The sequence below is a fragment of the Zeus faber genome (genome assembly GCF_960531495.2).
Source record: "Zeus faber genome assembly, chromosome: 9".
Taxonomy (NCBI): Eukaryota; Metazoa; Chordata; class Actinopteri; order Zeiformes; family Zeidae; genus Zeus; species Zeus faber.
This window is the reverse complement of record NC_137197.1, coordinates 21,917,559-22,061,737: the sequence shown is the minus strand read 5'-3', so window position 1 is coordinate 22,061,737 and position 144,179 is coordinate 21,917,559. Positions and strand designations below refer to the sequence as shown.

Below are 144,179 nucleotides of genomic sequence, written 5' to 3'. Positions count from 1 at the left end.
ATATATATATATATATACATATATATCGATATCATGTAAGATTTCCCATCATTATGGCAATAATGCATCCCTCCCTGATTGGCCAACACTGCTACTTAGCGGTTATTTATATGGTAATTCAACGGCTTCGTGTCCCGTTTTCTTCTTCTGCATTCCTCTCTGCTCATTACACGAGTGTAGAGCGGGGAAGGGTTGCTGTGTACTTTGATAAGACTGTTTGAAAGGATAACACATTCTCCTTTACATACAAAGGGTTATCTTCCCGAGAGCGAGCCCACCTGCGCTAACAAAGCCATTCATCATTTCAGCCGTGTAGTCAAGTGTCTTGGCAAGCAATTGGCATGGATCCTCCAAATAAATACCTCAACTGGTCGGCGAGACGGATGTACAGACAGCCGAGGCAGTTAAAACATTTATCTTAGGGCCATTAACGGCCCCTCTGCACGATCAGCTCATTTCAGTGAGAGCTCCCAAGTTGCACCGTACGGAGCTTTGCGGCCGAGGCTTTGCACGAAACGATCCGGTCCCATCTGAGAGAAGAGCTGTAGGGAGGGCGTTGGCTGGAAATTGCAATAGGGCTTGTTTGGCGTCATCAAAAATTAAGGGGAAATCATGAGAGTGAATTACAACGGGGTGCTTTAAACGTTGGAGGGGCTCAAACACCACTTCTCTCTCTTCCAACGTGATCAACCAGCCAAAGGAATATTGACAGATTCTTTCGACTGCAAAAAAAATATATATATATATATCTACGTCGCAAGGAACCACAGGAAAAACAGCGACCAATTCTATTGCCTATTCTTCCCATTACATTGTAAACACATCACCAAATCCCAAAGTATGTCGGTAAAGGTAGGCTGTCCCTAAGCTTTTCAGTTGCACATGGTAGTCACCTCTTGGGATGTAGATATCTGGGCTTTCTCACAACGTAAATATTGCTCGGCCGTTTTTTGGGGGTTTTTTTTTGCATTAAAAAAAAAATCAGTCCGTTCCGGTCGCTCAACTGCTCCGCCACGCCGCACGCGTGACATACCCGCGAGGTGCATTCGCAGTGATATTTTCCCGCACGCCGGGGCAGGGCGGTCAGAACACAAGCCCTTAGATCAGCATGTCTCTTTCCATGAGGTAGCAGGTGTAATTACTGGGTTGTGACACGCTCTGTCTTCCCGCGCTGCGAGCCTTGCGCTAGCGGCGGTAAATGCAACTAATTACATCCTCTCTCTGCTTCACAGCCTCTTTATCTAAACTTAGCGAGACACAGCCCTGCCCACCCGGCACTTCATTACCGCTCAGCAACCTAATGGAGATCTGATGTTTTCAACCACCTCTGCAAATTGCTTTAAAACACTCCGCTGCACGCTTTAATACGCAGCGAGATTAGTAGTCTACTTTTATTCCAGTAGGAGTGGAGAAGTGTCTGGGCAAGCTGCTTCATTTGTATAAAGTACGAGGTGACAACTCATGATGGAGACGTCAATCTGTTCAAAATAAAGCAATGCACAATTATCCAGTCGCGGCAGTAATAAATAGCTGGTAAACAAAATACCAGAGTTTCTACGGAGAGCCTGGTGTGCTATACATTACCCCCCCCCTCCCAAAAAAAAAAAAAACAAAACATTCCAACGAAACATTCTAGCTCAAATCAGACAATTTAAGATAAAAAAAAGAGATGTACGGAGGCACTGGTAGAACTGCGTTGTTGGTTGGCAAATGGATGGAAGGGAAAAGGAAGTGTATAATTTTTCCCCCCACCGAGCACTCCAAGTTCAGTCATTGTGTACGTGTGGGAGAGTGAGGAGAGCGTATCCACAGCCCATGGACACGCGGGTCTCTAGAACACAATATAAAGTACTAATGAAAGGGAAATAGCTGCAAGTTCAAGTGAAATGGAAGTGAAGTAGAAGCAAATTTGCTGATTTAATGGGTTTATTTCATTCCGATACCAACACATGAGAGGCAACGTCAGAAATGAATTGAAACTAATGCAACGTAGAGTTTACTGTGCAGACTTTAAATCCACCGTAAGAGTTGAAAAAGTGAAGCCGGGCCAGGATCCCCTCTCTGGATCTCTCTAATGCTGCGTATGAAAGGAATATCATCAGGAGGACATAGAATTCATTTCACATAACTCCCATGTCATAACTGTGATGGAGGACATCTCATTTACTGTAGCCGAGAGAATTAATCTCCTTCCTGATTCACACCGGGACCGAGAGCATTCCGCACACTTGACTTTTCACCTGGGCACCAATCTACACAGTCTGACATTTAATTAAACGGCTATCCAGCCCATATAGAGCTGTAATGTGTATTCAAATTAATCATTTGCCTCTCAAACACTTTATTTTCCCATAACTTATTTTAAACAATAAACCATTAATCACAATACAAGAGTAATGCAATTACACGTGGCGGAGGAGAGAAATCCATACCTCCGCAGGCTTAGAGTTGCTCCTCTGTAAAGGTTAGGAGTAAAGCCGACGCCGGCGGGCAGGCAGCGCGCGGCGTCGCCGGCTCAGACGGAAAACACCGCGTCCGGCCACTCAACCGCACGCACCGCGTCCTGTTAATGGCATCGTACCTGACAGGTTTGGGGGTTCACGCGGGGGGTTCTGAGGCGGCGGCGACGCGGCGAGTGGATGCGTCCGCAGACGGACGTAGTTGGCATTCAGCCGAGTTCATCGAGAGAACGGGAGCGATAAAGCATTAATCGATGGGGGGGGCCCATTTGTAGTCATTGTACCAAACACCCCGACGTCTCACACTCCACATCGGGCTCATTCACATTCCAGCCACAGCCACACACACACACACACACACACACACACACACACACACACTCTCTATATGCTCCCTTATTCTTTTTCGCTCATTTTCCCCCTCAGCCCAGGCCGGCTCCCCATGGAGAGGGGAGGTCACCGGTGTTGTGGAGTAAGAGCAGCAGGTTTCAGCGCCCGGGGGGAGGGGGGAGGCTGGAGGCTCTGAACCTGCGAGAATCTCCAATAGAGTCTGACTTTATAGCCTCGGCATCAATATACACCCGGGAGAGGGGGCCGCCGTTCTCCCATGTGTCCTGGAAAATATATTGAAAATGTCATTCATTGCATTATTAAATCAAAGTGGATTATAAGTAGCTGCAAGGCATCTCTAATCCACGCCGAGCCTCCCCGCGTTTAGATTCCTCGTCGAAACCCGCTCCGTGACAGGCGGTGCCACCGCCCGTAAAAAAAACTGGATATCTGGCATTTGAGAGAAACTCTCCCGTCTAATTTGGTCCTGATGGATTCCGCGGTGCACAGACGCTGGTGGCGCCGAGCACAATGGCTTTCGTTTACTTTATGCTCCGGTGCAACGCCGGCCCTTCCATTCCCTTCCCATTTCCCTCCCCGCTCTTTCCCCGGCGCGCCGCACCTCCCCGTATCGCTCTCCATCTCTCCAGACAAGTCGTCGCGGCCCCCGCCTCATCTTCATTTGGATCTTCTTGGCTGGAAATAAATCACATTCATAGAACACCTGAGCTCACGGGGGAGGGGGGGGGGTGGGGATGGGTGAGATCGCGGCCCCAGGTGGAGCGATTCAAATATCGTTCAATTCCTGCTCCGGGGACGACGTAAACACACACACACACGCACACATACACACACACACACGCACGCATACACACATGTGCGCACGCACATACACACACACACACACACACACACACACACACACACACACAGACACCAGGAGCACAAAGGTTATGCTCAATCAAACCCATGTGTTTACGGGTCACACATACAAACCAAATAACCCTCCCTACACACACACAACCCAACACACACACTGCACAATCTCCTTTTCCATGTTTTTGTTTCTATCCTTTTCTTCTCTTTGTCCCTCTCCACCCTCCTCTACCCTCCTCTCTCTCTCCCCCTCCTCTCTCTCTACCCTCCTCTCCCTCTCCCTCTCCCCCTCTCTCCCTCCGCCATTCAATAACTGACAGATCCACATTCTCCCAGGTGGAATTGTTTGGCGGCAGAGGATTTGCATTTGTATTTTTCCCAATATCTCCTCTGGACAGGAGATCATTGGCTTACCATGGGAGACAAAAGAAACGGGCAGCTCTCCTGAAGCATACTGACATTTGTTAAAGACATTCATCTCTCTCGCATCTTGTCTCCCCCCGCCCCCCCCGGTTTTTAATTTGGGGGGGGCGGCTCCTCTACCTGACGTGGGGTGGGGGCTGCGGTCCGCGAGGTGTAATATTCGCCGCCTACGAGCTCCAAACCAAGCACGAGCGCAAGATGCAGTTTGAGGCTGAAGCCGCACGCGTCAGAGCGTCTTGTTGGAGGAAGCCAGCAACAGAAGGCTGCTGCCGTTCGGACACTCAGCCTGAAGAATAGAACACAACAGAGTAGACGCGCTCCCACAATAACTGTATGTGTCCGACCAGATTCTGGATCCTCTGACCGTATCTGTTTTTGAATACTTTGTATTGCAGTTCGGTAATAAATTGATAATTACATCTGTTGGATAGGTCGTTTTTAGAAACTATGACAGCTCAATTTTTAAAAGATAAAATAGTCTTTCTTTGTGGCGTTACACTTCTGTCAATAAGCCAACAGCGTTATCTCCCTGAATATTAAAGCACAAGAAAGATAATAACAATAATAATAATAATTATTATTATTATTATAACAATGAACATAGCTGCAGGCAGCAATACACGGGTCCACGGGCTGTTATGGTTTTTTGTTTTTTTGAGAAATGCATCACAATTTACTGAACTTACAAACATCGTGTAGTTACGTCCATGTAGTGCCACCAATCAAACCCATTTCATGGCATTATGTATGAAGCATTCCCATTTCAATTAGATGTCAACCATTGATCATAAGTTGTAACGTGACATGATTTGTGTCAAATTAGATACAGTAGGTCAGTTCTAAATAGCTGAGCTAATAGTCCTCGTTTTGTTTGTTAGTTGTCAAGTGGAGGTATTTGGAAATTTGGACAAGAAATGGTGAGACAAGTCATAATTGTCTTATTAAACAGTTGTCCAAAACAGCTGGACAAAATAATCAAACAAATATGTCAGTATTTATAGCGATCACACGGCAGACTTAAGGAAATAAAAAATGAAAACGGACAACTTTTATGAAATTGTCAGAGTAAACAATGTTCATAAATGTTGTGTATATGTAGGTGGTTAACAAAAAAAAAACGTTGTTTGGGAGGTGAATTTTTAGAATGACAGCTTGACACTTATGATGTATATGTTACCCAAACTAAGCCATCGTAAGAATCGTAAGAAAGGCAAATAGAGGTATTATTCACCTTCATTTTCCTTTTTTTACCATTTTCTCTAATTTAGTGATGCCACTCACCATATTGTTGTTGGTGTATCTGGCACGGAAGGAGCCTCCTGTGATAAACTGTCGTTGGGTGGCGGGCATGTTGGTCGTCAAGTTGGTCATTTTGGATTTCACCCGGTAACGGAGCATACATTGTAATAGCTACTGGAACAGCCAGGTTAGGTTAGTTAGTTGGGTTGCATCGTGTGGTCGTCATCGTTGAAATTTTCCCAACCTCCCCCACGCTTGATTCATACCTGTTTGTTTGTCAAATTAGTGGATGTTATTGTGCCCACTATTTTTAACAGTTCCTCTTCTGGGAGTTTGTCTGTTTCATTCTCGGCGCCTTCTGATCTCGGTCTCGGATGATGGTGTACTTCATACGCGCGGGACGGACACGGTCGTCCTGATGGCGAGTCGTCAGCGTCATCATTGTGTACCATTGTCCTTTGGTCACATGTTTAATTCGGTCTTTCCAAAGGCGGAGCTTCATGACCATTTTCATGTCACTGACGTAACACCCCTGTAAATCTCTGCCTTCGCCAGGAATAGTGACAAATTTTGGTTGACACTCCGTCTTCAAGACTTTTACATGTATTTCTCCAACCTGATCATTTGAGCATTGATAGTTAAAAAAAAATTTCACCATGAATAACATTATAATACAAGTTAACACATCGTTGAAAGCATTATTAAAGTTCATTTTTTGATAAGATTCCTACACTGGTATTTCAGTATGAAATGGACCTACATGTCTTTTTTTGTATTGTAACATTTTAGTTACAGCGTCTTTGGGGTGGAATTCATGTCGTCTGTGTCTCGTCTATGTTTTTGCTACTGGGTTGCTCGCATTCTTACTCGGTGTTCAATAAATTCTGTCTGTAGTCCGGTGATCTCAAATATCGGTGGAGATTGGCAGAATGAATTATTACAATTACAGAAATGACGACAGACAGATTCAACGTTGTTGTAGTAAGCTACGGAACGACTCGGTGAGTCACACTCATTCAGCCCAATTTGGTTTCTTGCGTGTGAATCATGAATGGCATACCACCATCCCTGCTTGACAATTGTAAACGTATTTCCCGAAATAGTTAATCAGCATGCATCATTATTATTTAACAGTGATTTCTTAAGTGCTCTATCAATTGGCATAGCGATATTATACAACCCAGAGTCATGGTGCACCACACCAATGCAGCCAGTAAAAGGCTCATTTTACGTTATTTGGAATGTTATATTAAACATAATTTGTCTTGTGGGCAATTCAGTTATTGCAATATAATCTCTTCCAGGAACATTATGAGCTATTCTACCAGACTTTTTCATATCCTGATAAAGATATTCCATTTAGTTAAAACATCGTATCAGTCATTTTGGGTCCATCTGCAAACATTTTTTATTTTGTTCTTAAGAACTGCTTTTATACTCATAGAAGCACATTGTTAATTTCTCAAGTCTCCAAATAGCAAATCATCCTGATGAATTGAGCTTTTTAACACACAAACATATGAGGAATTAACACTTACATTGAAAGTTTTTCCATTAACATTCTTTTCCACAGAATTTTTCTTCAGTACCTTTTTTTAAATATTGCGACACCTTGATGACTGGTTTTTGCACAATGTTCTTATTTTCTTCTAGTGTTGGCAATTTTTCAGCGTCTGGAACAATAACAAAAACAAACTTTGTTGTTACTCTTCATAACAATAATAAATACATTTTATTTTATTCATATATTAAATACATGTTAGTTGTAATTACTACTTTATTGTATTTTTTCTGTTAATAATATACAATTGGAAAATTCAGTTTAATAGATGACTTGTCTATATTGTAATGCAAACAACATTTATGGAATTTTAACATTAATTTGTCTAAAGGAATATTAAGGAAGAACTTATATTACCAAATATTTAGCTCTTTGTCTTTTAATTTAAATCTGCTCCGTTTTGCTGTAGGAAACTGTTTATACGTGAAACCTTTATTTTTTTACTTTAAACAAAATCTTGTTATTGTTATAACTTTCATTGTTGTGTGTAAGTACATTGTGGTAGTCTCTGCCCACTGCTAGGGTTTTAGGGAGGGAGACTGAGTCTTTCTGGTCGTGGGTTGCTGACATGGCAGTGGAGTTTTGGAGTTTTTGTTATAATACTGAACAAAAAGGCTCGCTGGCCAAAAGGATGAATAATAATCGGTAGTGCGTTTGGACGCAGGAGGAATGATGTTCCAGTCTGGTTCCCGGTCTGCTCTGCAAGACAGACAACCATTAAGAAAGCTCCCTGCCCAAAATCGGACCAGTCAGCACGACATGGGCACTGAGTGGTCCGAGTCGGGGCAGCTGGGCGGTTGCGGGAAGGAATCCATGCTGCTGTCTGCAGCCACGGCTTAACCACGCCCCTTGGTCGTGACATAGGTTTACGTATTTACAGAAATTTACGTTAGCAGTCAAACTTACGTCATTTTATCGGTGACTTTTTTCCTTGGATTACATTTTCAATAAGTGAAGCAATAAGTGATTTCCATGAAATAGGAAAAATGTTGTGGTATTGCTGCAAGTAATTACTATTGCCAGGCTTCTATTTTTCCGACAACTCAATGGATCTTGAAGGCATCACTCAGTAGCACATTTCAGGGATTCGACTGGAGGCCCACAAGAGGTTTAGTGGATTACTTTTTTGTGTATTTTTCATGAATCCGGCAAAGTAATTGGGACCGAAGAATTCAAATATAAATCAAACAGATCTACTGATATCTACCAGGTAAAAAAGTAAATAAATATACACATGATTGAAATGTATAGTTGGTAGTGTCAAACCACTACAGAGCAACGGAGTCTACACCGCACACTGGACACGGTCCAATGTACATTCTGAATCAGAACGTGCACATATATAGTAAATAATTTGATGACGTAATAAAGCGTCTTATTGTAAATCTCATCTCATTAATTTTGTTAACGAATAGTGTCATGTGAGTCCAGCACAAGAGCTGATATTTGGGGTCAAATCGATTTTTCATTCATTTCTGCTCCGTATGTGGATCGAATTTGGATGAAATATAAACCACGAGATCCTTGTGACATACTGGTTTACCTCATTAATTTTAAACTATGAACGGCACCTTATGCCGACCCTAACCCTATGGGCTGTACCCCTAATAAGGGTGAATGGATTTCTTTCAGATAAAAACTGAGAAAAAAAATGACATTTCTACGTGTGCTGTCTGGTCAATTTATTTTAAGATAAGGACCTATTCGTTACGCAAATGGACTGACATTATGATGAACCTGTAACACTTCACAATTATGGTGGTTGATCTGAAAAATACAGCTCCACCGAGGAAATGTTGGGGTCCTGTTTGTTGTTTTTTTCCGAGGTCTAAATACCTTTAATCAAGCTTAATATTTGTACAGACACAGCCACACTGCCCTGTATATCTAATGTCCACATACATGTGTGTATAGAGAGACTGTGGCAAGTTTACTCATTATTGGATTATGGTACGTGATTAAAAGCCGACCTTGAATCTGGAAGGTGTGCTGGTCCAGATGGGTGTGCAGATGCTAATCTTAGAGTGGGAAGGAACCCCAGCCACGAGTTTAGCCTACATTAACTGCAGAGGAGCTCAAAGTCTGCTCCATATCAACCATCCAAGTTTGGCTTGATTGACACATCGTTGGATTCCCTTGTGAATCTCAGACAGCTGCACATAAGGCATGTTTTTCATTAAAATATATGTCTGCCCTTCAAATTTCAATATCTTCAATGTAGAGCTGATAATACAACGGACATCAATGACAGCAATCCATACCCTTTATAGTTTAACGGTTTGACCGGCGTAATTATGGAACATGTGAAGGGCTCGAGGGCTCCTCGCAACAGATTTTTGAGGGGGAGACAAGTACAACTTCAAATAGCATCCAGTTTCAAGAGGCTGAGAAATGTAAAAAAAAAAAAAATACTTTTTCCCCATTCCCAGGCAATGATCGGTAAATCTCCTGTCAAAGAGTAGAATTGCAGACTTCTGGAATTCTGACTCCTTTCAGAAAGAAATCAACCCTGAAGGCAACCAAGCATTTTTCAGTGCTCAAGGATGTCTGTTGCACACATCATGGGTATACCACCGGACAAAGCCAGAGGAAAAACCCCGTTGTTGGACACGGCCATTTAAAATCTGCCGACAACCATCTTGAAGCCAAATGCACTTCATCTTACCGCAGATTTTTGTCATCCTTGCAGAGAGACTGGACCCGGGATCCTTTCACTCAACAGCCATAATCACTATACTGAGTGTTCTAAGCCTCCAAATGTGTGACATGTCTCATGAGACGGCGTAAAAATCGGAGATCACAACAAGTGTTGCTTTGTGCTTTGCATACTGATCTGAGTTTTCAGCTTGAAAGCGCTAGACATTAAACCCACCAGCCGTTGGGAACGCGCCGGAGTACAACCACAGAGGACAAAAACAGACAGGCTTCCACGCTGCGCGAAGTATTTTATTACGCGGGGATTCAGCGAGCAAACACACATAACCGCCACGAGACAAAGGGGGAATAATTCCCCTCAATCCCTCTTTCCGCCGTCTTTTTTTCCACGCGCAAACAGCCAAACGTTGCATCGGACAGGTTGTTACGGGAGAGATATTGTTAAGTACATCCACATTAGCAGCATGGAGCAGCCGAGCGGCAGAGGCTATTGATTGTGTCACCTTTCCAGCGGCCTGAGGCTGTGAGGGCTCTTTGTGGCTCCGCTCCTCGCTGGAGGACTCGCAAACAACTCACACATGAAAAGATCCAGTGTGCGGAGCAGCTGGAGCTGAAGGGGAAAGCAGCAGAGGGCTACAACCTGCTCTTTCAAGTGCTGCAGCCGCTCTCCCTCTCTGCTTGCATCTTTTCCTCTGTCTCAGCTATATTTATTGGACCATTTCAGCGTAGTCCCTTGAAAGTGGTAATCCCTGCGATTGTTTGTTACTCACTTATATTACTCATATATTTGGATACTTCATTTACAGGAGCTGGCACTTTTTAAGACACAGCCATTCAATGTATTTGTGAAATGCATGTGCTCGCCATTGTTGGTGGCGGGGTCCGCCTTTCCTGCCAAGAATACAAAGATCAGGCAAGACAGCCGCCGTAAGAAAAAAAACGTTGGAACGTTTGGAAACATTGAATACATGGTTGCGGACATTCGCTTGACCTTACAATTTAAGAAGCACAGTTGAAACATATTTGGCTCCCATTGCGACGGGCTGGCTGATGCTTTCACTTGCATCATTTAAGCTCACAAGCTTTTTAATCCCCTTGAAGGTGCACATTTACACACCAAATAAAGATCGGAATTTTCAAGCAGTTAGAGAAGTGCTTTCCATCACACCAATTAAAACATCTGCATTACATTCTTTGGCCTCAGCCTTCGAAAAGGAGGGAGTCATTTTGTGACCGTCTTTCTGCATCAGATAAATAAGCATCAATGTAATTACTTTGACATGAATTTAAGCGTCTTAGTAGGAAGATAACTGTTCTCCAGGTGTCGGGGGAAAAAAAAGGCGTGGTTTCGAATGGAATTCGGGAGCTTGCAGAGTAATCCACACAACAACAATTCATCTGAGGGATCCCGTTGGCATCCCGATCGTGTAATAAAAGGTCATTCTGCCGGGGCACCATTCGGATATGAAAGCAGTAGTTTGTGTATTTTGAAGGCGAAGGCTGCAACCGGCTGATGGCTGTTCAATGTGATGCATGTTCAGTCAGTCGCTTTTTGTTCGGCTCTGCATTTATTCCAGAAATTTCAGTTCAGATTTCTGACCGCTAGAACACCAACACACTTTGCTCCATTCTCTAAACTCCTTCATAATGACCTGAATTGCTTATTATGCACTTGTCTATTTTCGTATTGTGTGTTTGACCAAAGAAGCAAATTGGCTCACTTGAAAAGCAGGTGTTTCACCTAAAAAAATGAAGGCAGTGTGTGATGTCTGTCCCACCGGTGTTCTGGTGCTGTGAGTAAAGGCCAACAATCAGCCTGCAATTAAAGAGTAACCTTTACTAATGGTTCTGAAGAGTCCATTCAAATACAGGGTTTGCCGCGCGCACACACACACACACACACACACACACACACACACACACACACACACACACACAGCGAAGAGCTACATTTAAAAACAGTAGGCCAGCAGTATTGTAGCTTTACAGTAAAACAAAACATTTGCACCATATTTCTTTAAATATTATATTACATATATGATTCAAATAATACACTGTATGTCGTCAAAAACTCCTAATAGGCTACACAGCTCATTGAAATGACCAATCTACCTCGTCACCAAAGTGCTTAAAGAGGGAGACAACTGTACCAACTTAAAAAAACTATGAAAACTATTTGAAAAATATTGTAAAAAGCAAGTAATTGTGGAATAGATATTGTAGAGTGTTCTCATTAACAGAGGAGTCATGGTATTTGTTTAATTTTGATGTGCTCTTTGTCCTCTTCTCTCTCAACCCCTTCTTCGCACCCTCTCACTTTGACCCCCTCTCCCCATCTTGCTCCTCTCTCTCTCCCTCGATTAGGAATGTATTAATCAAAGCAATAGCTCATTAATTTCCCCAGCGCTGCCATCTGGGTACAGCAGTTCAAATCTATTGTTACTGGAAGTAGGCCAACGCGCCATAAACCCCCTAATCAAACCAAGTGTACACAAACTCACAAAAATAAAAAAAAAATAAAAAAAATCCCCCCCCCCCGCCGAACGGGCTTCTTTACACCTCTGGAGCCGGAGCCGTAAACTCAACAGAGCCACTTAAAGTCAGAGAGGAAAAGGTCAGGCTGATTGAAGGGAAAACGACCCGGCTCGGCGCTACGTGGCTGAGGTAACAAGAGCGCGGGCCCGCTTCTGAGCACGGCGAATTGCATTAGCCACCTTGTCAGGTTGGAGACACAGTCAGTCCACCCACTGACCTGCTGGGGTGAGATGTAATTATCCGCTGCACTTCTTTTGCCATGTTACAAGTAATTGATGCTTATTTCCTCAGGAAGGGTTGAAATCTGTATTGATTTTCAACCTAAGTAGGCCAAGTTTATCACCCGGCGCTCTTCCTCCTCCCTTGGGGATCAATACGGATTTCACCAGGAAACCCCCCCCCGGCTGGCTTTGCCATTCTAAGGACCCGAGGCCCCCCCCCCTGCCCGCCGATCCTGCTTATCAAGCACTCGGCGCCACAATGGCGTCATAAGCGCAGAGCCGCGCCACAAAGGTTTTGCTTCAGCTCATGAAATCTAATTACGGCCACACTCACTAATCTGGAATTAATTCACTTTGGATGATGGTGATTGATAACAGCACGCGGAAAAGTCACCTCTGCCGCTCTTTAGCGGCTCGACTTCAGAGGGAGTGAGGCGGGCGCCGAACTCGACCCGCACGCATTTTTTACGCTGAATCGTTCCAGAGGGAGGGCGGGACTCGCCAAAAAAGGCGCCCTCCCAGCAGAGGGGGGGGGGGGGGGTGGGGGGGGGATCTCGCCTCCGGAGTGCGGCGGCCATTGCTGCCGCCGCGTCTCACCGCTCATGGCCCGCGACGGAGATGCAGCCGCAAAAACACGGAACGATGAGATGGGACACGTCCCCCCGTCGAGGCTCCCGAGATGGAATCTGTGTCTGATGAAAACGTCCCTTCGCCGATGACGAATAGCGGCGGCTGAGCCGGGACCTTGGGAGAAAAGCTCTTGGGCTTCATCCCTCGCCGTCTCCACAACGGGGCCCGGCGTGCCGGCTGCAGGGGGCCGCCCCGGTGCTAAACTACAGGGGCAGGGGGTCCATCCAGACAAGGTGACAGCGAGCTGGTTCACACCATTGCTAGGTGGTACATTTCATGATGTAGTTTAAAAAACAAAAAACGGTCCATATTTATGTCACCTGATCATTATAACAATGTCCATAGTCCATGACACTCATTAATTTATTTCTGCTGAATTGTATATATATATATATATATATATATATATATATATATATATATATATATATATATATATACACACACACATACATACATGATTTATATACACATACATACTGTACATGTATATACATACAGTACATACATACCTATGTGTGTGGACAGGGATATTTCGGATTCTTTTCCGCAGCATCGTTCCTCAAGTACAGCCTCAGAGGAGGAAAAAAAAGACCAAGCACAAAGATAACGAGAGAAAGGCGAGGCATCATACTTCCCATTTAATGGACTCCGATGGCTCCATTTAGGCTCCACTTCACAGAACGGACAAAACGCAAACTATTTTGTGAAGCGCTCTGCTTAAGGGAGACAAAGCCCAATTACACGGCAGCCCCGGAACAACAACAGCGCAGTGTCTTCACGACAGTTAACGATAAAAAAAATAAATAAATAAAAAGGAAAAATGACATAATAGACGTTTTATAGTAAGTGGCAAAAGAAGATCAGTGTATCAAGGGAGATTCAGAGAACCATGCCGTATAATACAGTGTACTAGATACAGCCGGGGCTATTATTTGGGTCTTGGGTATGTATTTCAAACGGCGCAGGCGTGTGACTCGACAGGAGGATGGAGTCTGTGATGTGAGCAGACTCAGGTTACACAGCTCATTCTAGCCTCAAGTGTTGTTTTTTTGTTTTTTTTTCCCATTTTTCATCTCTTAGACAAAGACGAACGCATACCCCAATCTCAGGTGTCCGGGTTAGGAGTGAGTCAGGGAGGCATAACTATCTCCCTCTGTCGATTGTGCCAGAGAACGGGCTGAGAGGAGACACAAAAGAGAAAGGGGGGGGGGGGGGGGGGTCAGGTGTTGCAGTGTTACATATGCTCGATAGCAGCAATTCCAAAGCGGCAGTGTTCCCAGAACGGCACTCGGCGAGGGGGTTGGATGCGGTTACAGCCGGAGTCGCGTTGCACGAAACGACTGATCGGTCCCGAAGCGCGCACGCGACCCAAATCCACACCGAAAATGATGAACACGTTGCGGGCGAGGGCTGGTCCTGCGCCAGCGTTCTTAAAGGCGATGTGAATTCGGCGTTTGGGCAAGGAAATTATTTTTTTTATCGGCCCATTTACCGGAAAGCAAAATCGATCTGTCTCCCAGACGGCGGCCCGGTCTCCGCAACTTGGCGACGCAGCCTGATCCGTTTCGGAAAGTAGGTAACCCAGGGCCCGGCACGGGAGCTGCAGCCGAAGGATGGAGGAGCGCCCCGCTTCCGCCTCGTTTTGTCAGTAATGAGGCGGGAGACTAAAAGCGCTGACAGCCCCCACCGCGCAGGGGGTGGGCTGGCGGGCAGACACCCTTTGATGGCTGCTGATGAGCGGGAAGAGCTCCCAACCGCTGGGGTGAGCGTTGGCAGGCACCGCGTCTTTCCAGATGGGGTCTCATCTGGCCTTTTCCTTTCCCCTCTCGACGGACCGTCCCCCCGTCCGCCCGTCCCCCCTGCCGGGGAGCGGCCCCGGCCGCAGAGTCCCCGCCTCAAATCAGACCAAATGAAGATGAGAGGTGTCTGCCACATCAAAAGCATCCTTGATTGCCAGGCATCTCAGAAAGAGATCCATCTCTGACATTTAGAGCTTGACTGATGGCCAGAAGATGGAAAGGTTAGATTTGGGATGTTTGAATAGACTGTGGAACGGGGGCATGGGGGAATAGCCGGGCGGATGTGGCGCACGCACCGAATATAAATCGTGGAATTTCAATAGACAAAGAGCAAACATGTGAGTGAGGAGGAAAGTAAGTTGAAATGGCACTTTGCCGGAGCGGAAGGCCAAAGTTAGGGAGTCGTCAGAAAACCGTTTGTCATAAACTGAAATGATAATTGGGTATTGCCCTGGCTTCGCGTTCACTGAATATATTAGAGCCTCCTTATCACGACCTCCGGATTCACTGGCAGGGGGAGGAGTTTGAGGGCGAGGTCAGAAGCAAGAGACCCGATTCTTGCAACCGCGTCGCCGGCAGCGAGCAATTTCCCCCGTCTAGTAGGAGAATAATAAAACCACAGAACGGAGGAAAAAGGTCTGAAACCTCATTTGTAAATCTCCCCTCAAATTGGCATCCCATTTTGTGCGTGATAACATCACCAAACAATGGTCACTGCTAACTGTTCATCAAATTGAGTTTTTCTTCATTCACAATGAAAAAAAAAAAAAAAAAAAAAACCTCCTTGCCTGAGACACTATCATTTCAGCATAAATTGCGGACAGAAAGCAATTATTGATATGGAAATGCTCAGACGTGGCCCGGTAATTGAAATTTCATTTCCCCGCCGCATTGTTCCATCGCATCTCTCACAGTTTCATAAAGATTAAAGTCGGAAACCCCCGTCTGAAGCAACCGCCTCGGCGGGAGCGAATCACAAGCACGACCAAATAAGAAAGAAATGTCTCGAATCACACGCTAATCACAAAACACAGGGGTTTTTGTTTTTTTTTGGATGTGTTCGTTTCAGATTTAAGTTTCTAATTTTCCATTTGGGCTGACATCAAGACCCTCAAAATCTCCATCGCAATTTTCTTCCCGCGCGCGAGGAGCGGTGTGTACAAAAGTTCTTATGAATACATAAAAGCAAAAATGATTATGCAAACAGGATCCATTATAAGAAACACAATGGCGCCGCAGAACGAAGGACAGAGTGAGGACAATGTTCCCGACACGGGGGGGTGAGAGGGAACACCGAGCGACTGGGATGGATGGAGGAGTTGGAGTACGCCACTCAGCAGTAATTGGAAAAAAAAAAAAAAATCCATCAAAATCTTGCAATTCAAGGGTGTTTGAATTACATTTTAAAATGAATACAGGCTGAATATCAGGCACGGAGGGGTTGGAGGCCGCTGCCGTCGCGTTATGGTGGAGGGCTTTGTTTTTTGACTTGCAAGTTGGGGGAAAAGAAAAAGCCAAGCCACATCAATTGTTTATTGTGATTATTGTGATTTGTGGAATACATACAGCTATGTCCTGCTATTTCTGAGGTTTAAATGTCCCGGTTTGTACCAGGTATTTATTCCCGTTTTACGATGCACAGACAGTGCCCGTCGCTTCAACGTGATACTTGCCACCGGGTCTGATTCCCTCCACAATCGGACGAATCGGTTCACACCGCACGCGTTCAGCGCGGTAAGAGGCATTGCCGCATTACTCGAAGCGGCTCGTCGTGACCGTGACACGCGCCGCTGTGACTTCGAGCGTTCAAAACAGGCGGTCCACGCCGGACACCGTTCAGGAAGAAACGCCCCCCCCAAGCAACGGCTGCCGAACGACATCTGCTAAAATCGGAAAAGGGGAATTCCTCCAAAGAGCGGGGCCACCAAAACAAAAACAAACAAAAGAAAAAAGAAAAAATACCCTGCAGGACGTGTTTCAGCCATGTCCTTCTCCGCCCACTGTGTTTACCAATCGGCAGGCTCTCAGTCCGGTGGGAACGACTAGCGGCAACGATTTCCGATGCACGGCGGATCCCTCCGCTATCCCTCCTTTGAAAGCCCTCGCTAATTCCCCTTCCCTGTGCGCCGGGAGCTAAGCAGAGCTCCCAGCGGGCCCCGTCTACGCGCAGGCAGCTACGGGTTCTCAGCGTCGCCGCCCGTGCGTTGGAGTGGATCGATAGAAATCGCTCTGCAACCTGGACGGGGAACGCGCGGAGACGGCGCTATCACAGCCGCGTGCCCGGTTGTCCTTCCGCCTAGCTCAACTGGCGCGCCCCTCATTTGGATTTGAAAATCCCCAACACCGCACACGGCAAGAGCACTGCTGAACTGTTGATGGAGCAAACAAGATTCCTGCGCATTATCTGCTCTTTTATTGATGCAATGTTTTGGTTTTAAAGCCTTCATCTGACACACAGTGGGCAGACAGTCAGGATATATATATATATATATACAGTATATATGCAGTATATATATATATATATATATATATATATATATATATATATATATGAACAGGTGAAACAAGTGCTCGACTGGTCATAATTAGCTTATCTTAATTCTGGAAATGAGTAACTCAGCATATCACTTGATATGTGCACAGCACACGACAAGCTCCAAACAAGGCGTACTGTAGTGCATTCATTGAAGTACATGCAATATAACGTATGTACGTTCTTTTTTCTCGATAAATTCTCTATACTGCCCGCGATCGAATAAAAGCTCACACTGCGTTCGCGAATTCATCTGAAGCCCCGGACAAAGATGCTCTCATGTCTTTAGGAGGGGGAAATGCACGCTTCTGCTATTTCCCTCCAGGGATGAATAAAGGATCTATCCTTCTATCTACATACTGCGTATTGTACTGGCTCAGTGGAGTACCAACACAGACAACGCGTTACTCTTTTCTAATGGAGGCTCATTAAAATATTCACCCTTGTAATAACACAAGTCCACGCTGTTGGGAAACCGAGCTCACAGGATTAACCTGCTGCCAGAGGGAAACAGAAACCCAAACTAATCAAGTTCGGTAAATCAAAACATATAATTAAAATGCAAATCCTCTGGGCTCTCCAACATTTGGTGGATTATTTTGAATTACCCGACATGAAAAGCGGCATTAATATTACATTTGCCGTAAAAGCTCAATGATGGAGGGAAACACGAGAAGATAAATATTAGTTTTATGGAAAAGGATTGTGGGATGGCTGTCGGTGTGTCAACAACTAATGTGCATCTCAAGATACATGTGCATGTAAAAACAGTGCATTTTCAAACCAATCTGGTATTTGAGCTCGCTCATCTTTTCGTACCATGTCGACTTCGGCAGAGGTTCTAGTTTCACAGTGGACGTTGCAAAAAGCATGCATTTTTATTTTGCATGAACAACCCTCCCACTCTAAGTTATTCTGCTACTTATGCAGGTATTAGAAACAAACGGACTATTCGTCATCCACAGCTATGATTAGACTTCCATCGGAGGCCCCTCCCATGATGAAAACTAAAATGCACATTAAGTCAGTGTCTGATTCGCCATCTGCCCAGGCCGCTCGCGATGCCGCGGCCTCGAAAAAACAGAGCGGTTTGGGACAACGTGGTCGGCGGTCTGTCTCTTGTCTCATCAGTGTCACCGACAAATTGAAATGAAGCGTGTCTGGGCTGGGGGGCGGGGGTGGGGGGAGGCGCAGGGAGGGAGGGAGGGGAGGGTTGGGGAGTTGCACGGAGATCTGGGCATTGCTCATTTTTGCTTAACAGATTACCGAGCAAAAAGGGGGCGGAAGGAATTATGAAGAGTGATGAGCGGGAAGTGGGAGGATCAGGGAGGTGGTGAGGAGCCTCATCTTGTGCCTGGCTGAGCAGGGGAGAGGCGGGAGGCCAAACAGGTGCGAGAGCTCTCCATCAGAGACCCCGCCCGCGCCCAACATCTTGACTGCGAGCGCCCGCACGCGCCCGGTGAGCGCTGCCGACGGTGCCACCTCCAACTGTTACGTCCACACCTGGCGCACGTCTTAGGAAGGGAACAAAACTGACGCGGTTCGAATAAATCGGCGGATCACTTTCGACGGCGGATGTCACCTTCGGAGCAGCCGCTTGAGGGCGAGGGGAAAAGAAGAAAACGGGGGATGGCTCCACTCAATTTGAAGTTTAAAGGTATAGCGCCCATTTTTTTTTTTTTCTTTTGGCGGCTATCCCATGATGCAGTTGATTGGAGAATAATGATCTCCACGTTAATCCAGCCATCGCCGGGCATCAGAGAGATGCTCCCGAGCGCTCTGCAGGCTTCAATTCATGCAAATGGGGGCCAAAATAATTCAATTTTGAAAGCTCTCACACACGGTGCACAATGCTCCTGAATGACACATGACGCTGCACAAAAGTGACACGGGCGCTTGTGTTGTTGCTAAAACATATGCCTTCTTCACATTTAATTAATTGGCATAAAACTTCAATTCTTTATGACAGTCTGCCTCAGCATTATGTGTGATTTAGACATAGTGTGGTTTACCTTTCAAGTGCCTTCAGAGCCAATTTCACACAAAGTATGTGATGCTCAGGAGAATTTCTACCCTGGCAAAGTGAAAGTTGGGTAAGATTTTGCATCACCGGTAAATAGAAATTAAAGATTAACATCAAAATGTAAAGTCCTGCAATATAGGCAGTGTGGATGGACTTGTTTTGATTTTTATTCATTTACACTGAAATGTATGAATTTAGACAATCATAAATGTCATCTCATGTAATCTGCAAATCATCAGCAGATTCCCTCAAAGGAACAAACTCGGAACGAGGTGGCACATGAGAAAGTCGTCCCCTCGCATCTTCCTCCCAGTCTCCCGGGGAATAATCTCCTGCCCTCTTTAATTAGCAAGCAGCCAGATACTGTTACACCCTCCAGTCAATCACCATTTCCACCAAAAATCCACTGAAAATGCGAATTTGCCAGGAATAATTGCCAGGACAGCTCCTCAAATTAAATGAATAAATATAGGTCGGAGCCGCCCCATCAAATGCCATCGGTGACAGAGTGTGGAAATGTACAACTCTGCGCAGCGCGGACTCAGGCGGAACCGAACAATTGGGATCCTGAAGCAAATAGCAAAGACCGGAGAAAGGGAAACGCATCCGTGTGATAGCGAGTTCCATGCCCGGGGATGTTGATTTGACATCAAATTGCTGTTTTGATGGGGGCTGGGGGTTGGAGGGGGGTTGCTGCAGAAGGAGACACGGTTTCCTCCTCGCTGGATGCTAAGTTTGCAAGCGGAGGAAAGCGCCGTCGTGCGCACCGCTCGCCTCACCTCAAACTGTATCTCGTGATGTCGCATTGGCACAAAACCCGACACGTCAGGACGCGAGCATTAGCACCGATAAAAACGGAGACACAGATGTCTCCTTCATGTTTCTCTGGTGAGGATTAAAAACCGAGGGGTTTCACTGCGGGCGGGGGTGTCGTCCCGATGTCTAGACAGGTGGGTGACCACACACACACACACACACACACACACACACACACACACACACACACACACACACACACAGCTCTCTGTACATGGAATGCCGCAGGCGACCTGGAGGACAATGACCACTGAGGAGGCTGACAGTGTTCATTCTGACCTGCAGCCACCTCTGGAAGACAGAACCGAGGTTAAAAACAATCTTGCGCACACACACACACACGCACACACGCACACACACACACGCACACACACACACACACCCCTCTCAAGGTCAGCGGCCTTATCTTTTCAAGGACCGAGCTGTCCATCCAAGAGCCGTGGTGACATTCTGTCGCACTTCCGCGGTTCCTCGTCCAACACTGATCTCATGCGCGATGCCCCCCCCCCCCCCCCCCTTCTCCCCCTTCTCCCCCCGCGCACATTATTTGCACATACTTGCCTCTCCGCTCCTGCCCCCCCCCCCGGGAAAAGAACAAGCATGGAAGATCTGTGTTTTCAGCCGGTCCTGGGAAAGAAGTGCCGGTTTATGATCCGTTCACGGAGCTGTTTAGTCCTCAGTCAAAAAACAGAGAGTGAGATGCTGAGACAAAAGCAGCCGACACTGGAGATTTATGAGGTTCTTATCCGTCGAAATAGGCCCTCGCTTGGACAAAGTAAATATCGGCATTATTTTGATTTTCATTTCTACTGCACTGATGAAGATGCCTTCTTCACCTTTTGCATTTTCAAAAGCTCAACCTCGCCTGGCTTAGGCTCGCATCACAAAGGCGGCTTTGGTGGAAAGGCGGGAAAGCCACTCTGAGCCGCTCAGCGCGGTCAGATTACTGCGGGCAGCCCCCTCGCTCGGCCGCCCCCGGGCAGAGTACAGAGGGCAGTTACTTACATAAGCAGGCTCCCAAAACCGACGGTAAAGAATACCTCACAACCTCATTCGGGGCGTTTCGTGAGGGAAGGCATCGGAGCCACGTCACTGAACGCAATTACAACATAACGACATGTATAAAAGCTTTGTGATAAGCTATAAAGATGATCACAACTGTAACAAGCTTTGATGGGGTTTTTTCCCCTCCTGTAATACAATATCAGATCGTTAATTGTCATCCCATTTTAATGACAGTGAAATCCAATTACAAAAGCTTCCAATGGGGATTTTTTTTTTTTTTTTTTGGTTATCATGACATCTGTAAAAGTGATTCATGTCAGAAGTGCTGAGATGGATACAGCAATTAGAGGTGTAAATTAGCTGTGAAATATCTTAAGATTTATAAAAGACATCTGTGTTTACTATAACAGCATTAACAGATTAGTAACTATTACAACAGCCCCGTAAATCAGCAGAGATCCTTGGAAATTCTATTAGAATGTGGTGTGAAAGCAGCATAAATTAAATCATTAATTACTGCAGCAGAATCACAGCCCTTGAATAGGGACCGTTTTAGTGAAGAAAGAAGAACAAATTAAATCGAACTAAAGTATAAAATCATCCAACCCAATATAATATGAATAAATGAATGATGTAAAAGACAGCAGGCTCTGTCTGCATATGCATACCTACGGGCCTTATTAAAAACTACACAAAAACTTTTTAAAGCAGTAATTCCATGATTCTATCACACGTTACTTTGTTCAACCCCATATTTAATACTATTTTTTTTTTTTTTCGCAGTCGCTTTTAAAACAGCCATTCAACGTCTTTGCGTGATGAATGCGCCCCTCTCCATGAAGATCCAATTGTTGGCGACGGGGTCCGCCTTTCCCGGCGAGGATGCAAAGCACGCGATGTGAGATTCTCCCCCAGGGATCAATAAATCGCCTTATCTTATCGGGCACACGCCACAAGTGAAAGGTAGCACGCTCTGGCGATGTACATCGTCATTAATCACTTTGAGCAACCTTTGTTAATAGGGCTGAATTCGGTAGCTATTTAGGTGTGAAAACAATAAAGTTGAAAACATTAAGTTGCTCAGGTTTGGCTCGGCGGCAAATTAGTTTTCATCGAGGATGCGGCAGTGGAGGAGAAGTCACGGCAGCGTCACGCCCACGAGAACAAAGTGAGATGAGGGAAAGATATCTCCATATACTCCAACTTTACCCGGTCTGAAAATTTAAGTTCTTTGGGAGGCAATAGTACCTTCAGCGCGGCAGAACGGAGAAGGACAGAGGCAAACCGTACTTTGATTAATCTAGTGAGAACTTTATTATTATTTTTTTTTTGTTCCTCCGTAATTAAACCATTAAAGACCTTCGGCGAAACAGGGGACTCCTTCATCTGGAGACATACTGAGGTTTGCAGCCATGCTGTTGGTTTCCTTGCGGCATCAGCATGGACTCAGCCAACTGATTTTTTTTTTGTCAATTAAAGGACTGTGCAACATTTGAGGCAAATCATTTACATGTTATTTTTTCCAAGTATGGATGAGTCGACGAGCCTGGATTTTGAAAAAGGCATCACATGGTTATGCCACTGAAACAAATACATTTTAGAATCAGTTTAATTATACACTACAGTATGTTATGCGCACTAAGGAATAGACTACAACTCTTGTACAGTGATATTTGGGCTAAAACCTTTGGATTTTTAAGTATTAAGTATGTATAGATTACACGCCATATACAAATAGACTCTCTTGAGTTTTCTGACAGAGATGAAAGTATATCGATATGAAGGACTGACACTAGTATTCATCATTATTTCTTCATGAGGCCGCAAGACTAAACTTCCAGCTATATTTGACAGATATAGGCCAAAAGTTGTGCGTGTGCTTCCTCCAAGCTTTATACATAGTGTGACACTATTTCTATTCCGGAGTATATCACCCTTTCGCCGTCCCTGAAGTTTGCAGTGTGTTTAGCTGTGAGTGAATTTGTAACCAAAAGAAGTGGGGGGTAAATAAGTAAAGGGGTCTGTATATTTCATAAATCAAGTGGCCATCAATCACGAGCGTGAAATTTATCCGGCTGTAGCCAAATTCGGAACAACCCCAAGTCACTCGCCAGAATAAGATATTGAATCCCACATTTCAGCATCGACAAATCGAGGAGGCTGAGCGACCTCGAATGACCGCGGCGCTCGAGCGCTCGAGCGAAGGCGAACACCAGCCGATAAGTCTCAGCACCGACGCACGGCACTTTCTTTCCAAGCAAGACAGAGTTTAAATACAAATAATCCCCGTACGGACTTCAGCAGCTCGCAGCTTCATAGCAAAAAAAGAAAGAGAACAAAATATAACGGCATCAGTGCAATGGTTTGACCTTATTAGGGAGGATCCTCCCAATTCACTCGCTGGCGCTTCGGGAGCATTGCTTTTTACTTATGTATTTTGTCAAAAGGTCAAATGAATAAGCCATCAAGGTAACATCATGCAACTATAGCCCAAACATGCAATGCAGCACAGCCTCCAGCCTCCACAGTTTCCATGGTAACCGAAATCAAACCTGTCATGTACTCTACCGCAACGGACAACAGTGTTTTTAAAAAAAGAAGAAGAAGAAGAAAAAAGAAAAAAAACTAAAACGTTTCAACTTCGGGATGAACCAAGTCCAGCCATGTTTTGTTTTCCTTTACCTCTGCCGCAGAAGCTTGGGCGATGTCCTACACGGATCATCCCCTGCCTTCCAATGTCTCCCAATAGTTGTCATTTTTTCAGACTTTTACTGGATGTTAATTGTCTGTAGGGAAACGCGCCGATCCTCACCACGAAAAATTCCTTATATATGGAAATGTGCTTGGCGGAATAAACAAATTCCGATTCGGATGCTGTAAAATTAATTCATCCCATGTACTTTGTACTGCAACGAGACAGCCAGGAGTGAATTTCTAAAATGGTGTACCTTCCCAAGAAGCACCCTAACAAATGAGACAGAGCCTTGGTGTAATAACGTCAAATATAATCCCTCAGTGGTCCGGCCGCCATTCAATACACTATACCAAGTGAATTAAAAACATTAGAACTGAATAAAAGACTTATTAATTGTCTTTGAGTCGCTGCGTGCGACCTCAAGTCGCGGGGCCGCGGTAATGAAAGGATGTTTCTCTTTACAAGGTTAATTTAGCCCCCCACCAAAAACTAGGAGGGATCATTAAGTTTGAGTTTGGGGCAGCGGCCATTAAAGCCCCGAGACCCATTAAAGCGCAGAGAGAACCTTAACCACAGCATCCTCCTCCGCATCCCCTCCTTCTGGTGCGCGGCCAATGCCGCATGAAGGGAAAACGCCGCCCCGCCGCCGAGCAAGGGCAGCGTCGTGCATCCTTGCCGGCCGCGGAGCCTTTGCGCCAGGCGCCCCAATTAACTTTAATGGCCAGTAATATCATTTTATGCTTTTTCGGTCTATTCTCTCTTATTTCGACTCCCCCATGAATCCATATTATGCCCCTCCACGCGCACCGCCTCCCCCAGCCCCCTTTTCTTTTCATCTTTTTCACCTCTCCAGACCCACAGTGTCAATGGTTTAAACGGATTGCTCATCCAGCCAGTTAACCTTCTCATCCCATAAAAAGTATAATTGGTTTACTATAGAAAGGAGCCTTTTCCGTGCAGGGGATAATCCCTCAGCTTGATTAATGCTCCTCTAATCAATTGGTGTCTGGGAGACCCGCCTCCTCAGTCACATCCAGTAAAGGGGAACAGCTGGCCTTTCCAAAGGTCAGGGTGGGGGGGTTGCCAGGGGTCAGGGTGGCTGATGGATCAACTGGGGGGTGTCAAACCACTTACTCACATTAACAAAACCCCCCCGCTCAATTTTACAAAAGTGGTCAATAGTGTGTAAAAAAATAATCACAGGTTTTATGTTGTGTGTGTGTGTGTGTGTGTGTGTGTGTGTGTATGCGTGTACTGTACCAAGTCTGAGGGGTGTTATGATTCATCATTTTAGGGTCAAAGACTCTTCGTTTGTTCGTACAGACGAGAAGAAGAAATCTCAAAGTCACACAGGGAGTCTTTTTTTGGCAGCCGCTCCTTTCTTTGAGCCAAATTTTCGACAGGATGATTAGGAAATGGGTTTTCTAAAAGGCAGAAAGCTGGTTGCATTGCAGTAGATCCTTTGACTCAGAACTTTTAATGATTTGGGCAAAACTAAGCAGATGGTTTAGAGCAGAGGTTCTCCGCTGGTGGGTCCTGATCCAAAACAGGGTGGCAGGTTTCGGCGGACTGCAGGAGCATACGTGTATACTGTTTCAAAAATTGAAATCTTTATTTTATTTTTTTTACATTGTTATCTCTAAGCATAGCAAATTTCCGATGCCGTGCTTTCATTTTGAGAGAACGTTTTCAAACAGCGGCGTGTGGTCGTCGTGACCTCGTATCGTGAACTATCCACAGGATCATAGATCATTAATAATGTGGATATTATGACCGAGCGGGCAGAGGCATTGATTAGAAAAGTTAGAACAGTCTACAGAGTTCAGAGAATATAATTACTTTACTGTTATGCAGACATTGAGAGCAGGAAAGAACGATATTACGATAACTAATTGCTTATCACATTATCAATCCCAATATCAATATTAGATCCATATATTGCACCACCCTACTGTGCACTGATTTGAACAGTGCACAAAAGCAATGCGGGTTACTGCACTATTCAAATCTTAAATCATGCTCGTGTCGTGACTTGAGGACCGAGGACAAACGTGGATCCTGAGGCGAGACCAGTTGAGAATCGCTGGTTTAGAGGGAAGTGAAAGTTAAGGTGCAAATGCATAGTGGGAGGTAAAGGGCAAGGTTAAGGGAGGGAAGGTATAATTAAATATGTACCTGCTTTGTCTGCTTGTGCGCATGCATCTCAGTATTTGTTTATGCGGCAGTGCCCCCGTTTGAGATGACAGGAATATGTCAAGCAGCGTGAATCTCGTCAATCTATATGTGAAAAGGTAGAGGTGGAGATAATACTTTGTAGGGATGAAATTGCTTGGAGACGCCTCACGCGGTGACATTCTAAAGAATGCGAACAGATCCCCTGGTGTATTGCTCTTGTAATTTTCTCTTCAAACAGGAGGGGCCATCTTCCTCCAAGCCAGCGCCACGGCGCGGTTTGCGCTCCATTCAGGACAGATTTGAATAAGACTGGGAAAATTGACATCGTGCCTGCTGCGATGCATGAATATCAATGGCACCCCTGTCTGAGGAGGCAGGTCGATTGGGAAAAAGCAATTCATTATGAGTTTCGCAATGGGGGCCGCAGCAAAGTTGCCACAACTTTTCGCTAACGCCGTTGTTGTTCGTTCCCATTGATTCCAGGACATTCCTTTGCGCTCTCCACGGACGGGATCACACATTGAGAGAAAATCACTCTCAGCAAAGGCTGCAATCAATATTCAATTTCAACATTAAAGTGAACACGAAGAGATGACCAGGTTGAAGAAGATGTCACCACCGAGCCCGCCGAATAGTAAATAATGAATCACTACATTACGACGGTCTCTGTTGTATGCATTAGCATTCAGAGCGGACATCTAAATTACCTTGGCTCTATCGCTGTCACTTGTCACACCCAGAGAACAGGCCGGCGTCTCTTCCTGCAAAATAGTTGACAGGCGGTATAAAATAAACAGCCAAACGGTACTTGGTGTATGTGCCCAAAAATGTAAATCTTTGCACCAACTTGATGCTAATTACCGTTCACCATATGACAAAAAGAAGGCACTGATGAACCACCTCATTACTTATGATATTTTTCTGCAGCCATCGCTTTCTATCGCTTTCTTCCTCTCTCCATCTCTCTCTTCTAAACTTTCCTCACAGTGTTGCTGCTGATTGGCCTGTGATTTAGCTAAACTTGTAAACAACGGCAGCCATCTGTCTCCATCGACTGCACCCACAGCTCAATGCTTACTCGCTTATTCATAAGGAATCGTCTTGCAGGCGAGCGGGGGGCTCCGGTGTTGGCATAGGGGGTGGGGTGGGGGGGACTGAGCCGGACCCGTGTTAGTATGCACACGCATGCCTCCCCGACACACACACACACTCACTGCGACAATGCTGCAGTCAGAGATGGGGAAGATGGTGGAGAAGGGGGGGGGGGGGGATAAGGGAGGGTGGAGCCAGCGGGGGCATACGGGAGAAAGGAAAGGGAGGTCTGTTTAGTAAAAGCACCAGCCTTTCCAGAAGGTCGCTGACATGTTGAGAGTAAAGACAAGCCAAAAGTAAGCACGCACACGCGCACGCACACACACACACACACACACACACACACACACACACTCCTCAAACCGCACAATTGTTTAATTGGAGAGCCAGTACATTGTGCAGAATAAGTACTTCAGACACACACACACACACACACACACACACACACACACACACACACACACACACACCCCCACGCATACACAAGCACAAGAAAACGAAATGGATATTTGGAACGGATCCACAGCACGGCGGCGAGCTGGTAAGTGAGCCCCTCATTATGTTGTTTTATTATTAATGCCCCTGCGCCAATGGCCTGTGGAATATGCATCGAGTGACCTGCCCTTCCCTCTTCTTATGCTAATCGCCATTGACATTTGCCGCGCGCGCACACACACACACACACACACACACACACACACACACACACACACACACACACACACACACACACACACATCAAGAGGTGCTCTCCCCATCTCCGCAATGGACCAGAAAAGCGCCAGCAATACAATACTCAAATGGTGCAGTAAGCAACTCTGACGGTGTCCGTGAATTATAGCCCCTCGCTGTGCTTGGAACATGCCTTTGCTCCTCACAAAAGACTGCCTGGGATTTTGTTCATCTTGACGCCGAAAGGTTTATTTTATTTATTTTTTTGAGGTATGTGCTTGCTTTGTGCGTGGAAGGCAGTGGAATCGGTCCACTGGTCCTTTATCATGCCCCTCCGTCGTTCTCCCATCCTTCATATCCATCCATCCATCCCTCCATCCATCAGGTCATATGCCAATTGTTCCAGGCTTGGAGCCATCTGTCATGGCCTTTGTGATGCTGCCTGTCCCCTTAACGTATAGACAGCTCAATCTTACCAGCCGGCCTGTTCAAATAGAAGACAATGCTCCCGCAGAACAGTTTCATTTTTTTTAAGCAACTTTCATATTGAATAAATCAAATGCTGGGACAAAAATGTTATCAATTCGTATAAATGTGGTTCTTTGGTAACAGATGAGTTTGGGGTGTGAGCGATCCTACCTCTGGAGTCCGTGCCAGTCTTTGAGCCACGGGGTCATTTCCAGCATTGTTGGTGCTCTCTACTTCTCCAGCTCCAGGAAGCCTGCGTCCATCCTGCTGGCAAAGAGATCGTTCCTTACGGCTTTGTCTTTTTAACGATTGCCACATCGCGAAGTTGGATTCTGAACAAATCTTAATATCAAAAAAGCATAATCAGACTGCGGGAGGCGCAGTCCCTGGGGGAACTACGAGGCTGCGCCCCAAGTCCATCATGGAACCTACCTTCCAAACCAAACGACACGACCACGGCATACATTTCCCGACACCGATAGAACTTTGCTAGGTAGAGTCTACAGCTCAATGGAGGGAGAATGAGTCCGTTTTCCACAATGTTGCTGTGAAAAGACCCAAGACGTTCGACCGACACACGGACATGATGAGAATAACTTTTGTCCGCGACGGCAGAATCGTTTGCAAAGAAACAGAAGTCGTCGGAAAAGAGAGGTTGCCATTTCCTGGATCACACAACTTTGTCAAGCCACCGTCTTCCCCCGTTTTAATCTCGAGATAGATAACACGGCTCTATCAACAGCACCATGTCTTATTTAGGGTGCAATGAGTGAATCCGCAAACAGTGAGCTCAGGCAATTGAAATTAAAACATGCAATTTCTACAATGTATTAATCAAGGTTTTTCCGCAGCAAACAACACAGTTGCCAGGGCCCCGTGCCTCACCTAATCTCATTTGTTAAAAGCGGTTATGTTGTGATCAAAACAAGTGGATCAATGAAGGGATGGAGATGAACAAAAAAAAACAAAAAAAACAAAAAACGAGCTAATTGGATTTCCCAGCAGCAGTACAAGCCAATTAACCTTACACTGAGACAATTAAAAGTGAATGGAGTGGTTCGATGTCGCAAAAAGTAAGAACCCAGAAGTTATTTACGGGACAGTTTATCTCTATTCAACTGATGGGGGCTGGTCTTAAGAGAGTTAAACGGGCGGTTATAGCGCGGGCTCCGACCGCAGCAGCGGGAACATTTGACCCGGAGCCGTTTATATTAAAATGATCCACGCCCACCCGCACACGCGCCCGCCCCCCGCCGCGTTCGGATAGCCCCGACCCCTCTGCGCGCTGATCCTGGCGTTCCTTTCAACTGAGCCCTGCCAGCTCGCCCAGGACGACGTGGCGCGGCGTTTGAGAGCGCGCCTCCCGAGAGACGCTCTTCAGACTTAGCCGCGATAAACACATGATTAGGAAGACAAATGATACCGAGGCCAATCATCTGCCACCCAGCGCAGTCATTAAAGCCCCACACAGCTACTATAGATCAGCTTTAATTGGATGCAGAACACGACCATGACAACGCATCCCTCCCATCCATCACACGGTGTGTATCTGTATCAAGAAGAACTTGAGGTGACCTCATGATTTACTTATGTATTGTGTTAAGTGTATTAACAATGTCTGGTTTTTGCAATTCAGTTCATACGAAGGAACCGAATACAAATCTGTAAACAGTACCTCCTGTGATTCCTATGCAAGCACCAAATGTGGATTCGTTGTGGTCAACTATTTGTAGGAATAATAATAATAAAAGTTAAAATTTCAAGACTGTTTTCCAGAGGGATCTTCGTGAGCAATGTTTTGTTTTTTTTTTTACAAGTAGAAGTGTTATTTTGACTATTACTCAATTTGCTGCTTCTCCTCAGGTAAGAGACGAAACATGTTTTTCTCCTCAATTTGCAATCCAGTTATTTTCTTATTGACAATATTTCCCCGGCAAATCAATTTATTTATGCTTCATATAATGCAGCCCAACCCAAGGTGAAAACAGAGATAAGGAAAAGCGTTTGCTGCCAAGTAATTATGCTGATTTTTTTTCATATTAGGAAGATGCTGGAAGCTACATATATATATATATTAAAAAAGGGGGGGGGGGGGGGGAGCCCAATACCTACAAAAAGTTTAGCTATATAATATTAGTGAAACCTTCATTTCATCCTCGCATGCAAGTAAGTTGCCTGTGTTGTGTCTGTTCTGACCAAAATGATGTCTCAAGCTTTATGATGATTTCTTTTGAAACAACTTGGCTAGGGCCAAGCCTTCGCATCACAGGCTCCACTCCACAAACCCAACATCATCAACAGGAATACGGGTGTTTCAAACACAACTTGTCAGAATGGGTCCAGCCCAAAGGGAGGCAGCGTATTGACTTGAACTTAGTTCCAATCTTATCCAGAGACACTGTCGTCGGGTCACGGGTCCATCACATTCACCCGTCAGGCCGCATCGACTGGCGCCGCGCTATAGGAATCCAATGGCAATGTATTGTGATGATGCGACCGCTCTTCTGTCAAAAGCCTGACAGGCGCTGGAACGGAATCCAATAAAGGTTGAGTCAAGGATGAACTAATTCTTATGGCGTGACCACGTCGGTTCAGCGGTCAAAGAGGAGAGAGGGAGAGGAAAAAAAAAAAAAAAAAAAAAAAAAAGAAGAAGTCATCGTTTCAGGACAGAATGATTAGAAACCAAATGCGTGTGAACTGGAAACGAAAAGGTGTTCAGAGCTATTGACCAGGGAAGCCACAGTTTTATAAGGACTTTGGGAACGCGAGAGAGACGGCGCCTTTACGATTTTGACAAAACGCAGATTAAAAAAAAAAAAAAAAGGTAAATATATTTGCAAACAATGAGCTATAATATCAGAAAAGGATGTTCGGATCTTAACAACGAATTACCTGTGATTATATAATGCATAATACCTGCGCTCTTCATATGGACATAATTTATGCTCTGAAACCGATTATCTAGTGAGGAGATACGGTCGGAGTATTAATTCTAAACCGCCGAGTTAGATTTTTCCTCTCAAAGTGCATACAAATTTGGGCAAACAAGGAGGTAGAGACAAGCGCCCGAACCACATTGCAAGTATCCCCTGCTATGTGTTATTGTGTGTGACCGAGCGCTTGTCTCTATATTCCCAGCATGATATCACCCTCTTAGAAAATATGTGACCCATATGAAAAGGTTTGATGGAGTCCACGGCGCAGTCAATTCTCTTTAAACTCGGTATATCAGAGGGGCCCAAAGAACTCGCTCTGGCTTCTCCAGTTTATGCGCGGCGCCTCTCCTCTACCCCGGTGACGACTGTCAAATTGACATTGAGCAAGATAATCCCCCCAAAATGCTTCGGCGGTGCTGTTCAATATCCACCGACGGCAGCTCGGGGGTCGCTGTCGGTGACTGTGTGAGGGGGAAAAAATTAATTCGTTGTTTTTAAAAGACTTTTGAAGGGTGCACTCCACGCTCGACGACCTCATTGAAAGGAAGCGCCCACGTGGCAAAGTTTATCTTCAAAACCGAATGCCAACAAGCCGACCGCACCGACGTATTGAGTCGCGGCCCACCGGCGTAAAGTGAGCGCGCCCTTCATAAAGCAACACTTTCTTCTCGGCGTTTCTTTGAAAGATCAATTTTTCCCCGAGATGTGATGGACCCCGTCGGAACTCCTAATTGACAGTCACTGTGCCCGCCGTCCTTTGAGCCGGCGCCGCCGCCGCTATAAGGGGATTGCGGCATTCAAACCAGCTTTGAAGCGGGTCCTCGCCCCACTGCTGTGGCAGCAGAAACAGCAATGTCCAGATGGGAGGGTAATTGAAAAGGAGTGGTATAAACGGAGCCACTCACACCCGTATAAAGAAAATTGCACCAGCGGTTCACACGAGTGGGCTTTGGACTAACACACCAGGCAGAACAGAAACTAACAAGCGGGAAAGCCTCCGCTCAGGCCCATCATGTCCATCCATCTGCTATCGGCCAGATCCCACGTGGGCCTTCATGTCTTTGTCGGAGTGCGAGCACTTGAAGTTCATGAGCGAGTGCGTCCATGGGCTCTCTTTTTCCCCCCTCCCCACCGTTCACTTCAAACAAATTCCAATCGTTTTGCATCTCTGGCGAGTCCCTATCACGACGTCTAGCAGGGCACTCTCTCTTGACCTTGCGCGGTAACTTTCAGATAAGCCGGCGAAGGGTGGCGAGAGACGTAGCACTGGAGGAAATGAGATAACATTTGGTTACTTAATTTGAACACATTTTTTACGGTGGTTTTTTTACACACTCAATTAACAGGTGAAAATCACAGGTATTTCATTTTGGTTTCTGTCGTTAGAAGTGTTGCTTTTCAAATGGATCGTTTTATTGGCCCATTCGCGTCTTGTCCAATAGGTTTTCAGCGCTTTTTTGCATTGACAGATATTAACCTCACTTGTGTTTAGATGTGTGCACCATAGGCAATATTGTCAACACATTAGCTAACCAGCAACTTTTTAAAATAATATTCCTACCAATATATTGATCAATGTAATAATCTTGTATAGATTAGAACTACATTACCTAGAGGATCTATTATCAATATAATAATAAGCAAATATTTAAAGTTCTTGAATTATTTTAATTATGTTTTTTAGGTAGTTTATATGTATTTAAATTAAAAGATTATGTTTAATGCATTTTTTTGTTTGTCTTTGGGAAGTATATGTTATTCAGATATTATACTATACAAGGTGAATGGAGATGGAAAATAATAAATCGCAACTCCACAAATGAGTAACTTTTAAATAATTATAAATTATAATAAATAAACAAATAATGACAATAAAAATAATATATTATTTCCCTGTTTGTGTATTCTATCATTTACATTTTCTATTCTCTGTAAAAGAAATGTCTCGGTATCGTTGAAACTCCTGCTGTTATTTTTTCAGGCTGATAGAACAACACAGATATCAAACAGAATTACATGGAGTATATAATTGTTGCTCTGGGTCAGGTGTCAGCACATTATCCACTGCACGACGGCAATGTGTGCTCAGGATTTGTGTTCAATTGTAGTTGTGCAAACAAAGCATGCTCGGCTATATCAATTCTGAATAGTGTTCGCCGAAAACCCCAAAACCTCTCTTTCCTTGGCACTCTATGAATCCATTGACCCCCGGGCTCAGCAGCAGCAGCAGGTATTAGACAGAGGGAAGCTGAGACAGAGAGGCTTGTTCAGCTGATGGGATTAGGGAGCGAGTCTTCAAAGCGGAGCCTCTCCACCACGGCCGCTCACTCCAAGCATCAAAATATATTTTTTTATCATCCATTTCTCTCCGTCTCCCTTGGCCTATGTGAGGGGGTTACAAAAATAATTTCTCATCTTAAACTTTTTTTTATTTTTTATTCCCCCGGAAAGGCACTGACGGACACATATGTGTTTACAATGGATGGGCGTGGGGGAGTTGTTTAAAACCGGCCTTTATTGGTTGATCTTTAATGTGATGTCTTGGCCCGAGGCGAGGCCAGGGGACCTGCAAACCGAGCGCATTTAACTGCTCCACTCTGCCTGTCTGCTTTTCCATTTCTTGTTGGCACCTTGCTTAAATTCTCTCCCCCTTACACCACCACCCACCACACACGCCTCTCCTGGGGCAAATCAACATTTAATCAAAACGCTTTTTGAGTGTCGCTGCATATCTGCGCCGTCGATCATTGAGGGCTCAGGGAGGCTTTGACATTCCATAAGTCAAATATGCCCTCCATTACAGTTAACAAAGTTCAATATGAGTTCTAACCGAAGGCACGCTCCCGCTCAAAGCGCCGCTCAGAATTCGGGATTTCAGAAATATTTCAACTTTCAAGTCGAAAAACATATCATGTATCAGGCTAACTGTCTCTCTTTAGGACTCCCAAAATAATTCACTTACTCGGTTCACTTGCTCTGGCACTCTCTTATTCACACTTACTCACAGAAATAGAGTAATTGCACCAAGGGCACGCTAAAATCTCAGTTTGTCGTCAGAGCTGCCAAGCATGGAGAATGGAGTGCGAGGCGACTGACAAGCAATTAATATCAATTACAGGAGAAAAGTGTATGAATATGACTCCTCCCAGCAACCATTCTTTCTACAAGCAGAAAAAAATAAATACATACATACGAAAAAAAAAAAAAAAAGAAACAGGCGCACCTTGGCCTCAGTCGCAAATGGAACCCATATATAATCCACTCCAATACAACGTATTTCACACTCCACTAAAGGCGCTTTAAAGGAGAATTTAGGAGTCTGGAAAGGCCGCACGTCTCCAGGTCTCTACAAAATGCCACGGCGCGGTGGCTGTTGCCTTCCCTTGACTGATAATTGCAACAGCGGACAACCCCCCCCCCCCCCCCCCACACACACACACACACACACTCGCAAGGGCGCGGTGAAAAGTACGCCGGGCTTTTGGCTTTGTGCACCGAGTCCGATAACGGCGACAAAGGGAGGCAGCGGAGTGAACAGAGCATTATGTAATCAATAGCGCCGGTCACTCGGAACAGAGAGCTGTTGATCGGGCGACTCAGGTACCTTTTTCTCACAAATTGTCTTTGCTCATATCGCGGGTTTAACAGGAGAAAACGAGCCATGGGGGGGGGGGATTTGTTGGGGAAAAATTGTGTGAGTATAATCCAAAAATATAAACCCGATTTGATTGAAGGCACCTTGGATGGTTTCAAGGGCGGTGACCCGCATCAGAATGGAGTAAGGTCAAATCCAAGTTGCTTATCTCTGTAAATCAGAGCTGTCGCCTCGAACAATGGGCGGAAGATTTCAATTAAATTGTGGCGGCGTGTGCGGACGCGGTGTCAGCGCCCGCAGGGGAGAGCCGCTGCAGCTTTATTACCGTCGCAAACCGTTCCCCCGCGCTGACTAAGAACGCTCGTCCTCCCGAAACGGTGGAACACTCGGCTACGTCGCTGAGTCACTCGCAACCGAGGAGTGGGGATGGTTGCAGCTCTTGCGGCAACAGTACAGCTGAAATATGTTGAGAATTAAAAAACCTTTGCAGCATTGTTCCACCGCCCTTGCCTCGCACGTGACAACGCCGTCCATACAAACAATCCCTCTGGGCCGTAGCGACAGCAGTGACAGTGCTGATCCATTTGCCTCGTGAGAGATATTTGAGGCCGCGCATGAGTATAGTTATACACGGCCTCAACAGCAAAAGCTCTCGTGTCAATTTCATTTCAGTAAAGACAAATGGATGCTGTCGGTCTCCCGAGAGGGAGAAGATTGTGTTTTCGTCACCGGGTTGGTCCATTACTGTGGGAATATTATTTTATTTTTCTATTATTATTATTATTATTATTACTGGTGCGTACCCGTTAAAAATGGAAGACTTTCTGACTCCTTAGCGTGCGCGTTCGAGACACTCTTCGTGACTCAGCCCTGAAGCCCCGCCCCCCGCTGAGCGGCTCGCTGTTTAAAGTTTATTATTATTACTACACGTGTCGCGTGACCAAATGGCACCAAAATTCGACACTGTACGTCCTTGTGTCCCCAGCAATACACCCGCCAAGTGTGGAGTAGATCGAATGAACGGTCGAGATAATCGAAGGACACACAGATGTTCCTGCCTTTCCACTGTAGTTAGGTTATTATTATATAAATCAAGTCAGATGTAATATATAATAAGAGCCAGAAAACACATGAGGTGGGTATTTCGACTATAAAATGGGGCGAATATGACAAACTGAGGGTTATCACTACACAAGGTAGTAATTTCGAATGGAATATAGATTATATAAGAAATAGGGCACAGACTCATGTCAGATAAACTCATGTGCAAATATTTCACTTATCTGTGATTCTATTGAAAACAAAAATTTTTCTTCCCCGCCAAAGCGACGTTTAAAAATATTCCTGCAACGCCACCAGTGGAAGCTGTGCGTGTGCGTGCGTGCTGCGTGTGTGCGTGCGTGCGTGTGTGTGATCTACGGGCCGAGATCTTCCACTGTGGTCTGATGGATCGACGTTTGCTGGGAAAAGTGGCAGCTGCCATTCTGACCCTCCAGACCCGTCTCTTTGACCAGTGGGAGACAAGACCTTCCTCGTGGCATCCTCTCGTCCAAAGAAAAAAACGTTCTGCAATAAATATGCAGATGTATTTTTATGGTTCTCAATTTGACGCGTAAATCCTAAATGACTAAGTGATTGGTTTGTCATCAGCGTCATCATTAGGAGCCAGCGTTGTTTGAGGACACCAGTGGATCGTCAGCTGGTCTAATTAAAGTGATTTCATGGTTGCCACACTTTGAAGGGTTTTTAATCCGAAATGCTCGACTGTGCTCATGCAAAGGGCTCAAAATTAAAAGCATATCCCTTAAAATTAAAGCGAGGCTTTCAAAATGAGTTTGAAAGCCTCGCCTTAGGTAAACTGATGTTCCACCCTCTAGTGGAGCTGAACGTCAGCATTTATTCTTCATAATCACGTTGGGTTAAAACCTAATTGGCAGAAGCAAGGAGGCATAAATTGGGGTGGGGGGGGGGACAAAGACGCTAAAACACACATAATCAGATCAAAGTGTGGAAATTCATCCCGGCCCGAACGATCAAAAAGACATTCCTGCAATTTGCACAAGTCGGAGAACGAGGAAAGTCAACGAGCTGCTCACAAATCACAATACATGAAGGAAAACAGGACAGCGTTTTAGACGGGGAGACAAAGGCGGCGTCGAAACACTCTGCGCTGACGTGGAGGAGCGGGTCCAGTGAACCAGCGCACTCCGGGCTCCTTCCCCCCCATCGCAATTAGAGGAGAGTGAGTCTCCCAAAGCCACATACATATTCATACTCCGTCACGAGGCGGAGCCATGACTCGCTGCAGCGCTCCACAGTCACTGTACGGCGGGGGGGGGGGGTCTAAGACTAAACTGGCATCGCACTGTGCACACACCTCCACAAAATAATGAAAGGGAGAAGGATAAAGACAGAGAGGGAGGGAGGTAGAGACACAGCCGGGGTATTTGGACACGCTGGAGGCCAGCCCCATTAAGGAGGACACCACCCTGTGAAGGGTGTCACCTCCCTCACACCGGCACAGCACTGGCCTGGTTTAATGGAAACAATTGAAAAACCAGCACTGGCCTGGTTTTTGTTTTTTCTGTTTCACAATGGCTTGATGTTAATTGTGGCTAATAAATCTCCCCCCCCGCCCGCCCTCGCCGTCGACCTCACACCTCGGGCCTGATCGCTGCCTGAAACACCTTGGACCACTGCCAGAGCAGCAGTGATGCAGCAAGGTAATGAAAGACTGCCGGGGTACACACACACACACACACACACACACACACACACACAAACCCATCAGTGCACGTACACGACCAGACACCCACACACACACACACCAGTGCACATACACACCCACACACAAACAAACACTTCCAAATACCCACACAAATTCAAGCATGTTAGTAATTTGTTCAATAAACATGCAGTCTGCTCCAGCTCCTGCTCCAGCTCCAGCTCCAGCTCCTGCGGTGCTTCCACGCCCGTTGCAGTGTCGCACGTTTCCGCAGCTTCGTCTTCAGTCTCCTTCCCAGCTCCGACGCTCCCCCAGCAACGTCGGCAGCGCTTTGGAAATCTCGGGCGAGCCGCGCCTCCTCCGCTGCTTAGAGCCTCTGAGCGCCCTTCGTTTGCCTCTCGGCGCGCTGCACTGCGAAGCGGCCTCTAATCCCGATTATCCGTGTCCGTGCGCTGGCGCCGCCGTCGCCGGGCACGGGGAGCGGCGCGAGCCCTCGTCTGCCCCCGGATCCGTCTGCTCTGCAAACAGCACTCAGCACGTTGCGTCTCGCAACTCTTTAATCACTCGTGAGAGCCCAGATAAAGGCTTTTACGGCGGTGATTATCAAGTTCGTAAGAGATGGCGAGGTCCCGTACACATATACCCACCGCCCTCGATTCCAGCGCAGCGATCAGGCGGTAATGAGGGCAGAACGATTCTTCAGTGTCTGCCCAAGCCACTTTTTTTTTTTTTTTTTTTTTAATAATCCTGCCGTGCCTTTGTACTGTACACATGCTTCGCTCTGAAACATAAGTAGGATAAGTGAGAGCAAGTGTTTCCGGCCACTTAGCGAGATAATGAACTGTTTTCCATCTCGGTCACTGAATTTACATGCTGCACCACTAACCCTCTTTGCTCGTTGCCCTCCTTGGAAGCCTGGCTTTGACGTAAACCGAATACAAAAGCCGAGTGAAGTTGTTTGGGGATTTACTAGCCACTCCACTAAACAACGAAAGGGCAAATAGAGATTGACTTTCTACATTTCACTTATTATTTCAGGGTGCACGGTCAGCGTTTGGCTTCATCTGGCTATTTAATTGAGTGATTCCACGGCATTCAGAGCTTGCAATGAAAACAATTGAACACCGAAAAGACAGACGGCTCGCTGCAGGTTCTCACCTCCAAGTTGCCGTATCCCACGACGTAGCTATCAATGGAGGCATTTAGTGGAGCAGCTTACGGGACCACCCTACTTACATTGCAGGGGGGGGACTCAACTTGTCAAGATAAATTGATTAAACCCAATTCTTCTAAAAGTGGTGCATAAGATTGTCTGTGTCGGGTGGATTGCACCACAAGTCATAGGAATTCCATTTAAAGCTGAAGCGCTTACCGCGAAGGGCACCGACGACGGAGAGGGCGCACACAAGGCAGTTACGTGGAATGGCTGCTCGAAAAAGTATCGGACGAGGGATTTTTTTTTTCCCCCTCCAAAATAATCGGGCGCATTACCACGTTAAGCATGCTAACCAACCAACCAGCAGGACGGTTCCGTCAACGTCTCCGTGACCGAGCCCCTGCCCTCCCCCAGCCATCGAATCTCCTTTTCATTCATTTTAAAATGCTTTCTACGCCTTCAAAAACCCGGGACTCCACGCGAGAATGACATCACGACATTCAAGGCAATCGAGGACCCCGAAAAACGCGATTGGTGGATTTCCCTTTCAGATAAGGGCGTGAAGATGTGGCGATTGCACACTTTTGACTGACGGCCGGGCGGTGCCTGATGCTGTTGGTGCCTTTTCAGATTTTCCCATTAAGCAAAGCGATAAGAGCGCCCTTATCTCTTCGATAATAAAACTGTCTCTGATGAAACTGCCGCTCGCAATCGAAAACCAAACGGCCGGGGTCGCCCGGCGTTAACCGGCGCTGCGGAGTTCCATAACCCCACCCCTCCGAAATCCCATCAGTTCAAGATCCCCCCGCGGTCATCCTGCCGACCTTTTTAGGGTCTCCCCTCCTCCCCACAACCTCAAACTCCTCCCACCTTCTCACCGCCTCCTTCTCCTTGTTTGTGTCAAGAGGCAAATTGATTGAAAAACCATCCAACTCTGTGTCGGTGCTGGTGTTACTTGTTTATATTCAAGGCTTTGCCGACAATGGCTGATGGGTTTTACTTCTGACACATACACTGGGTTTTTCACTCTCCATTTAATCTGATATTTTCCTAAAATAATAGTAATTATTATTATTAACCTGAAGCAACAGGATAATGAACAGGGGATGAATTTACATATATTTGTTTGGTCCCAAACACAACAGAGGAAAGATGATGAAACTCTGGCAGGGCGAGACTGACAAAATCAAATACTGTGATTATTATTATTTATTTTTTTTTGCCAAATTCCTCAATATCGGTGATTTGACCATATTTTGTAATGTGCATATTAAAAACAATAACTTAGAGGCATTGATTTGAACAGGAAGAACAGTCTATGAAGTTCAGAAAATTGCATTGCTTTACTGTAATGCAGCCTTAAAGAGAACATTTGACAATATCAGAATATTATAATAACCTATAAAGGCCGATATCTAGTCTCATATCATCATGTTGGTATTTTCCCAGTTCCTAAATGGAACCGTTATGAAGACCTCTGTCTTTCTCTGCCTTTCTGTTTTCTTTTCCCGGTATTTCTTGCCGTTTTCCATCCACTAACATGAATAAATTTCACTTTGTGCTCATCTCTGCCCTCTCCTTCCCTTTATGGTTATTTTTTGCCTGTCCTCGCACCACATGACTTAATGCTCCAGGCTCTGAGTCTCTGGTTATTTAAGCTGTGGGGAGAAAAAGAAAAAACCTCCTGAAAGAGGGATAGAGGAAAGAGAGGAGTGTGTGTGGAAACCAGTGTAATTCCTTCGATCCCTCTGTGTCAAAGAGCCGCATGAAGTTCTGCTGTGTGAGTTCTTCCGAGGAGGTGGAGGAAGGCGGAGGAGGAAGGAGGAGGAGGAAGGCGGAGAGGTGCGCGCAGCGACCTCAGGCAGCGTCTGGCAGCCAACAACACAAAGCGCAGGGGCGTCCAATTTCGAAAAAGGTGTGAATACCATTCACAAGCAGCGGTGTGGAGAGCCAGAAAGCAGAAACGTGTGTAACCGCTGGTCAATTTGTTTTCTTTTTCACAGAAAATCTGCTCTTTAAAGGGGGAGCTATTATGCAAAACTGACTTTTTATCATCACATATCACATACATTTGGGTACCCTGATGGGCCTACTAACACACAAACTGTTAAATAAGACAACTGTTTCGGAAAACATGTCTTAAAACAAGCCGTTCAACTTTGCTGCCCCGGTCGAGGTCACAGAGGGCTTCGATTCTAATGAGAGCCGCCGTTAGAATAAAAGCTACGCATAGATAGACTGTAGGCTGCGGTGCATGATCCGCTGTGCGTTTCTCCGAACAATTTATTTTTTATTTTTTGGTATATCAGCTCTGATGTGTTTTTTCATAATACATTGTTTTTTATTGTAGATAGGTTATTTATTATAGGTTATTTTCCGACATGAAACATGAAATTGACAAAAAATCCCCGCATGTGAGAGTCCCGGTGCGGTGTTTCCGTGTCTACCAGGGACCCGGAGCACGGCAACGAGAGTCGGAATTAACTTGTAAATGAGGCCTTGTAGCTCTGGTATGAGTGAAGATTCAGCAACTGGATGGCTTATTTTCTTCAGAAAACCGAATTTCGGTGGACTGCTAAGGTGAAATCAGTGAAGGTTACGGAGTAAATACAATTATATGTTATATGTAAATACATATTATATAACTGATCGCAATTTTTGGCAATCATCACAATAATAAGTTTAAAGGGGAATTTAAGGGGAATTTTAAGATAGTGTGAGAAATGTCGCAACAAATAGAATTCAAAGTATTACTAGTACTAGCAGTAGTCGTAGAGTCTACCAAAATGTTTATGCTTTCTGCATTCTTGATGCTTTTCTCACACAGGGCTTTGAACTCATGTACTATGGTGAAAAGACATAACAGTGACATACAGAATTTGATGATGACTATGCTAAGTGTTCTGTAATAACAACTTGGTCTGACAGGCCAGATAATAAAAGGAAGCGTCGTGAAAATGTTGTTATATCAATTTAACTGAACAAGAGAAATACCCCAATTTACAAATAAAGTGAACGCATACAAGGGTAAATTGTAGATTTGACTATACTCCACTCCAACTAAACAAGAAAAGCACGAAATGTTGGGCTTTTTTTTCCCCCCAGTCACAAACTCTATAACCTAGAAAGACCAAAACAAAACGAAAACAAACAAATCGTTAAAATAGAATCATTTTTTTACTCCCATGGTTTTAAAAACATTTTTTTTTTTTTTAAAGCAAGATTTACACGTTTTTTTTATGGTCCTATTATTCGTCTAAATGCTCTCCATCAGTATTGAAGGCGCAGGGAGCGGATGGTTTAATAGCTATTGAGCAGCTGATTATTGGAAATCAATTGTTATGGATGGGGGATAAAAACAACTTTTGAGCACAAAATGAACCATAAATTATCGTAATTTAACCAGAGCAATTATTTCATTACTGTGATTGACAGCCTCTCATTAAAGGCCACTTAAGACAAAGCGTTTTAATTTGTACTGGAAGGATGTTTCTGCTCGCTCCGGCTCTTTTTCATCCCAGTAAGTGATCACAGCGCGTAGTCATTCAATGAAACTGCTCCACAACCTTTTACCTCCCCTGCGTAATTATGGCTCCGGACATGGAATGCATTCACTTAACCAAATTAAAGGATGATAGAGATAAATTGCGCTGTCTGCTCGGGCTCTAAACACAAACACAGAGATTGTCAACAAAACTAGCAGAATTGCATCCTTTGAGGGAAAAAGAATGGAAAAATATCGAACGAAAATGTGATATTTCACTGTTCCAGAACAGAAACATAACTTTTAAATCTCAATTACTGGTTAAAAATGTTATTTATTTGTTCCGTCTAATATTTTCTGTTATTTCTGTTTTTATCGTCACAATCCCAAATGTTAGACAACATACATACAGCCATCTGCATGTGAATAATGCGTTTTTAACCCTATTGCATGAAATGCAAAATATTGCAAGAAATGTTTGAAAAAAAGAACCGTATAAACAGTTTCTTCATTTTGTTCTAAGGTTAGGTTGAGGGAGAAACATTAGATCCAAAACGTCACAAACCAATAAAAATAAAAATTATAATCAAAAAATTGTCTAATTTTAAGCCCTTAGAGCTATGAACAGAAGTTCTGTATAGAAATGTAGATGTAAAATATACAGTATATACATACAGAAACATAAATCTATATTATATTTATTCCAATTATAGTGTACATGCCTCATAAAGTACTGATTTTATATTCTCTAGCCCTCTAAATGCCTCTTAGCCTTTCACAGCCCACATCATTTACAGTTCTCAATAACTAAATGAGTAAATGTTTATTAATAAACAATTACTTCTGTGTTCAATATTTTGTTAATCCTTTGGTTTATATCGTGTTGCTTTTTGCCCTTTATGCACCAACCTTGCCAGGTCATTTTCCTTGTATGTGCAAATATACCTGGCAAAGAAATACAAATAATTCTGATTCTGCAAAAATCAAGGGATTGCATTCCAGAAAAGTGATTGTATTCCATTTCCTGCTAATCCCGCTCAACACTCCAGCTCACACACAGTCGGCAGAAGAACGAACCGAGCAGCATTTCCATCCGCTCAGCGTTGGATTAGTGCGAGAAAGAAGATTATTCCGTCTAACGGCGGATACGGGCGCCACAAACAAAGCCGGAACAGCTCTTTTAAATATGGGCTGATTGATAAACGTGTCCTTTGATTATTTACTCCCTTCCAAAACACCCACCTGCAGGTGTCCACGCTCTAATAACCAAGATTCCTTCCCGCGAATCATGCTCGGAAACTCAATTACAGCTAATTTCTTAAAGGGCTTGCGGGCCGATGTTTGTTTTGCATCTAATTTGAATGTCTGTCTGGTGCTGTACATGGCACGGTATTAATAGAAAACAAAATCTCTGACAAGTTTCTCCAGGATTGAGCTGTAATGAGAGATACCCGTCGTCTGTCGGAGGTACCCAAGCTCCCCGACGCCCTCCGAGGACGAGGCGGAGAGGCGTGAACACTGCTGCTTTCCACGGCTGCTACTTTCCTCATGAATCCAATAATTACACTGTGGATCTCCGGGGAACAGAACTTTTTCCCCCCATTAACGGGCGCTCGTTAGCCCACTTCCAAAATGTGCAAATGACGAGACTCTAACTCTGCAGTTATCGTTAATCACATATTTACTGGCGCCTGCGTTTACATGCGAAACACGGGATCTTGCTTGAGCCCCGACCCGCCGCCGAGGCGGGTAAGTGATCATTTTGTTATCAATATTTTATGATGTACATCAATTAACCTTGAACTGTCTGGGAGCACGAGACAATCGCTCCCTGGTGACCGTGCCAAAGGGGGCGCGGCCGGGGGCAACTTATTCCCAGCAGCCGTGATTGACAGCATTTTAAAGCCTCTTTTAGGGGGGTTGTAGACATCTCACGCACTTTTCTTTTTTGTTTTGGTGACAAGCCTTTGTAAACACCACCTTTATAATGTTTGACTGGTTACAACATCCATACAGTATGGCGCTGGATCCTCAGCAGCATCAATCCGATGAAATCAGTATGAAAGGCTTTTTTTTTTTTGCTTTTTTTTTTCACCCACCATTTCCAACTTTTTGGAAATCAACATGGTTCAACTCCCCCAAGTCCACCGTGGGCAGGTAAAGACTCAAGTTCACGGCTGATAAAAATCACGCTATTAGAATCCCGAGGCTATGAGAGCTGAGGCAATAATCCTTTCATCCTGCTCGCCCGAGAGAAGTGTGTAAGGGGAAGCCGGAGGGCGCGAGGCAGCAGGAGCGCAGCCCAGCGCCGTGGGTCTGAGCGTCACGCTGCGACAGGGCGCACGGCCGCGCTGCCCGGCCTTCACAGAGCTGTCAGGGCTGACACGGGGAATGCTTCAGACCTGCAAGACGTGAGGGACAGGCTCTGATCACACCGGAGGCCTGATTGCAGAGGAAGGTGGAGGGAAGGGATGAAAGCAGAGGTTCTTCATACAGATGGGTTATAAGGCCGGGGCAGGGACTGTGAGCTGCTGATATTCATTAAAAAAGGACTTGTCGGCCCAGGTCCGATTATAGATTGCAGTATTCTTTAAAGAGCATGACAAATGACCCTATTTAAAACGGGAAGGTCATTGTACTTAAGACATATTTGTATTGTGCCCAAAACTATTCGTTGCATTCCAGAAAATGTCTAATTAACATTGACAGTGTGATTTGACATACTCCATATACATATTTATACACAGAAGGATAAAAAAAAGAAGATATATTGATGACTGGGTCAGAGCATCTCCAAAATGCCAGGTCTTGTGGGGTTAGTAGCTACCAAAAGTGGTCCAGGGAAGGACAACTGGTGAACCGGCGACAGGGTCATGGGCGACCAAGGCACAATGATGCGCGCGGGGAGTGAAGTCTAACCCGTCTGGTCCGATCCCACAGAAGAGCTTCTGTAGCACAAATTGGTGAAAGAGTTCATGCTGCTCTGATAGAAAGGTGTCAGAACACACAGTGCATCACAGCTTGCTGTGTATGGGGCTGTGTAGCTGCAGACCGGTCAGAGTGTCCATGCTGACCCCTGTCCACCGCTGAAAGCACCTACAATGACAATGACAATGACACCTGAGAGTCAGAATTGGACCATCGAGCAATGGAAGAGGGTGGCCTGGTCTGATGAATCACGTCGTCTTCTTCTACATCATGTGGATGGGCGGGTGCGTGTGTGTGGTTTACCTGGGGAAGACACAGCACCAGGATGTACTATGGGAAGGAGGAAAGCCGGAGGCTGTGTGATGTTCTTGGCAATGTTCTACTGGGAAACCTTGGGTTCTGGCATCCATGCGGGATGTGCCACGTACCACCTACCTAAACATTGTTGCAGACCAGGAACACTCCTTCATGCCAATGGTATTCCCTGATGGCAGTGGCCTCTTTCAGCAGGATAATGTACCCTGCCACACAGCAACCATTGTTCAGGACTGGTTTGAGGAACATGACAAAGAGTTTAAGGTTTTGACTTGGCCTCCAAATTCCCCAGATCTCAATCCGATGGAGCATCTGTGGGATGTGCTGGAACAACAAACCCGGTCGATGGGGGCCCCACCTCACAACTTCCAGGACTTAAAGGATCTGCTGCTAACGTCTTGGTGCCAGATACCACAGGACACCTTCAGAGGTCTTGTGGGGTCCATGCCTCCACAGGTCACAGCTGTTTTGGCGGCACGAGCAGGAGATACACAATATAAGTGGTTATTAGTGGTGGTTTTAATGTTGTGGCTGATCGTGTGTGTAACTATTTATATTCTACATTTATACAAGGAGAATCTGAATAAATATTACACATATAGAGTATATATCTGAATGTAAATTCCCAAGTAAACCATATTTAATTCTTATTTCACTCAACATAATGACTTAATGAATACAATGAATTAATCCATGAATTAAAATCCGGATGCAAGATCCATTCTGAGTTTTCCTGTATTCCTGTAAATGATTACAATTTAAAACAATGAATCATACCTAAATGCACAATATTAGAGTTAGTTACTGGTCTTAAAGTAAGAAAGTGAGTAAGGCGCTGAACTACATCTGGACAGAAATTTTTAGAAATAAGAATAATTTCACAGTGTGCTGGGATCGCAACCACCATGTCAATGACCTTTAAGTAAGTCAATGCAGACCGGAGGGAGAAGCAGACTTTTTTCTTTTTGTGTCCAGAAGAAAAAACCATTGAGCAGCGCAGGGAAGCGATATTTCTTAAAACCGCTGGCTCTCTTCAATAACGTAGGATCCGTGTGACCTTTCTTCGACAGGGAATAGGAGGCGGAAAGTTCCTTTGGATTAAGCACAAAATCATTAAAACGACCCCCGCTGCCAGACAGACGAGGCCGATCTAAATAAGAGCCAAATGTTAGAGCACCTTATGGAGTGTGAAAGGTTAACCAGGGAGGGAGCAGAGGGAAAGTATATGAAGCCACAAAAATATACAGTCCTGTGAACTCCAAACACAGAGAAATGAACGGCGGTTACAGAGAACATGAGTAAAGACGGACCGAACTCATGAATTCACTTTTTATACCTACAAAGCTTCGACGACAGTCTAACACATTCAGCATCGTCTTATTTGTAAATGACTCACATGACTCCCAATCGTCACAAGGACTAGCGGGTGTGGCCTCCACAGAACTAATTCATGAGCTTGACCTTGGGCCAACAGTCACAAACTTGAAATGGTTCATGTAAAGCAAGTTGGGCTCAGTGAGCGGGCGTGGTTTCCCCAACGTGGCCACGGCCTCGCAATGTAACGCTGCGATTCCATTGGCCGAATGTAAAGGAGCGGATTTGATGACATCGTGAGTGAAAAATGTGATTGTGATCGAATGAATTAGGGGGCGCTCTTTACAAAAAAAATAAATAAATTCTACCTTTGATACATCAGGTCTTGTTTCAAAGTGGAGAGACAAGGGAGAATAACAAATATTGGTGTTTCAATTTAGTGAAGTTTAATACTTCAATCACCACTTTTTGTTCTTCAAATAGTTTGTTAAAGAAAAAAAATGTGCATCCCAGAGGACATTTAATTATATTTTACATTGCGTCCTATTTGCGAACACAAAAGCGCTGTACGACAAGCCAAATGAGACTAATTAAATTTTCTCAGCTGCAATTACAATTTGTGATATTGGTCTCACTGTAGAATGTCTGTGTGAAATTTACAACGTTGCCTTGGGAATTAAATAAAATACAAAATACATACAAAATAACAAAACATTTTTTTAACACTTTTTTTTGGTGGGATATAAATAGTATGCATGCTTTACTAAAGCTTAAAGTGGTTGCCCCATTTAACTGTTAAATAGGTAACAGCATGGTTCCCATCTCTTTATATTTAAACTATCTGTGGAAAAAATAATAATCTGCTCTAGTTGTTGCAAGACAATGTTTCAATAGTGCCGGGGAGAAAATGCGATACAAAAGAACCCTTTCCTAGTTTACTGTGGAGCAGTCTGTGGTCCTGGTTTGGGCCAGGAAGCTGCTCCAGATGGTGGCTCCATTAGTTGGAGCAGTGGAGCCACCCTGGCAATGTTAATAGCCATGTCAGATGCCCATTAATTGATATGGATGATTACGGTCTCTCTCTCTGGCTACCAGGAAGCAGGACCAGGAATATCTCACTAATTGTCAGTGAAGGATGCAAACTGGCTGCAGGTCATGTTTTTTTCCACGAGCAAGGCCCCGAATCCCCTGTTGCCTCTCGAGCTCCAAAACACGCTCCTCGGCCCTGGAAACCGGGGCTGATGGCGGCATACTGATTCTGGACAGCTCAGAGGGGCGGCCTCGACTTCCTAATGTAACACTTCTGACAAGAAGTGAGAAGTAACGTAGGGGTGGGAGATTTATCAATATTGTACTTAGCATTGTCTGGGATTTTGGTTATCGTATAGGGATATAGCTAAATGTTATCTTTAAGGCTGCATTGCAGTATAGTCATGCAATTTGCAATTGTCCGAACTTCATAGGCTGTTCCAATCAATGCCTCTAGCTTGCTTGGTCATACACGTTTCTAGTGATTGTTTCTGAAATATCTTTGAGTCTAAATGCGATGTTATGAAAGCACCCATCGTCTTTCACAAAATCTTTCCAATAATGACCAGACATGTTTTGCAGAATGCAAACATCAATATTCTATTTGGTGGTTGAACATCTTGCTCCCATTCATTGGGGGACTGCTTTGTGTCCGGCCACACACAGAGATATCACAGCACGATATCTAAAAAAAAAAAAAAAAAGGTTATTTCTCTGGCAACGAGAAGAAAAAAAAACCCCATATAAATAAAATATATTATTTTGTGAATTCCCAAAGCCTAGTGTTAAAGAGATAAACAAGGTTTGAAGAAGGTAAATATGAAAATATTTGTTATTCCATGGGTCTTGACTATAAATATCTCATAAGTGAACGATCAAACTTTGGGGACAGCTCAGCCAGGTGGAGGCTCAGACATCTTGCTCAAGGACGCTTCCAACAGGCGAGGCCGTTTGTAAAGAAATGATCTTGTTAGTTCATATGCACCTGCCATTTATGGACAACGACGTTGAATACCTTGAAACAGGTATCATTAAAAAAAAAGACTATTGAATTCCTTATGCAGGAACCACACCAGATATATACAAATCAGACATTCACTTTAAATCATTTAAAATTGGAATCAATGCCAGATAGTGATGCCTAGAAAGCTGATGGGCACTTTTTTTCTTTTTTTACTACCGAGACAGTATCTCCTAAATAACTAATTTCTGGCACTATCTCTAGCTTCGCCTGTGAACGTGCATTCATCTCCGGCTCCAAGTAACTAGAAATAATATGTTCCACCCCAAAACCTCACAATATCTGTTTTAAGTTAAAGATTAACTGTCAGGATTCAGATGAAAAACCAAACATACAGTAGATCAATAAGACTGTTTAACAATGACATATACAGTATTTAATACACACACACACACACATACACACACACACACACACACATATACTGTATATACACACACACACACACACACACATATACTGTATATATATAAACACACACATAAACATACATACATATATATATATACACACAGTATATATACACACACAGTATATATATATAAAATGTGTGAGGTAAGGCAAATATTTTTTTAAAGTATATTATTGATACTTTAGTTGAAATGCACTCTGCAAAGAAAATGAAAACTTTCCAGATGCCCAAATTATTTCATTATCCTTCAGAATTTATGAAACATAAAACTATGCAGTTCATCCCAGGCATTTCTATTTAAAATTACATATTTGTACCTTTTGTCATATTATTGGCGGTCTGAGCTGTTTAAAACAAGCAATGTGATGTATCGATGACAAGGAGGGATTAATGCTGTCAGAGCTTGTCAGGGAAAGGCACAGCTCTCCTGGAACGTTTAATTTGAAGGTTTCATTTTGCGATGGAAGAAAGCAGGCTATGATTCAACCACTGCATAATACAGTCAATTTCGGCTAAAGCACTGGAAATCATTTTGTCCCGCAAATAACAAATAATAGACGCAGTCACAACTCAAGCCATTTGACCAGGAGATAGGATCATTAACCCTTTACATTAAAGTACTGTGTTCCATGATTACATTACCACTTAGTTTTACCACTGACATGGCCTCACTTTGTCTTCACATCAGTCAGATCTTATGTTAAATATGAACCTACATGGTCTAAATGGTTCTACGTTGGCTGACTGGAGGCTCTAGACATTCATCTTCATACGGTGATTTTCAGCGCTTCGAGGTGCAATACTAGTATCTTTTTGCTCCCATTTCTTGTGAAAGTGGATCCCCGCCCCCATACTGTTATAGAATCTACTAATGGAAAGAAGAGAGCTGCAGCCTGACATGCCTTTTTTAAAGGGTGAAGGACAATCCCTCTTCCTGACCCTTTGCCCCCAGACATATTTTCTTTTACCTCTGCTACATGGGTATATACAATACATGGAATGAGATCCAATCTTATGTCATGCCGTGAGCACGCTACACAATGTCAACCTCCCTAGAGTTAGAACTCAGCGATACCGTTTCCATAGCGATTACAACAGATTCTGTAATAACCTAAACTGGTAGGTTATTGACACCGATCAGCCACAACATTAAAACCACTGACAGGTGAAGTGAATAACATTGCTGATCTCGTTCCAATGGCACCTGTCAAGGGGTGGGATATATTAGGCAGCAAGTGAACAGTCAGTTCTGAAAGTTGATGTGTTGGAAGCAGGAAAAATGGGTGAAAAAAGCGTAAGGATCTGAGCCACTTTGACAAGGGCCATATTGTGATGGCCAGACGACTGGGTCAGAGCATCTCCAAAACGGAAGGACTTGTGTGGTGTTCCCGGTATGCAGTGGTTAGTACCCACCAAAAGTGGTCACAAGGAAGGACAACCGGCAAACGTTGGGCGTGGGGAGCAAAGTCCAGCCCGTCTCGTCCGATCCCACAGAAGAGCTACTGCAGCACAAATTGGTGAAAAGGTGAATGCTGCTATGATAGAAAGGTGTCAGAACACACAGTGCATCACAGCTTGCTGTGTATGGGGCTGTGTAGCCGCAGACCGGTCATAGTGCCCATGCTGACCCCTGTCCACCACTGAAAGCACCTACAATGGACACGTGAGTGTCAGAACTGGACCATGGAGCAATGGAAGAAGGTGGCCTGGTCTGATGAATCACGTTTTCTTCTACATCATGTGGATGATCGGGGTCAGGGTACGATCTGATGGAGCATCTGTGGGATGTGCTGGAACAACAAGCTTGATCCGTGGGGGCCCCACCTCACAACTTCCAGGACTTAAAGGATCTGCTGCTAACGTCTTGGTGCCAGATACCACAGGACACCTTCAGAGGTCTTGTGGAGTCCATGCCTCCATGGGTCACAGCTGTTTTGGCGGCACGAAGGGGAGCTACACAATATTAGTGGTTATTAGTGGTGGTTTTAATGTTGTGGCTGATCGGTATATACTGTAGTATATGGTTTCAGCGGCACGACACTCTTCTGTTTCAGCTAAGGTGACTCATGGTACAACAGTCATCCGTCATGCTGTTGAATATCAAGCAAATGTTAGTGGTAGCAGCCTGCAGAGTGACCACTGCGGGATCGGCCGCGGATTCTGTTCTCCCAGCTGAGCCTTCGTCTGAATCCACACCGACTGACGCTCTCAATCCCGTCAGCGGGAGACACCTCTCACAGTCAATGATTCCATCTGGGGCTGACAAAATACAGACAGGTCCCTCTCCATCACTCTCCCGTGGTGAAATGAGCTCTGTATCGCTGTGTTGGCTCGAGGCGAGGAAGCCCGGCCGGTGATGGGACACAGCCCAGCATCCCAACCCCGAGCCTGTCCCCTGAAACAAATGGCTCTCGACGTAGCTCATTTTCATGTCCTTTTCTGGCATTATTGAGATTTCTTACACAAACGGCGGCAATCAATCACTGTCAGGCTCGGTAGATCTGCATTTTCTTTGACGCTGGCAGGGTTTCAGGGTCCAAACAAGATGCTTTCAGGTGGATTTGAGCGTTTAACTTTGAATTTTTATTGCCATGGAATTGAATAACCCGTTTTACTTTTCAGAGTTTGACATACTATGCCAAAGGAGATCATCCCAATCCTTGAAAAATAAAATCAATACTACCTCTCTTTTAGACTACCATTTTCTCCCTCACAGTACCTGCATATAACACAGGATCATAGAGACACTCATGTACAAATATACCACAGGTAGATAAATGGTCCTCTCTCAACAAGTCATTCTACACAAACCAAGATACTTCTGGCGAATATTTACGTTATGTTTTCCTTCACTGAATCAAAACCACGGCCTACGCGGCCAACTGCCCATGAAGAAAATAACTCTTATGGATTATCTGACTCCACGATCAATGCCCAAACTCCAATAGAATGACAAAGAAGTGGGTAAATGACATTTGGACTCGGGTGTACGTGCAAAGCTCCTTTAAAAATTAAGATACTAAATAAAGAAATAATGACTATAAGCGTTTTCTCGGGGACCAGCAAAACCTACTGTTTACCTTAGCAATAAGAATATAATAGGAGGTAGCTCCAGGGAGGCACTTAAATTGAGTAACTCTGCATTACTTGCTATTAGAATGATCTCTTTCTGCTTCTCTTCAGTTTAACAGGCTGGTGGGGCAGAAATAGGGGAGACATGGGATTTGGTGTGATGCTACTGAGAAAGAAAGGGACACAATTAGTTTTCTAATCAATTTCCAGGAAGAGGCGAAGGGGAAAATCAATGCCCTGACTATGCATGAGGACGTCATGTGCTTACATTGAGATCAAACTATCAATGAGCAAAGCTAAACCAACAAGGAATCCATCTATGGATGATCCATACTTAGGTGGGAAGGACAGGGCTAAGCGATGGGGGGCGGGGAAAGTCATGCCCACCAATTGGAGAAAATGCATCATGAATTGCAACAAGATATGTAAATGGCGTCAACATATCATCACCCTTAAGCCCATGGAATCATGCTGGCTTTTATTTTCTCATTTGTGATCGATAAGGTTGAAATTCTCAGAGGAAGCATGAGGTGTCCACTGGGAGTTCTAATGTCGGAAAAGCAAACAAAGGGGGTGAAAGCAGCATGTATTCTATAATGCATGAATGTTTAATGGGAATAACAAAAAGGCAGCAGCTTGTCTCTTTGACAAATGTATTAGGATTGCCCCTTATAAATTCTACAGTTTCTCAATTTTGGTGTCACCAATCAATACAGTGTAATGTCGGGGTGGCTTCTGTTTAAGAATGCCAGGGAGTCTAGATTAAAGTTTGCTCTTGGAAAAAAATAAAGCAAAAAAAAAAACAACACAATCAAACGCTCCGAGAGAAACATTTAAATATTGATGAGTTTCAAGAAATCCTTTTCTTCCTCTGAGGTCAAAGAGTTAGGGTCAAGCCTTTACTTCTTCAGATTCAATTATCCTCCTATCTGCAAACAACAAACAGCCCTCTCCATTATTATGACTCTCTGTGGTCTATGCACAAGAACTGCATAGACAGGAGAGAGTTAAATTCGTTGTTGATAGCGTCGGCGTGTGAGCCGCAGCTTTCCTCAGGAGACATTGCTGATGTCAGAGTGATGTGATTTCTCAGGTGATTATATACCTGTCTTGCCGGAAATGGCTGGACTAGTGATTCGTTGCAGCTTTTTCAGGCCAGTATTCCAGGCAGGGGTTAGTTGGTAGACCCTGTTCAGACTCTTTTATTGGACACTGGGTTTTTCTTCTCCCCCCCCGAACCTGACTGGACTCCATGATCCATAGCTAGCTATTTTTTTCATTTGACCATCTGAGCCGCCATGATGTGGCTCACCCGCTCGCAATGATCCACAATTGCGGAAATTGGCACAGCGGCAATTTCTGGTAAGACAGGTATATAATCAACCGGTAGCTCCCGGCTGATGTCCCCTCTGACAGGGACATCAGCCAAGAAAGGCCGCGCCTGATTTTAATGCACTAACATTGCAACATTGCCGCAAAGTCTCGCATAGTCATGCACTACGACCGCCACCGACCAGATCGGCTGTCGGATGCATTAATAGGCGGCTTAACAGTTCAATTTGATTCAAATCAGTTTATTTGTTCTCTACTTGCGTACGTTCTTTTCAGCACTGCTCCTGTGACACTGGGAAACAACAGAGATGAGAATTAATGGCGTTATCAAATTGGATTGAATCGTCGAGTGCATTGCATGGGACACGTTGTCCCTCAAACAGCGAAACGAAACCAGCGGACGAGGTGGGGGCAGACTCTAAAGCCAGATGAAAGAGCGGCGCACCTGGCAGGTCCACACTCCGACATCTTTGATCCGCTGAAGCCAACATCAAAAGACTATCGGGGGTGCACTCCCAGCCTGCCAAACACTCACCGCTAAGCACCAATCTAAACTATAGAGCGCGCGACTCAAGAGGTAAAAGCAGATGCCGGGCAGTGAAATGATGATACAGAAACAATTGGGTAGTTTGCACACGCAGGACAACTCAGAAGGGGACGGCGGGGGAGGGGGGTGTTTGGGTGCGGGTACTGTCTCTAAGTCATACCTGTCAACATTGTGATTTGAAAATGAAGGGATATTTTACGGTGGGTAATGAAAGTCTCCCCGTTGCGCAGGGGGCTTTGTTTCATTCACTGAGGAAGCGGAGGAAAATAAAATGATCCACAATACTAGCGACAACGGATTTTATTTATTTATTTGTGTTATTTTAACTACATTGGGGAAGCCATGCGGAATTTTATTGTACCTGAGTAGAATGACAGAAAATATCATTGATTCTTTCATAAAAACACACAGGTATTATTTGGAGTGAAGATCGTCCTGATCGCGGAGCGGAGATCGCTTCTGAAAACATACAATTCTGAAAGGTTAAAAATTAGGGAGATTTAGGGGAAAATGTTTAGACGGTAGGACAGCGGGAGAGAAGGGTAAAATACGGGAGAATCACGGGAAAAACGGGAGGGTTGACAGGTATGCTCTAAGTGTTTCAGGGAACACAGAACTGTGATATATAATTAGCGTGGGATGTGTTTACAATTTGCTGAAACCATAAACTCCATTAATCTGTCCATTCACACATCCATCCATCCATTACTTGCGTTCCCAGAACCGCAGCTCCCCAGCGGCCAGGGTCGCCGGGGGGCTGGGGTCTATTCTGGCTGACACCCCTGAATGGGACCGAAGTCCATTGCAGGGTCACACTCATTCACTCACACCATTAACAAATACAGGCACTTCTAGCGACATATGGAGCCATATAAAATCCATATAGTGCTACATAAAAATCGATGAAAAAATAGATAACCTGTTATGTGTTGTACATTTCACATTAGACTGTGACAGTTGCACTTTACCATACCTTACCACACCAAATGGCTTTCTTGAACACTTTGTTACAGTAAATACGACACAACTGCACAATGAAAATAGGACGGATATTGCACAATGAAATGCCCAACATCAAGTACAGATACCATTTTATATGAGTATATGAGATAGCATGACATGACATTCACTGTAGAATATTATTGATGTAGCTTCGGGGACTTCAAATACTGAATCATTGATGCAACATGGAATGTTGTATTTGACAGGTACCCTGTGTACAAACTGCTGACCGTTATGCAACCTCACTTTCAGAAAACTCACCATTTCAATTTTCTCTCAACAACCGTGTGGATATCATAATAGAAAAAAATAATAATGCAAGTCATTTAATTGAAATATCACATCAGGATATATAAAAATTTTAAATGTGGGGGTTTAAATTTCGTTCATTTTGTTTAAATAAAAGCGAGATACTGGCTTCTTGTTTTCTCTAATGAATGGTCATTCAATTCAAGGTAGGGCAAGAATAGCGATATAGGGTCATACCGTCACTATGAATTTCGTTCGATACAATTTAACTGGATATAATTGCAGCATTTGCACGGCTGTGTACCCAATTTACCCATCAGCCAGTGCGGTAAACATTTTCATGGTCACAGCGAGCTCCACCAATCAGAGACATCGCTGTTTGACTTAGGATTATGGGTAGTGTAGTCTCCATGACATCACAAATAAAACATGTTTTTCTTAAAACAAGGTTAATATCATACGGACTTGGGGCTTCTATAGGAGCAAAAACGAATCATTATACAGATTGCATTACTACAATTCTGCACAATTTTGTGATGCATCTTGATGCAATTGCCTCATTGGTAACGTAGTTATATTATCATAAACCTAAAAATGAAACAAGTTTATGGGTAAAACACAACATGCATATATTAGTCAGGGTAAATTTGGTCAGGGAATATACCTGCATTGTCAGAATTTACATATGTAATTTGCAAAATCTTGCACTATATGTTGGCTATTTAGGAATTAAACGGTATGTTAGGTGCCCCCTATTGTTACTACCACCTCTCCAGAAGTATATGTCCAGAGCTGTCCAAAACCTTTACCAAAAATTTTGGTAGCCATTTTAATCACTAAAATAATGGGCTTCAAAGGTGACCTCTGGTCAGGATTCAAAGGTCAATATCTCAGTTTCTGGTCCACTGAAATCTCTCAAACTTACATAGATTAACCTACAAGATGAGACCTACAAGATGTGTTTGGTTTTATTCTACAACAAAGTATAAAAATCCAATCTTGCCAAGGCAGTGGGATGCAAAGTGTGGAATCCAAGACCATTCATAATCTAAATTAAATTTTGGAAAGGTTGGTAACCTTTTCAGTTCGATATTGCTCAAATAGTTGATGTATGCTTTGCTTGTTTCTAGCATCTCATGTAAGTCGCTTTGGATAAAAGCATCTGCTAAATGAATAAATGTAAATGTAATTATAGTTTGTGTAATTTTTAGAGATACGGTTCAGTGTTTCAAACATTTAGAAATAACTGGAGAAATATTGCGCAATGTATATAATAATTTGTTTTTGCTCCTGTAGAAGCCTCAAGTCCGTAAGATATTAACATTGTTTTAAGAAAAACATGTTTTATTCACGACGTCATGGAGACTTCACCACCCATACTTCTAAGTCTAACAGCGATGTCTTTGATGATTGGTTGAGCCGCTGTTACAATGGAAATGCTAACCGCACTGGCTGATGGGTACATTGGGTACACATTTTATCCAGTTAAATTTTATCTATGAATGAAATTCATACTGAGGGTATGACCCTACATCCCTATTCTCTCCCAACCTTGAACATAATAGACTATTCAGAGAAAAGGCGAAACCAGTAACTTTTGAATACATCCATGCCCCACCCCCCACCTCCCCGCGGTGACATACTTTTGTCAGGTTAGTTTTAGTGTACATATTCTGTGAGGACGGAAAAAAGAAAACAACTCGTCTTTGCGGTGGACTTTGGAGATTAGTGTTGTCAACAATGGGCCTCGTAGTGAACTGCAGAATAAAACGGCTGACGACTGTCTCCGGTATAATTGGACAAATTAATCAATTACATCAATAGCAAATTACAACATTCATAATTGATCCCTGGGAAGATGCCGTATAGATCCTTCTAGGGTTCGATGGCGATACCACAACATTCATGTTACACTGAGCATATTCAGGAACTAATTAAATCTCGAAGGAGAGGATCAATGCTTGAAACAGCACGAGAGCCGCTATTGATCGAACGTACAAGATCTCATAGCAGCGATGCAGCCCGGCTGACGTGATACAAACATTTCTTTTGATTAATTAGTTCCATCCTCCAGAAAGAAAAAACAAACACACACACATAACGGTTACATGGCGGATTGAGGGTGCTTTATTATTTACAATGCCACAGCTGAGGGATTGTAAATCAACCAATAGAGAAATTCCAAATAAAATATCTATAGTTTGATATTGAGGAGGAATTCATTAGGAATTCACCAAGCTATACGTAATTGCATTTTAGTACGGAAATAGCAGTGCATAATTAATAACCAACTGTTGCTGACAGACTGCAAGTAAAAAAATCCTCCCGAAAAAAAACAGAAAAGATCCGAGCGCCCTCCTCCAAGACAGCAGTGAATTTGTTATCTGATATCTACTCAAACAAAGAACAGACTCCTACACACTGTCTAAACTTGGAACTGAAATCCATATATTGAATAAAGCCAGGTTTGAGTCAAAGGGCCTTCATCGGGGTCTTCAAATAATGAACTTTTATCTAGGATATTAAAGACATCATTTAACAAAGCTCTGTTTGAGGAGTTTTTGGCATATAGTGGTTTACCCTACGCTGTGACAATGTTATTCCATCACGTCGAGAGAAGGAAGTATAACATAATGAATAAGGAGATGTCTGTCTCTCTCCTTCTCCCTCCTTTCGTCCTACAACCTTCCTCTGCTTTCCACATCTCACAGCCAGTGGAGAATATTTTGGCCACACTCCATCTCTTCCCAAATGAGGCCAGCTGAGGAGGTGAATCAATGCGTTTTTTTCTCCCCCCCTGGTCGCGGGGAAACAGCTGTCATGCCGTCGTCTGGTACAGAACGGCGCTGACTCTGTGCCAGAGACGGCTGCAGGAGTCGCTCGGCGGCTACATCCACTCATACCCACACCGTCACCTGAGCGAATTGCATTCGCCGTCGTGCCTCCCGGCTACTTCCACAGCACAGGGACCAAAACAAAGAACATCCCCTGTTCCAGGAGGGCACCGTTGGCACCATCTCTCGCTCTCTCTCTGGCGCTGCTGCATTTCACAATATCTGCACTAATTAAAGCCTCAGGACGAAATAAACTCTCACGTGCACCGTCATGCAAATGTTCGTATTTTGATGCCGAGCTTTTGAAAAAAGAATTGGTGACATGGTTTAAGTGTGTTTTGTGTGTCTGTCTCGCAGACGTGGACCGATTCTGGTTCTAGATTCATTACTTTTACTGGACACTAAAGATAATAGATCATCAATTTTCTCAATTACAGACGTCCAAAAATGCTCCCATCTAGGGCTGGCGATATATCAAGGTTATACTGATATTGTCATACGAGACTAGAAATTGTCTGGGATTTTGGTTATCATAATATTGTGATACAGTTAAATGTTTTTTTCCTGCTCTTAAAGGCTGCATAATACTAAAATAAACTTCATAGACTAGACTAGAAGTAATCAATTCCTCTACCTGCTTGGTTATAAATCCACTTTACCATTGATTGTTTCTCAAATACTTTGTGTGTAAATGAACGCACCAATAGGCATCCCCAAAATATAATCAAATAATTCAAATCAAAGCATCAGACAAAAAAATAAATTAAAAGAAAATTGTGATATTCGATTTTGTCAACACTGCTCAGCCCTACTCCTCCGTGTCAAAAAATAAGAACATATATTTGCTTTTCATCATGATTGGATACGGTTGATACGACTCTTGATATTGGATTTCTTTGTATTTTTGAGATATTCTCTGATAGAGATACTCTATTTGAGCCGCCTGGTATCCGGCCAATATCCGATACCAGCATTAGCGCCCATCCATCCCTGCTGTGTCTACTCATAAATATGCAACAAAATGGGAGATAAAACAGTGGTTCCAGGGAGGAACAGGGTAGGGAGGTGGGACCGGGGTGGACGGAAATAAAAAGACATGCAACATTAAAAGTTGAGGGGGAAGCCCCTGCGTGTGGGCCATCGCATGCGTTTCATTAGCGAGACCTGACCTTCTCTCCAAGGGCCCAACCTTATCTCCCACAGATACAGCCAGCATGCATAATGGGAGGAGGACCTTTGTGCCAAATGCTGGGGGTGGGGGGCAGTGCTGGCAGACCAGAGCCCCCCCTCCCCACACACACACACACACACACACACACACACACACACACACCTTGAACAACACCTCCTTCATGTCACACTCCCCCCTCCAGAACAGCGATGAAGAGCTGTCTGAGATTATAATCACGTCCCTAAACAGAGGCGCAGGCCGGGGCGGGGCCGGAATCTGGAAGCCGCCGTGATGTTTGTTAACTAAACAATCAGCGGGATCCCTCTGTCAATCAGGGAAATATGTGTGTTACCAAACTAAAATTGTTGTAATTAAAGACAAAGAGTGAGCAGTCGGAGTGCGTGCGTGCGTGCGCGTGCGTGCGTGTGTGTGTGTGTGTGTGTGTGTGTGCGCGCACATGAGCCACAACGCGAGCATCTGCAGCGAGCAGAGAGAAGCTGAGGCTTCCTCGTCCATATTCATGGGTTTCCCCACATGTGACCTTCCACTGTAAACAAATATTAAAAACAGTTACTGGGAAGCGGCGTGATGAACACAGGCTGGAACCACGCTCACCCCGCAACGAATCAATACGACGATGCCGTTTACTTATTTTATTTATTTTTTCAAACGTTCAAATGGAAATGTACAGTGCTGAAGTGTGAAGTTTCATGAATATCCCGCACGTCCGGAATGGACTGGCTCAGTACATGGAAAATAAAACCTTGACTTGACGGAATACATTAGGATCAATCATCTCCAGCCCAGTGGACCAAAGAGCTCTAATTAATAATACGATTTTAATATTTTCATTTACATGAATGTTTTGTTTTTTTTATTGGAGAATTCCGTAACTGTCTCTAAAATACACTATATATATACATGTTTTTGTACCTTAAATCAGTGATGGAAGTACTCACTATCTTTTACTTAAGAAAAGTACAAATACTCCTCACACGAAATGACTCAAAATGACCATGAAATTGTACCACGTTGGTTTTTCAACTTAAGTAGAAGTATCAGTACCTGCTCCTAAATACACCTAAAAATGTACATAAAAGGACAGTCATATCCTGTGCCTGAGATAACAGAGCCTAAAATATGGCATAAAGTGCCTTTTTTTCTGTAGATGACGTGTACACACACACACACACACATATATATATATATATATATACACACACATATACATATAAATATATGTACATACACACGCACAAACACACACATATATACAAATACACACGCGCACACACATGTATGTATATCTCCTGATATACATATATACAAATAAATATGGTCATTTATGAGAAAAAGTATAGCAACAAAGACCTGCTTAAAATACCATTAATACAAATTAAAAAAATGATCATTTAATTTCATAATAAACCCTCTAAATAAACCATTGGCTCATTAGACTTCAGTCGATGTGTAAAAACTCACCGTCACACTACTGTGTAGCCAGTAAGGTACATAATAAAATATAATAATAAAGGACCCAGCAGAGAGGCCGGGGGCCTCCATGATGCGGTAACCAGCTCTGAGGCTGCTACCAACACAGGAGTAATAGAAAATCTCTCTGTCCTCCTGGGACCCTCTCCCCCTGTTTTGCCGGCGCGGAGGCGAACAGTTGACAGGTCCGGCTTTTTTGCTGGAACAATCTGGAAGGCTTTGGAATCCAGAAAACCTTGAAGCGGCGAGGGACCGCAGCTGTGGCCCCGGCGGCCCCCTGCTGGGGCAGACTCTGCTTCGCTTTACATCTCTCTCTTTTTACCCGAGCAAAGGGCAGTGAGCACAGTTTAATGTTCCTCCTCTTGTAAACAGAGAGATCCCGATCAGAATTTAAGGGGAGAGATAAAACTCCGGGAAATCGACACCGAGTTGGTGGAACTTTGGATGATGCATCATCCGAGCTGCAGCTGCACGTTCTGCGCAGCTCAAACCTCCGTCCGTCCGCTCTGCGTGGCGCATTCTGCTGAGCTGTTTTGCATGTGAACACGGTGCGGTGGACCTAAGAGGAGACAGCGGTTGGGCTCCCTCTGTTGGTGCGTATCCAGTCATCTGCATCTCTGATCACTGGCTGAGGGGGGCGGGGGCGGGCTTGAGGCAGTGTTCACGGCCTTGTTTTCAAGGTCACCGGGAGTTGGCCAACATCCATACTGATGGCGAGTGGATGCGTACCTCCTGAGAGTTACAAGCCCACACGTCACGTACGCATTTTTTGTTATTTTATCTCTCATTGGTATGATTAACGGCTCTGTTCTGAATTAATGCCGCCCTGGTTAAATCCGCGGTGCTGGGGAAAAAAAAAATATATATATATCGAGTTTCGCGAAAACAGTATCTGTTTAAATTGGTTGGTACGCCGTGACAGGGATGCACAAAAAAAGTGGCTACTTTCAAATTTCAATATAATAGAACAGTTATTCAAAGAAGAAAAATACTGAGGGAACAACCTCTCATGTGACATATCTCTGGGCGTAGTATGTAAACGACGCCAAACGGCACGGACATCTGATTTGTCTATTATCGTGGACTAAAGCAGCGATGTCAACGCACCCATCAACACCAGCTGTATACACACCCAAACAACATTCATTTGTAAGAGTAAGAGCAAACAAGTCCACGTTGGCCAACTCCACTTCCGCCCCCGTCCCCTTCCTGTCGCCCGTTTCTTAAGCCTCGCTCAGCAGATCGCCACGCCACCGCCTACGCCGAGAGTTTGCTCTGATCTCGGGAGGAAAAGCCGTCTCACATTCACCTCGTCGGCCGCGAGTTCAAAGCCGCGCTTTAAGGCCGCGTTGCTCGACAGCGTCAGCGGCTTGTCATCAACTCGCACCACGCGAGGCGGCCACGCCGGTGCAGGTAAAACTCGCGCTACGCCGTGCGGCGGCTGAACTTAAAAGACAAACTCCGCCCGGATCTCCTGTTGATATACAGGCGTCGCGGAGGAGGACCCCGAAGCCCCCTCTCAGAACCTTCAAAGTGAGTTTTTATCAAAAGTCAAATCTCCCCGGATAAGGGACGCGAAGCCACACTTCATAAGTCCGTTTAGCGCGCTCTATTGTCTCACTCTGTCATTCCGGGGGATAGGATTACTTTAACTCCCCAAAGGGCGATGGCGAATTCAAGTGGCCGCTTTCAGACCCTGACAGGAAAATCTATAGCGGCTCAATGAGCGGAGAGGGAGGGGGGGCGCGGGTTTAGCGTCGGACTCATCTGGCAGGCGGCGGCGGCGGCGGCGCTCCGCTCAAATCTGTTTTACATTTTCTCCCATTTTCCGCCGTTGACCTCGGCGCCGGCGTGGCGTCAGGACGAGCGGAGCGGTCCGGCGCGGGGGCGCCGCCCGGGGCACGGCGTCCGTGCGGTGCCAGCCGATCAGGCAGCCGGACGGCGATGGAGCCGCTTATTGGGGGAAAAAAACCAACAAACAAACAAACAAAAAAAGAAAAACAGCGCTTTCCGGGAGGCTCCGTCGAGGGCGAGAGGGAGGGCTGACATTTCAGACGGAACCCGTGTTCACCCCCCTCGCCGTTGTCTCCGACGTAAAGCCTTCCAAACTGCTGGAATATTTACGACTCGTGTTTCAGGGCAACCAGGTGTTTATTTAAGAAGGCGAGACGTGTTTGTGTACGTCATAAACAACTTGACTTGGAAAGGTCAAGTGCTGTTTGTCAGCCGGCAGATAAGCCATATAAACAGCACGGGGGTGAGGAGGTACTGGGGGCCATTTTTGTTTTATTCCCCATAAACCATTTTTCTCCCGAATACACAGTCACCACTGCATGCACACGGGTACACCGGCTCTAGTTCATGTCCCAAAAGGAATACGAGATATTTCCTTTTTTTGAAAATAACAAACTCATCATGCAACATGTACATTTTACATTTTCTAAGTGAATGTCCAACAAATGTTCATTACATATTATAACATGAAATGTATTTGTTCAAGAGATGTTCAAGAATTATGAATTATAATGTAGATTAATAATGACATTAAATATCCTAGCTCAAATACAATACACAAGGACAGATTCATTATCATCATTGTCAGTTTTTGTGTGAATACATACCAATTCAATTTGTTCGTGGTAGTTCCCCATATAGTAGGTCACATCTAAAGTGCGCCTTTACAAATATCACACAATGAATCAATTTTGGGCATTTTATTGGAAATACCGGGCTTTTTCGAGATTCTATTCAACTGTAAGAGACTATATTCCACTTGATGTATTGTACCAGATTTAGTAACATAATTCATTGTCATATGTAGTCCCTTGGCAGGTTAAAATCATTACAATTAACTACACAAACAGTACAGGTATATGCCACACCATCCACAAAACAACTTACGCTGACGGCTCTTCCGCCCATTTTCTGGGTCTTCTACTGTCTGCTTATTTTTCACTTGATGCCTGATAAAATAAAAGAAAAATGTATTTCATTCGCATCACAGGGATGTTTTTCCATTACAGTAATGCACAATACTTTTACGAGGTGAATCAATCATGGTCCTGCTGTCACTATAAGTTCTCACACTGAACCACATATCTATCCATCTGCAGGTATCAGGGGGTGAACTGAATACTTTACCTTTTTTTGAAGGAGGTTTTTGGACATTATCTCTCTTCAATAAAGTAGGAAATAGGAAAGGATAAGAACTGTTTTTCCAATAAGTAAGTGTAGCGCACAAGTATGAAGGCGTATACCATAAGCGTAGTGGTAGGCAAAGTATTATGTTCAGGATAGGCTTAGGGTTTTATAACGTTAGAAATATCGACTCTAATGCAGAAGAGATTCACTTATTTTGACAAAAAGAAACATGTGGATCAATAAAATCAGACAAAATGTAGAGACTAATGAATCTCAGACTATTGACTTTCACACACTTTACAGACCTGCAGTATTTATTGTAGTAAATTTCAAATTATGCACGGGCTACAATTTATATTTCCCCAGACGGAAAACCCAGCATTCCTTTTCCACCCCACAGCGCAATAGCCACAAGCCAACATATTCACATTTTGACTGGTGAACTGCCAGTGGGAACAAAAACAACCGTTCCCAACTCCCTTTGTCTTTGTTTGACCTCCTCTGCCAGGACGACGAGGGTCTTTCAGGAAGGAGTGCACAGGCAGCGATGAACTGATGGAGCGATGTCTTTAATGAGCTATGCCGGGGCTGTTGTCTCTCCATTTAATTAGGCAATTATGCACCCTTGACGCAGGGGGTGGGGGCCTTTAAGGTCACAGGGGAGGGGCAGGCGATGCCACCGCGCCAAACTGTCACTAACGTAGGCGGCGAGGGTAAAGCGCAGGTGAGCCCCTCTGGGAAGTGCACAGACCTTGCTCTCCATTGGGAGCTATTAGAGCAGTGTGTCCCATTTACATTCAGCTCAAGTGGATTTGTCCATTTTCAACCTGTTTAAATGTGATTAAGTTGGCGATTGCCATCCCAGGTGCAGCGGGAAGTTGTCAACACCGTCATAGATACGGTCCAGCGGAGAGGAACGGCATTTCCTACCGACATTGACGACAAAGGCATTGGGGACAGAGCACTAGGGCAGGGTGATATTGATAGGAAAAAAATTATCACAATATTTTTTTTTTTACCAATACCGGGACAGCGATTATTTGGCGACGACTATTGATGCTTTTGTTAGAATTTCACACACAAGCAACAATCATTCGTAATGTGAGAGGCGGTGGCGTCGATTAGAACATCTAGAACCGTCTACGAAGTTCGGAACTAGACGATGACCAAAATCCAGGAGGACATCCTCCCCTCACATCACAGTATTAAGTCGATATCACACGGATACATCCTAGCTCGCAGAACGCCGGGCTGCTCACTCCACCCTTGGCCTGGAAAAAAACTAAATACTTAGCGCTTAGTTCTCTGAGCGAGCACCGTTTGTAGCCGCCGCCGCCGCCACAAGACTGCATTCCTCCAGTCCCTCTTTTCGCACCAGAGAATTCTGATTACAAATTCATTGCCATCTGGTATCCACGCTTGTCTCTGCCCATTTCTTACTGTTGCCAAAGCAGCTTCCCATTTCCTTCCCTACCCCCCCTTCCTTCCTTCCCTCCCTCCCCGAACGGCTCCAACCTCATGTCCGTGGGTCCCAGAGGACGTGTCGCTGCACTCCTGACAGGCAGGAAAGAAAGAGCTATGCAGAAGATTTGAAATGTATACTCGGGGTAGCACAGTCACAGTTCCCTCCCTCCGTTCTCTCTCTCTCTCCCTCCCTCGCTCGCTCGCTCTCCGGAAAAAGGAAGGACATAAGTCATGTCGGCGCGGCGGCTGTCATCACAGAAATGGATGAGTCGAATTTCATTTTCGCCGGCGCGCGCGCAACGCCTCTCCGGCGTCCGCGTGCCCACGCGACCCCGCGCTCGGCTTTGGCTGCCTGCGATCCCCTCCTGTTGCGGAATTTCCAGCGCGGATCTGGCGAGATGAGCCCGGCTGGGCTGCCGAGGGGAGAGAACTGGGTCACGCTAAGGCAGCAGTTCTACGGAACAAACGAGGGACACACTTCCAAGCGGTGTTTCATCGCGAGTTCTGACGTACATTTCGTGAGGAATCGCACTTATACAGGAGGGACACTCAGCGGGGTCCAGACATGTAGACAGGGAGAGAGAGAGAGAACATAGCAAAAGGGGGCTTCCCCTAAGGCAGCGATTCCCAACCCATGGGCCGCGGCCTATCAGGTATTGCAAGTGGGCCGCCAATTCACGGGCAAAACACATGGATTTTATTGAAAAAATGAATTAAAAAATTATTAATTCCAAAAATGTTTTCAAATGTAAAAAAAAAATGTTAAATAAAAAATTTAAAATCACGTCATGGTATTTTTTCTTTAAAACCTTCAAAAATGCATCATCACTGAAAGATAGAGGCTCATGGTAGGGCGTACTACGTCCATGACGCACCACGATCGACCTGCACCCGCACATTTTGGAACTTGCGTTGATAATCAAAATGAATGGCACAGGCGGGGCAGTCCCGCCTGTCAAGCAAAGAAGAAAGGCCCGGAGAAAGTATCGCGCTGAATACTCATCATTGGTATGTTTTTGGACGGGCACGGAAGACGAACCGCTGCCGCCGTGCGTGGTGTGTTCCGAGATTTTAGCAAAGGGAGCTCTGAAGCCGTGTCAACTGCTCCGTCAACCTCCGGACAAAACACCAACAGGACATGCCCGAGACGCTTTAATTCTTCGATAACAAACTCAAGGAGCATCGGGCCGAGAAGAAAGTCATGGAGACGTCACGTGTGGGCGCCGAGAACAGCGAGGGCAGCGGAAGCGTCCTATCGGGTGGCCCGACTCATAGCCAAGCCTGGCTAGCCGCGCACAATCGGGGAGGATTTAATTCCTCCGGCCACAAAAACAAGGTGGCGGGGGCCGTGTTGGGAGGGACGGCGTGCGAGCCAATCAACCTCATCTCATTGTCTGACAACTCAGTCAGACGCAGGATTGACGAGACGGCAGAGAAACGGGTCAGAGCAGCTGATAACGAGCATACGAGAGAGTGGTTTTTATGGAAGGCGGAGACGTGGTCCAGGCCAGTCGAGCGGTCAGACTCTGACTCGTTTGAGAAATCTGTCTGACTTTTTTGGACAAAAGGAGGAAATGCGGCATCCCCGCCACCGTGATCAGTCGTGTCGAAGAGCAACGCTTCCCCGTCCCGGACGCCCGGCGCAGCTGGATGGAGAGCCCCCCGGTCTTGTGGACCTCTCCCGCGACGGCGCATGGAAACTGTCTTTCTCGCAGAGGCGCCTGACCAACTTCCGGCTTCACGCCGCTGCCGAGCGTCCCGATCTGTCCGACGGATTTCCGGTGCCTTTCCCGACGACTTTCCTCTGTGAGACTGAGCTTTACGGCGCTTGTGGCATTGAAGAGGAAATGCAGGAATAAACTCATGGTTGATCCAGATCTCCACCCGAGACCGTCGTCCCTTCAGCCAGACATACAGGGTTTGGTGTCTGCCAGGCGACACCAGCCTTCTCATGAGGTGAGTTGATATTAATGAGCTGTAAGGTTATTTTTAACCCACCTCTTTTTTTGTTTTACCACTACTGCACTGTTTGCATGAGAATGCATATGATTGTTAAAATATACGTCCTCTGAGAACGCCCTGTCTGGCTCCTCATTGCCTCTGGTCGGAGGCGGGCCGCCGACACTTGAGATTGTCAAGTGGGCCGCCAGTCTGAAAAGGGTTGGGAACCGCTGCTCTGAGGGAATGGAAATAATTAGGAGGTGGGTGTGAAGACCCCCCGTCTTCCTTCCTGGGAGACGATCAATGCGCCTCTGTGGTCGCCCTGGACTTAGATTACAGAGCGGGGCATCCTGTTCTGTTTAAGGCTTAAGAAAGATATTGAAGAGGTAATTTCTATGACGCTCCCTTCCCCAGAGCCTCGGGGGCACCGGGGCGGACCCGGCGACGGAAGGTTCCACGCCGGCTTCGCACCCACGCAGGCGGCGTCGCCACGGGGACACAACGCGTCTGCGCGGCGGAGCGATACGCCGCCGGTTACACGAGAGGCGGCGTTCCGGCCCTGCGTGGGCGAACCAGTGTCGTCGAGGCGGCGATCCAGATCAAGAGGACGCTCTTTTGAGCCGCACGGTGCCACACGTTCCATTCATCCCTGCGGGGGAATATCTTCAGAGGAAACACGGAATAAATAATGGAACGGCTGTCGCTTCACCCAGTAGGAAAGCGGGTGAGGCGGGATGCGCGTTGAAATATTTCAAATGTAAGCGTGTGACGTACGCACCGTGCATGTGAAACGTGAACGTCTGAAGCCGATTCACAGGCTCCAAAAGCGACGCGCAAAGTGTGGCGAAAGTACGAATAAACAACGACGCACAAACGAACACGTCTTCTGCCCCCGTTTCCGACCATAAATCATCATCGGTCTGCGATCATACCCGGGAAAAATGCATCGGACGCAATTTGGTAAAAGGGCGTCGCCCCCCTGGAGAGTCGCGGCCCCGGCGGTGAGCTCGGTGTGACACCGCTCCTCGCCGCCGCCACAGAAACCAAAGCGGGGGACGCAAGCGGGGGACAGAGGCGGGGTACAGAGGCGGGGGACGGAGGCGGGGGACGGAGGCGGGGACGGAGGCGGGGGACAGATTCCTCCCGCTCAGCGTGAAAACACGCTCGCTTCTGTAGCGGCCGGAATACACCAACACATCAATCTGAACCAAACGCGATTAATCCGTCGTTACTCCTCGTTCCCGTTCTCCCTCCGGAGAGATGAGGGCGTCCTATCACAGCGGGCCGCCTCCGCCGCCCGGTGAACCATGGATCCTTTACGGGAAAAAAGCGCAGCGTTCTGGGTTAGAACAATGGGAATTATTCCGCGTTTCGCCAGCTGCCGGGAAAGATACATATTGAAATAGGCTCCGTGGCCGCGTGACCCAGCCAGCTCATTACCGTGGTAGGCAACATCAATCCTCTCAGTAGGTATTTGGGGCTTCCAGCGGTTTCGGAGCAATCAATTTCCCAAAGCGTCTCTCTGACTTTGACTGGAGAACACTTTAACAAACACAAAACGGAGCGAGAAGTGAGAGATTAGGAGACCGCATCGCAGTGTGTCCCTTCAGGCGATGAATTACACATTTTCTTCGATATTTTGCTTGATCGTTTATATTTCCATACCAATAGCTTATCCATTGCATTGTATTTTCTGTATAATTTTCTATTTCTCTTAGGCTATCTGTGTATATTGGGCATTTTTTATTTTAACTTTTAAAATTGTATTTCATTAATTTTTGTTCCCCCCCAGATTGTTTTTTTTTTTTTTTCGGAATGGTTATCGTCTGCAGAAACGCACCGACGCCCACCGCGACAAATTCCTTGTACTGTATATGTAAATGCACCTGGAGGAACAAAGGCACAATAACACACACACAGGATATGTCTCGGTTCCAGGGGACATTTTTCCCTACTTCAACGCGCGCCGTCCACGTCCTACGGTGAAAGCCATCGCGGCGCAGGGCATCGTGTCATCGGCTCCGCTAATGACGCCTGCGCTGAAGTTGCCTTTGTGTGGTTAATTGCTTCGGAGCCGCCTCGGTATTTCCTTATAAGCTGCTGTAAAGCGTGCCAGGGCCCGGTCGCCGGGCGAGCTAGCGGCGGCCCTGCACGCTGTTGCTAAGGTTTTATTTCATTGCATTTCACAATAACAACTCACCCTTGCACCGCAGCTCAGGCCCAGACAGCTCAGCATGGCGGCAGAATATAGAAGATGAACCCCACCGCCGTGCGGTTGTTGTTCTACTCGGCCCTCAACTTTTGACTTAATTGGCTTTAATTTTCAATTCCATTTTCACTGAAGCGACGCGTGCGTTGTGGCCACATTACACCAAACACTGAACTAATTAGTCCAAGCTGGGCAGGCTGAGCGGGGGAACGGTGGCCTGTGAGGGACCATTGGAGGGAGCTCACTTTATCTTTGGCCCTTTCTCGCCCTGCGTTCTTGTCTGTGCTTGTGTTCTTGTGGACTTGCGAAACGTCATCGGTCGCAGCCCAAGTACTGTTCCAATTCAAAGTGCGCATCCAGCCGAGTCCAGTCCAAATGCCCGGATGTGGACTTGCTCCGCCCATTTTATCGAGGATGCATCGGTGGTGACTTGTGTGGACTTGGGACAGCCAAGTATCCCAGAATGCATTTTGCAGAATGACCGTCCTGCGTCCTCCCGTCCCCGGGAGTCTGTACTCCCCAGTCGTACTTGCCAAGTCTGAACTACCAAGTCCGCAAGTCCGGACTTCGCGTACTTGGTATTTGAGGTTTGTTTCGAATGCTCGTTTGGATATTGAGATAATTTCTATTAATGAAATGCAGAACAATTAAATCCCTACGCGGAAAATAATAACACAGAGAAAGATAGACACCCCTCGTGCGCACAGACACCACACCCTCCCCCCGCACACGGGGCAGCCACCCATGTAGGAAAGATTTCAGCGGGGGTTAATAACCCAAAATCGAAATATTTTGCATTGCACCGACCCCATTGCGACGTATGAGCAACCGCGTCCATGAATGTCAATTAAAACAAAAAAGGCGATAAGAGGAGGACTCGATGGAGCGTCGCCGTATTCTCGGGGGCCTCAGCCAAACGCGTTGGGAGCCCCCGCGCCGCGTGCCAATCAGAGAACTCACGGCCCGTGAGCACCACGGCCCCGGTCTCCATTTTTATTATTATTTTTTTATTTGATCCCCGGCTCACGGCTCAAGGTCGCGCTCGCCTTTGCCTCCACGCGGCCCCGCCGCTCCCGCTGCACGACGGGTTCTCACGCCAGGCCGTGCTGGCTCAGCTCTCTGTCCCACGGCTCCCAGGCGCTGCCCTTGCCCTGCAGGCACTCTGCAGGGACTCAGCCTGTCAGCCCACGACGCCCACGAGGAGGAGGAGGGAGGAGGAGGGGGAGGAGGAGGAGGGAGAGGACAAGGCAGAAGAGAAGAGGAGGAGGTGGAGGATGGAGGAGGAGGAGGAGGGGGAGGATGGAGGAGGAGGTGGAGGATGAGGGGAAGGAAGCAGGAGGGAGAGATTAATAAAAAAAACAAGGGAGGCAGAGATGGGCAACGGTGAAGAGAGGAGGAAAACAAATGAAAGGAGGAGAACGAGGGAAACACTGGAGGGAAACACATCCCACCACACCCCATCACATCCCACCACACCCACCCACATCCCCACCACCTCACATCCCCACCACACCCCTTCACATCCCCACCACACCCCATCACATCACCACCACACCCCATCACATCCCACCACACCCCATCACATCCCACCACACCCACCCACATCCCCACCACCTCACATCCCCACCACACCCCTTCACATCCCCACCACACCCCATCACATCCCACCACACCCCATCACATCCCACCACACCCACCCACATCCCCACCACCTCACATCCCCACCACACCCCTTCACATCCCCACCACACCCCATCACATCACCACCACACCCGCTCACATCCCTTTCCATTCACTTTCTCACCCTCGGCTCAGGAGGACTCCGCCCCTCCGCGCTTACCTCTCTTCCTCCCGCAGAACACGGCGCTGCCAGCCGGGCTGAAGCCGGCACAGCCGATTAATTTCATAACTTAATTCATTACGTTTTCTCCTCACGCAGCTAAAGAGCGCCGTCTGTTAGGAGGAGGAGCCGCGCCCGGCCCCGACAGGCCCCAACAGGCCCGGTGGGCGTCGGAGGCGCCGCCGTGCACTCGGGCCTTTGCCTAAGAGACCCTCCCGCCGCCCCGGCACGCCGATGAAGACGCCGCGCATCTGTTACCGACCCCCGACCCCCGTCCACACACCGGCTCTGGCGGCCGCGGCGGAGGTGGAGCGGGGGGGCGGGGCGAACGGGTTTCGATGGGAGACACGCTCACGTTTATGAAAGCAAACGGATAAAACCAGAGACATGGTGCCGTCGTTTGCTTTCAAAAATGTCAAGGTTGACTCCCAGTCAGGACGGGGAAATTAAGATCCCCATCCTCCAAATGTATGGGTAATATAACACGCACTTACACACACACACGCACACACACGCGCGCACCTGCATACTAATATCTACATTTCTCTCCCCGTATCACCTCAACTTTCCATCCCTCACGGACGGTATTTTTCCCTAAAAACCTCTTTCCACTTCAGAGAGATGGAGAGACAGCGGGCTGGAAGTAGATGGATGATGATTATTCAGCCGCACCCTCTCTTCTCTTTCTCCTCTCTCCATTGATCCCGTCCCATCAGAGGCTCCATAAATATTAATGGGGGGGGGGGAGAGAGAGAGCTTTGTTTTAGCAACCTGTGTGAAGATCAGAGCGTAGAACAATAGAAGTATCTGGACATGTTTTCCTTTCTCTTTCCTTTTTTTTTTCCCCCGTTTTTCTTTTCCTTTCTTTCTTTTCTGTCTTTCTTTTTTTCCCGCGGGCAGGCAGACTGTCGGGCAACCTGCAGAGCGTCCTTGGGGGAGGGGGGAGGGGGGGAGGAGGCGCCCGGCCCCGGCCCAGCGCCTCGGGCTCAGTGTGTTTAAGTCAAGGGCGGCTCAAGGGGAGTTGCTAATGTGCGAGGACCCGGGACGGATTCAAATTGGGGCCGATCGCGAGCCGACTCCCGAATGTGCCCCGCCCCCCTCCCACGCCCGCCCGCCCCGCGCAGACGTACGGTGGACCGGTGAAGGCGAGCTTTTTTTTTTTGGTGCGAGCGATGCGGAAAAAAAACAACAAAAAACAAACAACAAACAACAAACAACAACCCGGAGCCTCACCGTCCATTTGAATAACATCAAGAAGCAAGACGCTCACGCCCTGCGACAGCAGCCCGGAGCACGACGCCAGGGGGAGCAACGCGAGAGACAAAAGAGGGCGAAACGAGCCCGGCAGGATTAAAAGCCGCCATCCGTCCTAATGTCATTTAGCGCGCGCGTTACCTGACCTCCATTTTCTCTCGCCGACCCAGGCTGATAGCGGCGGGGGTCGCGGCGCCGGCGCCTCGGCGCGGTTAAACGTTTTAATGTAGTGACCTGACACGCCGGTGTCCACAAAGCAGCCCCCCCCCACCCCCGAGATCCGCGGGGTCCCCCTCCTCTCCCGGAGGGGACAGTGATGGAGGGTCTGGTCGGCTGGGGTTACGAGGGAGAACCTGCGGAGAAACCAATACGGCGCACCCGTCCTCCCCGCCCAACCCCCGCCCCGCCCCCCCAACCCCCGGCGAGAAGAGAGCGCAGCTCCTCGTCTCCCCAGGCCGAATGGATCCCTCTGGTTGACGGGAGTTTGTGATTTACGACAGACGCTCTCCTACCTCTTTTCACTGTTGAAACAATACGTGTGACATGGGGCGCGAATCGATGATGTAGAAGAAGGGTGTGTGTACAGTGTGTGTGTGTGTGTGTGTGTGTGTGTGTGTGTGTGTGTGTGTGTGTGTGTGTGAGCGCATGCGTCTCTTTCTTTTATGGGAAGTGGAGCTGCTTGGCTGTGTGGGGGTATGAGTGATGCAAGCCATCCAACCTGAGATGCAAGACATCGTAGGTTAAGAAGCTGTGCGAGATATCGGTTTCCGGAGGGTGGGGGTGGGTGCTCAGGCTTTTTCTTTTGGCGCCGGGTCTGACGGTCGAGCGTGTGCTGAAAGTACGGGCAGAAATGCAGACACAAAGCAGACTTGTGTTGCCTATAATGTATATTCTGCCTTTTTACATTCAAGGGAAAGATCCTCTAAATGCTGATATGAATGCTTGGCTGTGAATGACGGCGGCGCAGGCGGCGGCGGCGGTGATGTGCGCTGCCTTTCAAGACACAAAATAAATAAATAAATTAATAACCCGGAAAATGTTTTATGCGGGAAAATGTAAACCCAGACCGCCTTAGAAATGGGGGGGGGGGGGGGGGTGATGCCTGTGTCATCAGTTGAATGTTGACACAGCTCTAAAAATCAGTCAAAAAATAATACAACAGTGAATGTACTACATTTAATTCCGATTTGGTTGACATTTTTTTGTCGCCGTAATCCCCTTCACATGGTCGCTGCGCTTCCAAAGAGGTGCCGACCGGCACCATGTTGGCCGCGCCGTCGCACATATGGGCCTGACCAACGCCACTCTGGCCATGAATCACCGGTGGGCGGGGGCCTGCACTTTCAGGGCGGGGGCCCCGCTTTTGGGAGAAGCCGGCGCCGTGCACTGGCATTCCGTTTGCTTTGTGCCGTCGGAGAGTTGCCGGGGAGGCCTGTAAACAAGTTTTCCCGCATCCAGCCCAGGGGTGAAGCCCGTGGCGGCCGGTCTGCGACAGCGCCGAGCCGAGCGCCGCCCGTGTCACGCTCCGATGGCTCAATTTAAATGGAAATTGGATGAACTGCTTGGAAGTGATCCAGCCATCCAGAACAATTAACCCATATTACTGGAAGGCCTTGGAGGAGTAATTTGACTTTGAATGAGCATGGAGGGAAAGGCAGTGGTATTTAATACGAGCGAAAACACAATAGCCCGCAGAGCTGAGGGGATACTGTTTACCGCCGCCAGCAGAGGTTTAATGTCACACGTTCTTTCTTCGTTTTTTTTAAAACATGCTAAAACGAATCCTTCGTCATGGGATAAGTCAAATCAAACATGATTTGTACTGATGCGGTTTCCTATTTTGAATTTGCTTGCAAACTAGCACCTGAGAAATAAAACGCCTTGTGATTTTTGTAAACTTCCAAGGAAAACGGAGCTGCACATTTTGGTATGGCGGGAAATATCCACGTTCTCAGCGTCGAGTTCATTGGAACCGTTGCTACGCTTAAGTCTCGATCCAATTTCCAATGTGACAATAAGGAGTTGCAAAATCTTGCTGGTTCCCATCATTTCGCCACAAGAACAGTTTCCTCCCAGCTGCAACGGGCCTCATCGACAAGGCCCGGGGCCCGGGACCCCGCACTGAAACGGACCCCCCCCCCATAGACACTACACGGTCCTGTACGCCTTTCAATGCTGTACGCATTGAACGGGTATGTCAATGCGTTATATTAACGCACATCCCTCATTCTTCTGGACTATTATCCGTGAACATTGCACGTACATTTATTTTCCTGCACAAACTGTACAGCTTTATTAAAAAAAAAAAACAGCCTTTTTTCAAATACTCTTATATATTTTACGTATTGTTTTACGTTTATATTTCATGTATGCACCATACGCCAAGACAAATTCCTCCTACGTGCAAACTTACTTGGCAATAAAGACGATTCTGATTCTGATTTATAACAGTTCACAGCACAAACCCGCCGAACACTTCCCTCTTAAACCGCAGAGTCCAGTGGGGAAACGTTCAAGCCTTTCCAAAAAAGAAAGTTGAGAACTCCTTCTCAGTTGACAGTCAGACAGCCTTTATATGTTATATCAGAAGAAGAGAAATGCGCATAAATGGTGGATTTTATCGGCTGTTTGGGACTCGTTTGCACTTCAGCAAATCAGCTCTTTTAGCGACACCCGCGCTGACGTACGGGACTAGAAACAGGGAGTCGCGTGGCTTCCTACTGGCAACCTGCTTGCATCCAACGTTACGCTCCGGATGTACTGAGGCAATTGCAAAAAGTATTCCTTCAATAAAATGTGATATTACTGTTCCCGAAAACACGTCCAAAAATACACAAAGACATGCGAGACCACGCATATATTGTAGGCTCCGCGTTTTCAAAAGGAATATTTAATATTTAGGATTTAATATTTGCTTCGGCTTAAACGTTTGCCCCCATTGGACTGCACTGGAGCAGAGTGAGACGCGGCGGCAGAGTGAGCGGCGCCGGCGTCGTCTCCAAATTGAAATCGAGAAAAATTCCGAAAGTGTTTGCAAAGCGGAACTGGATCAGTATGGGGACCAGCGCCCGCCGCCCTTTGATGCTGATGTGAAAAGACAAGAGGCGGAGGAGAGGAGGAGGAGGAGGAGGGGAGGAGAGGAAAGGATGTACAGGAAGCCGGGATCAGCGCGCCGCGGGCCAAGGCGGCTGAAGCGCGGTGGACTTTGGAGGAGCTCAGGTAAATGGGTGAAAATTGCCTGAAAACAGCTTATGAAATGCGGTGCAGGCAGTATTTATCTGCGTCTCAGGCGATCCTGCCCGGAGATGGGGACGGCAAAATGAGAATCAACAGCCGGCTTCTCCTCCTGTCGGGGCCATTTCATCTCACGCCTCTCCACGGCAACACGTAAAAGGAAACTGATAAATAGAAAGCGAGCGGGGAGGCGCCCGCCGCTGCCCTCGGCGCTCCGCCGGGTCATTTCAATGTATTTTGTCCAAAGCATAAGAGACCCGCTCTATATTGCCGCCCGTGCTAAATTTATATTCAAAAACGTCACGTCACAAAGTTATGTTATGCTTTCAAAAAACGGTTCCAAACAGTCTACTTAAAAAAGGAAACACTTTTAAAAGGCCATAACCTCCTCTAATCCTCCATTCCCGTCCCGACGTCCTCCATTCCCGTCCTTCGCAGGCCTCGTCCGCATGTATACGGATCGTCTTGAAAACGTAGTATTTTCTCTGCGTTTTGGGCACCCGTCCGCGCCAAAACCCCTGTTTTCGGTACGGGAGGCTAAGCTTTTGGGAAACGCCTTCCAGGGGCGGAGACTTTGCAGAGCTCTGTTTTCCGTGTCTTCGTGCGGCGAAAGTGAAACGGAGCTTCTTGAAAATGCCCGCGCCGGGACCTCGACCTGCGCCAGGCGGCTACGAGCGTCTCCATTTAAAGTTTACTTTCTGGAATGGCGTCAGTTCAGTGTTGTGCATTAGTATTAAGAAGAAGATTAATACGCCGCGCGCTCCAAATGTTCTTCTGTGGGGTTGGAGTTAATGTCAAGTTTTATGACGGGTGGTGTGTGGGGATGGTGTGGTTTGAGCAGCCACACCTGACCTGGATCTGGGTGATTGGGATCAGAGTGGCTGCATAACCGTTGCTCGTTGGTTGGTGTAACGAGCAGCAGGAGAGGAGCCCGTGTCATGACACATGTTCCATCTGCTCCTGGGCTAATTCCACCTAGCCTTCTCTCTACGGTCAACTGGTGTGTCTACAACCCCGTCTCCTGTGTCTCTGTGCTGGAGGTCCCTGAACGTGCCACTTGGGGGGCACGTGGTAGAAACTGCCACAACATGGTATCGTCCCCGACTCGGCCTGGCGTGCTTATGTCAGCGTTTTAATTTTTGCATTCCCGTGTGGAGGGAGATTTTTAAACGGGGCGGGGTGTATAGGTGTGGAGGAGGCCTGAATCGAAGGAGTTTAACATTCTGGTGATGGCACGCTGCCACAGAGGGAGGAGAAAAAAAAAAAAAAAAACACACCCCAGACTGGTACCCTTTGTCTTTGTCACAGCCCATTAGCACATGTCCAGTGGGCAGAGTGGGAGAGACAAGTGTTTGGGGCGAGCGGGGGGGGGGGGGGAGCGCCACGGCGCCAGGATCCAACAATAACACACAATCTCGGGCCTGATTGTGATTCCGCTCTCATCGGGGCCCCCAGCGACAAGCGTCGAGCCGCCGAAGATTCTAATCATTCCTGTTGTCAGATTGCTACCCCAAGTGAGATTGAGTTGAATGCTTGAGCAAATTTGCAAAGTAATGATGCAATTTGCTGCAGGATGACTCGGGGAGGCGCTTCGCAGGGCTCGCCGGGAGTCCGGCTCACTGGAGGCCGGGATCGGGAAGTCGCGGTTTCCTCCCTAGCGCCCCAACAGTCTCCAACAGTGAATTAATCCTGAGCGCTTAATCAAAACACCTGTAAAACCAGTCGACGGGGGGATTTCTGCACGGAAACGAACCCCGGCGACGGCGCGGAATAATCAGAGGATTTATTTCTAGTTGTCTCAATTTCGGCATTTGAGCAGGCAACCAAATAGAGACGTATTATGCACGCTCCGTCGGCCGTCCTCAGCGCTAATGAGATGTGTCACTTTCACCAACTTTAATCAGGGAACATCATGGATTGACACCGCCCTATGAACTGTCCGTACCAATATGAATTGGTTGCTGTCTGCTCCGCGTGTATAATGAATAAAGATTCCAGGTTCAACACCAAATACACGGCCACTTTATTTATATGCATGGCAGCTTCCGCTCTCAATAGCAATTACTTCTTTTAGAGATTTTGACAATTTATTTTATTTTTTCCCCCCACTGAAGAGTGAGGGTCAAGGATGAGATCTATCACAGTTGTATATATATCAAAGATGAGCTCAGAATGATGTAAGAATTACCTTTTATGTATTCCGGGGACGTTGCAGCAGAGACGAGGGAGGAACATCGGAAGCAGCGAGAGACGGCACCAGCACATTTGGACGCCGTTTGGTCGATCGATCTCGGGTCTCTTTAAACAATTCAATGACAATTCCATATTCTTTCGGTGCAAATATAATAGGCATTGTGCGCAGAAAACCACAGTAAATTCCATTGTCCAGGCGTGAGTAGGGGGTCATTAGGTGGAAATATAGATTGGCCTCCTGCGACGACGCGAAAGCGAATCCTGTAATGGGCCTCACAGGTATGCAAGGGACCCCAGGTGTGGAAAACATTAAACTTCATTTTAAATACTTACGCTCGGTGACATCCGACGCCCACTTACAAACAATATCCTGAACCTTGGGTTGAACAAAGGAAGCAACAAAGAGCAAATCCACCGGAGGACGAGAGCGCGACTCCTTCATTTGCATGTGTTTAGTCAGAGCGAATAAATCAGCCATTCCGAGCCACGCCGCTTTGTCTGCTCACTTTGGGAAGGACAAAAAAAGGGGAGAGGGATTTGCCCAAATGTAAAATAAATTAATTCATAAGCGACAAATCTATCCAAGACAACGCTTCTTATTTCTGTCTAGAATTCTATCTGAGGCGTACTCCCCAAACTGATGCCAGAAAACCCGATGCCACGTGTATTTCAATGTGCAGTTAAGATTATATTGTATTAATTACGACTTTTTCACTCGTGCAATGTAAGCTTTGGCCAATATTCCAGAATCCAGCGATAAAAGCTTGAGAGATTTGGCAGAGTCCCTTCTCTGAAACCCCTCGAGAACGCTGACTGTTTCCCTCTTACCAAATGGAAGGTCTCGTCTGGAACGATGGAAATATCACAACTGGCCTGTGAATTGAAAAGAAGCTATTGTCATGTGGAAAAAATTCTCATTATTTGGGAGATGAATTTCTGAACTCAAATGATGTTTCTTTCATGTGGGCCCCCAAAAGAAAATCTGTGAGTTAAAAACAAACAGCAGGGCGGCAGGTCCTTGGCAAAGATGATGCCATTGTTTGAGAACGGTGACCCGATGTGGCTGCAAGAGCGCGAGCCTCTGATCTCCCAGATCCTGCAGCTTAAACGCAGCCGGCAAAGAGCGTTTTCGCGCCTTGTGTTGGAAGAGTTTCTGGGTTTTCTTTATCAGTGTTCCAGTTATTTTCCTGGATAGGGGAAGAGCCTTCACTTGAAATGACATCTCTACTTGAATTCTATTCAACAGAAAAAATACCACCTCGGCATAACACGCTGAGTAAACCGTGAAAGACAAAATGCAGTAACCTATTAATATTTAAGCAAATAGTCCTATTTCGATTGGTGATGTAGCGCACATCTGCCCAATCACAGTGGAAGGGAATATAAAATTAGCAAGAGACAGGAAGTGGGTCAAATTTACTAAAAAAAACGAATGCGACTCGAGACATGAAATCAGGGTTTTGGCTTTCATATAAATATTGCAGCAACATCGCGCCACATGTTGTCTTTCACATGTTCTCCACAACCGAGGGGGGAATAAACGAGAGGGTTTATTGGTATAATTTGGGATATGATGAACAATTTTCTTACTTGGCAAATGGCGACATGCCAGCTCGCCGCTGCTGGGCTGCAGGATTATCCGACCAGCAGCGGCTGCTTCTGGCAGAGGAGCGACCGCGTTGTTGGGGATAGAATGAATTACAACAAATTTTGGGATTACACAGTTTAATCTCCTCTCAACGGTTCAGAGCACCAGTTGAGATTGTAAAAAAAAAATAAAAAATAAAAAAAATAAAACATGTCTAGACTTTGTTCTTCGTAGTTCCCCCCCCCCCCTCGGTAATGATGCGATTCCATGCTTTTGTGCATCTATTTCAATATCAATTTCACAGAACTTTGTAAACAGCGGTTGTTTTATTCCCCCTCATATAATTCCCTGTAAAGCTAGGGGGAAAAAATAAAAGAAAATAACTTTTTGTCTTTGTAGCCGATCCAGCTCTGTGTGTTTACGAGCCTCCCGTGGCTGTATTTTATTTGCTGGGAGCTCAGCGACGGCGAGCACCCGGCCGCGTCTCAGCTGATTACCAGGGAGCACAGATCTTCTGGAACCCAGGGGTGAGCGCAACAACAGAATAAAGAAGAATAAATTTAATGGGAATGCTCTGTCGAAACAAAAGCTAGGGAGGAGGATACCCAGGATCCGTGCGCAGAGAGATGTGTTCTTCTTGCAATATGGAGGAGCCAGAAGAGGCCGTGCCCTGCAGTGATTTCCATCAACGCAGCGAGTCCTTGATACCAGGTTGAAGATGCGGCTTTTTCTTTTTCTTTTTTTTTACCTCGCTGCGCTGTAGGTCGGTGATTAAATTGAAGTGCCAACGGAGGGGATGGGAGCACGCTCCTCCACTCTGAGAGGGGAAGCAATGTTCCACAAGACTAAACATTGATTACTCAAAATAAACCTCCATTAAACAAATGCAGTATGCATAATCAGGCTAGAGAAATAATTATAATTGTGATTATTTCCTCCTTGGGCCGAACTGTCTAAATTGTGATTGACATCCCGCAAATGTGCAAGACTTGCATGCACAGGCGGGAAAGGATAAATCTAGTCCCTTTGGTGCGCGCACACACACAAAATATGTGTCAGCACAATAACAAAAATGAGAATACCGAGAGAGAACAAAGGGATCCAGGGCATGGATGGCTATAAACATGCCAAAGAACATTTATAGTCCAGGCGCTGTGATACAGAAACAACCAGATTTGCACGGATTGCAAAGGCAAAAAGGAGAAGAACGCCGAGAGAGAGCACCGCCGAGACATACTTTTGTGACGAGAAATTGCTCGCAATCTGTCGATGGACGCCGTGAAAAGTTAACAAGGATAAACCTCGGATCTCGTCTTCCATACTTAAGCACGGCTCTTTTAAAGTGCAGCAATTTGCGCCGGGGGAAGACACCTCGGCCCAGACAAAGGCGGGGGGGAAGCGAAAGCGCTGCTCCTCATTACCGACACAACATAATCAACGGGCATCTCCACGGACATCTCCACCCTGGACCCCTGGATACGCCGGGGTCGCGGTCCGCCTCTTCAAAAGGAAGCGATTACAGCCGGCGCCTTGATCCTTCTAACTGCTGGGGCCGTCCCGCCGGCAGGGGAGCCGTAATGTTCTCCTGGAGACGCGGACCCCATTATTGAAAGTCTGGGGCTGTGGCGGATTCGCGCGTACCTTTCATCTCCAAAGCAATCTTCCAGGGAAACAATAGCCGAGCGCAACCGGTCTTTTGAACTCACCAGGTGGGGGCAGCAATGCAGGCGTGAATTGAAACAGGTGACAAGGGGGAGGTGGGGAGGTGGGGGGGCTGGAGGCTGGATTCTGCATTTTTTATTTTTTTCCAGCCACTAAGAAGGTCTCCTGTCAATACCGACGATAAAACAGTATATTCAGGTCTCATACATATATGCAGAAGGCCGGACAGGTTTTGTCGTGTCTTTTACATTTTAATGGAAAGCTGGGAATGACAGATAAAGCCGGCGATTGAAAATGGTTCCATAGTTCAATATCAATGTCATTTCCTGGAAATCTAATCCAGAACTGCCCTTTCCAATCCCGTCTTTCCACAGTCCAGGGACAGCAAGCGACACCGTCTCCGCAAGTCATTAAAAATAATACACAGTGGGGGGGGGGGAAAAGACTGATATGTTCACATTTATTGTGCAGTGACTTTTATATACATATATTTTATACACCTAATTTACATAAACAGAAATAAATTAATCTGCTAATATTCCAGAATTCTTCTTGCTTTAGTGTCGACGTCAGTCATGCCAACGTAATCAAAGTAGAGGAGAAATGGGCACAATTCCAAGTAACATATGTGACAAGGCAGTAAATACATGTGACTATTCAGTTTAGTCTACTTTCAATTAGTGTTTACATTTCACACATATTTAAAGAATCTGTTTGTAAGATTTTAGGCTTTGAAATGCATCATGTTATACAATCAAGTGAGGTCAAAGAATAGAACTCAGATCAGCCAACGGTCACGGAACGCCACGTCAACTCATTACAAAACATCCAAAAATTCATAAAGGCCTTCGTCCGACTTTAAAAACGTCACCGCGCAGCTTGGTAGCGCAGGTGCAAAGTGATAACGTGGTGAAAAGAGGGGCGAGCTTGAGGGATTCACTCTTTGCAAATAATTCCAAACATTCCTCGCGGTGGATATCACGTCGTTCGTTTTCTTAGATTTGCTTCTGTAATAAAAACTCAATTTGTGTATTTTCCCCGATAGCAAATACGGTGACGGTCACAAGCAGTAACTTCAAACACAATGTGGCGAAAAAACAAACAAAAAAACAAAAACAAAAAACCGCCTTCCTGTTTAAGAACATTCCCCAAAAATCTTACAAACTGTTATTCTTTAGATTTTAGAGATGACTAGTACTACTGTGCTAAATACCAGTACAAACACACACACACACACACACACACACACACACACACACAGAAAACATAAACTTCTGACAGATTTTTTCTTCCTTTTAAAAAAAAAAAAAAACAATCTAATGAGCAAATGTATGACTCGCTTGAATAGTGTACATTTTAGTGTATGCAAAACAATACAAAATACACAACTCTGAGCAGTCGAGGCCCAGACGAGGAAAATAAAAGGAAATGTAAACCCTTGGAGAGGTCGGCCCCCTCCACCCCCCAAAACTGTAAATAATAGGAGGCGGCCTTAAAGGGACTGAGAGGGAAGTCTAGTCTACTACCGCTAGTTAATCATCCATATACATTGATACTAACTAGAGCGACATGCCTAAGGAATCACTACACGGACACGGAAAACCCTCCGGCCTCCCCGCACCACACAGAAGCACATACAGGATCTACTATGTAACATGAACTGGCTCCTCCTCGTGCCTCCTTCTAACTCTACCAGCAGGACATGCGGCGTGTGGCGAGCTCCTACAGTACGAGTCGGCGGCGGGCGGCTGCGAGCGGGGCCGCCATTTCCATTCTCACCGGCGCTTTGGGAGAGCCGGCGCCTTGCCCCGTCGTTTCAGACGGTCTCTAAGCGATAAAAATAATAATAATAATAATAACAGAGCCCAAAACGCGCCGCAGCGCGGCTGACGACCGCTCCGACCGCAGCGCCACACCGCGCGGGAAAATTTGATTATTGCACACGAGCACTGAACTTGCAAATGTTCATGCGGATGGATGAGAAACCCCACGACGCTCAGATCAGTGGTTGTGATCATGACTCGGTTCTTTGGAAGACTCAAATACATTGTTCGAAAAGGGTGGGGTGGGGGGGGGCACGCACTACTCGCGCTGAAACGCGGGGAAATCCGCGAAAACCTCGGTCGTCAGGCAAACTCTACCTTTAGCAATGCAACGTCCAACATTCTGAGCGCGGTTTCTGTTAAAACACAAAAATAGTTAAAGACTCACAGGAAGGAATCCCACGGAGGATGAAAAAAAAAATTAAAAAAAAGGGGGAACGGGCGCTGACGATCATTCGTTTTGGAGTGTGTGGGGGGGGGGGGGCAGGTTTAAAGAGAAGACGCGAAAAAGAGATGGACAATCAAATCGCTCCGCCCTCTAGACCTGCGACGCGACAAAGCGGGAGGTGGCAGAAACTCGTAAGGCAAAACAGTGAAAAACGGCGTGAGGAGGTGGAGAGACTCGGGGGAGTTGGTGATTATTTGGGGGTCGGAGGGTTGTCGTGTAAATAAATATATATATATATATATATATATATATATATATATATATATATATATATATGTATATATATATCACCGGTTTCTCCTCAGGGGGACTGGGATCCTGACCTGTAGCTCTTGAAGCTGCCCAGCAGGCTCTGGACGCCCTTCTTGACGCGCCGGGCCACGGAGTCGGCGGGGGGCGTGGGCAGGCAGGAGCCCAGGCTGGGGGGCCGCGCGTCCAGACACTTCTGGTAGCGAAGCTGCGGGCGGGGAGAACAAAAATGCAGCCCCACGTAAACGCGGCGCTCTTGGGAACGAGCGGGTGGTGCAGGGTGGCGCAGGATGCCGCGGACGGAGCGGGGAGCCCCGAGTGCCGACACGGACGCTCGGCTCGGGTCCAGCACCGCGGCATCGAACCTTTCAAGAGACCCACTTCCCTCGCTCTAACTCGTGTGAGGCGAGAGCAGGAAAATAGAAAACCTCAATATGGACAAGTTAAGTATTACTTTTCAGTGTTCCCCCTCGAATCTTTTTCAGGCGCGCCGGACAGCTTGATGGCGCGGTCGGCGGTCTGCAATTTATATTTGCGTTCAAATTTTCAACTGTTTATAGTTGTTTTATTTGGCGGAACGGGGCGCGGCGATCAGGGCGCACGGAGAGCCCGGTCCGATTCACACAAGTAAAAATATATTTATGGGTCCCCTCATTTCTGAAAAACCATTGAAATGTAATCCCTGTGCATTTTTGTAAGCTTCTATCGGTTTCATCCTGTTACTGTAATGGACATTGACTGACAAAAAAAATAAACTAAATAAAAAAAAAAAAACTGCTCAACTTGAAGAACCTCATTATGATTGAGGCTGACTCTTCGACTCTCAGGCGCAGCACTACTTATCAAGCTGCATTTGTTAAATAAAATTAAGCTGTGTAACCAATGACCTCTGCAAAACATTAGGCCTATTCCCACCGCAGGAACTTTTTCATAGTTCTAAGAACTTTTTGGAGGAACCCTCCCTTTTTTTGTGCCCGCACTGCAGGAACTAGGAAGGATCGTAGTTCTCAGAACTCCGTTTTGAGGAACGTTTTATCTAGTACTCCAGGGCCGGGACGAACCGGCACAAGAGGAACCTTCAGTGAGGTAAGTCCACGGTCCCTCACCCGGTGCACTGAGGACAGTCTGCCTGGTCGAGTCGCATCGCTGTGGGTGGGGACCAGCCCACGTACACTCAGCGGTAATGAAAAAATAACCAATGAAAATAAAAAACAATAAAAATTTTATTTTTATTGTTGATGCATATATTTCCTTTATTTTATTTTCTGACTTTAATTGAATGAAACAAGAAATCTGCGTGCAGCGACCTGATGCGAGCCCGTGCCTACGAAAGTCGGCACAAACTTTCAAAAGACACCTCGTAGATCTAATATAAGTGAAGACTCGGCAACTGGATGGCCTATTGCTCGCCTAAAATTTGTACAGAAACAGATTCTAGCGCACTGATAAGGTGAAATACGTGAAGGTTACGGAGTGAATAAAACACGGAACACGGAAGTCGTGCTGATACTTCATCGGCCGACGTCACTGCAGAATTCCTATTGCCGGTGGGAATACAAGCAGAAAAGCCCTTGAAGGTATCTGGTTCTGAGGGGACCTTCCCAGCTCCTAGTTCCCCTCTGGGAGTCCCCACAACTGTTCAGTGCGATAACGCATATTAGCATATCACCAACACAGTGTGCATGAGTCGTTGCTGCACTTATTTTCCTTGGTTTCCAGAAATATTTCACCACGGAATCAGGATACGGAAATTTAGCCACATGAAGTGCATTTATTGAAATCTTCATGCAGGCCCCCCAAGTACTCTCCTTGCAGCCTGTTCCTGGGGTTACGTTCATGTTTATGTTGTTATGTTCCTGTTCTGTTTTCACCTGCCAAAAGTGAAGATTTGTCCTTATTTAGTAACTTCTTAAATTTAATGACCGATTGCGATCAAACGCAATCATGAGTGCTGTGAGTTGCAGCCCGGTCACCATCATTGAATACTGTGATTAGAGATACCGCGGTCGGCTGACGTCACCATTGTATTGAGCTCATTACCGTCATCACCGCAATTAAAAATAAATATGCCTTTGAAATAAATTGTGGAATAAACAAACAAGGCAATACATATATTAATTAATGTAAATATAAATGTATAAATGAGCAAATATACTCCCGACGGAACGGACGCAGGCGGTGGTGCGCCCGAGCCTTTCATTCCGATTCATGGGAACGTGTGCCAAGTTGGCATTTTCAAGCACGCAAAGCGAGAAAGCAAAACTCCTGCAGCGTACGCTGCGGTGGCGGTGCAGGTGCGCTGTCACCGCCACGGCACTCGCACTTGGTCTCTCTCCCTTTCAGAAAACAGTACCGTTATTTTTTTATTCAACATTTTGGCTATTTCGGAAAACAGTAAAGTTCTTAGAACTTTTTGAATAGGCCATTAAAAAAAAAAAAGATTTTCAATTTTACTATTGACACAGAGAAGGTCGCTTATATAGTCGGCACATTTTTAATATCCCTAGTTTGTACATGTGTTTAACTAGTATAAATGGACCATAAACTCCAATTAAAAAAAACAAAAACAGAATTAATTATTTTTGTCGGAGGACAGTGTCGTCGTTTTTGGCGTAAAAAAAAAAAAAAAGATAAAAAATTCGGGGGAATTATAGGGGGAAACACTGCAATTTTCAAACCATTGTTTAAACTCACCCAACGTTATCAAAGTGAGAAACTCATACTATAGTCCCACCTGTCTCAGCGACTTTTTTTAATACGTTTTGAATAACGGTAATATAACATTTTATTTAGAACTATTTTTAGCAACTGAATACACTGAGTACAATTGAGTGCAATTGTAATGTTGGCTACAGCAGGTTGTTAGTAGGAAGCGACACAGCTTCCTGTTTCTAGTCTGCTCCTTTCTAGTCTCTCCTTATGTAGCCAAAAGGGCTGTTTTGCAGACGTACAGAAGAGTCAATAAACCCCTGAAAAGCCTGCACAGGTTGCATAGTTTTAAACCATTTTTTTCCTCCATGATACATCATCAGCATCTCATTTTCGAAAAGGGGACTTCTTTTTTTTTTCCCCCCTTTGTTTTTGTGTTGGACCCTGTTCGACTGTATTCAAGCACAGTGGTCGGTTTTTCAACGGGGCATTCAGTGAGGTTGGGTGACACATTTTTATTAAGGCCTGGGTCAAAAAGAATAGTGAACCTATCCTTTAATAAAGAAATAGTCCTGGTACCAAGAGAATATTCGTAGCAAACCATTGATTACCCTGCTCATAACTTAAGCGTTACCATAATACACATCATAATAAAGGACTAAAGACCACGTCTAGAACTAAATACCGAGGTCTTCAGCAGATAAGAGGATGTGGACTGGGACTCACCATACAGGCGGCCTGCATGGCCTCGCTCAGACTGGCAGCGTTGGGTTCACACCAGAACATGTGGCAGATATACTCCCTGGGACCTTCGGCCATGATGAAGGCGAACGTGTGGACGTCCTTCCCAACCCCCATGAAGGACAGGAAGCGCACCCTGCACTCGGACAGCACCTCCTCAGTCTGTGGGGGGGGGGGGTGGAAACAGACAAATCATCCAAATTCACGAGCAAAACCATCAAATGACAACAGCAGCATTTGAACTTTGAAGCGATCTCAGAAAGTCAGTTGGACTTTTTCTTAAAATAAATGTACATAAAAAAGTTTCTAAAAAAAAAAAATAAAATAACATAAAAATAAATTTAAAAAAGTCACCCTCCTAGTGGCTGTAATACAGAGGGGCTGTTTTTACCTGTTTTGAAAGAATTGTCAGGGTTGCCGGGGCAACATTGACAGAAACAGGAGTCCAGTCGCGCTGATCTTTGCCATTCATCGCTCTTTCAAGCGCGTCGTTCAGTACCTCCATGCCTGAAGAACACCCAGACAGAAGACATTTTAGGTTTTACCGCGTAGAGGGCAGATCTTCACCGCATCCAGAGGTTTTCCTTGTCGGTTCATCTCTTACCCACGGGCCTCACCACTGCCTCGTTTCCAAGGTAAAACACGTGGAAACGCTGGAACAGCTCGTTCTTCGGAGCAGGAAACTCTACGGTACACAATAACATTCATGTAAAAGAAAAGTGAAGAACTCCCATCAGGAACACTAAAATGCGTGTACGTGCCCTCGCTTTACCTTCGACGGGCATGCAAAGAGCTTTGGAGGGGTCAGAGTGCATGCCAAGCTTGGGGGCTTTCCTCTCAGTCATTATCTGAAGGTGAAAAACAATAAGTGGGTTATAATCCCACTCACATGGCCTGCGATTGATCCAGGCCTCTCAAAGAGGCATATGGGCGTGAGGGGCAGGGGTTCTGGGGACAGACCTTGGAGCACATCTCGTGCAAGCTGGTGGCGATGTTCTTGGCTGGGGAGTCACAGCGGAAGACGTGACACTTCAGGACTTGGGTCAAGTTGTCTCGGGCCACATAGGCAAAGTCTCTGTCAGGGTAAGGAAGAAAACATATTGAGTTCTATTTACAAAACAGCGTTATAAACATCTGCTGAACTGGTAGACACAAGATCATGAGGAAATCCTATATGTAACACGCATAATAGCAAACAAAATACACATGCAGCACGGATACCAAACCAAAATTATTTCACCAATGTGTTGGAAATATTATTATTAACAATAATAATAATAATAATAATAACAATAATAATAATAACAACAATATACCTTTCCCTGTTAATGACAGGAAAATGCAGCATGGAATGAGAAAAATAAGTTAGTGTTAGAATACAGTGGCAGTCAGACAGCACAACATTCTGGGAGGTCTGCAGTACATCCTACTCTCCACAAGAGGACAGTGTTCCACTGAGGAAGCCAAAGCCAACGTGGTTGAAATGAAAACCTTGACCTCAGAACATAACAAGACATATGTGTAACAACTAAAATAAACACTGTGCATAATTTCCGCCTGAGAGCAGTACACCACCAATACAGCAAAACTGAAGTCAGCCTGTCAGCCTCGAGAACTATTAACATTTTAAACATGAGGAGGCTGGGTGATATCTATGAAAATTATATCACAATGTTGTCATTTGAAAATACCAAGATGTGAAAATACAACACAATTTTCTTTTATAAATTATGTATTGCGACTGTCTTTATATTCCTTTTATCAATTTGTTGGTTTAGTTGTATCTTTTATTGGGCATTAGATATTGAGGTATTTTTTTTATTTTTGTGCACTTTCGCTGTACAGTATGTGGGCCATCAATTCCCAGTCTGCCCTAGAAGCCTGGAATGCCATAATATATGAGTAGAGCTCAGTGAACAGAGTTTAGAATGTTCTTTTTTGTGTATTACTCAACTTTACACAACTGTACGGCTTCTGCTTCAATCTAGTCACATATTTTGTTTGTTCCATCATAATAATAATAATAATAATAAAAATAATCTTTAAGCTGATTTAAATTGCAGTCGTGCAGCACGGCAGCCAAGATGGTACCATTTGTGGTTTGGGAAGTAACAAGGCAAATAAAACTATTCTATCCCCAAAGCTATGGTGGGAAAAAAAATCATTGTGATTGACGCAATGCAATTAGAAGCAGTTTACAGACTTTTTTTGTGCAGATTGAAATTCAGCACGAGCCCGAAATGAACAAATTGAGGAAGGACGCTGCACAGATAAATTAGCTTTGCATCAGTTCTGTCCTCCACATCCGAGGATGATTATCTTCTGTCGAGGACGCTCAGAGATGGACGTCCTGATGTGCGTGAATAATGGTCACTGCCGTTCCCTGTCGCCTAGGCCTATTCCTGGAGTCCAGTTCAGTTCAGTTCAGCCTGTGTAATTTGCATATTAAATAGTTACTGTTTTCTAAGATGTATACAAAAAAAAATACTACCAGGCTATCATTTAATAACATGGAATACAGGTTGTATTTTGTAAACTATAAGAAAATATCCAACTTTCACACAGCTCTTACAGGGCTGTGTTTGTAGTGAACCTATCACCTGCATTTCAGCAACAATTGAACAGAACATTTCGGGGAGCCTGCCTCCTAGACCGGCATTATGCCCTCACCCCACTACCCCCCCCAACACCCGGTGGAGACCGACCTGCCGTTGTCTCTGCCCACACCCCACACTCGGATGCTGGCGATGGGCTGCGTGTGCAGCAGCGTCTGGCCCAGCGGGTCGATCAGGTTCATGGTGTCGTTCTCCAGCACCATCACCATGTCCTTGCCCTGGCAAAACAAGGCGTTCAAAGTTTTGCCAAAATGTCCGTACTTCGCTAAGGACTCCTTCCTAGCAGAAAATTCCTCCTGTTAAAAATACTGTCGCTCGGTGATTCTCGACCTTCACATCGAGGACGCTCAGTCTGACACACATTAGGCCATTTGATAAGATTTTGTCTCCGGGAAAATATTTTTATTGGTAGATATGATTTAGTCAGAAATACCTGCCGGGACTGAAGTTAGGTAGATGACAGGGAAAGTCTGAGAAAAATTCCAAAGTGAAAGAAATTCTAACGGTGCTAAAGTCCTGTAAATTAAAATAAAGGTGAAGTTTAACTACTAATAATTTGGCTGGGGGGCCCCTGGAACCTCTTGAGGGGCCCCTGGTGGTCCCCGGAGCCCATGTTTAGAACCACCGCTGTGGCAAATGATGTGCGTAGAAGAAGGGATTTATTTTGTTTGTGAACCATCCCCCCCACGTTACCACAGCAAGGTCAGATGGTTTCTTCACAACATCTGACATCAAATATTTCTTAATGTCGGCGCTGGACTGTAAAAGTGAAAGTGGTTCAGGGGGGGGGGGTCAAGAAACGTAACTCGAGCGCCGTGCTGTGTGATGGTGCGGCGCCTACCTCCCCCCAGATGCCGACGGTGTCGTGCAGGTTGTGTTTGTGGTAGGAGAGCTGCCTGATGCAGTTGTTCACGGCCACGCTGCTTTTCCCCGGAGCCATGTCCTCCTCGGACATCTCCACCCAGCCCAGCGAGCGCACGGCGAAGCACTGCAGGAATGTTACGTCAACGCCGGATGGGAAGGAGGGGGGGGGAGAGGAAAAGCAACCGGTTAGGAAAGGGTGGAGGCTTTAAGGTGTGTTGACAGAAGGCAGGGCCAGAGAACGAGGCTCCAAGTGTTCAAGTTCAAATAGTTTACTGCAGGAGAGTCTAAGACTAATGGAGTAACCTGCTGGAGAATTAAAATATATGCTTAATGTGTATATTTACATTTTTATATGATAAAAAAAAACAAAAAAAACATTTCACTATTTTATACCAAATAGGCCCTTTGACAATATTGTCAGTCCAAAAAAAACCAAAACCTAAATTTACAAATAGACCGTTACAGTTGCAACGGTTGAATTTAAAGAAAATAAAAGAAATTAGGATTTTTAAACAAAACAAAAAAGGAGAGACAACCTAAGCAGTCATAGTCAGAACCGCAGTAACTGGGGAAAAAAAAACAATAACTTTTTTTCATAAATATTCCAGTTCGTGCAGTTGACTGTGAGGGTCTCACCCTCGTGTGGTACATTTAACTCAAATGAGGATTTCTGTTACAAAACTAGAAATGATATTCTCCAAAAAGTGTTTTTCATCTCCACCCTCTAGAAAAGTACTACCTGTGTTATAAATGTGCTCCTTAAGCATTAACTTTACTTCTCTCTTAACCCTTGCCAACATGCAGTTCAGCTGTTAAAACTCCAACACAAATGGATCAGTGTTTTGTCAGTGAGCCACACACAGCACCGCAGCTGCCGGGCTCCTCGGGCCTCGAGTCTGATGTTCCTTTCAGTTCAATCAGAGTTGCTCTATTTACCTTGGTCTCTAGGTCTGAGCAAAGCGGCGCGAGCTTTTCCTCCTCATCAGACTGGGAACAACTGTAGCTGCAACGACACGGAGAGGTTGTTGACAGTGGTTCACGTCTCTCACTTTGCTTCTCAAGCCCGAGTCACACGCGACAAATGAGCGGCGACGCCACCTACTTCAGGTTGATGGATGCGTAGCGCAGAGTCGCTCCTTCAAACTCCTTGAGGCTTTGGTCTGAGGTCGCCTCCCCCTCCTTCAGGGGAAACAGTCAAAAAAGAAGGTCATGTTTCAATATGTACCAACTCAACAGCGCATGGGCTGAGCAGACTAACCCTAAACATTGTGCCGGCGGAGGGAGAGACGAGCTGAAAGGGTTGTGTCGGGTCAGTTGGTCAGGTTACCGATTCGCTTCAAAGTTTCAGAGGGGATTGCCATGGCACACAGTCAAAGCAGATCTCATTTCACTCGTGTACGCAGCAAGAAGTGCAGGCCACTTGAAAATGACCAACAATGCAGCAGAAAATATGACAAATCCAATAAAGCCCCTTTGCATAAAACACACTGCGCAGCGTTCTCAGAAACCAGATTTTAAATGTCAATTTTATTTCTTGCCCGAAGCACAAGTGACTCTAATCTTTATTTCCATTTACGGGCACATCGAATACAGTACATAGCGTTTCCTTGCAGTAGAATGGAAAACACATTATATAGTGAATAACATTAGTAACCTTGCAGCAGAAAAGCGGATAGATTGTTGTAAAAGAGGAACAACACAGAAAAATTGCTTCGCAATTAACTGATAATGTAACTTTCGATTATTTTAGCTTCCGTGTCAAGACAACGAAATGAAATTCTGTTAAATCTATTCCTCTGTAACGTGCTACAGCTCCATGTCTCTGAACATTGTATCGTAAAATTCCTTTGTCGCAAGTCGCATATTATTTCGTTTTTTGTCTCCTCTCTCGCCATTTTGCATGCGAGCCTTAACCCTATGCGAAAAAAAGCTTCAGGAAAGGAATGAAAAAGAGAAAAGTTAGGAAATAACAACGAGCCCAGGGCTAGGGGAAAAGGGAATAAAAGTAACGTCAGAATACCGATAGATCGTTCGACAATATTTTGGGAATGACTATTCGGGCTTTCATAAGATATTTATTCAAGAAATATATTTGAGAATCAATCATTAGTAATGTTGATAGTATGACCAAGCAGGGCGAGGCACTGATTAGAACAGTCCATAAAGTTCAGAAACTTATACAACTGAATGTAATGATGTAATGCTCCTTAAAAGACAACATTAAACTATATCGCACTAGTACGATATCCAAAAATCATGGACAAAATCTAGTCTGGTATCACCATATTGATATAACGTCGATATATGGCCCAGCCCTAAATGAGCATCAGTGTTTTGAATACACGTTCTTATCTGAAGTGGTGCTACTTAGGTTTTTGAACACGGAACACTCACCTGCCACAGCTCCCCATCGCCACCTTCTTCGTCCGGGTTGGAAAGATGAACCCAAGAATCCTGCCAAACGTAAACAGAAGCCAGGGTCAACCACACGCGCCCTAGAGCCGGTGCGACCGTGCGAGGAGAGGCCGCGCTGGCACTCACCTCAGGCTCCTCGCAGGGCGTCGTCTCCAGGGACATGCTGGACGATATGATGGAGTCGGGCACTTTGTCCAGGGGTGACGGAGGCTCCCACTGGGTGGTGCCGGTGGGGATGTGCCAGTAGTAGGTGCCCGATGTGTCTCGCACCCGCATCCAGCCCGAGGGCAGGTCGGTGTCCGTCTCAAAGGCGTTGGAGTCCCAGAAGGATCCTGAAAGGGCAGAGGGAACCTCAATGCTGGAACTGCACAACAAGATCTGAGCGAGCCAACTCCCTCAATAGGCCTGGGTGATATTGACTAAATCAGATATCGCAATGTTCTTGACAAATACTTTGACATCAATAGTTTGATTATATTATGGGGATGACTATTGGTGCGTCCATAAAGATATTTACACGGAAGAAATATCTGAGAATCCATCATTAGTACTATGTGGATATTACGATCAAGCAGGTATTGATTAGAACAGTCCACAGAGTTGAGATAGTTGCATTACTTTAATGTAATGCAGCCTTAGAGACGATGTTTAACTATCAAGAACCAAAATGCCAGACGAGATCTAGTCTCACGTCACCAAATCGACATTTTAACCATTTATCGCCAGCCCTAAGACCAACTTAATAAATATAAATAATATTATGGCTTTGAATTATGTCATTACTATTTAAGTAATTGTGTTTCAGGGTTATTATGATTATATGCTGATTTCAGATGTGTGAAATGCAAACCCATTCAAGCTGAACAGGATAACTTGGCGCGTCGGCGATCCACTGGACTGCGAGGCACAACCGGTCTGTTTGTTTGACTACAATAGCCATACAAATCACATATGAAATCAGGATGTGTTGGTCTCCATAACAATGTTCCAGCTCCTGGCCCGAGAAAACGCTGAAACAATACCCATTTTTGCTTTTGAAAGCCCCTCATTTTAGACATTTCAGTCGTTCTTGTCAGGCTATAGCAGCAGAACTCACATTGTCTGCTAGCAGCTGTCTTCCCTTACGACGGTATTATTTCCTGCCAGTGTACTATCCAGTGCACCAAATCTTAAGGGAATTATGCTGACTGGCTTAATTTAGGCGTGGTGAATCGGATCCAAATAGAAAGAAAAAAAAAAAATGCAGTTTTGAGTCGTACATTTGACCCCCACAGCGTCCCCCTCCGCTCACCTCTGTTCCCGTTCGGGGAGCTTTCCCCGGTGCTGTCCTGGGACAGCGCCGGCCAGCTGGCCTCCTCGTCACTCGGGGTCCCATTGACGTTGGCGAACAGGAGGCAGGTCTTCCTCCCCACCGCGCCGCCGTCTCTCTGGGACTCCGTGCTGCTGGACTCGTCCGTCTCGTTCTCCCCGCCCGCCACGCTCAGCTCCTCCTCGTCGTCGTCGTCGTCGTCGTCGTCTTCCTCCGACTTCTCGCGCTCGTCTTCCTTCCTCTCCTTCTCCTCCGTGGACTCCAGCTCCAGGGCGTCGATGACGAGGGGCTCGTCCAGGGTTTTCTTGCTGTCCTCATCGTTGAGGCCCGGCGTCATGGCCGTTTTGGGGGGCCTGGTCTGCTCCTCGTTGCCCTGCTGCTCTTCCCGAGTGGTGGTGGTGGTGGTGGTGGTGGTGAAGTCCTCCTTGTTCCCATTCTGGTTGATGTTGCAGTTGTGGTCCTGGTCCTGGTGGATCTCAGTGACCTTCCTCAGCTGGTTCTGGCCTTCCTTCACCCATTTGGCGTTGTTGCCGCTGGACTCCTGGTCCACCCAGTGGCTGCTGTCGTTCAGGTTGTTCTTCAGCTCCTCGTCCTGCTTCTGTTTGTTGACTGTGTATGGCATTTCATCATCATGGCCGCCCATGGTAAATGGCACCATTCAACAGCTCTGAGGGAGAAACAATCTGATCTGTTATTGTTGTTAGCTAGATAGACAGACAGATGAACAGATGAACAGATAAACAGATAGATAGATAGATAGATAGATAGATACTAGGAGGGAATTGCAGTGTTACAGCAGCAAACCAAATAGGCAATAATAGAATTAAGTAATAAGAATAAAAATACGGAAAAATATATACAGCTAACCTAAAATTCACGAAAAAAAAATAGAAATTTGCTCTATAAAATTAGGAGACAATTTGACAAAAAGCAATAAACCTACAACCGTCAACAATTCATACTCCCATAATTGGAGATTGTGCAAATTTGCTTACGTGGATGAGATCCAATCTACATGTACTGCGTGCATCCTGAGCGGACAACACAATGACCATGACAACGTACAGTATCGCAAAAGCACAAGTGTTTTTTTTAACATCAACGGTGAAACCAAACGACTTCACGGCGACGTGTTAATAGCGCCAGATTTCTAAATCGAGGTTTTACGTGGAAACAATTGCGCGATTGCTCTGTAGTAGCTGCTCCCAGCGAAGTCAGCTTCTTATTGGCCTTCCGTGAGCGTATAGTCGTGGCTGTTTCTACCGCCAGTGTTCAGGCCCATTATGAAACGCACTTCCAGCGTAGCGATTTAGCGCATTTGCCACGGAGGGCCTACGCTGATTTGTGATGAACAACTATTTATTCTCACGCCGTTAATCATTAAACGGTTCCTCTAAAAAATTAAAAAAACACAAATAAGAACAGTACGTATCAAACGGGTGTATCGTGTGGCTCGGCCTCAGCCCTAAATAACGGGCAGCACCCGCCATCGTCGCAAGACGGCGTTAGCATTAGCATTAGCATTAGCTCTGGCTCCTCGGGAAGGTAACGCGAAAAGCTCGCGGGTCTTTGCCCGTCTGCCTGCGGGGAATCGGTCGAGACGCTCCGCTTACCCGCTCTCCCACGCACACTGCTTGTTTCTTCGACGAACGGTCGGTATCAACAGCTACATATTTCCGTGGGTCGAGTCCGCCGCTCGGGTTAGTGGGTGGGGGCTGCCGCCGTCAGTCGGGGCGGTCAGTGATGGTGGAGGACGAAGCTGCGTCACGCACCCGTCACAGCGTGTGGGGCTGCGCCGGAGCGTCCTCCTCGGCTACTGCGCTGGGGCTGTTCATCTGCTGGTACTGCTACTACTACTACTACTACGCTGGGCAGTTCTGCTGGTACTACTACTGTCCTACTGCTGTTCTAGTACTTCTATTCTAGTATTACTACTGTCCTACTACTGCATCCTACCGTGCTGCGGCTGCATTCTTCTGTCCTAAATCCGTATATTTCATTAAACGTCCTTCTGTCCTAGTTCTGCATTATCTCGGCCTACTACTCTCCTAGTACTACTACAGCCTTTCTCCTGTTCAGGTGCTGCTGTACACCGTCCTACTACTACTACAGCCTTGCTCCTGTTCAAGTGCTGCTGTACACCGTCCTACTACTACTACAGCCTTGCTCCTGTTCAAGTGCTGCTGTACACCGTCCTACTACTACTACAGCCTTGCTCCTGTTCAAGTGCTGCTGTACGCCGTCCTACTACTGTCCTAGTACTACTACAGCCTTGCTCCTGTTCAAGTGCTGCTGTACGCCGTCCTACTACTGTCCTAGTACTACTACAGCCTTGCTCCTGTTCCAAGTGCTGCTGTACGCCGTCCTACTACTGTCCTAGTACTACTACAGCCTTGCTCCTGTTCAAGTGCTGCTGTACGCCGTCCTACTACTGTCCTAGTACTACTACAGCCTTGCTCCTGTTCAAGTGCTGCTGTACGCCGTCCTACTACTGTCCTAGTACTACTACAGCCTTGCTCCTGTTCCAAGTGCTGCTGTACACCGTCCTACTACTGTCCTAGTACTACTACAGCCTTGCTCCTGTTCAAGTGCTGCTGTACGCCGTCCTACTACTGTCCTAGTACTACTACAGCCTTGCTCCTGTTCCAAGTGCTGCTGTACACCGTCCTACTACTGTCCTAGTACTACTACAGCCTTGCTCCTGTTCCAAGTGCTGCTGTACACCGTCCTACTAGTCCTAGTACTACTACAGCCTTGCTCCTGTTCAAGTGCTGCTGTACACCGTCCTACTGTCCTAGTACTACTACAGCCTTGCTCCTGTTCAAGTGCTGCTGTACACCGTCCTACTACTGTTGCGTCCTTATTACTGCTGTCCTCCTCGTGTCGTCCTACCTCAGCCGCGTTGTGTCCTTACAACCAATTAACTGTGATACTGCAACTTAGTTTATCCACTGTTGTGAAATAATGTAAAAACCAAGCTGGATTCTGACACAAGGTAACCATAACTTTTCTTTTTAATATACTTATATATATATATAAATACATACATTTAAGACATGCTTGATTTTGGCTTAAACCCCCGCGATTCAGCACAAACAAGCAAGCAGGTGAATACACAAACAATGCAGGTAAAAAAAATGAATACACATTTAAAAACAAAAAAAAACATCAATGGTGAGGCAGGAAACAAGTTGACAGCATTCAGAATATGCCGATGCCATTCGCTCAACGTCAAAGTCTCTGAAATGTCAATAGCTTTTGACAGGGCGAGCGAAAAGAAGCTAAACCGTGAAGGAAAGCCACAATCATCAATAGACAACAGAATCAAAACAAGAAACGTGGCTGACGTTCCTGACGTGGTCGTAAGCCTTTGCAGTATTTGCAATTAATACTGACGGCAAATCACTACATTTCAAGCAGCTGATTGCTGGGCTTCTCAGATTGTTCAACAGAATTGGGGAAGAAAAAAAGCAAACAAAACAAACAAAAAAAACAAACTTCATACAGGATTATTAACACTCAATACAATGGTGGGTAATTACACCAATCAATTTGCATATTTTCCAAAACTACGATATATTTTGGATTAAGTAATACAGCAGCTGGGCTACATTAACACATTTAACGGTGATTATTAAATGTAAGCCGGTGGACTACATTACTTAATACAATTAAGGAATCGGTAATAGGTTACATTTTGATAGCAACATGTCCAAACCTGATATGAATCAATATTAACATTCTCATATAAATCAGGTGAACAGGGCCAAAATAGAGTTGAACATACAAAATAAGACACCAACGCTCTCGACGGTTAAGTGTCAGAAAAATAGGTCCGCTCTCCAAACACCGTTTGCAAGCCCAGCGGCACAAGACTGCAGACACACGCTCATGGGATCCACTCGTTCATATCATTTCCTGGATAATCAGTTTAAATGCTGGGCCACAGAAGGTAGTTGAAGTTCCTCAATTACATAAGAGTTTTTAATTATTGCAACAAACGGACACCAAACACTTTCACAAGACAAGCCCCGGGGTAAAATATAACGTCCGTACTTGTTTTTATTTTTATTAAAAGCTTCGGTTCTATCATGCTGGTTTACACAGTGACCGATGGATATTAATTCCCCTCCAGAGGTGAAACAAGACCCAATGTCAAAGGAAACAATGTGTCAGGGCGCCATCCCAACTCCCCACGGGTCTCTCTCTCTCTCTCACACACACACACACACACACACACACACACACACACACACACACACACACACACACACACACACACACACACACACACACACACACACACACACACACACACACACACACACACACCTTAAAACTTAGTTCTGGCAAGGAGATATTGAATTGTGGACGACATGAACATAATAATAAAAAAAACCTGTCCCAATAACTTGAGGGCGAGAAAAAGAAAACGCGCGACAGCTGCTGCATTCCTTTCAGAAACAGAAGCTACAGTGGCAGAGAGTGCAGCGGTAATGAAAGGTTAAGAGTTTAAGGCAATACTGGTAAGCACCACACCGCCACATCCGAATGATACCAGGCGACATATCAGGCTTTTCAAGGGGCTCATTCACAAACTGCAGCAGAGGGGTTGTTCCCCGCCCCCCCCTTTTTCACTTGTCCTGCATTTTTTCCAGAATTGGCACGATCATGTCAAACTTTGGCCTTTTTGCAGGGTCTTCGTTCATGCAAATCTTCATGAGCTTGCAGATATGGGGCGAAATACCAGGAGGAATCGTGGGTCTGAGCCCCTCCAAGGCCACCTGAGGACAAAACAGAGACATTAGATGTTTATTATATTGTGGAAAAACTCACTTTTTCCAGTGCTTGTGCACATGCATTTGAGCCTCTGGTGCGTACACTAACACGCAAACCATGAAAGAAGACAACCCAGCCAGTTTTTTTGTGGGCTCCCTATTTCAGAAAACATCTCACTCAACAAACCGTGCAGATTCGCCTTCCCCTCCTGCGTCAAGTGGGGGCTCATTAGAATTAGAACCCCCCCCCCCCCATGGCTTGAGAAGTACCTAGCGCCGGACCGGCTAGCATTATGTCAAAGCTAAGAGCTAAGCATGGGAATGGCTTTGTGGTTGGCTGCACAGACCAGCACAAATCTTTAAGAAGGAAGAGGAATTAATACCAACGGTCCGTGACAAAACGACAGACGAGTGGAAATTTGATTATTTAAAATAATTGTGCTGTGTCTGTTTTGCTGTTTAGCACTAGCTAAGGCTGATAGCGGAGGCATAGCTGTCAACCCTCCTGTTTTTCCCCGAGATTCTCTTGTATTTTACCCTTCTCTCCCGCTGTCGTACCGTTTAAATATTTTCCCGAAAAATCTGCCGTATTTCTTCAAAAAAAAAAAAAAAGTTGGTGTTTACATTTACAGTTGGCTACACCGCGCAATCAGCACATCCACTGTGCATTCCTCCAAATAAAAACTGTTGTTTTTTTTTATTGTAGGTGTATTTAGTTTCTTCCGTTTCCTAGTTGAATGAAACAAAAAAGCCCAGCGCTTGACGGGGCGATAGAGAGCCCACCCCGCCCCCAAGACACAAACACAAGTCCCGGAGCGGGCGTGGGGAGCGGCATCTTATTTGCACTTAAAGCGATACACACACAAACAGCCCATGGAGAACAGGGGGGTTATAGAGGCAAGTTTAGAATGGCTAGAATGCATAATCCCAGTGGTATTTTCAGCAAAGAAAAACTTCAAAAGACATATTTTGGGGACCCCAGAGACCTATATTAACCTGTTGAAAAAGAGCACAATATGAGACCTTTAAGAGGAACGGAGGAAGGTAAAACCCTGAACACTAAACACTGCTTTCTAACGTTTGTTTGCTTTCAACATTGTGTCAGCGGCACAAGTAAAACATTCTTCCGTCGGACGTTGTCCACAGGTCTGTGCCGTCCGGCGCTGCCTACCTTCATGCCTATTTCCATATTTGAAAGGTCAGCGAAGGGAACTTCTCTGGTCACCAGCTCCCACAGGAGAACAGCAAAGCTCCACATGTCTGCCGACCGACGGTTGATCTCCTCTGGCTTCTTTTGCAGGGCTGGGAAACAAGACGGGGAGAGGGAGGAAAAAAAAACCAAACCCAAATCTTAACCCATGAGGCTGATCAGATTAGAGGGAAAATCTAGTTTATTTGTCATTCTCAGGTGACTGGTCTAACAGAGGCATTACTTAACTCTCAGTAAACATCAAACTCATCTCCCTTTGAGGCTTTGGTTGTCACCATGGAAGCCTGTTCCATAAGTCAAACCTACCTTCAGGAGCCACCCATGCCGGAGAGTACATCCTGCCAGGACACTGGAAGGAGAACTTGACATCCGACATGCTGATCCTAGCCGTCATGTCCTCGTCTATCTGTAGACAAAACCCAATCCACGTCAAAAGGGGCATAAAAAAATAAAAATAAAATAAAAATCGCTGGCGCGTGAGGAATTCGGATCTCGTCTCACCATAACGCTCTTGCTGTTGAGATAGTGCCGGGGGATCATGGGTTCAAGCGTGTGCAAAAAGGCCATTCCGCACGCAATGTCCAGAGCAAATTTCACTGCCTGGGTCTGATCCACCACAAAGTCTAAAACAGCAGAAGGCAGAACACAGCGGACGTTCCTCAGCAATTATCACACTACGGCAGGAATAAGAGATGGATTGTGCAAGCTACTTCTCGAGAAAACGAGCGGAGAGCCACCGTGTGCAACCACAGGCGAGGGGAGCTGTACTCACTAGTGCCCTCATGCAGCACGTTGTAGAGGGAGCCATAAGGCATCCAGTGTGTGATGATGATGGGGTGAGGGGCAGGGGGGGACTGACATGCCCCCAACATGGGAAGGACATTTGGGTGAGAAAATATCCTGAGATGGGGCACAAGGGAGGCAGGGGAAGGAGGGAGAACAGAAGAAAAATACTTGAACTGACACACACACACACACAAAAAAATAAATTAAAAATAAAAAATAAAATGAAAAGAGCAAAACCCAACAACGGTTTTGTCGTGAACCGCGGGGGCTCCGGTGAGGCGCGGTCACACAAAACAAGTTTTGCCAACAATGAAGACACGGAAATGAGAGACTGCAACGACAGATGACAAACAGAGACCCGCGGCAGAGCACGCCCACCTCAGTTTGGGATATTCCTCGTTGAAGTCTCTGCTCTTTCTTGTGGTCCAGTCGCGAACCTTCAGCACTTTCACGACAACCTCATTTCCTTGCCAGCGTCCTTGCCACAGCTGCAAGATAAAGTTCGCAAGAGGGTCAAAATGATCGGCTCCGGGACACAACAGTGCCGCGGGAACACCAAACACATGGGAGACATACCTCTCCGGATTGGTTCTCATTTATCTTCGCGAGGAGAGAGAGCTGTTTGTAATCAATGCCCGCATGTTTGTTCAAAGTGCCATTGCCTGCAAAGGAGAGGACAAAAAAAATAAATGAATTCAAAATAAAGAGAGATACACAGTACTGACTTGACTGTGCACAAGCAAGAACGTTTTAAAAGCGACATTATTGATGGCTGGGTAAAAAAACTAGTAAACTAATATTAAATTACTGGCGGAACCCAGCAAGCTAAGTGATGAGCTTGCGCGTCCGTGGGACTTACGGGGTCGAGTTCTCGTGGTGCCTTTCCAGAACGTATCCTTGAACGGAACCTTGGTCAAGTTCTGTCCCAGCTTCTCTGCCTTCTCTGCGAGCGGTCGAGGAGCCACGGTTCATTGGGAAAATCGAGAGAGCCCAAGAAACGGTGAAATGAGATGCAGGCATTTCGGTCATTAATGTTAAAGTAAAAACACGTGGGCGTCATCTGGAGTGAATACCTTTGAGGAGATCCCGCAAGTGAGGTTTGGCTTTGTCCATGGGAGTCTCCCCATATTTGTTGCAGATGCTAACCTGAGCCCCATTAGTGACGAGGTCCTGGGAAGAAACAGTGTAATTCATAGATCAAAGGATAGAGATTGTGGTAGTAGTCATAAAATATATATATGTTGTTGTTTCTTCTAAAGGGACATTATTCTGGTCAACAGCCCACCAGGAGGTGCACTAACCTCGGCTACTAAGTCTTGGCCCCAGAAACAGGCGTAATGCAGCGGTGTGTTGCCGTGTTCATTCACAGTGTTGGTGTCTGCTTTGCACTGAATTAGCTAAAAAAAGAAAGAAGCCTTGGGTTAACACAAAACAAGGCTAGCCAGATCATGTTTGGGCTACACACACACACACACACAGTGATTGGTGTTACTGCTCCCCTTGTCAGCCTTGGAGGCTCATCTCGCCTGTGGCAACATTCCAGAGCTATTGTGACATGCCTTATATAAAAGTAAAATAACAGTGGCCCACAGCGCTTCAAAGAACCAACGTCCCAGAGACGTAGCGCTGATCCGCAGCATTGTGGGCAAAACAATGGCAGGAATCATAATGTGCGATATATCTGCGCGCGGAAAACTTTTTTTTTTTTTTTCAACAGTTTATCCTATTCAAGTTCCAACGCCTTAAAGTATTTTAAACATATTCACACCCTATCAACACAGTTTCTTAAAATGTGTTCCTTGCGTGCGTGTGGGTAGTTGTGGGGGTCGGGGTCGTTCGTCTAGTAAGTGTGTACCATGAGACAGAAATATGCATGAGCCCCTGATACCAGAGACGGAAATAAAACTGTTATGCACCAATGTCTCATCTGCTGCATAGGTCAAACAGCTTTGGTTCATCCGCATAAATAGCAGTGTATTGTTTTAGGGAGGTACAGTGTTTCATCATAGGTCTGAGGCTGCGAGACATGTGGGCGGTCAACATGCAGAATTAATGCATTTTAATTAATTGCCATAAACAAAGAACTATATTAAAACAAAAGTAAAATATCTCGCTTGGCACACAAGCAGACTTTTCCACCCCAAGCTGGCTTCAGGCCTTTTCTTGGCGCACACACGTTCTCTGTGCTGCATTATACTTTCCTTGGCTTTGAGACAAAGTCCCCCAAGGCCTTAGGGATGGGGAAGGCTTCAGAGGGATGTGCATTGGTACTGATCCACAGACAGGATAGAATTGAATAGAATAATATCACTAAATTGAACTACGATTTGATGTACTTTTTGCATTTACCCATGGAAGAAATCCCTCTCGCTGTCCCCTTTCATTGGGCCTTTTCTTTGTTAAACATCTTTCACCACTCATCTGAGGAGACTACGAGTTTAATTTTTTAAATCATATTCTATTGTGTAAGCCACTGTGTAACTGCATGGGATGAAATATAAACTATTCATTAAAACACTAATTCCTTTTGAAAAATGTGCACTAAAAAGCTCAGCTTTGCAGCCCGCGCCCCATTAAAATGCTGTCTTGCATAAACGACTGCAGCAACTTGATTTATTTTGTGTTAGGACTGTTTGAATTTGCCCCGTTAAACTGCAGGTATTGAAGCTGAAGAGGCAACGGCATAATCATAACTCTCACCATCATAAAGCAACAAACTGCCGTGCTGTTGTTGTGATGATACTGATGAGCCAATTTGTGGGAAATACAGATGTATTCAATGTACATTAAGCTATGGCATGTGAATAGCGAAAGAAAAGCTGACATTTTCAATAACATCACGCTTGTTGCCGTGTAAATACTGAAACACATTCTTCCGGAGGGTACGGGGTGGCTGACAACCGCCAACCGATGTCCCTCGGAATCACACTCTATACAGTTAAAGCCACAGCCACACAACATGACTTGTGAAAAATATACCTTCTACTCAGGAAAAAACGTATTTCGTCTTTATACCTCAAGTTTATTTCATAATTGGAGGTGGTAATGAACAGACAACCGCCAACCTCTGAACTGCTCGGACAAACGATCGTAGAATTCGTCTCCTTTAAGGCTGACCCACATGTGCATCGGATGCACACCCAGACTTTGTAGCGCGAGCCCCCACCTTGCCCACAATGTCGCGGTGGCCGTGGCTGGCCGCCAGGTGAAGAGGCGTGTCGTCTCCGCGGTTCATGACGTTGATGCGAGCCCCCCTCATGATGAGCATGTCCACCACGCTGGAGCGGCCCTCCCTGCACGCCCAGTGGAGGGGGCTGAAGCCGTGGTCGTCCCTGAGGGGAGGACGGACACACACACACACACACACACACACACACACACACACACACACACACACACACACACACACACACACACACACACACACACACACACACACACACACACACACACGCCGTTAGGACAGAGCTTTCCACGTCAAGTGAGCCAATTCTCTCCATTAATGAATGACAATCGAGCGAAATAAAAAAAGAAAACAGCTCAACGCGATGCTCATCAACAACAACAGCCTACTTCCCCATAGGAGGGTTACATATAACCCATATAAGATTAGGGTAGTAATGCAAGCAGGACAGCAACAATGCGATTTTTGTGACGCGTTATGCTGTTAGGAGAAGCAGAACTACAATAAGAATAGAAGACAGTGATGCTGCTCACACGAGGCCAGTCAGAGCATGCACACGCCTTCGTCACATTTCATAATCTGTGATCAAGTTGCGCAACGGTAACGTGGTACGTTTGCGGACTGGGTGGTGGTGTGATTAGCTGCAAGCTAATTACTAGTGACGAGTAAACCAAAACAATAATCTAGGTCCAGTATTCATCCCCAACAATGTTGTTTCAGCAGACTTTCATTCTTGAGACGGGAAGTGATAACATCAGGATTTCCACTAATACTGCGACATAATACTACCATGTATTAATTCTAAACCGCAATATTCCAAGAGTTTTTTATCATTATTACTTTATTAATTTCCAGCTGAGAGGTGCCTCGAATTATATTAATACAGGCCGGTGTTCTTTTAAGGCTTTTCATTAATAAGTATTACATTAAGAGTCAATCTGCATCATTAGTCGGACAACAGATTCCTTAAAAATAGAAATACTCCAATAGGCCTTAAAAGCAGAAGGAGTGACAGCAGTAAACAGGTTTGGGTTACCCATGTAGTGCAAAAGATCCTGCTGTGAGTGCACCACTGAGTGTCATTTTGTTGGACACCGCATCCGTGTCAAAAACAGAAGGTCTTGTAAATCACACTGTAGAAGAAGGGAAGAGCAGAGTGAATATGGTGCCGACGCATGTCGCTGTCACTCCTCGTTTTTTTCGAGCGGCGTTGATAGCAACCCAGAGGGCGGGATCCTCAATTACAACTCAGAATGACTGACAGTGTGGAACACCACCGGAGGTAAAGATGGAGAGGGAGCCACAACCGATAGTGACAGAGGGGGGGAAACTTGGAAAAAATAAAAGTGGAAAACACATACTCCACACAGCCCTTTTAAAGGGCTGAGGAGAGTTTTTTTTCTTTTTAAATCATGCAAGAGTGCAAGCACAGCACACTCATGCACATACATTCCCAAACTGCTATGTATTATGTCATCCTTTCTTTAATTTTTTTCCAACCCTACCTATTACCACCCCACTAGGGAAGGGAATACATCTTAGACTTTCATGGTACTGACCGAATTCCTAGTACTGATAGTATGTAGTAACAACGCATTCTATGGCATTAAACTAGATGTTTTTACATCAAGAGTAAATGTATCATGTTATTTACTTTTTGCTCAAATAGCAAAAAAAAAAAAGGCAGTACATAAACTTTAACCAAATATTTCCAGTATAGAAAAGGGATATCGAACAAAGTACTGGTATGGAAGTCAGCATTGGAAACTTTCTGACAACACCCAGCTCCAAACCCCACTCCCTCTCCCATCGTGACCTCATCCTGCACGTTCATTCATCGAGACCCATCAAGTCGGGGTGGTCACTCCTGCCTCCCTCCCAGTTCCATGGAACAGCTGGAATTCGGCGGTGATTTCCCGCCCACTATTCTGCCGTAGCCCGGCAGCTCTGCATGGCTCTCACAAAGGGCTTCACTGTCCGTGCCAAGCGGCAGCTCAACCCTCTGCTCTCCGCACTGAATAAGTTATGGACTTGCTCTGAGGTTATGAGTGAACACACCATTCTAGTTTGCCCAACACGGCAGAGCACTGAGGGAGTATTGTGACAGGAGAAGGATTCTCAACTCTCTGCCCTCACACTCATTGTGTGTGTGTGTGTGTGTGTGTGTGTGTGTGTGTGTGTGTGTGTGTGTGTGTGTGTGTGTGTGTGTGTGTGTGTGTGTGTGTGTGTGTGTGGAAAATAACATCAGGCATCAGACAGATGTCTGACTGTGCGTCTGGGTGACCTGCTACAATCATATCTGACCTGCTCTGGGTGCAATTTCCTCTACCAATAATCAGTTCACTGTCTGGAAATAAATGTGGCCTAAAATCAATGAAGAACACAAGCTGCAAGTGACTCTGCGTTAATAAAGACTCAATTCTCTGATTCAAGTCTAGGTTTAAGGCTGCTTGTTGGGAATGATGCCAATCATACTGCACCCCACTCCAGCGTCACTATTTAACACCTAGAAATCAATGATTTGACACCTGGACGATAAGCAGGAACAAAGACTGATGTCATTAAGATACAAACTTTAAATTCAACGTCAAGAACTACAATACATTAAGGATTTTTAAAATTCAATGAGGCAAACAGAGCAAAAGAACCAGAAACATCATTATAAAACCATGCTGTGTGCATTGCGACAGTGATGTCATCCGTTGAGTCATGACCCAGTTATTTTGAAATAAAGTGGGGAAGGAACCAAAAAAAAAAAAAAAAAAAAGTTTTGCTTGACATATCTAGATCACGATCACAGAACTTAAACCATTTAGAGGATTGGAGGCAGCTTTTTAATAGCAGGGTGTTCTCCCAGCTCCCGCTGCCCACACTGACTGAGGCAATTTATTTCAGGCGCTTCCACCTGCCAACAGAGCTCAGCTTGGCAGATGGAGGAGCCCAGAGAAGAGCCGCCGCCTGAACCCAGTGTGCCTGAGCCCTGACATCACCGCCAGCTCATATAACACCACACAAAGGATGGAAGGCGCTTTCGCTTTCAGGAGTTCACGTCCAAGGAAGGCAGGATAGGATGGAGCAAGGCAGCAACGACAACACACTGAAAATAATTCAATTGCAAAACAGTCCAGATCACCACGGTTGTGTTTATGTTTTACTGAAAAGAGCTCGACTGGCTCAGAGGATAGAAGATGGGTTTTCTTTTTTGAGATTACAATCTCAACGCAGACTTCACGTTGCGGCCCATGATGAAAGCGACCCCCCCAGACCAAAGTGTCCTGGCCCGGGTGGGACCGAGGGGATGGGGTAATATCTCAAATAGCGTTAAGCGTAAACGTTGCCCTTGAAAAATCTTGAACCTCCGTGAATGAGCCTTAAACTCCACGCCGATGAACACAACGTTTAAGAGCGCCCATTAGTCAAAGTACTGTTCTCACATCGATTTGTTAAGGAAAAGGGAAGATCCACGCAGGCGCGACCACCGGAGTGAGCCACGCAACGCCAACCAAAACAGCGAAGGAGATCATTTTGAAAAAAAATTAACGACGGAATCCATTGTGAGACGTGGGAGTTGAACACAAATCAGTGCGTGAGCGAGTACACCTATTTAGCTGCGCGGGGGGAATATTTTAAGAGGAGGCTTTTTCAAAGAGATCGGCCAGAGAAAGCATAATCTAGACATGTTAGACATACGAGCTCCCCAACAGACAGTAGCCCATATCCTTCCAGTCAGCTCATTGTTTATGATAATGAAAAGGGCGTTAAGAAAAAACACAATCAAACAACCAAAATGGAAAAAAATAAAATAAACTTAAAAAAAAAGGACTCAGGATTCATCTCAAGTGTTTGGAGAGACTACCGCCAAAGCATTGAAATTAATGCCAAGCAAGCAGGAGGAAATGTTCGAGGGGAAATGAGAGGCACTATCTAAGACCACTGGGAGATGGATACCGGAAACATAGGGCTGGGGGAGGGGGACTTGATCTGCTCTGCTGCATATCTCCGTCAATTCTGCACACACACACACACACACACACACACACACACACACACACTTTTGGTAACTGCTAGCATGTTCCTTTCAACTCTGCAGGCTATTCCTTGTAAGGAGATGGTGCATTCCACTACTACTCATCTTGGGCCAAGTTTCGTGTAAGCACACTGATAATAACTGATAATGGCTGCAAGTAAGCAAAAGAGAAAAAAAAAAATGATTTTTTTTAAAAGGCATTAGGTTGATGGGTGGGTGAGCGTGCACATTTTACAAAGAGGCAACTAATTCTTTATTCGCACCTTAAAACGTGAATTTGCAGCAAGGAAATCTAAGCCCTAGAACGGCTGTATTTCAACCCATTGAGAAAGATATATCGACCATAAAAGGGAACTTGACATGTAATCAGCTAATGGAGAAGTGTATGACTGCATGCACCACGCACATGCACATACAATTACAGGGTTCTATACAGTTGGCTAGATAGCTATAACAGATCAAACATTAATAGGAACAGTTTGCATTTTATAGGTTTACAAATTGTGCGGGGAATAAAGAATTCTACTCAAATTCGTTCCCATGCAGCTAATCAAGGTGCTATTACGTTCCTCTCAAGCCCCTTTCCACATCGCTGGATAAAATAATATCCGGAATAGGCAGTAGGTAGTCATTAACACATTGGCCTCCTTTACGGAAAAGTTCTGTGTGGAGTCTGTTCCGACACAGGCCGTTTTCAGACTGAACAGTTGTGGGGACTCCCTGAGGGGGAACTAGGAACTGGGGAGGTCCCCCGAGAACCATAAACCGTCAAGAGCTTATTTTGTGGTTGCGTTCGCACCGCACCGGAACTCTGGAGTGACGCTGAAGTGACGTAAGCCAACAGGGGTTCCAGCGAGAGAGTTCCGCGTTGTATTTACTCCGTAACTTTCACTTAATTTACCTTTATGAAGCCCACTAAAATCTGTTTCTGAACAAATTTGAGGCGAGAAACAAGCAATCCAATTGCTGAATCTTCACTTGTATTAGATCTACAAGGGCTAATTTGAAAAGTTTGCTCCGACTTTCATAAGGCACGGGCTTGCATCGGGACACCGCACAGAGATTTTTTGTTTTATTCAATTAACGTCGGAAAATAAAAATAAACACATCTACAATAAAAATACAATTTTTATTTTATCTTTTTTTTTTATGCCGCTGAGTGTACGTGGACTGGTCTGCACCCACAGCGATGCGACTCGACGGGGCACACTGTCCTCAGTGCGCCGGGGGCGAGGGACCGTGGACTTACGTCACTTAAGGTTCCTCTTGTGCCGGTTAGTCCCTGCCCTGTAGTAGGAGCTAAAAAATAAAATACCCTCAAAACGGAGTTCAAAGAAAGTTCGTAGTTCTTGCAGTGGGGACCGTTCCTCCAAAAGTTCTTAGAACTATGAAAATGTTCCCGTGGTGCAAAAAAACGCCTCAAGATGACTGTTACGGCTACATTACGTAATCCTCCAGTGAGAGGTGTCTAATATCACACGAGACGAGGCAACAGAATCGGTTTGGCTTTTAGACCAGCGCTTCGCACCCCGTCTCCCCTCCCCGCCCCTCCCCTCCCGGATGATCTCGGTTCCCCCCCGCTGACTGACAGGAGACAGAGCCCTTGTCCCATTGTCCCTGGACCCAATCACCCCAACCCAATGTTATTAAATCAGTGTGATCATTTTCAACCTGTCCTCCACTCCGCTCACTCCCTCCTACGCTGCGGTGCAGCCGGCGGGCAAGCGAAGCGCTTGTGCCCCGATGTCCCCGCACCGCAACTGTAAAGGACACGTCTAGGGTCTGAGTTGCATTTTTAAGGAGAAAAAAAAAAAAAGGATAAAATTGAAGAATACAAAAGACCTGTCTCCGTAGAGACTGGACGTGTTTCAGTTTCTTGTCTTCGCAGCCTAGCTCCACAGTTCGGACTCGCCACATTTCCAGATTAATTTCTTCCCAGATAAAGAACAAACCTTTTTTTTTTTTAAATATATGAAAGGAAGGAATATTCGGAAAAACCCAGTATTTATGCTTTATTTGGATTCCGCTCCACCCCTTCTTTACAGCAATGTTACTGCTTCCATTTCCACACACTTCCATTCACAGCCGTACCAGCAATTTGCCGGAAATCATACTACTTCGAGAGTGGGGAAATTGACAAAACATCAAGACCGGCTCCCATTCCCACAGGAAGCCAATATGGAACATTGCCAGTAGATTTAGGGCTTTCAGTGCAAATGGGAAAAGGGGCTTCACACACAACAATATTTTATCAGGCTGCACTGTGGCCCACACAACAAGGAGTGGATAGTTCAGTCACTGAGCAATATATCATAGTTAAATAGATATACCACAATAGCATCATGTCTTATCAGGAAAAATACATCTTATCAGATCCTAATTTGTATGTGAATACTGATACATGCTGTTAAAACAAGGAAATTATGTTTTTTTGGCCATATTACATCACTGTATGTTAATGGATGCTACACATCCAGTGTCCAGTGGAAAAAAGTAACAGGTTTTTTTTTTTTTTTTTTTTTTTTTTAAGTGAAATAATCCTTGCCAAAGTAGTAGAGGGAATAGATATGTCATCTTTGCTCACCCTGAGTACATGCAAGCTCACTTGGATAACCTCAAATTGGACAAAGTTCCTTGAGCAAGACCTGGAATATCCACCAGTACTACTACGCTCTCTTTACACAGTGACACCCAATGAATCAGAATAAGGAGCGGCCCAGGACCTGGTCTGCTCCCTCAATCAGCAGACTGCCAACAACAACAACCAACAGCTCGGATCATTTTGACCGAGCATCTCTGAACTTCTCAAGAGTTCCAATTTGCTAGCTCTGCTAGGGACAGGAAATGGAGGAGACAGAACAAATGAGTAAGCTTAGTTTGTCTTAAACAGGAATGTGGGATCTGACCAAAAATACAGACTGAGCTTCAACTATAAAGTCGGTGAAAACTTGCAAACGTGCAAATTACTGGGCATTGCATGCAATGTGAAGGCAAACTACAGGCTGTGTCCTGCTGAAATTGTTGGGATGAGGGGATACGCCAAATAGATTATTCCAATTGTTGAGGCTTTAACTATTAAAAGAAACGGAAATCCACATGACTTGATCAAGTACAATTACTAAACAAAGAATGATCAGTCCAACAAAATCACAAAGTACTAAGACAGGTAAAACGGTGGCAATCATCTCACCCTTGATTGAGGTCGTTCTCTGTGTTGTCCAACCACAGACGAACTGCTACGGCGTTGCCTTCCCGGCATTGTGTGAATATATCATCCATTATGGCCCGCGCACCCGCTCGCTGTTAAGTTACACGGGCGCTGCTGGGGGCGGGTATGGAGCGGAACGAGGGGAGCTCGACCACACTGGACACACGGCAGGAGGAGGGATTCAAACGCGGCCGGGAGATCATCCGTCCCGAATCCGTGGCAGTCGGGGAATCTCTCAAGAGACGCTGGCTGGCGCTCACCTGAGCCCTGGAAGACAGACAGATACAAACAGTGAAAGGTTTTTGGGGTGTTGTGCTCACTATATATATATCCAATAATGTGAATACATAGTTATATAATTTCCCCTTTAATTTTTTCTTTATTACTGGCACTTTATTACTATTGCGCCATCTGTTGCAGCGTGATTCATCGACCATCAACTCTGTGACTCACACCCCCTGTGCTGGGATAATTTACACTAAACATTTCAAGTCAAATGATTTGTGATCGCAACATTTTGGGATGGCTGCCATGCACACACCAGGGTAGCCAACTAAGTGATTACATAGTTGAGCAAATCGAACCATTACCTTTTAAGTGCAGAAGCTCACACAGTTAAGTACAGGGGTTTGACAAAACAACAACAACAACAAACCTCTGTATTAACAACTCACAACCTCAAATAACAAAAAAAAAGGGAAGTTGTGTACGGCTGCACACACACATGCGGTGCAATCTGCACATAGACTGTGTGCACCAGGAAGGAAAACAAAATGGTCACAATAAAAGATGTACAGTATCACAGAGAATGATTGTTTTAACATGCGAGTTTTAATAGTTCAAATGTGAGATTATTTCATGAATTGTATTACTAAGCCCCGCAGGACTAAAAAAAAAAACTTAAGTAAATACAATTTAATTAAATTAAAAGGAAAAAAACAGCAACACGATTAAAGATGGCCCACACCGCCCAGCAGCTGGGTCTGCGTTTACATCTGAACGTGACACGACGGGAGGTTTGTTCAATTTTAAAAATATAAAGATAAATCATAAAATAATGTCGCGTCTGAGACTAAATGGAACGTTATTCGGTGCAGTAGATGAAGCTAGCTGATAGCAGACTAGCCCCTGTGCCTAGAGAAGTCATGCTAACCCGGCTGTTGGGACCGTGGAAAAACAGTGAACACCGACTGAAATAGATTAAATACAAACACAAAACTCAGCCTCAAACCACGTCTGTTTTGGTCACAATTCGTCCGATGAGTTTCAACCGGATCCACCGGCAACGAGCTAACAAGCCACCCAGCGTCCAGGCGCCGCCGCGGGTCTCGTTTCTTACCGGAGGAACCCCGTTCAGGAGCAGGGGAAAGCCCACGAACAAGCGCAGAAGACGGGGCGAGAGGACGGCCTTACCAGCGTGACGCGAGCGGCTTGTTTATCTGCCCAGGAGCCGCTGAAGTTGCAAGAAAATGTGTTGTCGCCGCGGGTGGAGCGCTCACGTCCACACCCTCCGCCTTCGCTCCACGGACGTGGTAAAAGTTCAGGGAAGGAAGAGCCCGTTCCCCGCCCCGCACAGCGCCCTCTGTCCCCGGAACGCCACATCCACCGCCTCGGGCTAGGGTTTCTAGCTCGGTGATGCGGGTGCTTCTTTTAATGGGGTTTTTTGTTGTTGTTGTTGTTGTTGTTGTTGTTGTTTTGTTTTAAATACATATGTAATACCCGTCGTTTTCTTTGAATAATATAATAAATGTTTAAATAATTTGTAAAAAATAATAATTTTGCGTTCTATATATACAATAAAATATCTTAAAAATGATCTGATGAATGAATAAATTCACCTAAATCCATAGTGTGGTTGAATGTTATACCGTATGAATCTCTTCTTCTTTTTCGAATTCTTCTTCTTTATGGGTCTATATTATATATATATGTATATAGTTATAATAAATAAATCGTGTATTTAATATACTGTATATACTGTATACGCGTAATCAAGCTGTAAACAGTGTGTTTTTAACTCAGCACTCCGTGTAAGTCCTTCGACGGCCGCCAGGGGGCGCCCCCGCGGCGCCCGGCTTGCTGTATTACGTACATGAACTCGCTCTCCCGTCAGGCTCCCCCGGATCGTGACGTCATCAGCGTGCGCCGCCCCCCCCGTTCGGCTTCGCCTCTCTCCACGAGTGAGTGAGTGTGTGTGAGTGAGTGTGAGTTTGTGTGTTTGTTTGTTGCCCGATTCCCCTGAAACGTGGTTCGCACGACCGCCGCGCATCTACGACGTGGAATATCAAAATTAAAAGGAAAAAAACATCTCTCGTCGTTTGACGGGAGATAAAGTATTTAGCGAGAACTTTAATTTGATCGTGAAGCGGGCGGCGTCACGCCGGTCGTGGGGTAAGTTGGAAAAAGTTGCCTGGCTAATATCTGTTATCTATTATTATTATTATTATTATTATTATTATTTGATATTACCAGGTGTATCACCTTTCTTCTTAAGTGTCAACAACCTTTATCAACTCTTATGAGGATACGTTTTTTTGTGTGTTCAAAGTAGTCCCCAGACCACAACACAGGTCAACATGTTCATCGAGGATGACGATTGGAACGATGAAGCAGACGCTCAAGCCCTGAGTGAAACCATCCTGCACAAGACCCTCAAGTCCGACTGCAGGGCCCGTGTCAAGGTAGTCCCACGTCCATTTTTAATTCTGCCGACGTGTGTTTTATATGGTGCGCTTCATGTTAAGGTTGTTATCGAGCAATAGATTGATTCTCTTCCAAACAGCCCAAGGCTGTTGGGAGGAAGAGCTTGCTGCGGACGCTGCAGACCCTGGGACCGGCACGACAACAACCCGCGAGCGAGGACGCCCGCCAGGACAGCGACAGCGACGCAGAGGCCGCCTCGTCTCCCCACAAGAAGAAGAGGAAGAAGAAGAGGAGCAAAAGGCGAAAGCACGCAGGCGTCTCAGGACAGGAGACGGAGGAGCCCGAGGGAGGTCGGGGTGAGCAGAAGCGGGGGGATGTCCCAAAAAAGCAGAAAAAGAAAGGCCTTACATCAGGTGAGTACTTGTGTTATCGTGTTATCTACCGTACAGGATGGCAAAATTCATATATTTGTCTGCTTTGTTTTAACAGGGTCCCCGAAGGGAAAGAAGATGGACCCGGGCGGCGAGGAAGCTAAAGTCGAGTCTGTGGAGTTGGAAGTAAAAAAAGACGAGAATGCAAATCAACGGAGTAGGAAACAGTGGAAAAACAAGATGAAGAACCAGAGAAAATGTAAAAATAAATACAAGCAGAATACGCCTAAAACAGAATTAAAAACAGCAGACCCTGCCACGTCGACCGAGGTAATAGACCAATCGAAGGTGAACGTGTGTAGTGAAAAGGGTAAAAAAACGTCGAGCCAGGCTCCGACGCAAAACAAGGGAAAGATCAAGGACCGTGAACCACTGAAGAGGAAACGGGTGGAAGCTGCGGAACACGTATCGGATACGCCAGACAAAAAAACAACCAAACTAAATACGCAACCAATGGAAAAGGAGTTCAGGGAAAGGAACCAGATTACAATGGACGTTTTAGAATCCTCTGGTCAGAAACCAAAGTGCAAATTGGCTCAATCCGTCGGGGAGACGAGAGAAGAAAACCGCACGGCGACCAGTAGAAGACCGAAAGTGGAGATGAGCAAAGAAGAGCGTCGCAGGAGGGAGAAGCTGCGGAAGCTGCGGAAGCTGCTTCACGGCGAGGGATCGGACACGCCGCCGGACCCCGCGGAGGCTAGGACGGAGCACGGAGCGCCGTCGCCGCCACCGCCGCCGGGGGAAGGGCCGGAAGAGGCGCCGGCGAGCCGCTCCGCCGCCCTGCGGTCCCGCATGGAGCAGCGTCTGGAGTCGGCCCGTTTCCGCTACATCAACGAGGTGCTGTACACCACGTCGAGCGGTGAGGCCAAGCGCATGTTCAAACAGGACCCCGGGGCGTTTGGGATCTACCACAAGGGTTTCACCGCTCAGGTTCAGAGATGGCCAGAGAATCCCGTGGACAATATTATCGCCTTCATTCAGAAAAGGTGAGGCATCTAGCTTTCCCCTAACAGTTTTAGGGGATTTTTTTTCCTTCATTATACTTTATTTGAAATTACTTTCAGTCCTTACAAATCTAAAACACGCACCGTTGGTTTCAGACCGGCCTCTCAAGTCGTTGCGGACTTTGGCTGCGGTGACTGCAAGATAGCTCGCAGCGTGAAGAACAAAGTGCATAGCTTCGACTTGGCTGCCGTCTGCGAGCTTGTTACGGTCTGCGACATGGCAAATGTGAGTGTTTACCAACTACTCTACAGTTTTGTCTGGAGTCTGTGATCACTGTTTTACGTGAGCTTTCTCCCTCTGCAGGTCCCTCTGGGCGATGGCTCTGTGAACATCGCTGTGTTCTGCCTTTCTCTGATGGGGACCAACCTGATAGATTTTCTAGTAGAAGCCAATCGAGTTTTGATGATGGGGTAAAATATATATTTTAATTATTTAATTTCACCTGTATATAACCGTCAAATGTCCTTCATAAGGTCCATGCTGTTTTCAACCTTCTGCACAATAATTGCAGGGGTGTGCTCAAAGTGGCAGAAGTTGCAAGCAGATTCGACAACGTGCGGGGCTTCTTGACTGCCGTGGCAAATCTGGGCTTTAAGATGGTGAAGAAGGTAGGACAAAAATAAATACATCAATAAATGGTCCATGTGGTGCTATTTGTGTTAATTCTTCTTTTTATTTATAGGACACAGAGAACAGTCACTTCTACTCCTTTGAGTTTGTGAAGACAAAAGATGCTGCAGAGAACGTCAAGAAGTCGTCACTACAGCTGAGGCCTTGTGTGTACAAGAAACGATAAAGACGCGCGAAAGGACATTTCAAAATATCTGTTGGCTGTACAAGTTTTTAACATTGTTTTCTCTTAAATCAAATTTTAAAAGGACTATGCACTTTGTGTTGTCATTGTATAGTTTTCCTTAAATATGATCATTTTGATCATCATCATTGGCAGACGCAAAAAATATACCATGTAATACTTTGTAAATTTCAAATGTCCATTTGAGTTTAAGTCTTTGTATATAAAAATACAGATAATACGATATATGATTGTCTTTTTTTCTTACAACACATCTAGTATTATACCTAGATGCTTTGGGAAATTCAAATTTTTTGTAAAGTACAACAGATGTTTTTGTGCATTGGCAGTGCATCTATTTATTAAGGGAATCTCTCCTGATGGCTTTAGAGGTTGCCTTTTTATTTTATTCCAGCTAAACAATACAAATCTTTCACTGATGAAGTACGTATAAATATATGGAGGAATTGACCTGTCCTGTTTTTGAAAATTAATTAATGTATGTTATGTTTCACGTTTGTCCTCAATGATCTATGTCGGCTAAAATTCACTGCTCCAGAGGAGCTCCTCAATCTCTGACATTTGGAAGGTCGTAGAGGAACACTTGGGTTGAATTTTTGGTGTGAGGAAAGAATCCACATGAGACCTAATCATTAACCTTGGAATAACAGTTAATGCAGGTGCTTTAAAAAGTCTTAAAGGTTATTCAATTGTCTTAAATCTTAATTTGAGGTTTTAATTTCAATACAAAGTTTTTATCCGAACATAATAGTGCTACACTTCTCTGTTCTAGATTAAGCCAACTCAGTTCATGCATACCTGTTATACTTACCTATAGAGGAAAGTCCAAGAAGATCCTTGTACTTACCTGCCCCAAGTTCTGTGTTAAAAAAAAACCAACTAAAAAGCAATGGTGGTAATTTTTTTCACTTCCTAATCACCTTGTAATGTGATCTAAATTGTTATAATTACAGTTCATATAATCATCTAGTTCATAACCTTCAATATTTCTACCCAGTATGTACATCTTGTACACCTGTACCAAATATACAGTACTTACCTTTATACTCATCTTCAATACTTTATTGAATACAATATTATTTATAAAACATACATGATTAAATTCATGAAATTTTATTAGAAGTAGAAGTCAGACACATTTTGTAAGACATTGCACAGTGTGGTTGTGGGAGTTAAAATGTTCTTGTTAATTCTTTATTGCATAGATGATATGTCACCACCAGGGGGCGCAGTCACACAAGTTTTACATTATGTGAAAGTTTGACACAACTGAGGCTGGAGTTGAAGGTAAAAACATAAGGTATCGTGAAATAAGCTATGCATTACAGTGATCTCCAGGTCTCCCTTGTATTTTTATTTTTGCACGGCGCACACGGTCTGTTCTATTCAACGACAAACGTCAATTAAAGTGAGGAGGAAAAAAGTGCAAAATGTCGACTTAACACAAATTTAATAGACCATATGTTCAGAGGAACATATGGCTGCATAAACCGATAGGCCTATATACAAATAAAATGCTGAATTTTTACTGCACAGGTACCAGTCAAGCACTAGAAAGCGACGTGATTAACAATGCTATCATGTCATGGGGTCGATATAAGAGAAGTTGTAAGTTTATCATTTTGTTTTTCTACATTTCTTTACATATATTGAATGAACACTATCATTAATATTCTGTCTTCCACAGTCTATGGGCTGTACTCGTGGTGTGTATGCACCGTCTTGGCAGGTGATGTGGAAACTGTCAGAGGGGTTGCTCTGCAGCCATCGGCCTCTAGAGCTTGGTTGTAAATGACTCTGAGCGGTAAAGCTGCTGCTTCAGACCGTGGACTTGACATCGATCACGATGGAGTATCCGACCAGTTGGGCGTACTCCGTGTCTTCTCCCGGAACTCTGGGCTTCTTCCGTTCGGGGGAACAAGGGTCGTGCAAAGATGTCAAGGACGCAAGGGACTCTGGTTTCTAAAATGCATGTGCAGATGCAGAGAAAGCAAATCGAATGAAGAAACCGTGGGAAGCGGAGGGACTCGATAAATATGAACCGGTTAAAAGCGGGAAATTTCCAAGTCGACGTACCTTAGAGTGCGCTCCATGGGTTATTTCACTGAAAAACAGCAAAAAGTACATTAATTCGATTGGTCATAAATGATGCACATTCGTGAATAAATTAATGTTGATCCATGAGGCTGAATATTGCCCCTTGGTGGCACTGTGTCTTCATACTTCGGATCAGACACAATCCACTCCAGCATGCCGCCTGCATATTTTAATATTGAGCTCCAGGAATATCAATGGAGAGTAGTCATGACCCGAGTCGTCCTCATTGATCTTTGTGATGTCAGAGCAGCGCTTCACCTTATACATCGCGACCCCGACGACTCCGGCTTCGCCGATGAAGACCTGCTCGTGTGTTCCCTGCACCGGCAGGGTGACGCACATCCCAAAATAGCTTTTCTCCAGGGGAGTCATGTTTTCTCTATGTGTACTGTCTGACTGACCTTCCCAAATTAGTCTGACAGGTCCCTCCCACAGGAACAATGGGTAATGGGACAGAGGCTTACTCCACCAATGGCACCTTGACCAAATGTTCTGACCAGAGAATCAAACCTATTGAAGAGCCGTTCACCCTCCATTGTGATGCACGACGCGCCCGAATTCACCGCCACCGCGCACGTCCAGTCGCAGTGTGTAGTGATGGTCCGGACCAAATGGACTTTGGATAAGTTTAAACGTGGCGAGCCATGTGGGAATGTGCAAGTGCAAGGCATGGAAATGTTCTGCGACGACAATCGAAATCTGACAACAGACACTTCATTCTCTAATCACTTCAGACAACAACAATCGCGAAAATATGCTGATTTGTCTCCCCAGTGCTATAAACGCCAAATGCAACTTTCTGGAACGTGTTTTCGAGGCTCTGAGGAGAAAGTGCCATCGGCTAAAACGAATGAAAAAAGGAGCAGAGAACTGCTGAGACCGCCACCAAAGAACGGTCTGCGGGAAACGCTGGAAAACAAATCTGTCGTCCTTTCCATGCAGACAAAGACAGCAGTGTCTACCTGAGACCCAAAAAAAAGCTGTGTTTTCTCTGTCTGCTGCCACCACAGACCTTCCTGTTTGTGAGCAGCTCCATGAGACTCGGTGCTGTGGTGTTCAGGGTTTGATGCCACGCATCCTGTTTGTCTCCTGTCTGTCACATGCCATCAGTTAAGCGTCGCCCACATTCAAGATCGACAGATCACCTGCACCATCTTTCCAAACTGTAACTGCCTGCACCAGTTATCGTTTCTTTCTCTGTTTCTTCAACTCACCAAAACACCCAGAGGATGATGGTGAGGAAGAGGGCGATTGCCGAGGCCGAAGAGACGCAGGCGGCGATGAGTATCCCTGCGTCGCACAGGAGGAAATGGACAAAGTTACGACAAAATGACAAATGTCTTTCACCTGTTGTTTGTTCACCGCTTCACTTAAGGGGATATTATTCCAATATTGGAGGCAATAATCTAATATATATTTATGTTTCAATTTAAACGAGTAAACCTGTCCTCCAAAGAGGGGGGGTGGTGGCGGGCCAAATGAAAAAATCGAAAAAAAAAAAAAAACTAATATATTTTTATAATGAACTTTGGCAAGTTGGGGATTCACTTATCCTAAGCACCGGACGTTATAAACTTTTATCACTTTATCCACTTTAATCTCCAGTGGAATGCGCGGTGCTAAAGCAGAGGCACTCACAGGAGTGGCTCTGCAGAGAGAAGACTTCCAGCTGGATGCGGAGGGAGGCCTGGTGGTGGTGGAACGAGGCCTGGCAGGCGATCAGACCTCCATCCTGCAGCGAGAGTGCCGAGGGGAAGACCAGAGCCACGCCCACCATCTGGAGCAAGGAGCCGTCGCTCCTGTCGCACAACCAATACAAGCACAACGAATGGTGGGAGATTCATGCTGTGTGGCTGTTACTAATAACAGGCGGTACAACGCTCACATCCCCGTCACTGAGTCATCCTCTTGAAATAACATCAAAAAGGTGGGATGACCTCTTATTGATTCATTAAAGGATGGTATTGATCAGACATTCTCCACCTCAGGATCCTGACCCTACTTGGTCCACTTGACAAGCACACAGGGTCGCGGGGACATGGCTAAGACTGATACATTGATATCTGATATATTTTTAAATCAAATAAATAGTTAAATAGGGTTGACATTTCTATGTAATCCATTTTTAGCTCCCTCCACGCTCTGATATCATAAAAATAGCCGATGTGATGCTCAAATCCACAGGAAACCGTTGCCTAACACGCAATGTGTAATATCCGCACTTTGACCAATAATGTTTTGAAAGTACACTTAGAGAGATTTCATTTTTAGCCTTTAATCCGTTGCTAAATGGGAATCGCAACACATACAATTAGTGGCGCCGGCTCCAAAATTAGAATGAAAGGAAAGAACGAACATTTGTCACATTCCGCTGTTGCTGTGAGAGTTTTGGGAGCTAAGAACAGGCTCGGGGGGCCAGCTAAGGTTGACCACCCCTGGTGTAGATGAGAAGAAGTCCTATTACGACAGTTGATACGAAAACCAAGACTAAGAGCCTCCAACTCCATCTCACGCTTCCTGGTTTTTCCACCCGTGACGAGTCTCAATAACTGTTTTCTTTACAAGTACGTGCACCACGTGAAGAGTTCCCCGTCCACACCAACATCCTGAGAGAGAGACAGCGAGAGAGGACAGAGCTACCTTTGGCAGGTGAGGTTGTAGGTGGGCACGTTGCCCACAACGTGGAGGAAGATGCTCTGGTTGTGGAGGTTTTCCTGCAGAGTCAATCTGAGAATGCCTTGGTCACCTCCGTTGCGGCTTTTCAGCCGAATCGTGTGGTTTAGCACCCTCACCGAGGATATATCTGCAGGTGACAGAGTAAGACCACTAAAACCAGCGTCCGGAGCTCCAAATTAACGTGCTCTAAATCGGATAGATGTGATACGAGAATGCCTCAGATGCCATTTCCCGACGTCCCCTTCCTCTTACAGTATCTGGGGATGTGAATGGTCCTCCTCTCCGTCGTCCCGTGTTGATACTTCACCAAACAGGTCAGGCTCCGCCCTTCGTGGGAGGCCAGGGGAAACTGATAGGTCAGCTCGGTTTCACGCCCTTCCCGCTCAGAGCGCCAGGATGTTGGGCCCGTGCTGTTATCGGGGAGGATCCAGGTCAGGTCGGCTGCGACGCCCCCTCCTCTGCAGCTGCACACCGCCCGCCAGAGAGGGGAGTCCGGCGGCCCGATGAGGAACGCCCTCAGCACGGGGGCTTCTGGAGGAAGACGCGAGGTGAGAGACGGAGTGGGTGAAATTGGGTCTGAAATGGCCAAATTGGTGTTTAGTATGTCTGAAACCATAGTATGGTGAAGCTGCCAGGATGACATGCTGCATCCAATGGAAAGATTCTGGTTTGCAAACACTGCACACCGCGCTGGCGAGCGTATCCCACATTGCATTGTGAGGGGAATGCATTGTCGGAAAGGTTTCTCTTCAGCACCACCGTCAACCCTCAACATGCTGAAAGGAAGTGGAGCGGCTAAATGAGGATGTAGTATGTCTGAGAAGACATCGATCTAAATTACGCTACAAGTTATACTGCCATTATAACAATCTGAATCAGGCTTTATTGGCCAAGTACGCTCACACACATGCATGGAATTGGACTCCAGTTGTCAGCGACTCAGTATTTATACAGAACTTAGAGGTGATGGTAATGGAGATGCAGTGGTAAATCAAAGTTTGGAAAAAAAATAAAAATGTGTACACTACTGTTAGTAAGATCAATGGAGAGTAGTCGTGGCCGGAGTCGTCATCATTCATCTTTCTGACATCAGAGCAGTGCTTCACCTTATACATCGTGACCCCAATGACACTGGCCTCGCCGATGAAGACCCCTGCTGGTAAGAACACGTGGTACGTAGTGCGCCATTTTGGAGGCCTAGTCTTGATAACAGTGAAATAACATACTGTACCTGGCACCGGAATGTAAATGTTTCTTCTCTCGCACACTTCCAGACTCTGATGCTCGACCACGCAGCTCAGATTGTGACCAGAATGACGCGAGGACAGGAACCGCACGGTGCTGAGCACCGTCACCGAGCCGTCGGCTTGGACCACCAGCGGCCTGTCCACCCTCTCCGGGGGACCGATATCACTGTCTCCGACCCTCCAGGCGATGGAGGCCGCAGGTGGAGCGCTGTCCACACGGCACTCCACCTCCGTGTACTCTGCACCATCTCTCCATTCAGTGCTGGAGGTTATGGTGATGTTGGGCGGCGCTGCGTGGGGGGGGGGGGGGGGGGAGAGAAGGGTTTTACCGCAGAATGACAAACCTGCGGCGCATCAAGGTGTCGAACCACGCCCATTATTCAGACGTAATTATTCATTGTCTGACTGGTTGAACATACCACAGAGCGGGAGAGTTACGCTTCTCCTCTCGGGCGTCTCAAACGCCGGATGATTGATCATACAATGGACGGTGAGCTCCTGAGGCGAGCAGGGAGGAAGGAGTAAAACCCCTGTGACGGAGTGGCGTCCATTATGCCGAGTGGAATTGAACCGGGGGACGACGGACACACCCTCCGGCAGGAGCCAAGACATGTTGGCTGCAGGAACACCATCAGCTGCTGAGCACTCAACGACCCTGTCTGCAGGTCCATTCCACAAATCAACTTTTATCATAGGAGGAACTAAGAGAGGGAGAGAGAGAGAGAGAGAGGGGGAGAGCAGAGAGAGAGGGGGGGGGTGGAGCAGAGAAAAGCCCCTGCATCAATAATTCATCGTAATGTAATGGAGAGAAATTCACGTTCATAAAACACTTTAAAGACAACTTTGGCCGGTCAGATAAATAAAATATGGGCACTAAAGAGTTCCACGTACCGGGATGGACGACTTGCGGTTTAACTCTGATGTTAAACTGGACCGCGGAGCTGTGCCGGCGGTATGAGGCCTTGCACTCGTACAGGCCGGCGTGCAGGAGGCGCACGGGGCCGAGAACCCTGAGCACGTTTCCCACGACCGCCACACCGGGAGGCAAATGCTCATCGTCTCTAGGGGGATATATTATACGTGTAAGTTCCAAAGGCTGCTTCTTCTGCTAATATGCCGCTGCTGATGAACACATTTTCATGAAAGCAGCCTGATCAGGATATGAGTCTAAACGTGCAGTCTCACACACGAACCACATCCTGAATTTGATTTGTAGGTTGTCTCAGTCTACTACGACTACTAGTACTAGGACTAGGACAGTCAATTTCATTCGCATTACACGACAACCCCCTATTGGATGCAATTTTGTCTCTCGGAGCCCAAACTGAAAAGATTTCCATTGTTGGATATGATTTAGCCTTTCTCTGCAAGAGATAGAGAGATGAGGGTGAAACGTGAACCGAAATAATCAAAGTCATGTCTCGCCAATGAAATAACTGAAGTTTCATGATTCATCATTTGGCTGGGGATCCACTGCACTAGTACACACAAATAGAAACAAAACTGATTGGTGATAAAGAACAGGGCTTTCCATGAAGTACATAACATTAATGGCAAAAGCACCTCTTTAATGTCAATGGACCTTACGTTTTGCAAAAAACAGCATAACGCGGTACGTTTCCAAACACCTCGAGGGCTATGGTGACGTTACTCTGTCCCTCCTCCAGCTCCAGAGACTCCACGTCTTGGGTGTCACTGCTTGTGTTTCCACGCCGCGCTCGCAACTGAACACCAGACAAATCTGTGGGGACAAAAAAAAAAGAACAGAACATTCAACATTTCCGCAGCTTCTACGTTTGGAAAATCAATTACTCTCGCCGTAAAGGCGATGAGCGACGCTCACAAAAGGAGGGCAGCTGAGTCGCTCTTAGCTGCGTCTGGGCGAATTTGGGGTGGTCGAAGGCGCAGGTGACGTTGCGGCCCTCATACACGTCGGCCGGCAGGCGGTACAGGCGGGTTTGGGCGTCGGCGCCGTCCTCTCTTTGCGGAGGATCCCCCGGGGTCGTCACCAAGGAGATGTCCGTCTCGGGTCTCCCCCCCGATGCCACGCAGGAGACCACCCAGTACTCGCCCTTTTCCTCCCGCACCAGGTCGGCCGTGACGGTCAGATTCGGAGCGGCTGTCGGAGCGGGCGAGAGGACGGGTCTGTTATTCTTGGAGAAGATCAGAGGATTTTGTCAGCAAATGAAACAAGGTGTTTCTCATATTAGCAGAGGAAGCCGGAGTCCGGATGAGCTGAGAGGTAACCAAACACGCGCCGCGAGAAAGCTGCTTTTTTGGGTTCCGTCGCGTGTTGTTCTGGGCTTATCACCAGTTCCATTTGTTGGAGCGGCTGACAGGAAATGTGGAACCCAGCTGCTGGAGTAAACCACATGCAAATTGAGGGGAACGCCAAAAGATCATAAATTATTATTAAATATGTGCGGTGGTGTTGGGATGGTATTTGACATCACACCGCTAAGGATAGAGATTTGTTTGCCACCGGGGCCAAAAAAAATGAACTAATGGCATGAAGAAGTTACTCGGGATATTAAAAGTTTACGTGCGATCGTAAATTAGCGAGGAGGGCATTTCCTTACCGTGCATTTTAAAAACTCTTCAAGCAATGTCACAGAGGGACAGTGCTGCTGAGCGAGGCTCACAGTGTATATATGAAATGGGAGTAGGTTGATGGGGCTATCATTTACTTTTGTAAAGCTATTAACACATAAAAGCGGTACTTAAAAAGTACTTTTATGCTGCTGAGTGGGAGCTCACCGTAGGTGTCCACCCTCACCGTGGCGAGTTCGGGGCGGGGCAGCGCCGGGTGCGTCACCTCACAGGTGAGCGAGTCCTCATCCTGAAGGTGCGTCGGGAAGCGGAGGGCGCTGGATATGGTGGTGGTGCCGTTGGGGTGAGTGGCTTCACTCCTCTCCTCAGAGAAGAAGTCGTTTTGGGGAGGATTCCCGTCTATCAGCCATGTGATCTGGGGCAGGGGTTTGCCGTTGTCCGCAGAGCACACGGCAGATTGGTAGCGAGTCCCGTTGACCACCTCTTCATTCACCCATATGTGTGTGTCAGGGCGGACTGAGGGATGATTGAATGAATACATTTATTGAAAAAGGATGGACAGATTCTTGTATTTATTCTTTAAAATGGTAATCCGGAAGATTGCCCCAAAGATTCCATTTGAAGCTACAACGTCGAAAGTGGATCCCGCCACCAACAATGGAAACAACAGAGGAAATCCTGCATAAAACAAACAGACTGAATGTTTGCAGTGGTGTTAAGTGACAAAGTAAAAAATACTTTGTCACTCTACTTATTTTTTTGGACTGTACTTTACCTTAGTTATTATATTTCCGTTGACTTTTACTTTTACTTAGCCACATTGAGCCACCAAAAAACTTAACTCTTACTCCAACACATTTCCCCTCAACACCTTTGTTACTAGCTACAAAATAAAATTGGAGCGAATGATGTTAGTGAATCACCAGACCACCAAGGACACAGGCCCGAGACACAGGCAGTGATGATAAAAACACGCCAGTTAACTGGAGAGAGTGGCCAGACGCAACAACGCCGGGAGCAGTGGGAACTCCCTGTGTATGTGGGGATGGGTGATTTTAACTTGTGTTCATGGGTTGCTCTGATGAGCAACAGGTGCACAGCCACCCCGGCTCCTGGGGCCCAATCAAATAGACCCAAGACTTGCAATCGCACCACCGCACCCACACCACATTTAGCTTTTGCGTCGTTGCTACCGAACAAGCACAGGCGTGTCCCCGAGAGCCACAACGAGGGCGGCGCGTCGGAGAGCCGCGACCACGGCGACGGCCCCCTGCAGCGGTGATGCTGCCCCACCTACACCTGCTACGACTGATGGAAACGAACACGAACCATATTTACAACAAACGTCTTGTTATGTCAGAGTCAAAGATGCGTCTTACCAAATGAAGTGCCTCTTATGCTTACCCAAAAATACGGAAATATTGGCAACCTGAATAAAACCAGAACAAAAACAAGCTTATTTTCTCCACAGCATTTACTTTAGTGATGATACTTAAGTTGGTTTAATATCAGCTACTTCAAGATTTTTACTCAAGCACGGATCTAATGAGTGAATTTCACTTTGACCAGAGTGTCTTTTTAGTAAGATATCTCTATTTTTTAATTAAGTGCGGCTTTCAAGTACTTTTTCCACCACTGAATGTTTGTTTCTCATAAAGTGCCAGCTAAATAAATTTGGTATGAATATCAAATATGTGATTTGTTAATGAAATTAATCTTATGGATTACCACTTTAATAGGAAACACTAGGTCTACTGGACCCATATGGACCTACCCAGGACTTGGAGGAACACTTTGCCCGTAAATTCCTCTTCATCAGAGACAAACACGCAGGTGTATTCCCCCTCGGCCTCCATGCTGGACACCTTCATCTTCACCGTGAGATTTGAGGGAGAGTCCGGGAGGGAGAAGTCTGCGTCGTGGCTAAAGGCCCTGCCGTCTTTGAATCCCGCCAGACGCTTGGTCTTGAAATGAGAGTTTCTCTGGCGTTTCCACACGGCGCTGCTGATGGGCATGTCGCCGTCATACCGACAGCTCAAGTAGACGTCCTCTCCCAGGACTCCAGTCAGGCGGCGTTCGGAGCCCTCGTCGCTAGAATCTGAGACATGGGACAATTGGTTGTATCGGTGTGTTTTGGAACAATTTGTAGATGCAGAGCCCTATTTGTGAAAAGGGGGTTTATCGATCTGCGAGAGGTCATAAGTGCGCAGATTCTGTAAACACATCTTATACTGCAAACAAAAGTCAATCGGATTTCTGTTGAGGAGGACAGACAGTTCCATTGAGGGGTTTAACGGTGAGATTTATCTTGCGCTGGTCCAGTGTTGCCGCAACGGATGACTAAGGCGAAACGGAATGAGAATCTTTAGGAAGGAACAATACGCGGGCTTTGGGTTTTGTTGCCACTCATAATGAGCGAGCCGATAGCGGCAAACTGAATAATTGGAATAATATGGAAGTAATGTGGGAGAGTGTGCAGTAGTTGTAGCAGCTCCCCACAGGGATGATGCTCTCATCCGGCGCTGGAGACAGGGGAAGTCCTGCGCACACCACGACACTTGACAAATGTGGCCTTGTTCCCCGGGTGCAGCCTTAATAGCGGACTCCATTATGGAAATAAAATGAAAACAGTGCTAAAGTTGTGCCCTGATCTGTAGCCAGACTCCACTCACCTTTTCCCCCTCTCGTTGTGGCCGAGAGGCACGATTAAGGGAAGGTTTCAGCGCACAGGCCATTTAATAGAAGGTGACAGTTTTAGCACTTGCGGAAGGACAGTGTGCAGAAACCCCGTAGCATGCCAATTCCATCCTGCTTATTTTGCGTTCTTTATCATCGGATGTTTCGTGGGGGTTGCAGTATCACCCTTTTTTTTTTTTTTTTTTTCAATCAAGTCAACTTTTTATATAACTTGTGTTATAAGTGACAGCGTAGTGCACGGTGTCCTGGAGGGGGAAAGAAAATACAACTAAGGTGAGGAATAACGTGTTTTTCCAACGTTATTTATAAGGAAGTGTGTTGAAGCAGTACTGGCCAAATTCATAAAAGTGTGAAAGCCTGGGTCTCACTGTACCGTGCATTTCTGCGGTCGCACATGGAAACAATGTGAAGAGCCTCCAAGTGGCCCTAAGTGGATGCATGAGGCCGTAAGTGGACAGCACCAGTGAGGAAGAAATAAATTGGCTGTATAATTCAATCATGTCAATCATGGATTTGTTCTGGTAAATTATTGCCGGTATGAGAGGCAGCCAAGCAAGGAAAATGGTACAACGCGGGGATGCGAAGAAAGCCATCGCTGGGTGTAAATCACCCCCTGGAGCTCTCCGGGAGGATTTTCTCACAAACAGCAAAACATTTTACCAATAACACACCGTCGCTGCCTATATGCGAATTCAGATCGTCCACCTGCAGAAAAGCTTTTTTTTTTTTTTTTTGCAATAAAATCAAAGGAGATTTGCAAAATAAAATCTCTCAAAGTGACTTGTCTTTCACATGTTTCAGAGAATGAAACCACACCAAACCCCAAAAAAAAACATAGACATGAAAGACTTGGGATCTAAGTCGAGGCTGCAGAGGGTTTCCCCCCCACCTCCAAAAGACGGGGGTGGGGGGGAACTAAGCCAACATTAGAATAAAATTATTCTGACGTGGCGGCACAAACTCGCTAATTTGTCCTATATCTTAATCACTTCCACAATATTTAAAATGTGCGTCTGGCTCCTGCGACGCGGTCTTTCACAGTTTGCGTTTGTGTGTAATTATGCTGATGATGAAGGAAAACAATTCCACCGCTGTTCAGTGCAAATGCCACGGGTTAAACAAGGCCTGGAGGAATAATAAAATATCTACAGAAATGAACTGTAGCAGCGGACTTACCTGCCATTTCCAAGCAGTGAGCAACACTTAGGACCAGGCCCAAAATCAACAGCCTGGAGCCGCTCATGTTGGTGTCACTGAGCGAAAAGAGGTAGAATCACAACTACCATATGTCTCTCAGCATGGGTATTTAAGTGGTGTGTGTGTGTGTGTGTGTGTGTGTGTGTGTGTGTGTGTGTGTGTGTGTTTGTGCTTACTGTGGTTTAGGGTTAGAGGCACACACCCTACACAGCTGACTTTGACCCCTATTTTGCACACACACACTACACACTCACACATGCCCATAATTTTGCACTCACACACGCACGCACGCACAGGTACTGATGCACCACCTCTGCTTTTTTTTTTTTTTTTAAAACCACTTCTGCATTCTGAGAGAGACTGGTGAGGTTGTTTTCGATGTAATCTTTTGCTCAGCCGCCTCATCGGAGCAGAGAGTTTTTGGGAAGTTTACTTGGCGATGCATCAATCCTCCCCCGCCGCGGTGCTCACTGGTCCTTACACTCCTTTTGTTTGGGGGGCGAGGGGGATCAATCTCTGGAAGGCTGTTTTATGACTTAATACGAACCTTGATCTCACTTTTTCGTGCTTTTTTTCCCATGCATTTCACCTGTTTTCCGCTGAAAGTAGAATTTATCTGCGCTTCATGCCCCCGCGGGGATGAAAAACAACCGATCGTCAACGGATGGGGAGGATGAAGGGAAAACAGATTGAGATTGTGGGGGTGGGGGTGGGGGGTGGGGGGGTGGGGGGGGTGGGGTTGGTGATGGTGCGTTTTACCTTGAGCTGCGGAGGTCTCAGCTCGCCATCTTTTATTTCCTGTTTCAGTTGATCAACTTTTATGCCCCGGCAACGGACCCAAGCGAAGCGGCGCGAGGAGAAATGAGTCAACAACAAAAAGCGCTTTCCTGTGGTTTATGACTCAAACACGCAGTCTGAGCGGGAGGTATTTTCGGCTTTTTCGCACGGTGAAGGGTGGGACGCGAAGTGTGAGGGATGCAAAGTCTTGGTGCTCGGTGCTGGTACCGAGGTGAGGACCGAGGACACGCACCTGGCAAGCGGGGACCTGTGTTTCTGGTGCACTTCTAAACCGAAAAAGAGGAGTTCTCACAAGTATGGTAAAACAAACAAACACACACACACACACACTCCAACACACACGCTCACACGCCAGGCTGCCTCTGAGAAATGTGCAACATCTTTGTTTCCTCTGTGGTTCTTTTTACTGGACGCGACCATTAAATGGAGCAGTAGGATATGCATTCATTCATTCCTTCCTTCATCAATTAATTCATCAGTTCCTTCAGCCATGCATCCATCCATCCACTAATTAAAGTCCCTGCAAAGTAATTTCAGTGATTTGTTTCTAAAAATATTGTTGAAATATGTTAGAAAGTGAACCGAAAACATGTGAAAACACTGAACGATGTAGCACTGAATTGCGGGGTTAGACCATTAAACTGCTTTGCACAATTTTTGTGGTCCGGATATTTTGGACGATGCTAAATCATGACTCAATGAGGTGGAGCGGTCATACTTGGCATGGCCCCTCCCCCTAACACTTTACAAACACCAGGTCGGAATCAGAGCATCAGTGGTGAAACAAGCTAAGCTTACAGCCTGGATTTTGGGATAAAACGCTGTTTTGTTAATGAACACCTGGAGTAAAAGGCGTCGTGAGGAAGACCGTGGACTCATGCCAAGCCTTGGCACCGATCCCGTGGGTGCTTCCGGGCCCGAGCATCCACGGAGAAGGTGGAGCACCCACGGGAAAAATGCAGAGGGAGAGGGAGACAGGGGCGCAAATTGCGCATTGCGCATTGCGCACGGAGAGGGAGGGGTCGGATATCCGCTCCGCTGTGCATCCCCGTGCCCCCCAGCCCACCTCCCAGGCAGAGGGCGTTGTGCCTGCGATCTCGCACAGCAAGACGCAGAGCGGAGATTCTCCCTCGACACCCACCTGCAGAAACATAAATTGGTGCCTATGCCCCAGAACAAAAAAAGAGCCACCCCGTTGGGTATGTTAGCATTAGCTGCGTGCTAGCAGGCCGTGGAGCCCCGACCTGGCCGGCGGAGGAGCCAGCATTTATGAGAGCGGGGAGTCCTGCAGCCAGACAGCAGCGCTTCGATGTGAGCAACTAGGGACAGGACCGGGTTCAGCAGAACATTTAAACATGGAGGTTACGCCAATGCAAATGTTTGACGTGATAGGCCGTGGTCTCGGCATCTTCAGACACAGCAGACCCCAGCGTCTCAGAGCAGAGGGAATTTTATATACTTGCCGATTTTTTTAATCATTCAAATTTGGCTCGGTGGATAATAACACATATTTCTGTGATGTGACACAATTCAGAACACATTATTTTTGCTTTACGAGGACTTTTATTAAGTCATCCACCCATTCATCCATCCATCCACCCATTCATCTATCCATCCATCCATTCATTCCTTCATGCAGTCCTTCATTCATCCATTCCTTCCTTCCTTCCTTCTTTCATTCATTCATTCACCCATCCATTCATCCATCCATCCAACCATTCCACCCATCCATTTATCCATACACCAATCCATCCATCCACCTCTCCATCCACCTCTCCATCCATCCTTCCATCCATCCATCCATCCATCCATCATCCCTCAATCTATCCATCCATCCACCTCTCCATCCATCCGTCCATCCATCAATCTATTCATCCATCCACCTCCCCATCCATCCATCCGTTCATCCCTCCATCCATCCATCCATCCATTCATTCCTTCATGCAGTCCTTCATTCACCCATCCATCCATCCATCCATTCATTCCTTCATGCAGTCCTTCATTCATCCATTCCTTCCTTCCTTCATTCCTTCATTCACCACATCCATTCATCCATCCATCCATCCATCCATCCACCCACCCATAATACCTGTGTTTGCTTCTAAGCTGCTGGGATGAATCTAAATAGTTTCTTCTGTGGGATCAAACCAGGATGTAGTTGTGTTCTGATCCTATCTCCGGAAGTGAACACTGACTTTGAAGAACTAATGTGAGTCACACGCAGCTGAAAGCCTTTGAAGAAGCTGCGAGAGGCACGCGCTCAGTTCCTCCGTCCCATCTAATGACCTGTGCCGCTGGAGCTGAGCGGAGTCAAGTCCAACCGGAGGTCCGTGCGGATGAGGAACAGACGGGGAATCTTTCCCCGTCCTTTTGTTTTTCTTTTGTCCGGTTTTGGCGTGTGACCCGTGCAGCCGCGAGCTGAAGCGTTGAACCAGCAGCAAAACATCCAGCATTTCGGGGACAGGATATTTATGAACTTTACAGATGTACGTTTGGCACGGCTTTGACCACTCTGTCTTTCTCTTCACTGTGTACACTTTAGTCACAAGAAGAAATATGACATAACACGCACGCGCGCACGCACACACACACACACACGCAACGCACACACAGGGTGGAAAATGTGAAGGGTGTTTTGCTGATTACCCCGTAAAACAGTGTACAGCTCTTGTCTCCTACGGGCTGTGTTAACCTACTTAACTCCACAGGACGTATCGTATCACCGTTGTCCTCAAAGAGAGGAAAGTCCTGGGACATCGCCGGGATCTCTCCCTGCTGTTCCCCATTTAGATCGCGGGTTGGCTTGCACTTTCCCCCCAGCCAGGGGAGGCTTTTTACATAGATTACACCCTATCGCAGCGCTGGACGGACACGCCGCGAGCGTCAAGGTCAAAGCTGCGACGTCTCCGCCGTCGGGGGGACGGGACAGTGAAATATTAATGCCGACGGCTCCCACAACTCCCTCGCAGGTCTGGACAGGAAGCACTCACTGGCTTCAATACCCTAATTCTCAAAAGACATGCCTCACCTGGCCTTGTCTGATTCTTCCTGTCTTTTATTGTCCTTCTTTTTGGGTGGTGGGCGTTGGGGGGGGGGGTCGGGGAGGGGGGGGGGGTCTGAATGTGAGAAGAACTCTTTCATTTTCAGCGTTGTTGAAAAATGACCTACATTGCGGAGGTGTTCGGGGCCACGGATGAGCTTCCTCCAATTCAGAGCACATGTTCACATTCCTGGTCGGGAGGGAACATGAAGAAAACAAGAGAAAACATACAATGCATACATTTCACGTACATTTTTAAATATTTGGCATTTTTGGATACATTACATTCATTTATATTAACGTATCTTTAAAATACTTTCTCCTCTCTATATAGGGAAAGTGAGAAATTAAATAAACAATGAATTGTATGAATTGCATTTACTCTGTAACTTTGACAGATTTCACATTATCGGTCCACTAAAACCTGTTTCTCAACACATTTGAGATAAATAAGTAATCCAGTTGCTGAATCTTAAGTCATATTAGACACGGCCTGATTTAAAAGTTCGTTTCCTCAAATAGTGACCGGGGCTTTTATTTAACTCAACTGCGGAGAGTACCAGGCTATTGTAAGCAGGATTATATTAGAGACAGGCTTTTATATCTAAAGCCAAACCAAAACTCTCTCTTTGAATTTTGAATCAAACTTCAGTCTGGATGCCATGCTCTTCATAATAAAAACATCTAAAATAATAACACACGGTTTTTACTTTTTATTCTTTTGTCATTTTTCAGCACTTTATTATTATTTTTGTTCCACCGTCCTGATCCGAGGCGTAATGTCCCTTAGTTGCGTTTAAGATTTACATTTCATACAAGTTGAAACTGACAAAAACAAATACATCTAAAAATAAAAAAACAGGAACCGGCACAGGGGGGCGCGGCGTGCGCAGAGTGCATGGCTAACCGCTGGAGGAGAACAAAAACTCCACTCCAATTCTCTGAGTCAGGTTTACGTTTAACACTGTGAGAAATCCAGAACAATTAAGTGTTGAAAATAGCATGATAACATTGTTGAATTCACACTGGCCTTTATTTGTCGACCACACCCCCGGAATTTATTAGAGGCCCGGTTTTTATTTCACTCCCGGTTTATATTGAGGAGGAAATACGGAAATACAATACTACAGTACTATATACTATAATAAAATCATACAATACTACAATACTATATACTATAATATAATGATACAAAACTACAATAATATAATACAGCAATACAATACTACTTTTAATGTAGTGCGTTAAGTGTTTGAGACCAATGTCCTGGGGAACAAAAATAGTCTTTTATCAATGAATTGATTTTATTATTAATAAAATAACAAGCAACCAGGTGGCTTTATAACAATATACAGTAATAGATATAACAATCTACATTTTTGGAGAAACTCACAAAAGCTGAATTTCAAAATAATTGAAAATAAATCTTGCCTATTGATAGATGGGAGCCTGCATGTCCCGGATGAAGTTGTGGCTATTCAAAAGGTAAAATTTTTGGCATAGAGCTGATTAAATCACGATACAATATCCCCTAAATCACAATACGATATCTCCTAAATCACAATACCGTATCCCCTAAATACCAATATGATATCTCCTAAATCACAATATGATATCCCCTAAATCACGAAACGATACCCCCTAAATCACGATACGATACCCTCTAAATCACAATATGATATCCCCTAAATCACGACACGATATCCCCTAAATCACGACACGATATCCCTTAAATCACGACACGATATCCCTTAGATCATTCAATCCGCGACAATCTTCCTTGTCGATGTGCACCTACCTCATCCGATGGGAGTTAATGTCGTTGTGCTTTCGGGTTTGGCGTTGTGTTTTATGATTTGTTGTCGTGTTTTGTTATTTGCCGTTGTGATTTGCACTTCAGGGAAATCATAAATTACTCACACACACTTAGAAAGAGTGTAGCGGTGACTTCTGTAGACTGAGCCGTCATTAGAAGAAGTGACGGGTTCGGGGCTGAAGCGGCTATTTTGATAAATGGTGTTTTTCCCATTTACATCTCAGGGATTCGGCCTTGCATCGCATTGTTTTTCAAGGAAAATAAATCGTCGCTCGAACTTTTTCTCTGGCGGGTGAACTATTTTTAAGTGCTGGGGAGTCGCTGCGCAGAGTGGTGCACTGTCCCCCTGGTTAAACCTACAGGGATGGGGCTGACGCAGGGCCGGCGGTGCAGGGACGGTGGATTTGGACCCTTTTAGACGCAGGGAAGTGAGCTGCTGCTGGCAGAACACCAAGGGAGCACGGTCGTGAAACGCTCTGCGGATGGATCGCTGCACCGCCTGTTACAGACTTTCTGAGCACGCCGAGGCCCAGGAGATATACAGTATAAGTGTAGTTTTGGCTTCTGCAGCCATGAAGCAATTCAAAAAAAATGAAGGTGTGAGCTGGAACCCGGGGGCTGGTGTCAGTCATTCCGGGTCCTCGATGGGGCCATTGGGCTTAGACTTTGTAATCATTTTTGACTTTGACATATGATTTACCTTCAGGGGAATAAACATTTGAACTGTTGCATCTTCTGAACCACAAGGTGTCAAAACAAGGTTGCGCCCAAAAATGGGGGGCCACACCTTCAAAACTGCCGCATGCGCTGCTCGGGTGAAAAGGTCACCGGAGGACTTTGGGAGTTAGTGTCACCCACACACACACACACACACACACACGCACACACGCACACACACGCAGACACACACACGCACCACAACATCAACACCCTGCATCACGTAGCTGTGCACATCACGTTTTTCCTTCACCCCTCTCACTGTAAAAGCAGCCATCAAACTAAATGGGCCCAAGCTTTTATCCTGCTTGTGAACCAGCCGACCGGAGCCGTCCGCCGCCGCAGCCGACAAACGGGTCGAAGACGTCGCCCTCCCCGACAACTGTCTCTCTTAATTACACGCGGCGCCCGGCCATTAGTTCCACCTCGTGCCCGGCGAGCGACGCCCTCGTGCCGCCGCACCGCAACCCGCTGACGCCGCAGAAAAATCTGCACACGACACGAGACCTGGGGGAGGAATTACTCCGCCGCCGCGCGTGCCGGGGGGTACGAGTACGAGTTCCCCCGCTAAGCTGCCGTTGGAGCTTCAGCCAAGTCTCGTCGTTGCGGTCCGGTCTGTAACAGAAATGCCCTATTAGAATGCTTCCCCTTGTTAGGGGTTAAACGTCTGTTACGCAAGAATGAATTACAGCCACTGACGTACATGTGTCACCGTTTTCGCGCCTTGACTGCGCCCTGTTGGCAGGGCCGCGGCTAACCCCCCGGTCAGAGACGACCAACGGCGTTCGAATCAAGAGCGGAAACCGAAACCTTCCCCCGAGGAGCAGGGTGAAAACAAAGCCATCCGTTGCACTCCCTTTCCCCCCTGATGCAGTCAGCGGGAAAGGCTCCGCTTGCCGGGGCGCTCTGCCACTTTTTCCGCCCGCGCGCCGCTCCGGTAAACATCATTAGCATTATCGATCCCAGTGTAATTGGCCCCCCCGCGGCTGTTTTTTTCGGGGCCCGTCTTTCATGACGACTCAATCAACCCCGCGGCCTGTCGTCGCCGGGGTGAGTTGTGCCGCGGCGCGATCGTAAACGAGGGTCGCTGGAGCCTCGGGGGCGGGGACACAACCCCGCGGTGCCTCTGGAGTGTGCAGCGACTGTTCCACTCCTGCTGGGGGCCCCGACACCTCGGGTTGAAAGCCATAGTTATTTTCTTATTTATTCGCGCTCAGTTTCAGTCCGAATTGGTTCTATTTTGATGGTAGAACGTGCAGGTTTTGTTTTTTTAGGGCGTACGATACATTCGAACGCGGGTCCCACATTACAACTACCTGGGGGACACTGACCAGGAGGTCCTCTCGTAGGGCGCCTTGAACTAGTTTTTTTTATTCTTATGCAAATAATATACACAAATAAGGGAATGGAATAAAATATCTGTCTCTTGACAAAAGACATTTAATTATATATTTTCTTTGTTTTATTCTATTTAATTCTGTTTTATATTCTGAAAACATTGAATAAAATGATGAGGATTAATTAAGCGTTGTGATTTTAGAATTGATTTGCGGGGCACATTTAACAATATTTACAAACATGTAGCGGGCCGCATTAAATTGTCTCACGGGCTGGACGGGGCCCGGAGGCCGGTAGTTTGAGACCCCTGCATTAGAACATATACTCCTGAATTTTCATACAATTTGTTTACTTCAATACAATTATATTAATTCCCACAGAAAATTTTGATTTTGGGCATAGTGGACTGTCAGGACTGTCAATGCTGAACTCACCAGGGGTCCTTACAAAAAGCACTAGGACAGTCACACAGGCCCCACTGCCTTAGTGTACTGTATGTAGCATACTGTACTCCATACTGTATCACTGTACTGTATGTAGCATACTGTACTGCTGTACTGCATACTGTATCACTGTTCTGGGTTACTGCATACTGTACTGCATACTGTATCACTGCACTGGGTTACTGCATACTGTGCTGTATTGCTGTTCTGTTCGGTGTTATTGTATTGCTGTGTTGTACTGTTGTATACTGTACTGTATATCTCTTTACTTACATGCACTTTATTGCACATATCTGTATATACAAATACCCTATCCCATATACATAACTCTATTCCCTTTATTTCTATGTTGCACCCCCACTCTGTATTACCTTTTTGAGTCTTATTTAATTTAATTTAATTTAATTTAATTTAATTAAATTTTATATTATCCTATTTAGTATTATCCTTTAACTATATTCTGTTTTAGGAATCCCTTTGTTTCAGTTGCTGGGTAGCTGGTTTGCTGGGTAGTAATTAGTTTAGCTATTTTGTTTGCTTTAGAACTTATTGTGCATAATCTCCGGGTGCGTTGCAAAGACATTTCACCGCATATACAGTATGCATGAACGTATGTATATGTATATGACAAATAAACCTCTTGAATCTTGAATCTTGAATCTAGTGGCCAAAACCAGCGCGCCACACAAGCAGCGCCCGGACCTTTCTGACCGTGAATTACTGACGACACTCGACGAGCTCACTTCTCCCCTTTTGGATTCGGTGTTTGCCATGAGCATGGTGGTGCTATGTGATTATAAAGCAGCTGATGACCCAATGGGGCTTTGAGGGTCATTTTTCCAGTGTGATTTCATCATCCTCATCCCCAGATTTTCCGAAAAGTCCACGACTGCATTTCTCATCGAGTGTATCTGGAAAGAGCGCTGATGCATTGCCAGCATAATAGTTTGCTGGGCAGATATTTGTGGCATGCGATGAATTATGTAAACTTCATTTTTTTAACCAGTTTTTATTGGAAACACTTTGACCTATTTGCTGCCAATCTTCATTTAATAGTAGTGTTAGTGAAGCTTTATTTAGTTATGCTTTCATATCTATCTGTCTGTCTGTCTGTCTGTCTGTCTGTCTATCTATCTATCTATCTATCTATCTATCTATCTATCTGTCTGTCTGTCTGTCTGTCTGTCTGTCTGTCTGTCTGTCTGTCTGTCTGTCTGTCTGTCTGTCTGTCTGTCTGTCTGTCTGTCTGTCTATCTATCTATCTGTCTGTCTGTCTGTCTGTCTGTCTGTCTGTCTATCTATCTATGTATTCTTTTATTCATTTTTTATTTTTTATTTCCTTATTTTCATATTCTAGTTGTATTTATTTATTTTAAATCCGCTGAGTGTGTGCAATGGCCGCTGCGGGGGCGATGCGGAGTGATGCAGTAACATCTTGGAGCACCGTGGACGGACTCACCTGAACGTCAGGCGAAATGTCACCGAGTGGAAGCTTTGGCTCCACATCAGAGAGCGGTGCAGGGTGTTCAGCACCAGACGCCGGGACCTGCGTGTTCAAAAAATAATAATAAAATGGAATGGAAAATGATCTCTGGAATGCAGCTAAAATGTTATTTTTACGAGTTTAACCTTACACACCAGAGCTATAATTACATAATCTTTGTGATAAAAAAAAAAAGGAAAGTCATTGGGAACTTCAAAGTTAAATGTGTAGCTTATGATGTGGAGGGAGTTGGGTTTCAGTCATTCAGCTCATGTTATATGAAACCGGTGGGTATTTAAGTTGGTGAGGTCATCAATTGTTTTTTCCACTTTTTACATAACATAGGCCTTTATAACATATGGCTGAAGCAAGTCAATTATTTATTTTATTTGATGAAGAGCAAGTTCATTTTTTTTTCTTGCAAAACAAGAGGTTTTGTCTATGTATATGTATATCTATGTGTTGTAAACGTTTCAAGGGACTATATTTTATTTCCACTCAATTCTGATTCTCATTCTTAGACCCGAAACGAAAGGGACACGAGAAATATGCTCATACTGTACATACCGCAGCGCCCCCAGCCCTCCTCCTTTTCATTTGCTCCTGTTAAAGGATCAGTCTGCTTTTCGACCCCGTCCTTAATAAAATGTGGCTTCCCATCGTTTCTAACCACAACCTCACTGAACACTTCCGTTCAGTGGCTCGCGCCGCTACGGGTCACAAGGGGAGTTTAAGGGTTAACGCTTCAACGGAAAAGAGTTTGGAAACAGCGACGATGGGAACCGACATTTTGAAAAGGCCTTCAATTACCCTCAAATGAGATTAACACAACGAGAGCTTTTTAAGGAGCCAAAAAAAGGAATCGATGGACTGCTTTTCATATTTTGATGGTGGCGTCCGCCGTCGACCGCCGGTGATCAGCTCAAGAGACGTAAAAACGAAAAGAAAAAACCTAAGAGAAAAAGCACAAAACAAACAAACACACTCTGAGTCACCGTTCTGAAGAAAGCGGTCTCTCTTTTGGCCGCAGGGAAACAAAACACTCTGACCTCTGACGGAATTATGGTTTTGGTTTGGTCGGGTCGCGGCCGCTCATTATGACGCGTGCTATGACTTCTTTCCGCGTGTAATTTGCGTCTCGGCCGCCTCCCCCCGGATCCGTCGAAATCACATCCAACATTCGGGAGCGAAAGACAGCGACGGACATCTATTTTCAGTCTTTATGACATGGAAGGGGCTGGGGGCTGGAGCTTTTTTTTTTTTTTGTCAATAAATTTGAGGGCTGACTGGAGCCAGACACGGATGGGGGGGGTGGGGTGGGGGGTGGGGTAGGCCAGACGGTTTTATTGCATTCTGGGATTTCTAGCTGGCCGAAATGAAAGTGCGTTATCATCACGGCTGCTCCTGGACCCCGGGTACACACTGCTGCAGGGGGGCGGGGTGCACCTCTGTCTGCAGGTAACGCAGCCAGGGAATTTATTTATTGCGCGTGCAAAACACTGACGCTGGCCAAAAGGAAAGCTTGTTGTGTTTTCACCGTGGGAGAGATGGTTGTTTTACTCGGGGTGAGGGTTGGGGTGGGGGCGAAGGAAGGATGACGCAGAGGTTATTATTATTTTGAGCTAAAAATGTGTTTAATAAATCAATTCATTTACACCGAACAGCCGCAACATTAAAACCACCACGAATAACCACTAATATTGTGTGGCTCCCCCTCGTGTCGCCAAAACAGCTGTGACCCTGCACAAGACCTCTGAAGGTGTCCTGTGGTATCTGACACCAAGACGTTAGCAGCAGATCCTTTAAGTCCTGGGAGTTGTGAGGTGGGGCCCCCATGGATCAGGCTCGTTGTCCCAGCACATCCCACAGATGCTCCATCAGCTCGGACCCTAACCCCGCCCATCCACACGATGTAGAAGAAAAGGTGATTCAACAGACCAGGCCACCTTCTTCCATCGCTCCATGGTCCAGTTCTGAGGCTCACGTGCCCATTGTAGGTGCTTTTTCTATCGCCTCAAATTTGTTCAGAAACAGATTTTGGTGGACTGATGAGGTGAAATCAGTGAAAGTTATGGAGTAAATGCAACGAAACCGGGACGCCACGCTCAAACGTCACTGGCTCACAGAACCTCGGGAGCCTCGGGAGGGCGGCTCCTCCCACCGAAACAGCCAACAACCAACAAGGCTTCTCAGACAGATGGTGGATTGGACGCATGTTAGAACGGCTGGGATGCATAATCTGAGTGGAATTTTCAGCAAAAAACTTAAAACACATGTTTTGGCGACCTCAGAGACCAACTTCCTGAAGAGGAGCTTAATAGGTCCCCTTTAGTGTTGTGACGGACGCTCCCACACCCACTGTAGTATACGCTTCAACTGGCTTTATATTTTCTCTTGTTTATAGAGCTCGGGAAGCTGACGTCATAGCGAGCCTCCATATTTGAGGGATCACGTTGACTGTAAACGTCGGTCGGCATGTTTGAGTCTAAAGACGCCTGGAAGTCTTGTTCGGCGAAAAGCTGCCACAGAAAATCTTGCAACCGTCTTGCGTGAAACCTCCGCCCTTCTCATGCTCCCTTTTCCTTTCTCGTTTTTTGTGCATTCGGTGTATTTTCTCAATTCCGCCATGCAAGGGAATGGGAGCGATCCTCCAAAGGTGGCGGGCGGAGTCCATAGCAGCCGTCAAACTTCACGTTCTCTATTGTAAGGTGTCTATTTTCACACTACATTCACAATGTACAGACACCGAAGTAAAACATGTTATAATGACACATAGGTTTAGCTTTTTGCAGCGTTCATATTATTTTGTTGGGATATCAGTTTAATATTGCAATATTTTCTTACCACCGCTGTCAGACGGCGTCGTGGAAAGGAACAGAACTGCGCTGAGGCGAGGCGCTGTGGAGGAATCCACCCGGTTCCACCTCCTGGGGGAGGAATGCTTCACGTTTTGTTGGCTTAAACAAAAACCCTTTTATGGATTTGTGTAACACATGTGTAACTTGTGTGTGCCGGGCCCCTGCTTAGTGATACATTTGGAGTGAAATCCTTCTGGTCGTGATGTTGTCTTTTCACTCCTCTTGCCTCCATTTTGGTTCGGCTCTGCTCCTATATACAGTATGTTCCCTCCTGTTGCATTCGGTCGGGGGCGTTCGTTGTTGGCGTGGGTTGTCTTCGTGGCGGCCGGTATTTCGGTTATTTCCACCTCATGTTTAGTTGGATCCCATGTTATTTTGTAAATGTAACGTCCCCCGCACCCGTGGTTTTTCATCCCAAGTTTTCAAGTTTTCGATGTTTTTTGGAAAAAACGAATCCCTTGATTTTGCACAATCTACCTGCGACTCCCTCGCATGCCTCTATATGTCCGTTGAAAAGTTTTAAGGTGAAAATTGTTACGTGCACACTGACCCTTCCCCGACGGTTCGGATGCTCTTGGTCCTCGTCCAAGTCATGTTCCCCCTCTCGTTATGAACATGTGAACGGTCAGCGGGGGAAAGCAGCTTGGGATCATTACGACCAATAAACTCACGAGCGCATGAAGCTTCAATCTGACAGCAGGTACGACGGAAACAGGGGGGGTGGTGCGGGGGGTGTTTGTTTCAGCATTTTAACGTGGTGAAGCGGGGGTCCGGACGCCGGTTTACCTGAGTCGAGCTGACAATCCAAGCGGTGGAAAGCACCGCACACCCGGCCCCTGTTTTGATCCTGTTGGCAGAGACAATGGAAATGTCAGGTTGCGTCCCGCGTATGCAGACTGAGGGTGGGGGGCGGGGGGGGGGGGCCTCCCCGCGGCTCCCCTGCCTCCACCCCCGACTCCTGACCATCACAGCGTGAGCGCAGCGCCGGAGAGTGTTAAGTCTCATTAACGAAGGACTCCGCGCCGTCCGGCTTTGGAGTCTCCCAAACGGGCCTCCCGCCCGCGCCCGCTCCGTTTGAAGCGCCGCAGATGAGACCTGACGTGGGTTCTGCTTCGCCTCCCCGCTCACTCTCTCCCAGCACACGCCCGCCGCCGTTGGGATACAGCGGCGTTTGTTTCTCCTCCATTGTCCGGCCGGCTTTTGTCTGCCACGCTGCGTTAGAATGATCGCGGTTGTGTTTAATTACGCCCAAAGTGTCTCCGTCTGAGAAGACACCTAAGATAATGACCGTGGGGGGACTGCCCATTGTTCCAACGGCCCATTATTCCGAAACCCCAATAGTCGGAAAAATGTTAGGTTAGAGATGGTTTAGGTATTGGCTCAGAGATGGTTAGGATTAAGGTTAGGGTGTCGTCCATGGGTTAGGGTTACGGCGTCCTCCATTGTTAGAAAAATTCTTCTGCTGAATGCCTTGTTTTCTAATAAACAATGAAGAGGAAAAAGTTCTTGGTCTCAAAGGGAATTTATTATCTTATTATCTATTATTATCTCTTGATCAGGGATGTGCTTGAGAGCAGCTCCCTGAGACCAACCCTTTCTTCAGGACACACAATGGTCATGGTTCGCATTATGACATAGGAAGGAGTTTGGCACAATGTAAAGGATGATGGGGTGACTAGAACTGGTTTTAATTGGTTTCAATGGGAGTTTTGTCTATTGTGACGATTTGTCTATTGTGACGAGTGTACACAACATGCAGAGTATGTGCGGTAATGCATGTACACAACATAGCAAAGTAATTAATAAAATTCCCATCATTCATGGGTTAGGGCCTCGTCCATGGGTTAGGGTTCGGGCTAGGGTGTCATCCATGGGTTAGTTAGGGTGTCATCAATGTCCAGTGGGACATTTTTCAGACTATTGGGGTTTTGGAATAATGAGCCCTCAGAACAATGGCATGGCACCCAATAAGGCAACGTTGAGCGCTGGAAGTGGAAGCGTGAAGGAATCCACCGCAAGGGCATGAAGAGACGTTCCATTACTTAAATTCACAGTCAAGAGTTTACGGGACGGAGCAGTAATAAATCCTGATATTTTTTAAAATTTTAACTAAAAGAAACCGCTCACTGTTGCCACTGCAAATCATCGTCGATAAATCAGGGCAAAGGCAGCGTTGATTTATTCAGTGACAGAAAAGCGCATGTTATATCGCCAGATCCACGGCCTTGGTGATTTATCATCTGGAAGAACAGCTGAGTGCAGACACATTCATCTGTCCATTTCAGGAAAGCTCTCCCTGATAGATAGAACACCCGGGTGAAGGCTCGAACAAAATATACGCTCACCATGCAGCGTCACCCCAGACACGACATTGTTTCAGGGTCCAGATTTCACAACTGGTTTCCAACTTGGAGTCCCCACAAATCCTGCAGGATTGTTTTTGTCAGAACATTAGGACGATGAAAATGCACATGCAGCAAACTTTGCAAGTCTTGCGTAACGCGTGTGATTCATGCCAGACAATTAAAACATTACAACATTACAACAGTGGTTTGACTGGAAGTGAGAGAGCAGATTGTGATTGGTTGAGACGGTGGGAGGGACAACAGGGAAACTGGACGGCGTTTGTCTAAACTCAGTTTTGAAACAATGAATGGTCCGATTTATGTTTTTA

The 144,179-nt window shown here is 45.8% G+C and overlaps 3 protein-coding genes across 7 annotated transcripts; 1 reads left to right on the top strand and 2 right to left on the bottom strand.

Moving 5' to 3' along the window:
• Nucleotides 1-26,710: 26,710 nt before the first annotated feature.
• On the bottom strand, nt 26,711-96,205 carry apbb1 (amyloid beta (A4) precursor protein-binding, family B, member 1 (Fe65)). 3 transcript variants are annotated; one of them, XM_080006329.1, is made up of 16 exons: nt 96,076-96,205; nt 94,445-95,129; nt 93,280-93,485; nt 93,133-93,192; nt 91,841-91,917; nt 91,675-91,741; nt 90,716-90,862; nt 89,965-90,092; nt 88,220-88,334; nt 88,032-88,107; nt 87,864-87,944; nt 87,651-87,766; nt 87,245-87,421; nt 83,944-84,077; nt 28,382-28,474; nt 26,711-26,739 (listed from the first exon to the last, which is right to left on the bottom strand). In XM_080006329.1, exons 2-15 carry the CDS (start codon nt 95,118-95,120, stop codon nt 28,441-28,443), a joined length of 2,094 nt encoding a protein of 697 aa, XP_079862455.1. In that variant the 5' UTR covers nt 95,121-95,129; nt 96,076-96,205; the 3' UTR covers nt 26,711-26,739; nt 28,382-28,440. The 3 variants fall into 3 exon arrangements, with proteins under 3 accessions (XP_079862455.1, XP_079862454.1, XP_079862456.1); XM_080006328.1 differs by lacking the exons at nt 26,711-26,739; nt 28,382-28,474 and adding an exon at nt 63,427-63,786; XM_080006330.1 differs by lacking the exons at nt 26,711-26,739; nt 28,382-28,474 and having other exon boundaries at nt 81,793-84,077.
• Nucleotides 96,206-97,458: 1,253 nt separating this feature from the next.
• Nucleotides 97,459-113,230, bottom strand: LOC307234500 (scaffold protein ILK). Of its 2 annotated transcripts, none has more exons than XM_080006239.1 (13): nt 113,069-113,230; nt 111,638-111,922; nt 104,403-104,568; nt 102,538-102,633; nt 102,310-102,406; nt 102,096-102,179; nt 101,813-101,898; nt 101,615-101,724; nt 101,223-101,350; nt 100,952-101,073; nt 100,757-100,856; nt 100,412-100,542; nt 97,459-99,246 (listed from the first exon to the last, which is right to left on the bottom strand). In XM_080006239.1, exons 2-13 carry the CDS (start codon nt 111,724-111,726, stop codon nt 99,097-99,099), a joined length of 1,359 nt encoding a protein of 452 aa, XP_079862365.1. In that variant the 5' UTR covers nt 111,727-111,922; nt 113,069-113,230; the 3' UTR covers nt 97,459-99,096. The 2 variants fall into 2 exon arrangements, with proteins under 2 accessions (XP_079862365.1, XP_079862366.1); XM_080006240.1 differs by lacking the exon at nt 113,069-113,230 and adding an exon at nt 112,995-113,050.
• Nucleotides 113,231-113,859: 629 nt separating this feature from the next.
• On the top strand, nt 113,860-116,759 carry rrp8 (ribosomal RNA processing 8). 2 transcript variants are annotated; one of them, XM_080007499.1, is made up of 8 exons: nt 113,860-114,046; nt 114,207-114,336; nt 114,438-114,711; nt 114,788-115,715; nt 115,830-115,959; nt 116,038-116,144; nt 116,246-116,342; nt 116,417-116,759. In XM_080007499.1, the coding sequence occupies exons 2-8, from the start codon at nt 114,232-114,234 to the stop codon at nt 116,528-116,530; spliced, it is 1,755 nt and encodes a 584-aa protein (XP_079863625.1). In that variant the 5' UTR covers nt 113,860-114,046; nt 114,207-114,231; the 3' UTR covers nt 116,531-116,759. The 2 variants fall into 2 exon arrangements, with proteins under 2 accessions (XP_079863625.1, XP_079863624.1); XM_080007498.1 differs by having other exon boundaries at nt 114,204-114,336.
• Nucleotides 116,760-144,179: the final 27,420 nt, after the last annotated feature.

Coding starts and splice junctions, on each gene's coding strand:
- apbb1 (XM_080006328.1), bottom strand. CDS start 95,120: ATGGTGCCATTTACCATGGGCGGCCATGATGATGAAATGCCATACACA. Junction 91,742..91,840: donor TACGCATCCATCAACCTGAA/GTAGGTGGCGTC, acceptor GTGTCGTTGCAG/CTACAGTTGTTCCCAGTCTG. Junction 63,787..83,943: donor GGCAGCTTCAAGAGCTACAG/GTCAGGATCCCA, acceptor TTATTTTATCAG/GCATCAAGTGAAAAATAAGC.
- LOC307234500 (XM_080006239.1), bottom strand. CDS start 111,726: ATGGATGATATATTCACACAATGCCGGGAAGGCAACGCCGTAGCAGTT. Junction 101,725..101,812: donor ATGAGAACCAATCCGGAGAG/GTATGTCTCCCA, acceptor TTTATCTTGCAG/CTGTGGCAAGGACGCTGGCA. Junction 100,857..100,951: donor TCAACAGCAAGAGCGTTATG/GTGAGACGAGAT, acceptor TTTTGTCTACAG/ATAGACGAGGACATGACGGC.
- rrp8 (XM_080007499.1), top strand. CDS start 114,232: ATGTTCATCGAGGATGACGATTGGAACGATGAAGCAGACGCTCAAGCC. Junction 114,337..114,437: donor ACTGCAGGGCCCGTGTCAAG/GTAGTCCCACGT, acceptor TCTTCCAAACAG/CCCAAGGCTGTTGGGAGGAA. Junction 116,145..116,245: donor AATCGAGTTTTGATGATGGG/GTAAAATATATA, acceptor CAATAATTGCAG/GGGTGTGCTCAAAGTGGCAG.